The following is a 144,179-nucleotide window of genomic DNA, read 5'->3' on the forward strand; positions in this document are numbered from 1 at the left end:
GGGTAACCTTCAGATCCTACAGAAAGATGCATAGAATACCATGCTCAGAGTTTTCTGGCAGGTTTTGACAGAAAATGATTGTTTCCAGCCTAAAAATTAAAAGACAATACAGGTGGAATATCTATCTTCCCAACCCTTCAGGACCAGACTGAAGTCAGCAACTAGACCAACTGGATGCTCATTTTCTTGCATATATTTAATCTAACACAACTTTGCAGAATATGTTGTTTAAAGATGCAAGTCTTTAAGAAGAATGATGAAAAAATTCATACTCACTCTGTCTGATCTCTGGCCATGGGATTTAAAATCCATCTTCTCACCAGCACCAGCAGTTTTAGTTTGCCTTTCCTGTATTGCGCTGTAGCAGCTTCCATGGGAAAGGGCCTGGCAGAAGATTTATGCACTATCAAGTAATCATTTTCATGGTGAGAAGGTGCTCTACTTTGAGAAGCACCCACAGTACCATTCATTATGCCAAATCTTGAAGGTATTTTAACATTAAAATTGCCCACCTAAATCCAGTTTCATGTATCTCAGTACAGCATTCTTCCAGAGTGCTCAGCACTCACCAATACAGCCTAAAAGCAGAATGAGCCTGAAGTGCTGAACATCTCCTAAATCCCACCTCGCAATTATGGTGCTAGCTGTGTCTCCAAGGCCCTGGAGTTTAAAAGGCCCTTGAACTGATAATTGACAGGGATAAACTACTTGCTGCAGTAAGGCATATTTGAACCGCACCAGCGGAAGCATGATGGATGGCAGGAGGTTCAGGAGTAGAAGCGGGAGATGGCAGGAGACAGTAATTCAGAACATTACAGCTCGAATCGGCATGTCCTGTAATGAGATAGTGGAGCTGGGAGGAAGAAAAGAGTCAACATGTTGTAGAGAGAGTTGGTGATGCTAAAAATGACATCAGTGGCAGGGCAAGCACTGTGGCACCTCACACCATCACACCTATTGCTATGCACAAGCAGCACGCCCCAGTGCTGCAGCACCGCTGGAAACAAAGAGCTGCCACCACACTGGATTCCACAGTCTTCATGGCTCCACCAAAGCTCTTTTCTCCAAAGCACCATTCTTTAACATTTGCTGTCTCTCTTCACAAGAAGAGAAAGGATCTGTTCCCTATTTCTCCAAGATAAATGCTACTGTCAAACCTTGGCAGAAAATTAGAGTAACATCTACTCCCCTCAAAAAGGTGACTGGGATGAATTCGTGCAAAGCCAACTTCTACTTCAAAGACGACCATCCAACTCCAGTTATGGGAAAGACAAAACACTGACAGATCTTTCTAAAGTACAGTGTGGATATTCAAGTTTAACACAGATTTATGTAGTAAAACAGCCTGTTGCTGCAATTCTCCCTTCTAAATGCATCCGCGTTTCCTTGTGCTGCTCCAGAAGGGAAACAAAATGAATATTCCATGGATTTACTTTTTAATATACCAATATTAACCCTTTTTTTTTATAGTATATATACAATGAAAAGTTAAAAATTATCTTAATTTAAAGATTGACAACAAACCCATTTGAAATCAGACATACAGGTACATCTTACCTTCACATTTTCCATCAGGAACATCACAATTACAAACACAGGGGGAAAGCAGACCATTTTCCACTGGATTTTTTATAGTTAATTGCCCGTTTTCTCCATGGCACAAAAGAGACAAATTACCATCTAAATGAGATGCAACTGCAAAATGCCAACGGATAGTACATGATGTTAGGTCACTGGACATTTTGTGGATGCTTTGGGATGCAGGCACAAGGGCCTGTTGCTTTTCTACTGACCTGAGACTGTAAATCAGTTTAGGAGGGCTGATTAGGCTGTGCGCACTTAATAATATTCCACCAAACATTTCAAAGCCTCCGTGTGCCTTTTAACACTGTGCAAAACTGCCTCACTGAGAAAGAACCAGGAAATCACAGCAGCTTCACTGCTCTGTGTAAGGAAGATGTTGTAACTCAGTTAAACTGCTTTGGCCTGCCAAGCTGAGATCAGCCCCAAAAGAGCAGCCAAAACTGAAGTGACTACTGCATTGTCACAATGACCCTTTCAAAGCAAACTACTCAAGGGAAATATGCTGGTATCTCCTGATGCTCAAGCACCACGACATAAATCAGTGGGAAGATCCAGAAAGAAAGTTCATGTCAATGAACCTGAGAGGCTGTAAAAGAGAAACAGCAAGCGACAAACCTCCTTCTCTCTTGTGACACCCACTGTGCAGACAGCAGTTGTTATCACTGCAACAGCTATCCTAGCTTCCCAATGCCCCCTCCCACAGCAACTTAGGAACGAAACAAAGACTGCAGGGAAAAACATTTACTAGTAATTAAATGTTCCCAGAGAATCAGACGATACAGTTTACAGGCACATCCCAGGGGAGTTATGAAGTGAAGCATCCCCTCAGAGCTATTGTTCCAATATGATTTTCATTCACAGCACATCCACTGCATTGGGCAATAAGATAAGTCTTAGTGGGGGTGAGACAAATAGGAGCAGATGTTTCCTGTTTCTAGCCTGACTTTCATTTGGTTTCTGTCATTGCTGCGTATCCAGCTTAGGAGAGGGGGTGAACCGTGATGCCTAACACTTGTCCTATTGTTTGGGGTTTGGCAAAATCTGAGGAATAAGGTTGCTTGCAGTGAAACAGAAAAACAGCCCATCAAGTAGGATTGTCTCTGTAGCTGGCAGTAATGGAGGTTTCAAGAGACAATGAAATCACCCATATCTGGTAACAAACATTTTATCAGTGGTGATGGAAAAGAGATCCTTTTCTCACCCCAACTTGGGATCCTCTTTAACACTAAAAGGCAAAGTTAACACTAAAGGAAATTTTACTTCTCGTTTTGTTGCATTCAGTTTTCTAATTGAGGTTCATTTCAGCACTGAGAAACAATTCCAGTGCTGCATGTTTCAGTAGGAGCCTGATGCTCCTTAAACTACAAGCAGAAGACTGAATGGTAATTCAAGGGAATTTGTAAGTGTGCATTAATAGTGTCTTGTACATACACACATCCCTCCACATGGAAGCTGTAACTGAGAAGTTTTGTAAGTTTAAGGGTTTTACAAATCAATACTACAACACATGCTTGCTGAAGAGGATTCAGATGAGAAGAAACATACTTTATAACTGTTCTTACCTATGGCTGTGACATAAAACTGTGACCTGGCCACTGTTTTGATAATGAAAACAAAAAACACAGTAAGACTGAAAGACACATCTTTTTTCCATTGTAACACAACCAGTTTTGACAAGGAGTCACAGTCTCTTGCATGGATGTAGCAGAAAACCTGAGAAGAAGAGGTGCAGCAACTGGGGTTCTCTTCCTGCAGGTCTCTGCTCTGAAGGAGACCATCCACCCAGCTGCTGCATGTCTCAATCTGCACCACCATCATTTTGGAAACACAAAATGCTTTGCCCTTTAAGGCATGTGACAACGCACGTCTTTTTGTTGCTGACGTTGTAAAAAGATAAATGCTTGTCTCACCATGGAGAAGAAAATGATTGTTACACAGTTGCTTAAGCCAACAATTAAGCTCAAAAGACAGAGGCTCACCAACCACACAGGCAATAAGCTCCTCTGAAAAGAGAGCAGATATACACTGCAGACAGTTGCTTTGGGTGGATGCTACAACCCAGAGAGCTGCAGGACATTTGACAGGAGAGGTCAGTCATGCCAGTCAGAGGGCGAGATTCTGGTTTATTCTTCCAGATGCATAAAGTCTCCTTTGGAGAAAAGTGCGTGGGGGGCATTTCTGGAGGGCCCATGAACAGATTCAATCCTCTGTGACCAAAAGAGAAGCAGTTTTTCAGCTTTCCATTACACCTTTGTGCAGTGTAAAAGGAAGACAACATACCAGAATGCAACATGCATTCCCATCTCCCTCAGATGTAACCCACTCTCCAGCGATTCTTCAGGGCCACATATTCCTTTTCATTCCTTTTTAGCACCTTTTCAGCTGTCGTTTTCATCACTCAGGGTTGTCTCACAGCTGCCTTTACAAGCTGCCAATATTGGGAAAGCTCTTCAGTTTCTCAGGAAAGTCATCTTTGTACAGGACGGGGTCAGCACGGTGCTCCACCACTTTGAGAGGCATGGTCCCAAAGACAGAGGCAAACTTATTGATGCATTCAGACCTGGTGAAAGGGAAAAGCAGCGTCATTAAGAACCCCAACAACTGGGCTGGCTATCAGCTCCCACACCAACATAACAGGGAGAAGCCTTCCCTCTTGTGCTTGGAAGTATTTCAGTCATGCTGGCTACTAGTAACTAAAAAAGAGAGCCCCACTGCAGAGAGAACTGGTGTTCTTTGATTTATCCATTTAATCACAGAGACGAGCAAGGGGATGCTGGCAGCAGCACATGTGCACATGGAGGTCAAAGCTTCCCTTCTCCCTCCCCCTAAAATTCCAGTCATTCTTAGAGCAATGTACATGCTGTAAACCAGAACAGATTAACTGCCAACATGTCTCTTAAAGGGCCACTGTTGGGTCAGGTTGGCTCATAACAAGGGTTTTGCAAAAGCCAAGCCTTTGTGAAAATGGAGTTCGAAGTAAAAGTCTGGGGTTTTTCAGGCTTCTTCAGAAGTTCTACCTTTTCCCACAGAAATAAACGTGTATGGTCAGCACTGACTGCACTGTAACTTAAAAGTGAAGCTGAATTAAATCTCTAAAATGAAAGCAATCAGTTTATCTTCCTTGTCTAAATACAAAGATCCTGAGCGGTTAAGGCACATAAGCAGAAAAAAGATGGGACCGCTGATGACTCTTTCAGTTTTAATAACCTCAGGTGTCAGTAATGCTGCGGAAGGGAACAGCTATGTGCTTCAAAAATCAAGCACACAGATGTTTAACCTTACATTGCTCCTTTAACTCTTTCACTGAAAGAATTTCCCTACCTGCGGAAGCAAGGCAGGGAAAAGCTTGTCTCACCCCCCCCTGCAGCTCAGCTAACACCAGCTGTGTACTTGATAAACCAGCTTTTAAGAACCTGAGACACCAAGAACCATGACAACAGTCCCTAAGACATAATATCAGACTGAGACAAGAAAACAGGTCACATTTCTTTTGCCATTCAAAAGCGAAAACACAAAGTGAATGAGTATTCTGACTCAGATACAGAGGCTGATGTGCTGCAGGCAGTCCCAGAGCAGGTCCCCTGCTCTCCAACCACTGCACCCTCTCCCGACCCCTTCGAAGGGTGAGGGGGTCACTGTGGCTCCAGGATAATTTTCCTCAACAGACCCGGTCAATCACAGCAACTGAGTGTGACAGCTTTGTGATGGGGACTGCTCAGCACTGCCCCAAATACTCTTTTGAAGTAGATGGGACAGCAAGACTGGCTTTCAAAATCAATTCCTCAGCCTCTGAGCCATCCCATGGCTCCCTCCTTAACTAAATGACTGGAAAGCACAAAGTCCAGGTTGTTAATGTGCTGCATCACTACGTGGCTGTTTTAAGCTACAATGGGCACATTTTCAGACCATTTTATGGCTTGAGAAAAGTGGCAGAAAACTAATTCATATGGGGTGACACTTGAATAAAATATTTATATACAGGTAAATGCAGATATTTCACTTCCTGCTGTGTTCTCATCCCCTCATACTTCTTCCTACCTCCAGATTCAAACCTTTGGAAACAAGCAAGGAATTCAGAGTGTAAGAGGAAACTCAGTGCAGTGGAAAGCAACCTTTGGATCTGGCTCAAGCACTATTTGCTCCCAGGTAGCACAGATCTGGAACAGCAAAGGAGCCATCAGTCAGGACTTACGTGAAGAGAGCCAAGTTCAGTCTCTTCAATAACAAGATGAACCATGAGGAGGGTGAGCTTTGGGCCATAGGCACAGAAAGGTTGCAGAAATATGGACACCAGGAACTGCGTGTTTTCTCCTGGAACACCAATCTGTTGCCCAAGTGAGATACCTTAAACACATCTGATTTTCAGGCAAGGCCACACTTCCAAAGGATCTGTTACTTCTGAGAAACGTGGCTAACTGTAACCCAAGGTGCGTGCATTGGAGAAGTCTTGTGGCAGGAAAACCAGAGACTTCACAGCAAGGAGGTAGATGCACTGAGTGATGCTCATGTGAGGAGTTTGCACAGCTGCTGGCCCTCACTGGTCTCTGGAATACAAGAATACTTCCAGTCTACTGGGTCAAATCCTGCCTCTGACAGTAATGACTGAAAGACATTGTAATGTAACAGCTGCTTGGTGGCCAGTGTGAAATGAATTAGTTATCTCAGCCTGCTGCCTGGTAGGCAGATGGCCACATCAGACCAGCCATTGTCACAACCGGAACTAAGCAAAAGACAGGACTAAATGGATAATGGAGACAAAAGTGACCTCTTCCCTCCAAAGGTTGTACTCCCACATCAAAGATGAGGTCTTAGGAGAAAGTATCGAGATGGAATCCTTCTACAGTGGCTGGACTAGATGACCTTTGAAGGTCCCTTCCAACCCAAACTATTCTATGATGCTGTGATATAGCCAAACTTATTCTGGTGGCAAGACCATTCCAGCAGACCATTAGTGGCAAGACCATATAAGACCAGTACAGTGCATCTCTAACCACCAAGAAACCACTTCATTGTTAAACGAGAAATAGAAAACCCAGTATGTTCTAACCACTCTGGCTGAATTAGAAAAGTTAGTTCTCAGGAAATACCAAATTCAAAGATCAGAAACAGGCTTTTTTAGGTGAAAGAAACGTCATGCACAAGCCACAAAATGTTTTTGAAGGAAAAGTGCTTCCTTCCAAAAATTTCATCTCCTGCACTTAACTAAATCACTTGAATTCCAAAACCATTGCCACTTTTGGACAATATAAGTCCTTCATCAAGGACTGTAGTGACAGAACATGGGACACTTAAAGTTGCATATAAAGAAGAAACTCTTCCCTGTGAGGGTGCTGAGGCGCTGGCACAGGGTGCCCAGAGAAGCTGTGGCTGCCCCATCCCTGATAGAGTTCAAGGCCAGGTTGGACACAGGGGCTTGGAGCAAGCTGCTCTAGCGGAAGATGTCCCTGCCCGTGGCAGGGGTTGGAGCTGGATGACCTTTAAGGTCCCTTCCAACCCAAACTATTCTATGACTCTAGAAACCAGAAAGGGTATCTAGAACATTAAACATTCAAAGCTAGATATCCAAGAGAATGTAACATGCCATCTTCATACGGAGGGAAGGTGTTTTTCTTGGCTGTGTCGATAGCCTTGCAAATTCATACTAAGAGGCATGCTTCCTTCCAAGAATTATCTGGGGTTTTAACTTGCTTTGCTGACACCATGCAGTTGTGCTCAACGAGGAATTAAGACTGTGTGAGTTTAGAACTTAAGAGCCCTCTTGCCCAAGGCAGACTGGGTGAACTTCATGTCTGGTAAGGCCTCTCTTCATCAGCTTCCTCTCCCTTATAACCTAAAGATATTTTTGGCAGGGTAACTGCACCTGCAGCCTTTGGCCAGCTGTTACCTGGTCCATTTGCTTCATAAGGGAACAGCTTCCTATTTTGACTCTAATAAACACATGTCCTAAAGAAGACGCTGCTGTTAATGTGCCTGCAGAAGCAGCTCAGCCCTTTGTTGTATTTACTGTACAGGCAGTTGCCCTCTAGGCTGCATTTTACAGAGTTTCTCTTTTTTGAGAGCCAGATGCAAAGATGCTAAAGGCAGAAAACTTGTTGCTAAACAGCACCTGTAAATACAGGGATTATGAGATCTTCCTACAGCTTCATCTGTGACCTGATGTAAAGGCTAACCCAGGGCAAGAAGGAGATTCTTGGTTCAAAGCTTTCTTTGGTTAATGTATTTTAATGATGGAGCTTGATAACCCTGGGGACTGAAGTCTTTTATTTGTATCAGTGAAATTACACAGCAGGAAGAACAGCAGTGTTGGCTTTCCCTTGAGTTGTTGTAAACATACTTCAGTACTGGTCTAAAAGCCCCCTCTTAATACTGAAGATAAGAGTTCAACTGTGCCATCTATCTTTGTCTCTGCTGGAAGTGTCAAAAGGCCCAACAGAACTGGTTAATTACATATCTCTCCTGGACAGATCTCTACAAATGACTTCTCAAACATCTCACACTCACACAACAATCATCAGGCAGCTGCTGGGCATCTCTCTGTTATTTCTGAACCAGAAAGGTAACACTAAATGTTGTGCATGCCCACGGCAACCCCACTAAAATACTTGTTCCACAGACAGTAGGTTCATCCCTGAATATCCAGGTAAGTAATCAGCTCAGACCACCTGCTTTGTTATTTGTGAACGCTAAAGAACAAGGAGTCAGGCACTTTAGGAGGCTGTAAGTAGAGCTGATAATGGCTCTTTGCCTGATACCCTAGGTATTGTTCTTCTTACCCAAGACTGTAAAGTTATCTGTACAAAGTTATTCTTTGATAATATGACAGGGATTCCCTGATGCCATAAGAGCCTTACTGCTCTAGAATTACTATCATTCATTACCTACTTAAAATTAATAACTAGCTTTGAAGATTCGAAGTAAGAAACCCTTTCAGATTTTCAATTAACTCCTTTATATTGTAGATATATGTAGATAGTAACAACACAGGGTGAGAAGGTATTGGGTGTAGCTTGTTTCAGTATATTAATGATCTTCAAAATGAAGCCTGAATGAATACATGCAAACTGTGCATCCCCCCACATTTTCTCTTGCACTCAGACTCTACCCCAGCATGTACTCCTTTGGCTGGGCAAATAAAAATATGTGGATTTGCAGTCAATCTAACACGTCCCACAACCCAGGTATCTCGACTGTTGGGAACTACAGAGAAGCAAAGCAACAGTTTCAACATGTTCTCAATAAACTGTCAATGATACTTCACTCTGAGGATACAAGAATTGCTATAGACATGGAAACATGACCTTTACCCTGCATCATAATGCACTGAGGAGCAAAAAGCATTTTTCCATCTTCTGTTTTCATAGGTTTTACCTTAATGAGAACCTAGTTCATGATCAAAATTCCTACATGCTGTTGTAATGCTACTAGTACAATTGCAGGAAAGCTCATCTGGCTTCAGGTAGTGCATCCTGTAAAGCCAGTGCAGAACTGCTAGCACAGGACAACCTCTTGTGCTTCCCCTTCAGCTCACATTTAAGATCTACAAAGCTTCCAACTCCTTCCTTTAAGAGGTTTTCTGCAGAGTATTTTCCACCATCTTAACGATGCATGTTTTACTTCTGACTGCCATACTCCTTTTTTAATTACTTCTTATACATCCAATCTAAATACTTCATCACTAACCTTCATGGTTATGCTCTTCAATATCTGGCATGATGTTTGGTTAATAATCAATCAGCCAAACTACATATGTGTTTATACGTGTTGTATCTTGTGTGTTTACACATCAGACACATGTATGTACTCTCCTTGTAAATAAGCCCCAACCTACTAATCAGTTCTGCATTAGTTCACTGCATGCATTATAATCCATAAATATGATTTACATCACTAAAGGCCAGTAAATGGATACAACACTTTAAATTTGCTGAGTGCTGCAGAGAAGGACCGAAAAAACCTCACTATTGAATCGGTAACGGGTAAGATATCCATCTTATGTGTCTCAGTGCAACTCTGAAATGGCCTATTTTAAATGCAGGTCAGGTATTTTTTATTCTGCCCCCTCTCCAGGTGCTCTTTTCCAGCACTATGGCTACCCCTGCTTACCTACCCCATCAATCCTAAGGCTGCAAACTATTCTTCCCAAAGTTTGCAGGAGAGACTGCAAACACACAAGAAGCCTGAGGTGAAATGCATTTGTCAATTCCAGATCCCAGGTTAGTTTCACCTAATAACTAGCATGGCAGGAGAGTTGGAACTAGATGAGCTTTAAGGACCCTTCCAACCCAAACTATTCTATGACATAGTTCTTTTCAAACACGGGTGTTGAACAGCTTTGTAAAAGTGAAGGGACTTTCCCTTATTCTACACATTCAGAAACCAAGGCAGAGGGAAGGTTAGCGTCTTGGTCAAGGCTGGAAAGCCATTTTACTGCCAAGCAGAGAATGCAATTCTTATACTTACCAACTTCCAGTATTCTCTCTCAACACTCACTGCCTTGCAAATATAAACTTAATTTCAAAACTAAGTTCTCACAGAAATATGATAATGCTGGGATTGTCAAAAAATGTGACATGCAATAGAGAGGCAAATGTCCTTCACTGGAGGAAGCAAAGTGCTTCACAATCTCTATAGGAAAGACAATGTACAAACATCAATGCAAATAACATTATGAATAACTTATACTTTTGTTTCTCTTTGGTAAGCTAGCCTGGTTCAAAAAGAAAACAGATCTCATACTCATTACAGTTGATGTGCCATAGAAAAACACAAATGTGGTATTACTGAAAGTAGTGAATTTCATTTATGTGTCCTATACGCTTTACAGCAAAGCTGCCAGAAATTGTGCCCTTCTAAAGTCTTTCCTTGTAGTAGTCCGCTTCTCAGTGTCACATCATCCATTGTAGGAATGACTTTTGCTGATCATATCCATGCGACATTCTTTCAAAATGAGCAATTTACAGAAATACAATCAGTGAGTGGTTTCAATCCTAATTTAATGAGACACAGGATAAGATTCTAAGGAATCAGAACGAGGCAATCAAGGGGAATAAAGGGTGGTCACTCACCTTTCCACCATGTGTGTCTGGTCCAGTGATAACCCATCAATTGCTGTGCATTCTGGACATTTGAACTTCTTCCGTGGGGTCACCTGCAGAAAGGCACGCCAGATATCATCAAATAGCAACAGAAGGGACATTAATCTCCTTGCTCAGAGAGCAGTGCAATACCTCTGAACATGCCTGCAGTGTAAGCTGAGCTGGCTCAAAAAGGAGGGGGGTTAAAAAAAAGGGAAGAAAAAAGCCACTCCATTCCTCCATTCAGCTCCATCTGGCCCGGCTGACTGCAAAATTCACAGGGGCCCAATAAAAACGGCTCGGAGGATTTTTTTCCTTCTGTAACTGAAAAGAAGTGGCGATGACAAGCTCCTTAATTCCTGTTTAATGACTGTTTTCTCACTGCCAAGGTCCCTGTATAAACACCATTTGTTCTTGCAGCCATAACAGCGATGAAATATAGCTTCCCATACTTCACCGTAACGTTAATCCAACAGACTCTCTTTTGCTCACTCCAGTTAGAGCTGACTGGCAAACCCTGCAAGACTCTCCGAATCGCACAGAGGTGCCAAATTACTCTGCTGTGCCCTCATAGAGCTCAAAACCTTTCTCAGCAAAAACACACACTTTATCTTCTAAAGGCTTTTCTAGGAAACACAGCCACCAGCCCCAGTAAATGATGATGGACAGAGGAGAAAATGGACCCTGCTAATTGAAGTAATGCCTGGTGGCCTCTAAATCTCATTCCAACTTGACACACTTGGAAATGAATGTACAGAGTGAATGTCCAGACCTGAAAACGTGTCGAAACATGTCAGGAAATTAATTCAGGGATAAAAAGTTCATTTAAAGCTGATCTTGCAATTAACATTCTTGCAATTAACATTCCTATAAATCAGCTGTTGCCAGGTCATGACAAAGAGAGCTGTGGACAGTTGGCAATTTCTTTCTGCTAGTGATCCCAAATAGTTAAAATATATATATGTGGGTGTGTGCATACATATATGCATACACACACACATATATATAGCTATCATTTAAATCACCTTCTTCAGACCTCATCTAGATGGCTAAAATAACCACCAGAAACAACTGGTAAAACAACAATTCTTTGTTCTTTAGCATCAAAGTTTTACCAAAAGGGCTTTTCTACCATGTAAGAACAAGACACCAAACCAGGGGTTAATGAGAGAAAAAATAAGATTAAGTAATATACTGAAGCCTACTAAATACATTTATATGAGTATATACATCATGTTTTGAGACTTTGTAAAGCTAAACTGCAGAAATGTCCCACCTTAATAACTGATTTTCCAGTGACATTTGCCACAAGAAAATTCATGGCAATATCTTCACAGTTCATATGAGCATCCACCCAGTTCTTGATGTCCCCAGGCATTTTATAGGTGTACAGATAGTTGAAATACTGTAGGGTAGAGGGAGAGAGAAGACAATTTTAAATACAGATGCAGTTAAATACAGATGCAGTAACTGTAAGACTAAATAGTTCAGTCACTGAACAGCAGGCAGGTAAGGATGGATTATGGGCGAACTGTGATAATGCCTTCAGGCAAGGACTACTTTAGCAGATACAAAATCATTTTTGGGTGCTTAGTTCCTAACCACTATACAAATTTCTTTACAATCTGTTTTCTTTTCTTGAACTGCTAGCTCCAAAGCTACATTCACTGCAGAATTTACTGTGCAGTTACAGCTCATGCAAACTGGCAAGAGCTCTCCTGGAAGGTCATGAAGGTAATGGTTTTATTCTATAGGCAGAGACAAATCAGTTGATTTCACTGCAGTTGCAAGAGATTTAGGGTTAGTTTGCAGCTGGCACTCTTGAATGTTGTAGAACAACTGGAGCACCTCCCGTATGAAGATAGGCTGAGAAAGTTGGGGCTGTTCAGCCTGGAGAAGAGAAGGCTGCATGGAGACCTCATAGCAGCCTTCCAGTATCTGAAGGGGGCCTATAGGGATGCTGGGGAGGGACTCTTCATTAGAGACTGTAGTGACAGGACAAGGGGTAATGGGTTCAAACTTAAACAGGGGAAGTTTAGATTGGATATAAGGAAGAAGTTCTTTACTGTAAGGGTGGTGAGGCACTGGAATGGGTTGCCCAGGGAAGTCGTGAATGCTCCATCCCTGGCAGTGCTCAAGACAAGGCTGAACGAGGCCTTGGGTGATATGGTTTAGTGTGAGGTGTCCCTGCCCATGGCAGGGGGGTTGGAACTGGATGATCTTAAGGTCCTTTCCAACCCTAACTATTCTAAAACATATTCACAGCACCACAAAACACAGAATAACAACAGAAACACACACAGCTCTTTATAAAAGGTTCATGTTGTACATTAGTATACTACAAGTTGTACATTACCTTGTGATAAAACGCTGCCCCAGTGAGCACCATTGAGACTTCATTGGTCCATTCTGATTCATATTTCCATTTGTTCATCTCATGGTCCCAAAGGTGCAGGCGGCCTGGATAACCAACCAACCTGTCAGGGAACTCACGCCAAACCTGAAGAGAAAGAGATGCGACACGCTGCAACACATCTGCACAGTGGTGCAAAGATCACTTTCAATTCTTCTAAGTCCTAATTCTTGGAATAGAAAGGTGCCTGGAAGCAGTATGAAAAAGGCTAAGCTTGCTTTGGAAACAACCTACAACTCAGGGAAGCCATACACCAGAGCAAAAGGCCACAAAAGCAATACTAACTCCCTTGTGAAGAAATACAACCAACTGTTCAAAAAGATTTTAACACTAACAAAACCCAAGCATGATTAAAATGGAACTTTTGATGTTAACTTCAGTAGATGTGGCTATAACCTAACTACTTTCACAGCTGGCTTTGGATCTAACCAGCATGCTTCCTTTGATAAGAACAGGCTTAGAACAGGCTTATATTTTAATATTTCTGGTATTCTTTAGTGGGTGCTTGGATGGATCTACTGCTACATGCAAGGCCTCTTTGCCCTTGACTTGTTCCAGACAGCTGGATACAATCAAGATACCATCCTTGTCACTCCATACATTATTTTGTAGCTGACTACAGGATCAAACACAGTAGACAAGAACAAGGAGAAGGGCATCATTAACGCAACCTCAGTTCTCCACACTGCTGGCCACATTAAATAATGGACAATTTCTGTGTTGGGAAAAAAGGGAGAAAGGATTATAATTATTTAGAAGGGTCTGAACACTATTTGCTTGCTGAATGCACAGTTTGTCTTTTTGCTGATCACTAACAAAGCCTTTATCTGTGTTATTTGCAGACAAATTGCTCCAAATCTGTCCTTTAATCCAAATAACTGCTAGGGTTGTTGGAAGAATACAAGCCTTGACTCTCTGATACTCAGTGTTAGGTCACAGAGTTTCTGGCTTAGATTGCTAGTGTATAAATAAACACATACAGCCCCAAATTTCATAGTGTATGCAAAATCAACAACAAAATATCTCACACATCCCCAATGACCGCTTCACTAGGAAACCTCTTTTCTCTGTATATAAAGGCAAGGGAACCCTACGGTTGAATGTGCACTATAGAAAGTGTTAGCTAGAAGTCCACCATCCTACAAACCTTGCCTTGTCAGCAGTTCACTTGGGGCACTTTCTATGTGTCAGTAAGTTTCAGTTGGAAGGCCTGGACTCCAAGGACTCCATGCAAGTATTTTATCAAAGTAAATATGATAAAACAATCAGCTCTAAATTCCTGCTCCTGTATCCATATTTCTGTGATTTTTGCATTACTATATACCTTTTCATCTAGACATCTCAACACATTCTATTGCTGTCAGTTAATATAGCTTCAGAATCCCATGATGAGAGCAGTTATTATTTCAAACGTGCAGATGAGGAAACCTGCCAAAAATCATACAGGAAACAAAGAATGGGAACCAGATCTTCTGACTCCCTGACTTGCACTTTATCCAGAAATCAATCTTTCTAGACAGTTCTAGGGCCCAAGAAGTGGGAGTGTATTTAGACAGGACAACCTCTAACGCAGAGGGGTTTTGAAAGCGGGGATGATTTGGAACTCAAGGAAGAGAATTCATAGGACATTGTTACAAGTTGGTGCTATCAGCTAATTAAAAGCACAGATTTTTGGCAGGCAAGCCACTGAGGTCTTGAAATACCTATTTCAGATGTCAAAAACATGAATAAAGAACACAAAACCAAAGGGATGACCAATCCCTCTTCCCAAATTTTATTCCTTGCTCTCCAGGACACAAAAATTAATGATTTAATTTTAGCATATTTTGAAACCTGACTATTAAAATGCTCATCTCCAGCTGTCAGAAGGTACCACCACATAAGCTACTGCGGCAGTTCAAGAAAGGATTTGACAGAACACTACAAACCTGCAGTGCACTGGGCTATGAATGCTTGTAGAGGGAATAGCATGCTCTTAAAGGCAGCTGAAAGAAAGATTAAACTCAGCTACTGCTTCCCAAAGGACTTCAGTGCCTTCACAACACAGCAGCACAGATTCATACCCCTTCTAGTTTTTGTCCTTGCTGTCATCTTCAGGAGTCCAAATACATAAAATAAAAGCTATAATGCATGTTACTCAAACATCTCTTTGTAAAACTCAACCCTACCCTGATACTGGCCTCTGAAAACTGTGAGTTTGATGCATCTAAAAAATAACTTGGTTGCTTTAAACAAAGATTCCTTTGAAAGTGCTATCAGAGTCGGTGGAAAAGCTTGGCTTTTTCATAATGTTCATCACTAGCTCATTCAATGGTAACTCCTGGAAAGACCCCAAATAGCTGCATCCAGCTCACTGCCCAAATCCATACACAGGTTTTGTGCCAAAATTAATATATACAGCTACTGCTCATAAGGAAGCTTTCAGAATGAAAATACTGACAATGACTCCTATACTATCCTTTATTTTGTACCAGGGTCCATTTTCTGGTTTGAGGGTTGCCTCTAATTTATTAGTCTGTTAGGAATACATTCCATTTTAGCCAGTGATCTTATTAATGTTCTCAGACTAAAGGAGAATAGCCTGATTTAATACTGGTAAGGGACACATCCAAAGAAAAACATACTGCCAAGCGAAGAGGAGGCACGCTTCTTTGCAGACACCACTACAGTGACTTTGCTATAGAACCCTGAACATCAGTATTTTTGGATGAAGCATCTCCCAGATGAAAAGTCAAAGAGAAGTTCTAACTTGGTAGCTTTACTAAAAGTCTTGTAAGAGATACTAAGAGAAAACAATAGCAATTGTGTTTCCAAGTCAAGTTCCCCAAGTCACATAAAGTCTCGTTCCTCCACAGTTCTTTCTGCCTCCTAGCCTCAACCATTCCATGTTGTTTCTCTGTGCCATCAGGACAGCTGCCACAACTCATTCTCCATGTAGCCAGAACAACAGAGAAGCATTTTCTTTTCCAGAATAAACTCCAACATTTATGCATTAAATGTATTAGACTATATTAAGTCACATGCAACTGGAAATGGCTAATTATTTTATTAAATTGTAAGAAATTCTAGTTGTAATCAGCATTTCCAGTGAAAATAATGAAACAAAAATATTCCAATGAAAAATATGAAAAAAAAAAAGAAAAATTCCAATGAAAAATGATAAGCATTTCCAATGACAACGCTGTAAGCATGAATCACTGATTACCCTCTACGAATGAAAGAAATCCCAACCAATCAGTATTCCTTCTCTTCTGCCAGAGCCACATCCACTCTTAGGTCTACCCTGGTCCTCAAAGGGACAGCTTGTGCTATTGCTAAAACCCAAAGCTATATGGCAACACAAAGCCCATTAAAAGATAAATGATGCTTCACATGCACTCAATTTGTAAAATAACATCAATTCCAAAAAGAGCTTTGAAAGCAGCCAGCACTTAACCATCAATAAGTGTTTTGGAAACAGAGTTGTATTATTCTTCCTACAAAGGAATGCTGAAAAATCTACTTTTAACAGTCAGAATGGGTATGGAAGAATTCTTCTAAAGAAGGCATTCAAGCTTTAGGATGATTTTAGCCTATTGAAACATGTAATTCATCAAGAGAGTTGACTGGTTTTAAAGAATGCCAGAGACATGAAACACTGAAAAATAGCTCTGGGACAGACTAGGATCATCTACCAGCAGAAGGCAAAAAGCTTCCAATGATAAAACACAAACTTACCAATGCACCAAACAATATTTTTTGTGAACAAAAAACCAGGGACTTAGAGCAATAATCCCAATTTAGACTGTTTCTATTCCTGCTGCAATGAAAATACTCTGTAAGGACAAAGTGCTGCATAAGTACATAAGAAATCTTTATGAACTTCGTACTTGGAAACTGTTATCCCCACTTTTCCGGGTGACACAAAGAACACAAAGCCATCTGCCCCAAAGCCAGTTGATATGCAGAGGTGGGAACACTACAACGCTTGCTTTCAGTCTCACCTTCAGACACCAAACACTTGAGGAGAAGCCAATAGTTCTGTTTTCATTTGTTTAAATTATGGTAATCTAAATACTTGCTGCTTTTCTTGCATCTCTCTGATACTCCCTCTGTGGACACAAAGATCAGTATGTGGAGAAGAAGCTGTTTAGCCCCAGCAGCTTTTTCCACCAGTGCCCCAAGTCATGCCTGTGATTTCACCACGTAACTTAACAGAAATGCTTTTTCCAAACTCAGACTGTCGTAAGTATTCTTCTGCTACCTTCGTACAGCAGCACACACGGACTACTTTTCTGCTTGCTCCAATAGATTTATGCGATGCCATAAATCACTGCACCGTAATAGTTCACTTTTAACAAGTAAAAAATGCCTGACACTTTGAGTGTTACTATAATTTTTTATGGCTGAAAGTGCACAGAGATCAAAGTTTCCTGGGTTTTTTTAGCCTTGCTCTATACATTCAGACAAGTCTGTGACAGAGGGGGTTTTGCCACATGTTTAAATGTAAAGTCTCAAGGATGTCAGGAGGAGAAAAGAAAATTACTGAATGTCACGTTTCCGGCCCTCCTTATGCCCAAAGCAGAAGCAGACATACTTTTCAAGGAAAACTTTCTAGTAACATTATATGCTGCTACTGTTCCCTCTGGATTCCCCTGCAAATGAGTCAAGACCAAGAGAGATACTTTTCTGGTAACACACATAAACAGATAAATAAATTATCACAGGCTGAGGACAATTTAAACATCTGGGAGCCAGCTCAGGCCTGTCAAGCAAGTCACAGACACTCAGGGACAGGAAAGATCAATCTTCAGCCCCCGAGTTCTGTGCCAGAGAGTAGGAACTACATCACCCACCCTCCATATGAGGAAAAATGTGTATTTATAAAATACTCTGCTGTATTTAGGCATTTCTATTCATTTCATTTACAGGGGAAAAATAAAAAGCAATCTCAAAATAGAAGGATTCAAACTCAGCTATCTGCTCTATAAAGCATTTCAATTTTCCATCAATGTGGCTGTGCAGTTAAGTTCAACTCCCAGAATCAAGAAGTAATGGGATTTATAATAAAATGCAAAAAAGCCCTGCAAAAGCAATAGCCTTCAGCCTGCCAGATTAAACAATCTTGTGTCCCAACAGTTACATTCACACACTGAATATAAGGACTGCTCCTCACATAGTCCCTACAACCAATGCATATGGTCCACGGAAGGCCAATAAATTAGCCAGCACAGTCCAGCAGCTAGACCCGGGGATGAAGAGTTGCAAGTCCCAACTGCCACCTAATCACACTGACTACAGGGGAATTCACATCACCTTCTCTTTTCTTTTTCCATGAGGATAACCCTTTCCTGCCTTAGCACAACCAGACCCAACAGATATGAAGTCACAAACATTCTCCACTGAGGATGCTTAAATTAACGCTTCAGACACATGAGTACCACCTTCTATTTCTCACGACTTCTGGCTGACACAGCTGAAGCTCAGCTGCAGTTTGAATCTTTGCTTTGAAGCCCTTCACGCCTGCTTTGCCAGTAGCAGAGATTCATTTGGAATTACTTAACACAGTCACTTAGGTTTCTAGAGAACTTATTTTTATTTACTTGGAGACAGCTCGATGAAAATCAAAATCAAACTGCAACTGGAGCCAGGATTTACACGGCAGGCATGTTATGGCTTTGTTATCTTTCATCCCATCACTTCACCCTGAAAACTAGTAGTTATGAGCATCAACACAGGCAAAAATAAGTCAGCCTGCAGAACTGCCAACACTTCATTGCTTTGCTGTTGCAGTGCAGTGCTTAAAACATTCAGTGCAGACAACAAAGTAGTGAGAAGGTGCATGTCCCCCAAACCCTCTTCCTTCAGTTGTCTTCTCTTCATTTCATCTTTCATACTTCATGTTCTAACCTGTTACTCTTAACCTGGCACGGAAATTATTTCCTTTCTGGAGACACACATGATAGATTAAAACTCTGTCTCCACTACTTAACATCTTTGTTGTTACATCAGCATATCTACATTACCACAAGTCATTTCTGGAGGCCAAAGCTCGTTACTCGCTAACAATCTCTTTCACTTGAGAGGGAGAAAGAGCCGCATTTTACCACATATGTATTCACATTAAAGAAATACTTCCAACGTCTCTTAAAAAACATCTTCTTGTGTTAACAACTGCAGTTAAGATAGTTAAAAATGAGACAACTATCACATTTAGTTTGCTCCCTGCCCTTTAGAAAAGTGGTTTTCATTATTTCACTCTATTTAGGTAATAATTGTGTGTTCTGGCTCCCATGTATGAAGCCCAGTGCTGTTTTACTTTTGATATTGCAGGTACAGGAGTGACTGAATAATTCAAACCTTTCTTAAAATGTAACATTACATTTCCTAACGATTCTGATTTATGTACAAATATAGCATGTTTGTCTTAAATACACACATGTCACAATAAGGTCAGATTATGAACTGTGCCATAAACTCAAATACAAATGAAGACAAAAATTAAGTCATTCAAAGCAAAGCTTTGGAAGGCAAACAAGAGTGTTGCTTTTAAGTAAGCATAATTTTTAACAAATAAATGCCAACGAAGACACGAAGACTGTCAACCTCTTCTTACTGCCATGGTTACTGATTTGGACAAACTTTCTTTTTGTGGATACCCTCATTACAACAGCAGCTGTTGAAGCTTTGCCATTTCAAGCATATGATACATGCGTCCCCTCCTTGACATTCTTCAGTTCCTCCCTTCACTGTACTCCACCTTACTTCGGCATGTCCTCAAGGGCCTCCTCTGTTCCCAACACTTAATCTCTGAAACTTGTCATGTCCATCAGGATGCATTAACTTGGACAGCACTTGTGATTTGTCTGAAAACTCTTTGAAACTGTTAAGAAGAATGCAATTCAGCTTCCAGACTGTTCCCATTACAGCAATTACACAACATTTTCTGGAGTCTCTTGGCATTATTGTGCCAGTTACTGAAAATTTTCTGTTAGCTGGCCATTTTTTCCATGAAGCAATGACTATCTGCAGGAATATTTCAGTCAACATTGAACCGTTACAGTAAAGAGAAAGGCAACAATATGAATCAGCAGACTCTGCAGTGGCTCCTCCACTTTATACACACATGCAATGTTGAAGAGGACAGCCTAAGAGACATAAAAAAGGTTCTCTTACCTCATAGCCAAACTGGAGTTCATCTGAGGTTAGCATAATGATATCATCATCAATAGCCAACACTGCCTCTGTTTCAATCTCATCATAGGGGAAGAAGCGGTTACTGAGCTTGTTTTCTGCTGTCCGAACGACTTTCAAAGGAACACGAATCTTTGGCCAGAGAGATTCTAGAGAGAAAAATGAACAGAAATAAAAGGCAATATTATACTCCTGAACAAGTCTTCACATCTGTCTTAGCTTCCCTTTACTCTTTATTTCTTCACATCTTAAACCAAAGCTTCTTAATGGCCAATTCTACAACAATGGTTTGCGTTGGAAGGGAGTTTAAAACTCATCCAGTTCAACCCCCCTGCCATGGGCAGGGACACCTTCCACTAGAGCAGGTTGCTCTAAAGCCCTGAAGCAGTAGTACACAATCACTAGCTGCAAGCCTACAATCACGAACAATTTGAAGAGGAATGTTAATTGTACCAAGTGCTGAGAAAAATGAGTTTTATTATACTACACTTTTTATTAACTACAGATTTTATTAACTACAAAGCAACAACTCAGAGAATCCATGAGTTGTTCTCTGAGTCAAATGAAAACATGTATAAGGATACACCTTGAGGGAGGTGATCCTTTCCCTCTATTCAGCACTGGTGAGGCCACCCCTGAAGTCCAGTTGTGGGCTCCTTGGTGCAAGAGACATGGACATACTGCAGAGAGTTCAGCAAAGAGCCACGAAGATGATGAAGGTACCGGAGCATCTCTCCTGTGAGGAAAGGCTGAGAGAGCTGCAACTGTTTAGGTGAACAAAAAGACAGACTGACACAACTCGACACAGTTGAACACTAGGACCAAGGTGACTTTTTCCCTCCTGAAAAGGATTCAGGGGTCGGAGTGGAAATTAGTTCTCTGGGGCAAAATGGATTAAGGCATTTTTTGCATATGCAGATGGTAAGCAGTAAGAAATGGGGGGGAGAGGGAAGGGCAGTTTTCCCTGTATGCAGACATAGCCACATAGATACTAAAATACTGTTTGATTCTGGTGTTTGTATTTTTCCAAGCATGTTAAAACACTGGAAATGGTGCAGGAAAGACCCACATAAGTTATTTGAGGGCAGGAGAAAAATGCCTTACAGTGGAACTTGGAGATCAATCTATTTAGCTTACTAAAAGAAGGAACAGAAAGAAGATTTGATTAACATGTACAAGTACCTACACAGGATGAAAAATGCCACATATGTTCAACTAACTGGAGAAAGACATAACAAAAAACAATTACTGGAATCTAAAGCCGGGCAAAATCAAAGTATAAATAAGGAAGGCATTTTTAACAGTAACAGTGGTTAACCTCTGGAAGAAGTTACCAAGGACAGCAGCTGATTTTGTACATCTTGGCTTTCAACAAGACGGGGTATTAAAATAGAAGATGCACTCACGTTAGTAGTCACTGGATTGAAAGGAAAAGATGGTCTTAAAGGTGTTTTCCAACCTAAATGATTTTGGGATGTGGTGACTCAAAACTTACAGGTCAACCCAGATAATCTGACTGCCCTTTTGCCTCAAACTCTATAGATAGCGAGACTGTTGACTGTCACCAGGATGAGAATAGGAAGCTTGAATGTAAACTCCTAGGACACTGGAAGTGAATACAGAAATTCAGAAGATAGCACAAGGAAATACGATTCATGGTTGTGTTTTTTCAGAATGAAAAGAGGAAGGTAAAATTGGTGTCAATGAAAAAAGCCACTGTAAGGGCTGAGGAAAGAGAAGCCCTAACCTGAGAAAATGGGTTTAGTTTGTCAATAACAATATATAATCAAATTCTGGAAGTGTTCTCAGCCGAAGGATCCAAAGAAATGTTGGATGACAGACAACCCCAAAACCAAACAGGTTACAAAGCAACACAATTATACACAGACTTCCAATCCCATGATAACTGAGAATCAGGTCTGCTTCCAAGAAGGCTTTATCCTCTTTCCACTGTCAATCTGTTGCACGAGGGAGCTACTACCAAAGAAGAGCTGCTGCTTCATTCCAACACGTACAAGTTAAACTCGCTCTCAGGAATGAGCGTCCACATCCTCATTGCCACTGGGTCTCTCAGATTTAACAGCTCTCACAACACTCAAATGAAACACAGAACTGCACACTGCTTAGGGACCCCAGAGTCCAAATACTGCTTTACTGAGAAAACAAAGCAGTTCTTCCAAACCACAGAAAGAATCTTCAAAAGTCAGTTTTTCTTGGAGCTGAAGTTTAGAAAGACGGATTGGCATGCATGGGTGGCCAAAAGGAAGGAGAAGAAATACAGAGTGATAGCTATTGGTCAAATTTGTATTCAGTTTCCTACCCTGAGTTCTTTCCTGTGAGACTGAGAAAATGACTGTAAAATCTATCTTTATCTGGCTGGTCCTGTAGACTACAGCCTGTATTTAACATGTATGCAGGTTCCTGTCCACTTTTACCTAGCTCTTTTCCTTCTAGAAGGAGGCAAGTGGCATCAACTCAAACACTAACGCACACTTGAGTGGCGTGTTATATTGAATCCAGCTGGAAGGATTCAATCACGTTACTGATGTGCTCCAATGGAAGTTACAGTCAGCCAGCAGCTGGAGAGACACTGCAAGAGCCTTGGGGCCACAAGACTATTGTTGAAGAGCTGTGGATTCCAGTTAGAGTGCAATGAACTCATTTTATTCTCAGCATTGTAAGGTCTTTGAAATCCCCTGCTTGAACCATAACCTGAAACAGTGATTCCAGTAGAATTCCAAAGTTTTCATCTTACTACTCATCCTAATCACAGGAGGCAGTAACGCTGGATGTCTAGAACCACATATTGCAAATTACTTCCAAGTCAACTCACTGCTTTCTCATTGGTTTACCATACAACATGCAAGTATCCATAGTTACAAGACAGTTACGTGTACCTCACAAAGACGTATCATGGCCTCATAATGTAGACTGTTTAACACTTCCAAGCTACATAAAGACCCCCTTTGGCTAATAGCCTATAATTATCCAGTTATAACCCCAGTATTGGTATCAAGTAATTTTAAGCAGCTGGCTAGATGCCCAAAACACTGTCATAAGGGTTTTGGTAGCATTCAAAATTGCCAAAGCTATGCCTGCATTTGTAAATTTGTATTTACAAGCATCAACAAAGTTTACAATTTTATACAGGTTAACAGATCTGCTACACATAAAAAGAAGAGAACCAAATTGCGACAAAGATCTTATTTCAGTGCAAGAATGCGCTGAAAAGTCACTAGGATTGAAAAACAGTGATTTGGAAAAGCAAGCAAGCATGGACACTTTAAAGTTCAAGCTCTCTGGAAAATCCACTGTTTGATAGCTCACTAACAGACATGCCACTTGCATAAAAATGTGGTAACAGAAGAAAAGGTAATGAAAAGTGTATGAAAAATGAAGATGTAATCTAATTCTCATCAGCATGCGTCTCAGATGTCAGCAAATCCTGTTAAATCCACGTGATTTACTAAGGGCTTGGAAGGTCTCTCAAAATGACCAGCTCTCAAAAAGAGGTATGTTACTGAGAAACATGATCCAGAGTTTCTGAATTTGCACTTAAGTTAATGAAGTAATTTATGGTAAATGGTAAAATACCATCAGTTTGGAGAAACTCTGAATAAGACATTAGGGTACCAGTTACTCTGCAGCATGCGAAATGAAAGCATAAGACTACATGCAGCATGCTTAGAGGCTGACCTGATACTGAAAGTTGCTGCACCTACAGAGATGAAAGCCCATGGGAGATGTCATAAAAGCATAGAATCATGGAATGGTTTGGGTTGGAAGGGACCTTAAAGATCATCTAGTACCGAGCTTCCGGCCATGGGCAAGGAAAATGCCATGGCATGTCACAACACCACTGGGTAACCACTGTGGTAGCCTGGGCAAAACTGACTATCACAAAGCAGGTTCCACTCAGAGATCCAAGTGTTCAAAATTAGCCTTGAAGCAGGAACTCCAAAAGAAATATGTTGTCAATAAAACAAAACAGACAACAGCTACTTCAGAAGGCAAAGTTTTATAATCCATGGGGAAGGTTAAAACTGTCTGCACTTACTTTAAAAGAACATAAAAGAAGAGTGGATACACTTCCACACATAGCAGGAATGTGGCTTAAAAAGAATTCAGACACAGGGTCTGCCACTTCTATAAGACCATGTTCTCATAGATACTCATGCTCTTTTCAGATACTGCTTGGAATGCAATGAGAAACCTCAGCACCAGCAAAACTTATACGGGATAAAGTCTTAGTTCGGTAGAATTTATTACAATCAAAGAAAAAGCTTATGCTTTATTTTTACACTACGTGGGTACCACATCATTTAACAAAGAATTACAAAGATAAAGGAAGCCCAGAAAAGAAGGCAGATGAAGTCATAAAGATAGGATGAGAAGCTTTAAGCATAGGTTGGATAGGTTTGGCCTTTAAGCAAGGCCAGGTTGGATGGAGCTTGGAGCAACCTCATCTAGCAGTGTCTCTGCCCATAGGGGTTGGAACTAGATGATCTTTAAGGTCTCTTCCAACTAAACCCAGTCTATGATTCTATGATGCAAAAGTAAAATGTTTGTTTGCCCTGGGAATTACCCTCACTTCTTTCAAAACCAGTGAGGACGTTCCATGATGCAGATTACAGAGGTAAAATATGAAAATGGAGTGTATAAAAGTCTACGTACACACAGAGTCTGAAGAGAATGACAGGCACCTCCAATTGCACATCGTACTGAAATAATTATGAGAGAAGAGTGTTTGAATAACACTTACACTTGTTCTTTGGCAACAAGACTCAAGGCACTGATTGCAGGAGCTGCCCACAGAAAACAGCATGTGGTCTTCTAAACACAAAATCAGCAGTGTTGCCCAGCTTTGCCAAATGCAGCTTTCACTTCTAATGGGCTTACAATCCCTTAACAACAATATACATGGCTGTGTATCTGGCCAGCCCACAATCCCACCAGGAAGTGGGGCAAGTCCATATCTCACAGCAAATTTTCCAAGCATGATTCAAGATGATTTTCACAAACAGCAGGATCGAAGAAGTCTCATAATTATACTCCCAGTTAAAACACTCATATATAGAAGAGAAGAAAAAAACACCCATCCTCTAAATATGCATTTCTTGGCTACAATGTTCAGTGAATTACATGAAAGCCATAAGGAAGAGAAGGAAGGCCAATCATGAGAGAGAGCCATTATAAACTAAAGGAATACTCTCTCATATCAAAAAAGGCCTTTCAAAGTAATATTTCTATGAAGTGTATTATGCCTTTTCAAAGAGAAATGGCACCATCATGTTAAATAGCAGCATTCTCTGCATCCTTGCTTCTGAGAAACCGGGAAGCTCATAGTATCTGAAGGGGTCCTTTAACAGCAGGTGGATTATTACCTATCTAGTAAGTAGACAGAAGTGCATTTATATAGGAAATTCCTTGCTGTAATTGTTAATCATCCATTTCATAATCATGGAATCCCAGACTGGTTTGGGTTGGAAGGGACTTTAAAGCTCATCCAGCTCCAACCCCTGCCATGGGCAGGGACACCTTCCACTAGAGCAGCTTGCTCCAAGCCCCTGTGTCCAACCTGGCCTTGAACACTGCCAGGGATGGGGCAGCCACAGCTTCTCTGGGCACCCTGTGCCAGCGCCTCAGCACCCTCACAGGGAAGAGCTTCTGCCTGAGAGCTCATCTCAGTCTCCCCTCGGGCAGGTTAAAGCCATTCCCCTTGGCCTGTCCCTACAGGACCTTGTCCCAAGCCCCTCTCCAGGTTTCCTGCAGCCCCTTTAGGCACTGGAGCTGCTCTAAGGTCTCTCCTTCAGGAGCCTTCTCTTCTCCAGGCTGACCCAGCCCAGCTCTCTCAGCCTGGCTCCAGAGCAGAGCTGCTCCAGCCCTCGCAGCATCTCCATGGCCTTCTCTGGACTTGCTCCAAGATCTTCACACCCCTCTTGTGTTGGGGGCTCCAGTTTCAACATTCATCCTAGGGAAAGTGAGAATCAATACAGCTGCTGTACGGAGCTACCCAATATTCTTGGGATACCCATTCTAAGCAGTATCAAGTTCAAAAATAGGAAGTGATACTTGAATGCAGATGGCTTGTTGCATCTGCAATTGGAAGCAGCAGGTAAGGATAATGAGGAGGATCTGGCAATTCAGTTTCCACTCTCCATGGCAAGAACTGAATGCTTGACAGTATTAGGAGCAATATGACAAATTAAAATTAAAAAAAAAAAAAATCCACTTATTATCTAAAACAATGGCATTTTGATTATTCATACAAGTATGCTTTTCCTGGTTTACTTCCTCAGTAATAACAGGTAGCAATAGCTCATGACTACTGATAACCTGGCACCAGAGTACTAATTCATGTACTTCCCACAACTTCTGAGGAGCCCACATGGAACTGTAAAAAGCAAAAGCCTTGCCAGAAGTAGTGTCAGGTAGACAAAGATCAATAAAAACCCTGGCAGAAAACATCTCTAAATATGCTTCTCTGTACATACCTGCAGTTGCAGAGAATCCCATATACCACGCTTAGGTCTCCTCCCTGATCTTTGATAAACTCTGATTAGATTCTAATTGCTCTGTAGTAATCTGTATGAATTCAGCGAACTGAACATGGATGATGGAAGCCTAACAAGTACTATCTCAGTCTCAAAGGCTGAATGGCAGAACTTAGCTGGAATCTGAAGTTTCAAAACACTAACAGAAACATCATCAAGCACCTCTGATCTACTGGAAAGCATCCCTGCCTTTGGCCAGAGGGTTGGAACTGGATGAGCTTTAAGGTGCCCTCCAACCCAAACCATTCTATGATTCTATATCACATTTAATTATTATCAGAATTCCTTCAATAATGGCAATAATGAAATAAAAAAAAAAGAAGTCTATTCAGGCATTTCACCTGCTTCAACTTAGATCTGTGCAGATCTGGTGCTTTCTACTTACATTATAATGTTTATATTGGCCTACTGTAATGCACAGAATTCCTCTTATATAAAAGAAACCAGAATATTGGTTTCTAGGACAGTATTTGAAGTCCAGTTTTGTTAAGTTGGGTTTGTTACGGTAGATTTCTAGGTTTCCTTGGAAATAACATTGCAAAATGTTCCTAATGCTCAGGTTCCTTATCCCCAGTGTTTCAAATCAGTGTCATCCTTTAACAGTATCAAATTGAAATACAAAGATGATTACTGCAGTAATACCCATAAGCATTACAGTCTGTATCTTATTCCTTATAGTCTGCATCTTATTCCAAGTGTATCAGAAACTTAGCTCCAGGAACCACCACTGACAGAACTATACAGAAAGTATACATGCTTTAAAACATACTTTTCACTTCTGTGACTCTGAACCTAGAAAGGAATCAAGGTAAATGATTTGTAGTTTGTTCAGTATTTACTATTTAGATATTTTTATACCATTGAAGTAGTAGACAAAATGGTTTCTTCCATCATCTGAAACAAATGCAATGAAACATTGGTGGAAATTCCTATCAGACTATTTTCTTGACTTTCAGAACTAGCCATTTAGCCAGCTACAAATGAAAGGGCAAAGGTATTTGGCTGATGGAGACAATGAAAAATATCCTGTCTATACAAATATTCCCAGCCGCAGGCACCTGGACCACAATGTTTCTTTCCCTGGATGTAGAGTATTTCAAAGGATTTAATCTCTCCATTAATATCATATACGCAGTTGTGGGTCTGCTGACTTAACTGCTGGGTTGGGAGGATTCTTGCACACTCTGTATGGCTGAGAACATATGCAAAATTCAGCCAAACAGAGCAGAGATTGAATCCCCTGAATCCAGAGAGCACTTTAGATCAGCAAGTTCATTATATAAAGCTTTAAGGTTCCAGATCAAAATCATCATTGCATTTTGTATTTTCTTTCTGCTATGTCACATATAAGATCCCATGACACGGTCTAGCGTGAGGCATCCCTGCGCATGGCAGGTGGTTGGAACTGAATGACCTTAAGGTCCTTTCCAACACAAACCATTCTATGACTCTCTGATTTTTACCATCACAAGCACTCTACATTTCAAAATGTTTTTACAAGGTATCTGTGTTGCTCATAGATTTATCTGTTCCTGTGATATTTATTTTCTTTAAGGCTCTGCTGATATTCTGAGTTCAAACCCAAAAGATTAGACCCTTGGTTCCCAGGCTCACCCAAAGCACAATGTTCCTACTTTGGCACGCAGATTCAGCAAACCTCAAAACACACAGCAAACCTTCCATCCCTCTACATGTACCTATATAGAAAGTATGGGAAGGTGGTGTATTCAACTAAGGAAACAGAGGCCAAAGCACAGGACCTTCTTGAATCAACTCCTTGCCCTGAAGCTACGTTACTGAGTGACGGTGAAGACTTCACCTCTGGGTACCCCAGTTTGGAAAGATGCAAAATGGAAATAACCAGTTAATCTAATGCATATAAAACCAGAAAACATACGTATTTGGAAGCGTTTTCATAGCATCATAGATTGGTTTGGGTTGGAAGGGACCTTAAAGCTCATCCAGTTCCAATCCCCTGCCATGGGCAGGGATACCCTCCACTAGAGCAGCTTGCTCCAAGCCCCTGTGTCTGACCTGGCCTTGAACACTGCCAGGGATGGGGCACCCACAACAGAACATTTGTCATGCTGACAAATGCATCTTTTCATATAAACTGTACTAAATGCTGAAGAAAAGCAAAAAAGGATATTTATCTTATGGAATGGCACATTTGAGCAGTACAGCATCTTCATTTTTGCCCAATATTTAGAAGAGAATATTTCATGTTTATTCTGGTTTCACCTCAAGTCCTGAGTTTGCTGACTTGCATTACATACAGGCATTATTAAAAGTATATAAGCTTTCATTAAAAAATAAATAAACCGAATCCCCCCAAATCAATGTTAATTTTACAATTTGCATGTACTTTAAAGCTTTCCATTCCTAGGGATGGACTCCCTCTACTTCCAATACATACTGCTTTACTAACAATGTCATTTTCAGTTCTAATGTATTGCTGGTGTTGATAGAGGAAGGAAAGGAGCAGAGCAGCCACATCATATTTGTGTGGCACTACGCCAGCTACATCTCAGGAGACCTAAATCCACTTCTCAATTTACTGCACATAATCACTAAGGAAGACAACTTGGATGTCCTTCACTCAGCCCTCCCACTTACACAGGCGAAACAAACCAAATGCGCAAAACGGCTGCAATAACAAAAGCCAAGATCTGCTTTTGTACCCAAATGCATCCCTTACGTGGAAAGGACCAGGAAATACAGCTCTTGATGCTCTAGGAGGTTAAGCACCTCAGCTTTACTATAACCAATTAAAAGTGAATAGCCATAAAAGAGCAGATACTACTGTAGGGTAATAAACCAGACCTTATCAGTGACAGTGGTGCACATTACAAACTTCAAACTCATTCCTTGCTCTAATCCATCAGAAACTTCCTGGCTTTAACAGGCTATAAACAGCAGAAGCTTTGAAGTCCAAGGATTAGGATCACTAATAGACAGACTGAACGAGAGACTGGCCAAAGAGCCAAGTGGAATGCCCTGCATGGATCTGGAATAAAACAAGTTCATTTAATCAAACTGACCTCTCTAGCCATAGGCCAAGAGATTACAATGGTTATAACAGCAATAAAGGGACACTACAATTATTTGCTTCAGTGCAATGCTTAGGGTAATGTAAAGGCAAAACTGCTTTCAACTGTGCTCTCAAACCCACGATTTTAAGCTCTACAGGCAAAGTTTGTTGGGTTTTTTATTGTTGTGGGGTTTTTTAACTAGTTTATGACTTGGTAAAAAATCAAACACCCTTCAAGTTTCAAGAATTTCTAAATACAAAATTAATAGAAGGATTTAACCAAAAAAGATCATTCTAATGATTGATTTCCTTTGACTCTCCTGTATCGCAGACTCACTCAAGGGAAATGTGGAAACAATCCATTTGGGTTAAATCCACACACATGCAGTGCTCACACAACTGAATATAACACCAGAGCATTTTTGCTTTTAGGAACAAACCCTTCATACTGCAAAAATTCCAGTTATCATCAATTTACAACACCTCCCATTCTAAAGGATTGCAAAACACTGAATAAACCACTAAACTTGAGGTGTTCTGCACTGCAGTATTTCAGGACTCTTTTAAAAGCAAACAGTAAAGCTGCTCTGCTCATAACTAGAGCAAGCTGCCAAAATGGCAAATGATCCAAGTGAATGGTAGCAATAGCTTGGCTCTGAGAAGCTGTTAGAAGATGGTAAATTGAGACTAGTGGTCAGGGATTCATTTTTACATTGTGTCTTGCAGCTATGCAGAAGAGCTAACTTCCAAGAGTGGAAGGCTACAGCAGCTGAAGCTTCTGACTAGATAATGACAAATTGAAGAGTCCTTACAACACGCTTTGTTCCTACAGACAGAATCCACAATCTAGCATCTTTTTGAACATGTATTGCTAGCAGACAACATTTCTTGTTCCATAAAACCACCACATTTTCAGATCAGAGTGAGAGATTCACGTGTAAAGCATCTACAAGGAATCTGGAGAGGGACTTTTTACAAGGGTGTGTAGTGACAGGACAAAGGTGAAAGGCTTTAAATTGACAGAGGGGAGATTTAGGCTGGACATTAGGAAGAAGTTGTTCCCTGTGAGGGTAATGAGGCATTGGCACAGGGTGCCCAGAGAAGCTGTGGCTACTCCATCCCTGGCAGTGTTCAAGGCCAGGTTGGACAGGGCTTGGAGCAACCTGCTCTAGTGGAAGGTGTCCCTGCTCATGGCAGGGGGTTGGAACTGGATGAGTTTTAAGGTCCCTTCCAGCACAAACCATTCTACGGTTTTAAGTTAGCAGCACAACCACTGGAATGCTTTTCCCTTTTAATCTACTTTGGCTTTTCTTATGCAAGTATTTCAAAATTTCTTATTTTGGAGGTATCCATGAAATACTTCTCAAAGACACATTAAGTAGAAGAGGGGTCATTCTGTAACACATGAAAATAAGCATGCTACCACCAGATGCACCCTCCTCCACCACACCTACCAGGGGGTCTTACCTTCTGGTGGATTCTTATTCTGGTTGTTCCAGACAACTAACAACTTGGAGAGACTAGGCACTTTAGACACCTCGGTGATGACTCGGAAAAGGCTCTCCACCCGGTCATAGGTCAGAACTATGGCTGTGAATCCTTGGGACTGAGGTGGGATCAATGGGAGGAAGAGTGGGTTGCTCACACTGCTCCATTTCTGTGAAGGAAAAGAAGAAAACAGGTAAACAATTGGATTGAAGTGACTTACCACAGTAGGGAGTAGTTATTATGTTAGGGAGTATATCATGTAGCCAGGACTAGACCATCAGATTTGGAATTTGCTCAGCTCAAGCAGGTTGACTTCTCCAAACCTTTATTCCAATTTATTTCTTAATTCAATTTTCATTTTTGCCTAGCTGTAACGTTGCAAACAAGAGGGGTTTTAAGTAAAAAATAAAGTGGAAGGGGCAGATAAACCTGTAGAGAAGGAAAACCAAGGTTAATTTTGAACCCAGTTAGCACGACTCAATTCTCATTTACTAATCACTATTGCAAGACAATCTTATTTATAGTCAGGACTCAATAAACCAAGAGAAACTTAATCAGCACCATTTCAACAGAAAAAAAAAAAAGGGTTTACAACAAAACCGAAGCAATGAAATCATAAACCTGGCATAAAATGTATACCCAAGCAAAAAGGCAAAAGCAGGCACTAAAAAGAATAATGTACTAGCTTCTATAAAACTATGTTTATTTAATGATGGAAAAAAACCACCTATTACATTAAACGAAAAAAAAGAAGGCATGAGATGCAAAGATGAGAGTGATCTACTTCTCATGAATTTTAACTAAGCCATCCCTTTTAAGACTTTAAAAGGTCTTACTTCAGTATACTGCCAGTATAAGGAAGCCAGCTCAGCTGGCAGAAGCCAAGACAGACAACTAAATTCTCACTAGATGTGCCAACCTCCTTTGGAGCTGACAACACGGGGGAGGAAGCAGTGCAGGGACCATTCAACAGGAATGAAAGCGCCGGCATTTCAGTCTCAACTTTTCCATTCCAGCTGACGTTCCAAGCAGGGGTCGGAGAGAGAAGCAAAGGGGAAAAACAGGACCTTTTGGGACGAGGTGAAAAGGGGAGCTGGGAAAGCAGAAACTGAGTGATGCTGTTTTGAAGGGAAGTCTTGAATCCCAGCCTGTAAAAACTATGAACACTCAGAAGAGGTTAGGAACTGCCAGCAGTTTACAGAAATACTGCAAGACTCTCCAGTTAAATTCATACCACAAGACTGCTTGTATCAAAAGGCAATGCAAGTTTTATAGACTCAAAGTTATCTGTTCATATTAGCAGGAAATAAACTTTGCAATTTTCCATTTCTTTATTTAGACTTTGGGTTACTTTATACACCCAGCAAACACCTTCCTCATGTTTAGAGGTTAGACACCTCTAACTAGAGTAACTTCAAGGACAAGGATATAGAGGGCTTATTTACTAAAAGAGATCATAACTTTTGGACCATTTTGGTAAAGGAGAAAAAAATATGATGTGAATATGATTTCCTTCTACAAACACAGCAACATTGAAGGTTGAAGGTGGAAAAGACACTTAAGCACAGCACAGACATACTGTTTTATCCAGGATGGTCTAAAGGTATGTTCCTGGCAAGGATTTGTCAGTAGGAGTAATACCTTTTAGTAGGCTTCCTGTAATAGTTGGAAAGGCAGAGTAGTCTTCAGCTACACGTACTTTATCAGGTCTGGTACAAGTAACATTCGGCATAAGCTGTTTGTGAGTTTCCTAATGGAAAGCATGAAGTTCTGGTTTCAACCCGACAGGAGTAATAGGATAACGTAGGAATAGTAACAGAATAATGTAGAACTTAGGTTCATGAAAAGGACATTGGCTACCTGGGACAGCAGAGGACTGCACTCAGCAATTTAGAAAATACATCATAGAATCATAGAATAGTTAAGGTTGGAAGGGACCTTAAGATCATTCAGTTCCAACCCCCCTGCCATGGGCAGGGAGCCTCACATTAGACCATGTTACCCAAGGCTCTGCCCAGCCTGGCCTTGAACACTGACAGGGACGGACCATTTACCACTTCTCTGGACAACCTGTTCCAGCACCTCAGCGCCCTCACAGTAAAGAACTTTTCCTTATATCTAACCTGAACTTCCCCGTTTCAGTTTGAACCCATCACCCCTTGTCCTGCCGCTACAGTTCCTGATGAAATGAATATATATCCATTACTCCAGCAGCTGATATGTGCAGAAACAAATCTGCTTTCAGATTATTGCATTTTCTAAAATTAAATCTATTACACATCCTTTGGCTAATTCTACAAGATGACTGGTGGCAGATGGGGACAGCCCTCTGACTTTGCTCCAGCAAATCACAATGTAAATGCTACCAGAGCATAATCCATCTCATTAAAATGTTACAGATTCATTTCCACACAACCCCCACTTCAAGAATGCTATCACCCAAATGACCCTTGTAATGTTGATCAGCTTCTTAAAACAACTTTCAGAAACCTCTCTTCATTAATACTTGAAGCAGAGGTTTAACATCATTCTTAAAACAACTTTCAGAAACCTCTCTTCATTAATACTTGAAGCAGAGGTTTAACATCATACTCAGAGAGCCAAGAAAATCTTGTGTTTCTGCCCTACAAGTAGTAGTAACTGGTAGCACACTCTATGGACAGTGCTTTATTTACTATGGGTGAATATTGCCACCTAAATTAGTATCTCCCACTTGAAGGTTTTCTAGTTACTTTTTCAGTCTGGCAACAGCATTTCCTAACAAATTGCTTGCTATAATACCTCTGGAAAAGGACTAATCCTTCTCTGCCATCTAAGAGTATTTTGGTTACTTAAAGAAAAAAAATACAGATGCAAATGTGTGAGCACATGCACATCTGCCTAAAGTATCATGCTTTCCCTTAAAACCTTCAGTTTTAGGTACAATACTTAAATTCCAACTTTTACTACTGTCAGGTATGAAAATCCTCCCCTGCTGTTTATAACTTAGGAAAACTAAAGCAACTTTTGAGGTGTTTTTGCTCATGCACCTACTAAGGGATGATAGTGGGACGGAAAGGCCTGTAGACACACTAATGGATGGGAGAACCATACCTCTCATTTGAGAAAAACATTTCAAAAAGGCAATTAAGCATCTCTAAAGTGCCATTAAGAGCCAACCCCCTGCTGCCTGCCTGAAGAGTGTGTCTACAGTCTGAGACCTATTGACCCCACTTTCTGCAGGAAATCAGGCAAATTCAAGCCTCCATAATTTGCTAAAGTCTTCCAGATTTCTGCTTGGGAAAAGCAACCATAGAGGGGATTAATTCAACAGCAACCTAATTAAATCTCTATTATGGCAGCAAAGCATGAAGTGGATAATGACATAGGGATGGGTTCTCCCAGTCAGTAGTCAAGAAACCAAGTGGTGAGGGAACATTCCCTCCAGTCCCATTTTTATTAACATTCCTGATGGGAATTCAGAGGAACTTTCAGGAAGAAGAGCAAACAGCAACAGTGGATTGATCATCCATCACCTTTCTTTGACAAAGTGCTGACACTCAGCTGTGGATAAGACAACCCTTCACTCTCACTAATATCATTAGAAGAGCCAGGATAATTAATCTAAGATTAATAGGTTGCTTATATAGGCAAAAAGGATCAAGTTCAAATGCCAGTTTCCTAAGAGTAATCGCATGTCACTTAAGTCTTACAGTCTCAATCACCTGACAGCTCTTTGCAGTTCACATGAATATCCATAGTAGTGGGACCTGAATGACAGTAAGAACCTAGGTATAACCTGAAGCAGTGGAGAGAGAATTAAGGAATGGGCATGAATACAATGAAGGATCCATACTGCTGCAGCTGTCCTGTGCACGCTATCCACCAAAGTGCATGTGTAATAATGCCTTAGAAATAAGGCACCTTCCTTTACTAGAGATACATCAAATATTGCCCTACCTCTTTATCATTAAAACCAACTTGATTCCATTTTAGGAAAAGCTAATACATTAAAGACAAGGTAGCAAGGGAGCTGAATTCTCATTGCATGGGATGCTTAAGGTTGGACTCAATGTGGAGTCTTCAGGCTCAAGTTAGCAGAGAAGTTCTAAACAGACTGTTCTTAGCAGGTTACACAAATGAGATAGATGGGAGCTTCAAGATGTCAGTGAACACAACTGGCCTGAGAACTGGTTAATCATAACAAATGCCACAGAGCCTCAAAGGTATTGGCAAAATACTAGACATAACACAGGATCCTATCCCAAAATTACTTTGATGCACATTGAGCACCGTTGAAAGAGACCTGAAGAAAGATGCAGCAGACACATTATAAACTGCATCCCAGAATGGTCTCTAGAAAACCAGACCATGTAAGGCTGTCCTGTATTACAGAAGAGAGTCAAGAACTTCCCAGCTATCATTTCATGAGAAAACTCAGCAGAGTTCATTGCTCCCATGAACAGGACAGTGGGCTTTCCTCCTTATGTTTTATTCTCAATAACTAGACTCCTTGTTGTAACCACAGATTAGTGAAACCACACAGTTTGAGCAGCAACTCAATTGCCTTTTAAAAGCACAGAAGTAAGGACAACAGTGTGTTGAACTTCAACAGTAGCTAAGCAGTTCTATACACCTAAGCAAAACAGAGGTATATCCCCTGCCTCTGTGGGTAAGGCTTTTTCAGCTGGTTTGTTCTGAATATCAATCTAACCTCAATGTGGTTTCAATTATGAATTACCAGACCAGGAAAAAAAAAAAGCCTTGATTTATTCTATTTTTGCTCCAGTTATTCACGATAAGTTTCTACTGAACACTTTCAGAAAGTATTTCATCATGCTTCCCATCCTCAAATGGTCATGGGACAAAACCAAAGGAATTCACCCCCTTCTCCAGAACCAACCATAGTGCTTACACTCTGCAAAATCACAAGCCAAGTTGCAGTGGCCATCACTTCATGTTTTGATGGAGATTATAAACCCTCCTCCAAAAAATATTAGCTACGAGACGGACAGGAGTTTCTACCTATTCCTTCTTGAGTGATAAAATCTGGTACTGCTACGAATGGTGACTTATGATTGCCAAAGTACATCACATAATTATAACACAAAGTTATTCAGCATACTTGTTTTTAGCCACTTAAATCTAATCAGCTGCCTGAGCCCTTCTGACAGAATCCACTGGCTGAACACATTCTTTTATAACAAAACACTCAGCTTCAGGCTCTTCTTTTCAACTCCTTGATTTCAATAATGTGTCAAAGGAAGAGATTTGTGAAGTGAGTGAGAAGTCAAGATCTGAGTTCATATTTACAGCTGACGTAATAGTTATGCTTTTTGGAATCCCTCAATCAATTTTCTTGCCATTCTATTGGAAGAATATTATAATATTATAACTTTAATGAGAATATTTGAACAATTTGAGAGAGAAAAATAGTAAGATTCATGGGTTTTCTTTCTTTCTTTCTCTCTTTCTCTCTCGCTCTTTCTTTCTCTCTCTCTCTTTTTTCCCTTTCCCCTGACCCAAAAAATCCAGGGTATAATATAAATTGGGAATACGAAGCTTAAAACACCTTTAATACTCTCAAAGCCAGAAAAGGCAGTGAGTACTGAAAAGATGACTTATGGAAGCCAAAGCAACAAAGCCCTATTATTATCATTATCCATTTAATATTATTATCATCATCCATAACTATTGTTGTTAACATTAACAATGATAATTTTTAGTTAATGGCTCCCCTTATATACAGTAAAGCTGCCCAGTTGTGCAGCCAAAGGAGGCACCAGGCAGTGCAACAAATAAGGTAAGAAAACAGTGATGAGACCTTCATCCTTGGGCAGCAAAATCTTTTGCTGGGTGCATCTCAAAAACAGCTTTGCTAAGATGACAGACATGTCTCTCAATTGTGTGTTTAAGTGCCTGCTTCTAAGCTAAACACAAAGCAAAAAGCTCTTAGGGAATATAAAACCCAGTGGTATCAAATAGTTTTGTATAATCTTAGGAACTAAAATGTCATTCAAGTTAAATATATGTCTCTAAATTGGAGAGACATCAATTTGATGGATGGACCACTCGGTGGATAAAGAACTGGCTGGATGGCCGCACACAAAGAGTTGTGGTCAATGGCTCAGTGTCCGGCTGGAGACCAGTAACGAGTGGTGTCCCTCAGGGATCGGTGTTGGGACCGGTCTTGTTCAACATCTTTGTCGCTGACATGGACAGTGGGATTGAGTGCGCCCTCAGAAAGTTTGCCGATGACACCGAGCTGTGTGGTTCGGTTGATACCCTGGAGGGAAGGAATGCCATCCAGAGGGACCTTGACACGCTTGTGAGGTGGGCTGATGCCAACCTCATGAAGTTTAACCATGCCAAGTGCAAGGTCCTACACCTGGGTCAGAGCAATCCCAGGCACAGCTACAGGTTGGGCAGAGAAGAGATTCAGAGCAGCTCTGTAGAGAAGGACTTGGGGGTGTTGGTTGATGAGAAAATGAACATGAGCCAGCTTCAGTGCGCGCTCACAGCCCAGAAAGCCAACTGTATCCTGGGCTGCATCAAAAGGAGCGTGACCAGCAGGTCAAAGGAGGTGATCCTGCCCCTCTACTCTGCTCTTGTGAGGTCCCACTTGGAGCATTGTGTGCAGTTCGGGTGTCCTCAACATAAAAAGGACATGGAACTGTTGGAACAAGTCCAGAGGAGGCCACGAGGATGATCAGGGGACTGGAGCACCTCCCGCATGAAGACAGGCTGAGAAAGTTGGGGCTTTTCAGCCTGGAGAAGAGAAGGCTGCGTGGAGAACTCATAGCAGCCTTCCAGTATCTGAAGGGGGCCTATAGGGATGCTGGGGAGGGACTCTTCATTAGGGACTGTAGTGACAGGACAAGGGGTAACGGGTTAAAACTGAAACAGGGGAAGTTCAGGTTAGATATAAGGAGGAAGTTCTTTACTGTAAGGGTGGTGAAGCACTGGAATGGAACCAGGGCAACCCATTCCAGGAAGTTGTGAATGATCCATCCCTGGCAGTGTTCAAGGCCAGGTTGGACAGAGCCTTGGGTGACATGGTTTAGTGTGAGGTGTCCCTGCCCATGGCAGGGGGGTTGGAACTGGATGATCTTAAGGTTCTTTCCAACCCTGACTATTCTATGATTCCATGAAATCTAGCTTCTGGTTCTGTCAACCGAATTCAACAATCGGCTGTTCATGCCTCAAAGATTACTATTTACAATGGAAATAAAACTACACATTAGATACTAGCCACACGCCATAGGATAACTGTGAGGTTATCTACCATTGGGTAGGAGAAGAATCCTAGTCTCTGCAGGTAAGTTAAAGAACCAACTGTTAAATCATGTTTCACAGAGACAGAGAAATGGCAATACTTGTAGCGGAATATATGTGGCATACTCAACTTCTCCCTAACGCTAACACTGGAAAAAACATACTGATAAACTGAACTTTATTTAGCATAAGAAAGAATACATACCTTCTAACAAAATAAATAAAGGAAAATTTCACACAGCTGATTCAAATGAGGTAACTGGAAATACAGCAGGAACGGAAACCTAATATTGTCCAATGGAAAGAAGGTGAGCATTGCCCAGAAAGATGTTAGCTTGTTTTCACTTACAGGTTAATAAAGAAGTGTAGGTCAGTATTTGCTTAATGCTCTGAAGATGAAGAATGGCACTGGGATGGAAGTACAGTTGTAACAGTGGCATTATCTGGAGGCTGCGGGCTGTAAAATCCTAGCCAAATAGCTCAGAAACAGTTCAGCTGTTTAACAAGTGTCAAGTGCCTGGTCATTGGCAGAAGCTCACGAAGTACTGTGTAAATGAACATTTTATTAGGCTTTGCTAAATGAATGGCACATTTTGCACCAAGTTAATTTGGCTGGTTTAGTTTAAACCAAATGATGATGCTGTTTTCTGCCTTGCTGGAAGAAATGAAATCTGGTATGTTTATTGTTCGGCATACTGATATTCTCAAGTGATTCTCAGACTATGGTCTGTATCATCCAAGGTCAAAGCTCAAAAGCAGCCCCTGTCAAGCAAAACCTTCCATGTTTTATAGGTCTGCATTCTAAACAGTCTTGAGAGAATTTCAACAAAAGCAACTGAAAAACTTTGGAAAAACCTTGTGTTCCTCATTTTTCAGAAAGCCACATGTTGGCAAGGAATGATGCAAAGCAAGAGGAGAATTGAAATGATCTACAAAGAAGCACAAGTGAGAAAGCAAATTACCTCTATTAGAGCATAATAAAGTATTTAATTGAAGATAACAGATCACATCTCAAACCCGGGTCATTAGTTCAAATCCAGCCCAAACTGGTAGTCATCACAGTGCACACCATGGAAGTGACCATTTTCTGGTTTACTTGAATACAACTGATTGCTTCTGCCTAACGGATAATGCTAGGGCCAAGAAATACAAGAAGCACTAAACTCCCATGCTTGCAGCAACAGCCTGTCTGAGATAAAGGATTCAAGTGGTCCAAGAATGAATTTCAGGCCCCAAAAGCATCATTTGCACCTCTTCATTAAAAGGAGGAAATAGCTTGTAGTGCATTTTTTGTTGTACTATTTTGAAGTACTATTCCATAACATATTAGTCTGTTATATGCTACTAGTCTTCCACTTCCTCAACAGGATAATGGGTGAGTAGGAAAATAATCCATTTCAGAATGCATTTTTTTAAGTACAGAAAAGCCAAAGAGTCTTCAGTCGACCCATACAAACACCTAAAACTGCTCAGATCAGCTCCTCAATGCAATGTACTAACTACAGAATTAACTGCATACTCATTTATCTTCTGTGTACCTTATAGTCCCTCCTGCTGAAAAAACACCCTGTACTGCTGCTGTATCCACATGGTGGTGAAGATACTCAGGCAACGGTCTCACTAATAACTTTGAGCCAATATAAACCAAACTAACGCCAAATAAAGCAGCTTTCCAGCCACCCACTCCCTTTCCCCCCCAATTCCCCTCCAACCTTTTTTCTTTTGCTGTTTCATTTTTATATCATGAAATTTATTAATTCACCACAAGGGAATTAGAAAATTCAAAAAGAAGGTAGCACATTGAGAGAGAAGTCGTCATCCAAGTGCACAAAAGTGCAGGACTGCTTCTTTTGGCAATAGTACCTGCTTAGCGTGGTTAAAAGTGTTTGGGAAACTACAGACTCAACACAAGGCAGGCTGGTGCTTCTTTGTGTTGAGACTTGAGAAATATCTGGAGAACAGGAATAAGGCTTATAGAATCATAGAATCATAGAACGGTTTGGCTTGGAAAGGACCTTAAGATCATCCAGTTCCAACCCCCTGCCATGAGCAGGGACACCTCTCACTAAACCATGCCACCCAAGGCCCTGTCCAACCTGGCCTTGAACACTGCCAGGGATGGAACATTCACAACTTCCTTGGGCAACCCATTCCAGTGCCTCACCACCCTTACAGTAAAGAACTTCCTTCTTATATCTAACCTGAACTTCCCCTGTTTCAGTTTGAACCCATTATCCCTTGTCCTATCACTGCAGTCCCTGATGAAAAGTCCCTCTCCAGCATCCCTGTAGCCCCTTCGGACACTGCAAGCTCCTCTGAGTTCTCCACAAAGCCTTGTTCTCCAGGCTGAGCAGCCCCAACTTTCTCAGCCTGTCTTCACATGAAAGGTGCTCCAGTCCCCTGATCATCCTCTGATCACCCTTATCTATATGCAGACCTAGCCATGAGCACGCTTCACTGATTTTAAATGCGCAAATATCACTTCCACGCTGTCCAAGATCAGAGTCATTTCCTCAGATACAAAGAAATCAGTGTAATTTTGCTGAAAAGAGAATGCAATCATTACTGTGTTTGCAGATGTGTCCTCATTCCTAATTTGAGGAATCAAGAGTCAAACTCTTGATACTCAAATCTTGAGTACCAAGAGTTAAAAATAAAACAAAGAGAAAAGCTTCAGAAAATAACCATAAGTGCCTATTGGTCCTGCTTTGCAAGTGACATCAAACTCGAGGCAGTCTTCTGTGAAAGATGCAGCTTTTTATTCATAGGTGCTGCTGTTACAAATGTCATCCAGTGTTTGAGGCTCCTAAAAATCTCTTCTACCTATCATACTTACAGGCTGTAATCTCTTCAGTGTTTGCTAACTTACTGTAAGCAAAATAACAAAAGGCAGTACTACACAAAATCATAGGAAATAGACTGAAATCAGATGATGAATCTTAATATTGGAAGCAAACATTTAGCAACCAGGATACTGTTTTCTGTTACTTCTCAGGATCCTAATGACATACTAAGCAAAACTAAAACCTATAAGCACTCAAAGAAAAAGAATCCTTAAACCAAGGAGACAGGCAGGTAAGCAACCATGGCCAGGGATTCTTTCTAGGTAAGGATCCTCTTCTGCACGATGATCTTGCACAGACAGCAAGCCCTCCTATCTGTCAGAAAGGTGTGTTTGTCCTAGCAAGTAAGCTCGTAAACCCATTAAAGCTGGCATTTCCTGTGTAAATATTCCATAGGCAAATCCATGCTCTCATTTTCAACCCTCACTATTCAGAGCACAGGGATCTCTGTGCTGCAAGCATCTTGCCTGAAAATGGTGATTGCACCTCTGCACCTTCTGATCATCTGCCAACAAGTTCTACATAGTCTTCTGCAACTCCACGATTCTATCTAAGCCATGTAACAAAAACAAGAGCAATACAGATGAGCACTGCATTAAACCTTACTGACCACAGCATCACAAGGAACAACAAGCAGAGCTGGAAGAACTGGGTGCTGAGCTGGCTAAGTTTGAAGGCAGAATATACGTGGCAAGTTCTGGAGGTACCGCTCTGGCCAATAATGCAAGAATTTATGACACTCAGTTATTCACACATTTCACTGTTGTGTTAATGTTAACTCAAAGGGGTTTCATTTTAAAAGTTACCCATATCCTGCCCCTGGGGCTGAACTGAAATAATTCTCTATAAAAACTTCAGTCTTGGAGTCTATTTACAGAAAAATATGGCAATTTTCCTGTAAATGAGGAACATATTCAAGTCATCTTTAGTTACTCTATTTTCTTATCAGAGTTAGAGGATACAGTTGGCATCTTCCCCTACCTCAAACGTACTTACGTACCTACTTTCCAGCTATAATGTTTTATCCAGGCTTACCAGAAATTGTAACAGTGCTGTGAATGGACATCAGGCACAAGCTTAGATGAGAAACATACTCAGGCTCAAGTGCACCATGACTGCCCTGACAAGCAGACACCAACTGTGGAATTTTGACTAGCACAGCTATTAAAAATAAACCAAATATTTAAAAGAATTAAAGTAACTATTATGAAATTGACTTTGTATTTATTAGCAGATACTGTATATATCTAAATTATTCTATATTCTAAATTGTCTGAAGTTACAAATCAGCCAAGTCCTGAAAAATATGCTCTCCTATAGATCACAGCTGTAATATGCTCTCTTCTTAAAGAGATAAAGTCAGAGAAAGGATATCTAAAAATCTCAAAGATAAATTGGAGAAGACTCCAGTTATTTGCTTCGAATGAAAGAACAAGGGTCAAACCCAAACAGCATTGGCTGCCTTAAACAAAAAACAAAAGAGGCTGATGGAAGGAGTAGCTATCAACCCCCCCAGCTAAAGATGCCACAGAATTGGGTACTGTTGTTCTACAAATGTAAACTGCCCTTGAACAATTCCTGATCTGAATTCCATTTGCTTTAACTGACCCTTTGAGAAACAATCACAAGCATTCTCTGTTGCTGGCTAATATGGAACTTACACAGCCCTTAAAGGAACTTCAAATGACATTGCTGTTTCATATTGAAGCAAGAACTAAATTCATGCACATATTAAGCAATGTTCATAGACTAGAATAAACATCAAATTCTTTCAGCTGAGACATAAAACCACCAAGGAACTGACCATTCGTGGCATGAGAGAATCACGATATGAGGTGTCAACTCCAACGTCCTGGACAAACTCCAGCCTGTGTAATTGCAGACAGCCTTTAACCTCTCTTTGCAACTGCACACTGACATAATATCCCTGCCCACTCCTTGTACTGCCCTAGCAGGGTATTCCTGTTATGTATTCCTCCACAGAGTTCTGTTCTGTATGCTGCTGTGTCTGTGGTCGTAAACCTTCTGCCCAAGAACCTCTAGGTTGAATGAGTAACATAAATGGTTTTTCCAAGCGTATATTAAAAACAAAGAACAAAAAGAAGCCTGCTTGTTGTTCAGAGTAAGACTGGCTTCCCCAGAAATGGAGAGAGAGAACCCAGGAGAAGATGGGTTTGCATCCCCTATAAAGACTGAGTAATCCTAAACCTACTTTCTTCCTTTTACTAGATGTTTCAAGGTGTTCTGCTAACATCATCTAATGGTATTAAGATGCTCTGATCTCCTCTTATGAAAGCACATGTTGTGCAGCTTAATTTCTTCCTTAATTACTGCCAAGTGCCACATTTTCTCTTTAGGCAATGAAACAATAGATTCTTAATGCCTTTGGCTAAGCCACGGCAAATCATCTTCTGAAAGCCAGCAATGAGCTTCTAACTCTTAGTCAGCAACTGGTCACACTATTGGGATGAAGGGTTTAAAGTAAAACACGTTCTACTCCTAAGAGCTCCTACCCAGCTTGCAGAGAAACTCTCTCTACACCATCATAAAGCCAAACAGTTAACAAGTTTGGTTTTATTAGTAAAACAAAACTATGTTTTATATTTTGACACAGAGAAAATTAACTGATTATGAGTGAAAATCATCTGCAGGCTTTTATATAGTAAAAAAATCAGAACCAGCTGCTTGGTGCAGAAGGTTAATTAACACTCCAGTGTTTCTTCTGAACAGAGGTGGGTTCAAACAGTGCAACTTCTTTTTCTTTAAAGGGAAAACAAAATTCCCCAGCACAACTTTGATCATCAGTGCCTTTATAAGAGAAATTACGGAGAAATAACATGGAGAAAATTGTAGGCAGAGGAAGAATTAGCTATTTCATCAGAATTACAGGAAAAAGCTTTGCAGACTGTTTAAGATCTTCAGTATTTCCACTGCAGTCAGTTCACTTTTAAGATGACTAAGCTTCAGCTTCTCAATTCAATAGGAATAAAGAAGCATGTGTGTGTAGATGCAGGCATGAAAAAGACAGAAAGAAATAAGCAAGCGATTTAGTGTGTGCAATAGCGAAAGGAAAAAGTTCGCATTTCACTGTCAGGATATAAAATGCACTGCTGGTTATTTTGCCAGTTGTCATAAAATACATTAGCTTCATCTGTGCAAGTTACCAACACAACAACACAACACATACACAAACACGCACCCACAGAATTATTACCAAGTTTCATAGCACATACCTTTTATACAAGGCAAAAACCCCAACAAACCTACAATTTGTTTTATGAGTAAATCGAACGAGTTTGCTTACCACAGCTGGGGGATCATTCCAATCCTCATAAGAAATGGCAGCATATGGGTAAATTCTGTCATTGATAATCTGAAGAGTAGCAAGAGCAATTGCTTTCATTGATCGAAAATATGCTTCCCAGAACCACCTTGCCTGTAAAGAGAATAAAGTTCACTGTCACACTGCACAGATCCAACGCTTAATAATCAATATTGGCTTGCCATGCACGGTATGTTCCATACAGTCAATGTGTATGGTGGAGATTAAATTAGGAGGCATGTTTATTGTAGCTAGGATATTTCCATAGAGCCTGAAGGCTTCAAACTCAGCTCCACTCCCCAAAACCCAGCATTTGCAGCCAATAAAAGGAAGCAGCAGCAATGCTTTGCAAGTGATTGAACAGAATGAGAATACATGAAGGAATCACTTTCACACTTTAGTCGTATGTTTCCCTCTTGAAAAATGTCAAAAGCAGTTTAACAGTAGAAGAAATTGCTATTATACTCCGTTTTCCCAAGGCAGAGGAATCCAAAGTGCAGCTAAACAGCCAAACAAAGCATGCAGCCTAAAAGAAGCCACTTTTTAACATCAGTATTCGAGACAGCTGATCAGCTGGAGAATGTCAGTGCTCATGAACCAAACTAACACCTTCCCAAGTCTTCCAGAAAACAAATATTATGCAAGTACATGCTACGATTTTTACATAAAAGTACATGTGTGTGCCAATTTGTTACAACTGTTCATCTGATTTACAAGATAGTGTAAAACCACTGAAACGAAACGGGATTTTCTTATACACAGATGCACTGAACCGCACAGATGAGTCATCTTCCAGCTAAGTCCCTGTCATGCAAGTTCTAATCTTGTCCCAGTTTCTGTATAACACATAAATGCTGGAAGAAAAACAGGGTTTTGGCAATGAAAATGCTGACTTAACTGATTCTCTGTTAGAGATGTAAACAGCCTTTTGAAATGCCTAGAACCATCCAACGATCCTGTAGGACCCCAACCAACCCAGGAGGAAACACACTTTGCCAGTAAATGCAGTTCAGGAGTTTCGTCCCAAGAGATATGAATTCATTTCAATGTAATTTTCCTTGAGGAAACTCCAGCACCTTGAAGCATCTAGCACGTAAACTGACAATCTCCTTATGGTTCAGTATCAGCTGTAAGAGTGTGTTTTGCATCTAGTCATAGAGCAATTAAAAGGTTTTTTTTTCATTCACTGGAAGCATAAGAAGCTTTCAGAGCCAGAATGTAACCACTGAAGACAACAGGCAAATTTGGGCTAGTGCTATATTACTCTTGCCACAGATTCCTTAAACAGCAAAAAGGCTTTAATCATATACTATGATAATATTAAGCCATATTATTTAGCATATTAAGTTACTGACGGAATACTGAGCTTCTGGAGGAATACCAGACTTTGGTACTATGAACCAAAAATAACTCTCATTTAGCTGTTGTTAACAAGTTACCAGTGTGTCTCACTCTGCAAGACAGTACTTTAATATAAGACAAAGAGTGATTCCAATATGTAGACCATGTGCTGATGCTTTCCTATGCTACATAACAGGATACAGGAAAGATTATAAATAGGGAAAATACAAGTTCAACAGGCAAATATGCACATATTCACACATGTTCTACCTTGTACTTTGTGTGCAAGCTATGGGATTCCGAACTAAAGACCTATTGCTGAAATACTGGCCCTAAAACTCTACCCTATGGGTAGTTTGCAAAACAGGCTCTTCAGAATAGTCCTGTAAACATTTAAGATTAAAATAAGCCAAGTTATAATTAAATAAGCAAACTGGAAAAGAGTTAAGTGCTCTGTGGAGCGCTACGTTTATTGGGAGAAAACATGAACAACCGTAAGCCTCACTACTTCAGAGTATTTCAGAATTCTACTAAGGAGACTGATATCAGAGTATGTCCAAAATTTACACCTCTCTGGAGCTTGCCATCCAGAGACAATGCAAAACCATTTCACTCTAGAACAGAATCACTTCCCTCTCCCTTATTTCTCTCCCTGGTAGGACTTAACAAGCTGATTACCAAGAACACAGAACAAAATGAATATTCTATGATTATATATATCCAAAATGAGTATTATGCATGTCCACCTGTAAAAGCAGAATTATACAAACAGGTCAAGAATAATGTCTGCCTTCCTAAAATACCAAAAAGACCTTAAATCAAGGAAACACCACATGTTAAGCACAGGACGTAAGTACTCCTTACCCCATGCTCCATTTCTTAAGAGAAAATGTATTATTCAGAACTCATACAGCAACTGATATAAAACCAGAAGCAGATGAAGAATTAAAACTGACCAGAACAATAAACTTCTCTATTCAAGCACCCTAAATAAACAAAAGTAAGAACACAGATTTCAGATTTCATTTTCACATTAGACAACAGTTTAGAACCATTGCTACAATCAGCACTAAGGAGAAAGGAGAAATTATTTTATGTAGCCTTTTAACATGTAACTTTATATAGCAATTAAGTAGCTATTAATTGTGTGTCATACACACAGGACTTTATTTCACTGTTATTAAATGACAGCATTCCTATACTGCTCTAACTCAGATTGTTTATATTGTCGTATCTATGAACATCTAGCTTTGTAACAACCAAAGCTGGTTTTCCTCCTTCAGCAAAACCAGAATGGATCTGCTCTAGAGTCTCTTTGCTGAAAGAACACTTGCAACGTGAGGCAGGATTACACCTTTATACCAGAAGCAAAACTGGAGAGAAGGGCAGAGGGAATTTACTTTTTATAGACTAATATTTATGTAATTCATTTTTTGTAAAGAGCCAGAAAATGTTCCCACAGTTGGCTCTAAGTTTTCTGGGAGCTGTGTTTCTTTAAGGCAGAACTCAAAACCTTCCAAGGGGATTTGAAGTCTCCAAACAGATGTTTCAGGGTCTCATTACTTCCTCCCCACCTTGTTTGCTTTTATAAAGCAGAACTGATTAACATGGCTTGCCAGTGTCTGCTGCTCAGCATGTGAAGTTACTAAACATGTTGGGAAAGTTTTCTATTGGGAAGATATACATCGGTTCCATTTGAAATGTATTTTCTGCTGTAGTTGGTGTGGTTGAAAAGCTTTTGTTGGAATGTAATAACTAGAGGAGATAAAAATCCCATTAATATATTTGGGATACAGGAGAAACAACAAGAAGAGATCTGTTCCTGACTCATGCACCAACTTTCTTCTGAGCTGCCCATTTCTCTTTTCCATATCTATGAATTCAGAAGACTAATGGTTATATACTTGAGAGCAGCTTTAATATACTCGGCAATGGTTTTAAAGTATGGCAATCATAGCATACTAATCAGACCTACCTGAAAGCTTTCCAGGATCTTGAAATAAATCATCCATAAGTACAGATCTTATCTTCCACACAGCATTGGTTATACACATATTCTACGACTATGATATGGTCAGGCTGCCATTCCTTTCAACCTGAACTGAAATTAACTTCTAGTACTCCAGGTTTCAGAACACACTACATGGACCACAGACTTGTAGAGAATGCTAACATTTTTATATACCTAAATATTGCTTAGGTCATGAGCAATCTAAATTGTACATACAGATCAAATGCATACTTTATACAACTTCTAAAACAGCACAGATGAATGGATGTCAACCTATGGGACCTTGCTCTGGGTGTATAGCTTACGAGAAACTGCAAACAGGTATTTAAGAAACACAGCTTCTCTTTCCCTACTAGATTTCTAGATAAATAGAAAATCTAGGGTAGATCCTAGAGAAAAGGTAAGAAAACATTACTTTCTGTAACATTCTACCGACGCGTGTAAGAACCAAGCATAGCATAATGCATGACCTGAATGAGAATGAGAAATATGTTATATTATTAGGTTGCCCAAGGGGTGACTTGAATCTCTAATAATACAATAAATTCCCCATGAAATTAATTTACCCGAGTTCAATTTCTGCATAACATTTTACAAAGCCAAGACAGCTTCGCCATGGAAGCCAAAGACTGAAAGAACTGGAGACCAAACTCTCTCTCCAAGCAGTGAACCCTGCAGACCAAGGTCACAAACTCAGGCGTATCAATAAGCAGCTCTAAGTTGTATCCCTTCCTTCCTCACCAGACCGCTTTCAACTGCTGCATCCTCATTAGACCAGCCATGAAAACCCATGACTTTCTGTAAAGGCTAGAATTGCTTAATATAATATAGAGGTATTCATTTATCCCTACAAATACATATGCACACCTTGAGGAACACTAACCATACCTGTAAGGCAGAAGAAAAAGTACAGAAACATTGTTTTCTTCCTCAAACCTGTAGATGGTATGGGGAATTCTGTGCTCTTTCAATCAATTAAGCAAGCATCCAATCCCAAAGTTAAATTCCACATATTTTCAGTTTCATGATTTTGGTCAAATGGACTCCAAAGAAACTAAATTGACAGTATTCAGCATATACTGGTACAGGCAAGAGCTTGGGATGGAAGCATGTGCAGTTATTTTCATAGGAAACAACAGGCAGGAGCACACAGCAATAGGGTAGCCCATTCACAGAAGGTAACATTTATTTAGGTAAGGTGTTATTTTCCTTAGAAATAAACACACTTGAAGGCCTAGCATCTTTTTATAAGCTCTTTACAAGCCAGAATAGCATCAGGTTACAGACTCCATTCATATAGTGTTTATAAGTTCTAGTGTTAATGCCACTAATGGTGCTCCGGTGTAGAGTGTAAGACAGATCAATGTAAATCTTTTGGTTAGTTTGTGAAAAGAAAAACACTGGGCATGAGGCAGGGAAAGGAATACTTTCTGTAACATTTGGATCAAGGGGAAAACAGACTGGGAAAGGAACTTTCTAGCCTCCTGTCTTTTCACAGCCTATGATTTGGTGGGAGTTGGTAAAGTTAGCAAAAGGGGAGAAAACAAGGTTTGCAGAGGAGTAGTAAAAGTTAACTGCCCATAAACCACCACCTCTCTCAGCTTTTAGGTCAGGCGCCATGATGCTGTAAGATTTTGCCCCGCTGCAGGAGTTCAGTGTTTCCAAAATGCTTTAAAAGGTTTACGAGGCCTTGAAATACAACCATTTTCACACAGGGGCGACTCTACTTAAATGCTTTCCCTTCTAGATGGCTCTGGTGTTCCTGGTTTTTCCCCTCAGACCAGCTGGGTTTGGGAAGTCTGGCCAAGGACTCCAGCAACGGCCTGGGAGCTCGATGATCTTACTTTAAATCCTGGTTCTATGATTAATGCTTGACATTGATTTGATTTCTTGCTCCTACTTCAGCTTTTCAGCAGTATGAATAATATTCACCACGGAGATGTGAGATTTAACCTTTCAAATTCTGGGGTGGATAGAAGAACAGAAAACATTAACAACTTTTATCTTCTCTTATTATTTACAAAGACACCTTAAACTAATAAAACTATTATTTAGCTAACCAGTGCTCATTGTAATTGACTGCAGCAACACTTTGCTAAAGTGTACTTCTGAGAAGAGATATGAAAGATATTACAAGAGATACCTACAGCTTTCTTGTGTGGCTAACAGCTCTGGGCATGGAAGTTCATCCACTAAGACCTTCAGGTTCCTAAGTTACATGGGATATTGCAATATAATCAAATGCTTTTTATGATACTGAGACCTAGCAACTTATTGCCCATCAAGCAAAGTACTATAACTGGTCACAGACAACCCCCACCATAACCTCTTTCCATTATGTGCTAGGATTAGTTATGCTACTGAGGTTCAAGATAAAATGAATTATCATATATTTTACCTATAGTAAAGATGCCTATGAGGATAGCTGATGATACATAATAATCAGATAGCAAGCTTGAGCTCTCAATCATCCTACTCCCCTCCCAGGGTAAAATGGGACTGAAGAGAAAGCTTAAGTTCCTCTTTTGGAGGAACAAGCACTTTACAAGTTTCCCAAGCCAAATATTGGGTTAAGACTGAGAACCCTATAACCCCAAATTCCCACATTCCTCTGCCTATGAATTGTAATCTGCCCCCTCTTTCTGGACTGCTTTACTGTTTCTACTGCTGGTTCCCTGTTCAAACAACTTCCTTGCTGATCACACGTACCACTTAGTATGTGGTTCTTCATCAAAGATGATACCAGCTGGGTCAGCTAAAATCACTGCTATATTTGTTTCTTCACGCAGGCTTAAAATAAACCCCCAGAAGATTTTATACTATTAAGAATTATGTGGTAATTTGTTGTTTCTAGAAATCTGTAAGAATTTGAGTTTAAATTAAAGTGCTTATTTGGTTTAGGACCCTTTAATAACATCACACAACCAGGTTCAACACTCCTAAAGCTGGCTGGCTCCATCTTCTCTCTGTAATCAGTGCAGGGAAAAAAAATAGGGTCACTCAGAGAGAAATTTAGAGCTCTGGTACCTTAAAATACCCTCTGAACAATCCGTTCTCCTTGTATTAAGGGAGCATGAGAGGGCAGAGTAAATCACTAGCTGTGAGCCATGATCCTTCTGCCCCTTAAAGCACTATTTTCAAAATGGATCTGAAGGCCTTCTCCTTCCCAGCCAGCCATGAAGATTTGAAATGAGAACAAACAAGAATGCAGAATACATTTAAAAGAATACATTTTCACTTATATTTCATGTGATTCAGGTTACAGAAAAATGCAAGACAGCCACTCTGAAAAGCTGGCTCACTTTTGGCGTGCAATTACCCAAACTGGGGATTATCTCCTTAGAAACTGCAATCTGAAAGCAAGAATTAGACTCTTGTCCCCATACATAGACTACTATGTAGGAATTTTAAGAGTTAATCCATTAAATCAATGGAATACTGGTAAAATCATGATAATTTGCCTAAAACTGGAGAGTTTCTCTAATTACGCTTGTGTTTTATACAAGACCAGATTAAAAACACCTTTCAAATTTGACTTAAGATGGTTGTGTTGTGTCTATCTGTCAGTAAGGACCTACCCAAGAAAAGCTATAGTCTGTGCGTGTAAACATATATATATACACACATACATATATATAAACTGTATAAAGAGTGCTTACAACATCAGTATGCCACTTCGAAAGCTAAAAACTGGGGGTAGCAAGGAAACACACTTTTGGGGGTCTCTGATCACTTCAGATAAAGACTAATCCATATTTCAACATATTTTTTTCCCAAAGTTTAAATCAGAAGTTTCTCTATAAGGAAAAAGGAGGAATGCGCAGGAGAACAATGCAGGGCATATACAGTTGTTTCCAGTTAGCCAAGGTTTGCTCCTAATGGAACATGACAACGTTCTCTTACTATTGTTCCTGAATTTTCATTCCATCTTTCAACTCCTGTTTCTGAGCTCTGCATGAGTCCCAGGCAAAGCCCTGAAAATATCCATCTATTTAACTTATACAACTTATAGAGTGGCCTATAGAGGAATATTCCTTATTTACAAGGAAGATTCTGCAGGATGAGCAAGCAAAACCATAACTTGTCTCATTACAGCCCTATATTTTAAGGAATAGATTCTAGACATACGTTTTGTGGTGCTGGTTTTTACTGCAATTCAGGCTCAAAAGGAAACCAGGAGGTGGATTTAATCACCACGCTCAACATTCTCCACTGTAGTAATTTCAGCCACGAAACAAGCACATTTGCCCACTTCAGGTACAACAGAGAGTGAAAATAAAATCTTTCCCCTATCCAAAATTCCTTTTTTTTTCCCCCTTTTTCTTTTTGAAGTTGCAATTCATAAGGGGACAGAGGTCAGAGTTCAAAATGCTAGTCTTACCCTACAGATACCAGTCACTTGGGAGTAACTCACTTGTACTGGCTCTCGGTTTTATTGCTGTGAACTATTTGACAAATGCTGACTCAGAAGAGCTAAGGGTAAAGGAAAAAGTTAGTGCAAGCTCACATAATAATTTTCAGCTTCTTGCATTGCAGTCTTCCTCAGATTCTTCTCTTTGGTGCTTTGAAAAGGATCACTTATATCAGTCATAGTAATCTATAACAACACGTGCTATGCGTGTATGAGAATGGTTCTTTGAAGCATTATCTATTAAAATTAACATTTTTGAGTCTTGCTTTCATACTTTCACATAATTTGTGGATATTTGGGGTTCTTTGTTTGGGGTTTTTTGAAGATTTGGGGGGGGGTTTGTTTTTTAGGTTTTCATCTTCTATTAGGAACAAGAGCCTTGTTCTGCCTAAAACCTAGCTCAACTATATGACACAGAAGCAGCTATTTTCAACAGAATAGCACTCATTCTCTCTCATGAAATGGTACTATTTCATATGGTGGTGAAATCCTGCTTTATCCTGACCCCTAAAATACAGATTTCTGCTATTCCTTGTCCTAGTGATAGTAACTTAGTTTCAAAAACAGCAAGAACACAAGACTTGAATAGATAAAAATACCACTTAGCACTGGTGTTCTCCCCTCCCTCCATATATTTCTGCACCTAAAACTTGCTTCTTTGATTACTGAGTATATCAGTTTCACAACCTTGTTGCAGACAGCAACACTGCACCAGCCAGGGAACTTGACTTACTGCCCTGGCACCCTAAAACTCCACTGCAAAAGACATTTCAAGTTATAGAGGCAACAAATAGGCATCAGCACTATGAGCAGCAAGGAACCACCCCATTCCCAGAATACTGCTGCAAAGCATACAGGCAGAGCCAGCAAAGAAAGCAGCAGGTTGAGCTAAAACGCCAAGTTTCATACAGCTTTAAAAACATGAACTGTAAAATAACTACCATCTCCTGAATTCCCTTTGCTCCCAAAGAGCTTTCAGTTCTGTCTTCCTATTTACAGGCAAATGACATGTGTTGACACCACAGAAATAACACAGCTGTAAAAGAGTAATATAGATCCTATGCTGGCTTCCATAGTCCTATCTGCATAATCATCACTGAAAATGATGTAAAGATACAAGAAACAGCCTACCCTCATCCCTCCAGTTTCCAAGGGGGTTACAGGGCTCCTTCATTACTCCACTATCACCAGGCTGTTAACTGTGAAGGCGCAAGCACACCTAACCTGAGTAGTCAAAATGACTTGGATCTGTATCATCTTTTTTATGGTTTCTCCTTTGCACACTCCCTGTTACCAACACAAAACCAGATCTACAGTGGGCCAGTTTATGCCATCATTGATCCAACAGTAATCTAGAAAACAACAGAAAACAAATACATGTATGCAATTGCAGGGAACATTCAACTACCGTATGACCACAAGTTGAGGGGTAGGGGGACGTATTAGCCACATTTCTTGACAAGTGATGGACAGCTCCTGAAACTGAAAGCAATAGGTTTCTAGTCCTAGGGGTATTGCCTTCAAATATGTCTATGTTCTCAGGGTAGATCAGTTTTCCCTGCTGCAGGCATCCCGCCGAGAGGCGAGGTCCCAAGCAAAACACAGGAATCTGACTGCAAGCCTTTGAGGTGGCAGGAGCCAAGGGAGGTTCAAAGACAAGGCTGGCTGGTGGGCAGCACCTCCGAGTATTGCAGAGGTTAGAGGTTAGTAAAGCAGGAGCCACTGGCCAATAAACCAGTGTTTGGAGAGCCCACTCTACAGATAAATTGGGGATCTGTTTACACCTTTCCCAGCTTTCTGAGTTACACACACTGATGCTTCCCACTGTGATCTTGTCCTATGTCCACCAGCATCTCCCCTCTTCAACAGCTGCCCTGCTCTCTGCTGGCTGGCTTTATAACATGGCTAAAGGATGCTTGGAAACTTTTAATCAGCATCCAGCATCAAAAATAAATAAATAAAAGCACAACTGCTTTTATTTGTGTCAACTGCTGCAACAAGATCTGTCTTGTTTGAGATTTCCCATGACTGCTGCACTAATGCTGGGAGAATAGAAGCTTAAATTCCCTTGATTAGAGAAGCTAAACACAAAGCGAGCCCAGTGCCAATCACACACATGAAAGGACAGCTTTTTGAAGCAAGGAAAAAAAAACCTCTAGGTAGGGTTACCACCATATTACAGCAGTCAAAAATCAGCACATACCTTAATTTCAGAGCTTAAGCTCTTTGCCAGGAAGATCTTGCCCTTTTGATGAAGGCATGTTTTGCTCAGTTTCCTGTAAGCTATATAGTTCTATTTTATATAAGCATAAACATACGCTAATCCCATACACACAGTTTTCAACATTGGACAACTTTAACCACAGACACTACTGCCAGCACTGCTTGAACACAGATATGTATTACTGATTTCTGTAAGGATAAAAGCTGAAGGACTGGAAGTTATGGGGCTTTTTTCTGTATCTAGAGGAAAAATTCAGTTTAGGACATGGTGCCGCTTTTTAACCCCACACCTTGATCTTAGCTCAAGCTATGTAAAAAGCTTATCCTTTATGACTCAAAATCTGTGCATGGCTGTATGGCTGCCTGATTGAATAGATAAGGTGATTATTAACTGCTGGTTGTGATAATACTACGTGGTGGTTACACTGCAAGTGAGCCGGACTGAGAATTTTTCATGGACAAAATAATTGATGGATGGCAACAAGGGTTAGTTATGTAGTTCTTCTTGGTAAACATCTGAAATAACATGCTAAAGAGGAATATTCCTTACTGCATGAAGCCAAAGTTTGTAAAAAAGAAACAGTAATCTGAAAGATAATCATTAAAGCTTATTACAGAAGCCCCTGCCACCCCCAAAAAGATGGAAAGTACACCACTGACCAGTGTTTGCATATTTATCCTGTATTAAACTGTGAGGAGGGAGTTGTTTTCCCCCTCCCATAGATACATATATAACATGGCCCCAGGGAATAGATGGAGATTCCCTGAAGCACTGGCTACTAAACACAGGTAGCAACCCATAGAAACAAAACAAGTGGTGAGAGGAAGAGCTCAGAGCCCAGTCTTGGTGCTGCTTGCTTACCGAAGTGGTTCAGATAGCTGGTTAATGGGTGCTGCATTCATGCTCAGGCTTCACCTCAACACTAGATTTAGGATCAGGAAAGTTTTCCCAAAGCCTCAACAGACACTACTGCTGTTTTTTGCTTTTGTTTCCTACAGTGCCAGGAAGGATTTTATGGTAGAATCTCCTATGCAGGGAAACAGAAATGAAGTATCCTGCGGATCCCCTGGGAACAGAATTCCATCACTGGCTGAGTCTGGCTACAGGAAACTGTATTTTTTAAGCTTAACCATAATCTAACAACTTCAATCCATGATTCCCTACTCCACTATAAGTATCCCAGCAGATGCACACCCTCTATAATCCTCCTCTCCAGAGCATCTGTACAGATTTAAGCCACCAGGATAGCATATGCATTCAAAGACAACTAATGCTAGGTGCCATTTTCATTCCTGAAGATCATTCAAATTTGTCAGCTAATGGAGAAAGAAAGACAAAAAAAGAGGAGCAGAAGGAAAAGCAAGGAGCCAACCCTCAGATACAAGGGGGTTGCTTCTTTTGCAAACCAAAGCCATTACAATGTATTCCTAGCACAGCCCACTTCTCCATTTGTAAGAGAGATAGATAATTTCCCCATATATAGTCATCTATCTAAGAAATTGTCACATATTTCTTCACAATTTACAATGATTAAAGCAAAAGCCATCTGAAGATTATCTGGCAGCAGATTGTTTCTATAGAACATGTAAAACCTTTCTAACTTAAAAGCCAAATGCTTCTACTCCATTGTAAGATACATTTGATTTAGTCATAAACAGGAACCAGGACTCCTAAATTCCATTATTAGTATTATACTGGTATTATGATTTTACTCCCTATGTTATTTATTCCTCTATCCACTCATCAGTAAAATGGATACAAGACCAAAGAGTATGTACTACTACTATGTAATATACTCACATGCAAATTACTACAGCAATGCAGTGTATTTATACTATGGGTTGTAACACGTTCAGTAATGAAGGGGTAAGGGGAGCAAGTGAATCTGATAACGAAACATGATGTGGTACAGACTAAGCAGCAGCAGAGGGAGAACACAGAGTAACAAAGCATGAGTGGAACACCAGGAGAGATGCTCAATCATCCACTTATCGGCACTGCTTCATGTGCATGACACAGAGTATTTTCAAATACTCTTTCTAAAGGAAGTACATGCCTTTCCAATTTCTGGATCATCTGGGTTTATCTGCAGTTTATCCAAGCTATATATAGCAATTCGCAAAGGGTAAGTACCAGAAGTCCCCTTTGCAACAACATAAAACACAGACTTAAAATCTAATCTCAAAAACATAGTAATAATATGGTCTTCAACCAGCATCATTTCTCTCTTACACTTGAAGCTCACCCTTGTGTTGTTTAGAGGCTGCAAACCCAGGTACAAAGGCAGCCCAGCCGCATCCTATACAAACCATTCACTGAGGTGCTGATTGCTCTCAAATTGAAGAGCTCTTTCTCAGACATGCCACGAAGATCCCGCTGTAATACAGCAAGCATGAAAAGAGCTTGCTTCGTTCTGAAAAGCAACAGGGCACGGCAGGCAACGGGGGGGGGGAAAGTAGGATAAGGATACTCTCTGCAAGAAATGAAGAGGAGAGGGGGGAGCAATGAAAGGCTCATATATAAATGCCAAGGATTCTACAACTCCCATGGTGATCCTGGCTGTAAGCCAGGAAAAAGTTTTCTCTTTCCTTTGCCGTTTGCAGCAACAAATCTTCCCTCTGGGGGAGGGGTGAGAGGGCTGGAACGAACTTCCCTGCATCTGATAAGATGGCAAATTGTCCAGGCCTGACATTTATGGGGGACCCAGAGCTCCACTGAAGCACTCTGAGAGGATGAAAGCAGGGTGAGCCTCTCCGATCGCGCTCCTTAAAATGCTACAAATGGCAGAGAGATGAAAGTTGGTTTAGGTTTGATAATGATGAGTCTGAAGAACCCCGAGACAGAAGCTGTACCCTTGTCAGGTAAAGAACTGCAGCTGGAAGTTGAATATTCTAATTTAAAAGCCTTGTAAAAATCTCATTATGCTCAAAGAGCTTCCAGTGTTCAGATACTGAAGTTGTGTTTAATTGGCTAACAAGAACTAAATCCCATCTCTTTTATGTGTGCTGCACCACCCACAGGTAAACTCCACCAGCCATTTGCTTTAACTCTCTCCCCAGGACTGTTTCACTGTAAGGATGGGATGTTTCACACACCAGCAGTGATTGCCTGGAGCCAGCAGAAAGGCTCATATAGCTGTCAGCAAGCTGATAAGAGCTGAAATTACTCTACAGAGCCCTCTTTAAAGAAGAGCCAAAGCAGCACATTAAATGAAAGAGAGGAGGGGTCAGAAAAGCCAGCCACTCATGTTGTTTTAACGTGGCACTAAAACAAGTCATTGATTTATGCATGTGTCTTCAGCTCTGTTTGACCCAGAGTCTGAACTTTTCTCCAGGTCAGGGCTGAAGCACATGGGACAGGCACTAGAAAAACCACAATAGCTTGTCCAGGTATTCCAACTGTGGAAACAAACACTGTGAATTACATGTGTTCTGTCCACATTTTTAACTTTAATTTACATGCCTTTGTAGCTTTTAATTGTCTACATGGGCTGAAAAGACAAGATTTATCTAAAACTTCAGTTAATAAAACCCAAGAATGCTGTGTGGCCACTATTTGAGAGTACCCTGTGGGGCTTCAGGAGAGTGAATTGTCCATTCATACAAAGGAGGAAACTATACATCATGGTCAATATTCTCTCACTGAAGTGCTTAGCAGCCAGTGAAGTTAAGATGCATTTAAAAAACCCACTGACAATCTAACAAGGTTATTCCACGAGGTATTATAATACCAAGGTTTCCCACAAAGCTGAGTCCTGAAGCTGCATCACAGCAACCGCACCATGTCTGACCAAGCGGCCTTCTGCTCCTGTATTCTGTCTCTGACAACAGTCCGTAAGCAGGTACCTTTTGCTCCCATTTTCCCCTCTCTTCTTGCCCTTAACCACTCTCCAGCTTACAGGAGCCTGCAACTCAGGAACTTCTAAGCCAGAGGGTGTATCTTTGCATTCATCTCTGACAGATTTTCCTTCTCTGGATTTCTTCATTCACCCTTAATGTCAATAAAACCCCCTTACTCACATAAAATGCTGAAGCAGTGAGTCCCACACACTACCTGCTAGTTCTGGGAAAAGATCATCTCTCCTCCTTCAGTTTTTTAGGCTAGATTCCCAACAATACAAGTCCTAGGAAACTTCAAATAATTTTTTTTCAAACAACGTACAGTCCTATCCATTCACTTTCTTCAGGACCTTCTTATTTTATAGATCTGCATTGTATTCTTGCTACTCACCTTACCCCCAGTCATTCATTGTCAGATGAAGAGTTATTTAATCACTCTTCTGAAACTTCTGATCAGACTCGTTCTATTACATCCTTTTTAAGCTGGGAGAACCTAACTGTGGACTGAATTTCATTTGTCACTTTATCACTTGGTCATGCTGTGCCTGCATTTCTTTGGCCTGAGATGTGCCAGTTCAAAGTAAAACCTTTCCCAAAGCAGAATCATTCATAAGGGGTTATTTTCTATTACTGTTAGCTTGAGTTGCAAATTTTCCCTTAAAAAACATCCTTCTGGGATGGGAACACCTTCTACACAGCTACCTGATTTTATGGGATTTCTTATCTCCAGCATCTCCAGCTCTCTGTAAGTTTGATTGAAATTGGGCAGTAACAGAAATCAGAAGAGAAATCAGCATGCACATTGTATGTGATCATAGCCTAGTTTCCCTAGGAAACCAGGATGAAAAGAATTCCTGCACTCAAGAACACTAGCTCTTCATTCTTGTACCATTAGAGCACACAAAGTCACCCAGTCTTTCAGACTAGATATTACTTCAAAAGCTTTATTTTGAGGAGGTGGGGAGTGTTATAAAGCCAAAAAGGAACAGGCACACAAAGCCTTCTTTTGAAAATAAACTCCTTACCTAAAATCTGTTCACTGAGAAAGAATGCCTAAATAAACAGAGGAATAACTCTTCCCATTGAACAGACTTTCATATTCTGATCCTATGCCTGCATGAGTCTATCTGTAGTAAAAGACTTCCAAGTATGTTGATATTTAGTGAGGAAAAACATTTACAGTATATCTGTATATTCAGATAGACTGATTCTTCTCCTCAAAAGAAGGGGGAAAAGGCACAGAGGCTCAAATACGAACTGCGGAAACCTTTCACACAGTTAAGACGGTTCTGTATCAACTACAGTGGTGAAATATGTTTCTAGGGATTAACAGGCTTTCAAAGCAAAACATCAGAAACACTCTGTTGAGAGGGAAACTATACAAGGCATGGTATGAGCACACAGCAGCAAAGCTTTGTTCTGCTTTTTTTCCTTTACCTATTTCACTCTTCTTCAGGAGCAACACAAGATGTCAACTATCACTCTATCATGTAGGTCTATTACTTCTATTTCATGCTCCCCCACTCCTAGGACTTTGCTATTACCTGGGTGCTGGTTTGGGATGCAGAGAAAATGAAAGCCTAAGGATGCAGCACCAAGTCTGCTGGATCAGTAGGTGTGCAGCTGAGCTGCTTATTGACTTGCCTCTGGGCACTTCTGCCAGTGTTTCAGACTCCATATGGAACTATTTGTGAGAGGGGGATGGTTCAAGGAAGCTTCAAAGAAAACGAGAATGACAACGTTACTGTAGAAAAGAGACAAGGCAGCAACCCCAGAGATGCAAAAGTTTCAACCTGACTGCTATTAATTTTAGCAGCTCGACTAGCAGAGGCTCTTTTTGATGGTCAATACACCGCAGTTTGTAAGAGCTGTCATATGCCAGTCTTCAGTTCTCATGGACAGAGGCTGTACACGTAGTACTGAATAACAACTTTTCACTACAGTGTAGACTAGGCTATGAGCACATAAACCATTCCCTTTTGTGAGGAAACACAGAGAACTGAACCAGCAATTGTTGAGGGCAAAATGTTCTGCAAGTTTGAACAACAGAAGTGTAAGTTAATATAGTTAAACCCCAGAGATCTCAGCACAATCAGGTATAAAGCAGGACAGTAGAAATTAACTTTGATTTCCCACACTTCAGCACTGCTCAAACCAATAAATCTCTTTCCTGGTTTATATGATATACAAAACAACTGAGCAAAACAAAGTTGTGTAAAACTGGAAAGGAAATCACAGCCCAGGTCATACCAGCCACAGATGACTCCAAAGCTAAAGCACCTGTATTTCATCCTCACCATGTCTGCATTGATCACTGTACAAGCTATTGGAAAATACGTTCAAATATGGGTTCTGAGGTATTTTAAATGTAATGACTTCTCTTTAAGAGCTTTGCTCTCTTCTCCAACAGAGGTATGGCCAGAAGTACCTCCATATAATATATATTTTAACCTTGATGCATGATTACCGGAGTATCAACTGCAATAAAATGCTGCAAAGAGAGCACGTAATCAACAAAGAGACCTGACAAGCTAACATTTACAATAAGATCTGGCTTAATTGACAGGTTTTCCTTAAGAATTAAGTCATAATCTAGAGAACCACTGAAACCAAAGCAGTCGGACAGCAAGGCTTCAATCTCACAAAGGTTATCAGACCCAGCAGTTCTGATAGGTAAGATGAATGCATGCTTTATCCTACTCAAACCAGGAGAAATTTAGAGCAAGGATTTGTTGTTTGGCTAAGAAGAGGATGATCTCAACCATATTCATGTCAGAACATGTCAACTGGTTTCTTAATTTACATTAAAGTACATTAATTGGCAGGTACTGGCAAAGCATGTTTCACAAGTCTTCACCAAAAACATACTGTCTCCCCTAGTAGAATTTTATGTGCAACAAAACCATCTTTATTTGAAAAACCTAATCACATCCTCACTGCAAAGGGAACAGTGAGATCTTGCAAGGCAACTTTGACACCCGTTTAATAAAAGCGCTTTGCAAAGATCTTTTTTTCCTCATTTTAACACCAGTTGTGGGCCAATCTTTTTGTCATTGTTACATCAAACCCAAATGTCTCACAATGTAAAACAAGAACAGACATTATCATTGTGATTATCTGTTTCCATCTTGATAAGAGCAATGCTCAGAGAAAACTAGAACCACAAGACAAACGTAGAACAAGACCAGTTCCAAGTCAGTCCTCTTCCACTTGACAGAAAAAACAAGCATCAAAATATTGTATACGAATTACGTGATTAGCCCCTCAAGTTGAAGTTGAAGCAGCAAAGAAATCTGCTTAAATATTATTGAGACATATGGGTTACCTGCAAAAGTTTCTGTAGCCCTTCTATGGCTAAACAGAATAAACAAGTGCTGTAGATCACATCTGAAAACATGTATTAATCACTCCAGCTCATTTGCAGATTCATTCTATACATGGGTATTAGCTGAGTTTCATTTTAGTAACTCCCTGCCCAAGAAGATGATTCTCCTCCCCATCCCACATGGGCAGCTGAGTGGTACTTAATAGTTTAAGCAGAGCCAGCAAAAGCAAGCCCAAATTCACTTTGCTCCTGAACTACCCTTAGCACCAGCCTCAAAAGGTCCATTCCAACTTCAAATTATCTCTTCTACTATACTATCACCCCTTTAGCCTGATTTTGTGAATCTTTATTCATTGATTCCTGCACATTGCCAGTGAAGTGAAGACACTAAAAAAATATTGGGAAGACGTTTTGTCTAGCCAGAAAGTCCTAATACACTTTCCCAAACCATTTAAACGGGAAGACAGCAAGTGTGCAACAGTGACACTGATGAGGAGGAAGGAAACAAGAATCTGTAGCACAGGTGGAATATTAGTGCATATTTATCAATAAGGAAAAGCAATCAAGTTACTGGCAGTCCACACAATATCAGTCACTAAGTACATTTTCACCTTATCAGATAGCTACAACATAGAACCATGTGTCAGCAAGGGAATTTCACAGATGCTTACACTGGGACTTTGCGTTGTAAATAAGACTGCCAGGACATGAAATGTCTGGATAACATGTTTAAGTATCCTCAATATGCAGCCAGAAATAAATTCACAATGACAAGAAAGACCTTGTGATTTCATCCTGATACTCTTGCTACCAAAATACACATCTATATCCTTAACAAAAGCATCAAGATGTGAGAGTAAGAAAACATCCTTCCCACCACTGGTCAACAGAATTACTGTTTCCAATAGTTGCAGTGATGCTTTAGACCCAATGACTACTGCAAACCATCTATAACCCAACAAAATTCACTCCAGGCACAGGCTACGACTGCATGCTGGGTAATAAAATATCTTCTATTTTAACTTAATTTTATGGAGCTACAGACAATATAGATAACCTACTGATCACCTGAATTAAGAGGGGTTTTGCTGATTTATTTCATTGTGAATGTTATTTGGTTGGTTTTGGCTTGTTTTGTCTGTTTGTTCTTAAAACAAACAAGTGTTGTTTCCTGATTTCCTACTTTAAAATTACTGTGTAAGCTTTCCATAATGCCAAGTGCATTCTCTGTAGCAGAACACTATCCCACAATGATTATTTTATGATATTAGTAAAATGGACAGTAAGAAAAAAAATCAATGCACACTTCAAGGGATTGTTAATGTCAGTTTTAAAGCTTTGTTAGGCAAAAGTCCCTAGTATTTACTACATTCATGTCAGAGATAGAAAATAGAGCAAAACCATGTTTCTAGGACCTGCAAGAGCAAAGCTACTTTTTCACTTGCCATCCCCTGGGGTAGCAACTTTCGGTGCTGCCAGTGGGCCCCACCAAAAGAGCTCATTGGGTGATGCGACTAAAGAGAAAGGAGACCTCTGATGGCTGCTGTGATGTTTGCAGCTTCTCTATCCAGAGGATGAAGTGAAGCTGGGAACAGAATTCAGGTGCGAAAAGCTATTTACTGCTAAATTTGAGAGTCTATTTTCTCCCGCATAGTATTAATATGCACTGTGCAGTTTTAGCATTGTCTAGGTAGAAAGAACTAGAATGCTGTAGGTTACACCTTGAAAAACCACACCTTGGGTTGCTTTTTGTAAGGGCCACACAAAAGATGACTGCAACTAAGGCTGGGTGGGGGAATTTCACAAACATGCCTCCACAGTTCTTGCATCTTTAAAAGTCACCTGAAATCACAGTTTACTGTTTACCTACATATTCAGCTCTTACTTCTTCTATGCCTCAATTCCTATCAGGAAAAACAGTAACACCATCTCACCTTATAACAGTACACGCTTGGGTACAATGAGGTGACAAGGATGAAAGGATCCTAGATACTAAGTTCACAATATATGTTAACTTCTTACTTCTTCACTGGCTCAAAATGTAATCTCTATATTCCAGCCACCGGAAGAACAATGTGGTTGAATTCTATGCCCTAATCTGACAACAAAACTCTTCACACTTTGTGAAAATCCTCACATGGCTAACAGTCCTCATCTGTGGAGCTTAGAATTAAAGCAACTAATAGTGTCTGTAACAGCAAAGCTAACAGACAGGAATCAGCATCAGCTGGAGTAAACTATAAGACATTTCCTTTTGACTACATACCCAGCCAACACGGACTTCATTCATGAGTCTGGACAGTTTGTGATCTCAGCTCTTTCAGTCACCAAAGAAGTAACTGAGAGAAACTGCCAACTTTGTTAAAATACTTAGAACATTATGGATTTAATACTTCCCTCTTGTGTTGAGTGATTAAAATTTATTTACAAACCAAAACTTCTTTTGAGATAAAGGCAAGACTCTTGAACTTCTTTTTTAATATAATTTCAATACTATGGTGAAAAAAAGAAACCAATATGCACTGTGATTTCATCAGAAGTATGTTAATATATGAGAGTAGGCAGTACACCTGCATTGAGTGACAGCTTCCATCCCAAGATGTAGAAAGTGGACTTTGACTACATTGGCAGAAATTGGCAGTCTCCACACATGACAAATACCACCTGATCTTTACATGAAAAAGCACTAGTTAAAACCTCAGCTTCTCTCTTCAGGAGGTCTGCTGCAACCCAGGATGACTGGGCATCGTTCACTGTGGATGCTAAAGATCCTATGTTGTATTTCACAACAGCAAATACATTAATATAGTAGGTCTGCCTACTGAAGTGGTCTTCTGCAGCCACAACCATAAGCAATATTCTTACTTCCCTCACCTGATGGGTAATGTAGGACTGATCAACAGCTGCTGTTCAACACATTTAGCTGCACCAGTGATGGGTAGAGACACCACATTGAAAAGTGATGGTGAATGCATATGCTTGGCATAAAGAAAGGGGGTCAAATAAAGTATTAACATGAGTACAACAGATGCTTCTGCATTCCAACAGATTTCACAGCAAGGCAGGTATATGAACCTACACTCCAACCATAAATACAGGAAAATCATTTAAACACAGTACATTGTTTTACCTGTCTTTGCATCTCTTCAATCTGTCGCTGGGGGACACTTTGCAGAATACTGTACATTTCGGGCATCTTTTCTTCAGGGATGACAACAGAGGCCCTATAGGCAAAAAAACCACAGAAAATAAATGGTAAGATAAAAAGAAGTTTCACATTAAAAGATGTCAACTACTTTTCCAATCCATAATCTTATCCCATTCTAATAAGACACATTCAGAAGATATTAGCAGAAAGAAGCAGTCTTCTCTCAGTGTAATTGATTATTCTGTAGCTGTTCCTTGGCAGCACCAGCCAGTCTGCCCACAGATAATGCCACAAAAGCCTTGGACTGATCTGCACAGACAAGTTGATAAATACGGAAGGGACAGATATGCAGAAATCCTCATTTCTCATCTCTGGATTGCCACTGCCTTGCTGTCAGCTGAGATTTTTGAAGTGACTAAGGAGTAATACACATACAAAGAGTCATATAAAGCATATACAGTGCTATGTATGCAAACTAGTAACTTCTGTACATATTATCCCAAGATCATGCAACTGGGCGTAATGCATGCCTGGAAAAATAATCTAAGCTCTTAACACAGTGTACTCAGCTACAGAATAATTATACCTTTCAGTCCCAGATGAACTTAGAAATCATGATACTATACAGTGAATTTAGCTTTTAAGTGATGCATACACCTTCCTTAAAAGAGCCTGAATGCAGACCAGTTCTCACTGAATTCAAGCACAAGATAACAAAGCAAGTCTGTTTTAGAAAACATATGATCAGCTACAAGATAATCAAACACTCTGTCAGCTCTGCCTCACTTGTTTTCGATGCATAATATATCAAGGGCAAAGACTGCATGTATCTTAGCCTGTATTCTACTCCCTGTAGTGCCCAGTACACTTGACTTATCATACAGATCTTATTCAAATCACTGAATGCAATGAAGTCTCTTATGCAGGGATTCAAAGTACAACAGTGAGGGTACAAACCTCTTCCAGTCCAGAACCTCAGAGAAAGGTAAAATGTAGGAGTCTGCAACGATCACTGGGACACAGCCAGCTTGAAGAACATCGCTCAGCACAGCCTGTCCCAGGCGGGCGCCACGTAGAACAACACAGAACGTAGATTCCTGTCAACAAATGGTATCCAACACACAGATGAGGATAAAAAGGGAAATGTTAGATTTGTATTTCCATTCTATGCTTTGTTTTAATGGACAAACTACAGAATTCTAAACTGAGAAGAAAAATAAGTTAAATTTTGAAAGTTTGGCATAACAGGATGAGCAACAATCAACATGCACTTACTGGGTACAAACTGTATGAAGCCAACCTGATTTTCTTCCATCACAGGGCAACCCATCTCCGCAAACAGTAGAAAAGCAATAGATTTCACATCTCGACTTCAAAAGGCATTTGACATTTTTGATAGTACTTTCATAAGCAAATAAAGAAATCATGGGCTAGATAAAGCCCTCACAGTATTTACAGTTACATAAATTGTAGTTACAGAAAGAACTCTAAGTATAAAGCAGTTTGCAGTGGCTCACAGGTAAAACAGTGATGGACCAAATAAGCTTTCCTACGTGCAACAATATTCCATGTGTTCCTTAGTTACCTGAGTAGCAGAATTAGGACCATAGTTATTAGACCTTTCAATACTTAAAATTTGGTAGGATTAGCAAGAATAATGGTTTACGGGATTAGAGTTTGACATTATATGGATAAATTGACTAAAAAAATAGCCATAGGGTTCAACACTTAGATAAAAATAACCAACTGCATAAACATAAAGCATGAAGTAACTGGCTAAGTTTTGCACTTTGCAGAAGAAGACATTTCCTAAGGATGGGAAAAGAAAGAGTATTCACATGTCAGCAATGTTGCACTGTTTTAAAACCAAACCACTCCACCCACAGGTTGTATTAGAATCAAAAAGAAGTACAACTGAAGAAACCTGAAGGAATCACTCACTTTACTCAGTAATAAAAGACCTCAGACACAGCAGTGTGTTCAACCCTGGGCAATCACTTCCAGGGGTAAAAAAGAAGCATGATTACTTACCTTGAAAGTATGATCTACAAGGAAAGATTGACTATATCAGTGCAACTTATTGTGATGAAGTGAGGGCAGAAGGAAGATGGCGAAACAGAGCTTCAAAGATATAAAAAGCTGTTGCAAAAAGGAAGAATATAATCCTCTTACTCATGTCCACAACACACAAGGCAAAAAGCCATGAGTTTGAACTGCAGCAAACAAGACTTCTTGTCTACACTGCACTCACCCTGTAAACGGGGACTTTAGTTCTCAATGCCACTGAGGAATCTTTCTACAGATTGCAAAATAAATGCTTGTGGAGTTCAGCTACACAAACAAGGAAAAAGCCCAAGTCAGTGTTATCCCTAAATCTAAGAAAGAAAAATTATAAAGTTGATAGAGGGGCTCCCACAGATAAGAAAACATCTCTCCAGCTTGTGTTCTGTGGCCTGAGGAAAAGGAGCCAGAAGGCTCAGCAGGGCAGCAAAACATCAAAATGGAAGTAGGAAACACAAGGGGGTTTGCTGGCTCTTCACTTGTTTCCTAAAGCAGTCGTTAAGACCTGTGTTCATACTCATAAAGTACTAAAAGCCTTGAAAAACTCCTCCAAGAGAAGACTGCAAACAGGAAGCATTAGCAACCCAGAAGCCCAAGAGCCTGTCTAGTAGGAAACCTATAAAGGCAGTGCTGGAAAGGATGAACTGTGATTGCAATCCCCCTTCCCCCATTCTCAGACAGGAAGAGAAGGAAAAGAAGAGCGCAGGGAATGGAAAGAGCAGAGAGAAAGAACACACATTTTAACCATTGACTCACTGGATCACACAGCAGCAGGTGGAAGAAACCCTAGTACGGCCTGGGAGAGAAAAAAAACAAAGCAGCCCAGATGTGGACACACATGCTCATCTGCCCAGATAACCATTTTTCCTGTCTAGACAAAGGTTACTATAAATACATCTCCTTGCATCACCACTGTTATCAGCCAGACATTCCGAAGGGAGATGGAGGGCTCTGCAAAGGAAAGTATTTTAACAATCTCTGCATGTGCCAGCTCTCTTCCGAGTTATAAAATCATATATAGCAAGATATAGATATAAATTCCCCGATTTGCTACCCTTGAGTAATCCAGTCTGTACTTAAATAAAGCAAACAAGAGTGGGTTTTTTTTTCCCTTTGGCTGAAAGTTTAGGACTCAGGGTGACACCCCTCCTCCACAAGGAATTTTAAACATATTTCCTACAAAACATAACAGGAGGGGTGGAAACTTTGCCTTTCCTCTGCTTGTTTGTTGTTTTATCATCATTTGCTTAAGTTCAAAGACACATTATATGCTGGTGGCCACAGACAGAGCACAGTGGCCTGTGGCACAGCTCACTTCACCACACTGCATGCCAAAGCACCTCTGTGTCCATGCATCGCCAAGAGACACAGGGGGCTGAGAACGGTATCTAGTTTTATCTTCACTGACACATCAAAAGGCCTCTGGAAGTTGGGCCAAGGCCATGAAACACATTTCACCTAGATGTTTTCATAGCTGCATGCTGACAAGTCTTCTAGCTCAGTCTGTCACATCTATACAGATCATTTTGGAGGGTTTAACTATTAAGCTGCATACAGAAAATAAAATCTGTCAAAACTCCTTAAGTGGAGGACTCTTCTTTTGCCTCCAGATAAATCCTCACATAACTCCATTTTAATCTTCCCCACAATTGATAAAGCCATCCTCTGCTCCAAGCTTTATCTAGCAAGGCTGGGACTGTCATATGTGAGGAATCAGCTTTAAATTCATGCTTGCTGAAGGTCACTTTACCAGTTATTCTCTGGAAAGTGTAGATTCCAATGTTCTTCCCCAATTTTGAAGTGAGCGATAACTGTCTGGCCTCCAAAACTTTCTCCTCTCGCTGCTGCTGGATTTGGCAGTATCTTTGTATCATTTTTTAAGTTTACATGACATTATCATGTGTTACTAGAAGACCACCATGACCCATCTCATGAAGTTGTGATACATAAGCAGTGTTTTCAAACTGCAGCACAGCTTAAGTACAGAGTCCTTGGGTTCTCTTAAAAATAAGAATGAAGTTAGGATATAATATCCAAGCTAACATAATGAATTACGCAGTTTCAAAACATAGCCAGCAAGTCAACCCAAATCAAGGAAGTACCCTATCAATGCTAAATGGGATCATCTAGAGACAGCTACAGGTTGTGCAGAGAAGTGATTCAGAGCAGCCCTGCAAAGAAAGATTTGGAGGTGTTGGTTGATGAGAAATTTAACATGAGCCAGCAGTGAGCGCTCACAGCCCAGAAAGCCAACCATATCCTGGGCTGCATCAAGAGGAGCGTGACCAGCAGGTCGAAGGAGGTGATCCTGCCCCTCTACTCTGCTCTCATGAGATCCCACTTGGAGCACTGTGTGCAGTTCTGGTGTACACAACATAAAAAGGACAGGGAGCCGGTGGAGCAAGTCCAGAGGAGGCCACGAGGATGATCAGTGGCTGAAGCATCTCCTGTGTGAAGACAGGCTGAGAAAGTTGGGGCTGTTCAGCCTGGAGAAGAGAAGACTCTCTGGAGACCTCACAGCTTCCAGTATCTGAAGGGGGCTACAATGATGCTGAGAGGGACTTTGCATCAGGGGCTGTCGTGACAGGACAAGGGGTGATGGGATCAAACTGAAACAGGGGAAGTTCAGGTTAGATATAAGGAAGAAGTTCTTTACTGTGAGAGTGCTGAGGCACTGGAATGGGTTGCCCAAAGGAGTGGTAAATGATCCATCCCTGGCACTGTTCAAGGCCAGACTGGACAGAGCCTTGGGTGACATGGTTTAGTGTGAGGTGTCCCTGCCCATGGCAGGGAGGTTGGAACTGGATGATCTTAAGGTCCTTTCCAAGCCAAACCGTTCTATGATTCTATAATTCTAAGACAATCACCAAGTGGAAGAGAAGTTTGAAGGAGAGGCAACCTCACCTGAAGCACTTGAGGATAATCAAAGACTTGATTCTTGTGACAGCGTTTGCGAACAGCAGGGACCCCATCGGACAGATTTGTACACTTGTCTAGGATCAACACTGATTCCCCATTCTCAGCTTGAAGTGCTTCCAGCTCAGACCGGTACTCTGGGTGCAGGGACATTTGAGATGACAGGATGAAATACCTGCGAGGACTGAAAAAACACAGCAGGGTTACCTGACAGCACTGGGAGTTTGCTTCCAAGATGCTCTAGAACACATTTCCTTCCATCCTGGAAAAGCAGAGCAAGATTAACTAGATGTAGACACACTGCCAAGACCATGTAATATTCAAGACAAGGCTGGAAAGAGTAATAATGTAATATAATTAAATCTTGGATAGTAAGTGGCTCAGCATAACTTACAACTTTGAATACTTGGAAGCAGCGCTTATTACATTAGAACAGGCATTTGCATTGTAACCTCTATTACAAATGGAAAGAAACATGATTTAGCTATGTATTAAAACAGCTTGTCATTGATGCCAGGACTGTTTATTCTTTCATTTGGTGTTTGTGTACTGTAACAAAATAGATGGGACACTGAATGCTGCTGCTACTTTCTCCTCCCACATATTTTTTTATCAATTTTAAGTGAAAAAAGAAGATACTGAACTGACAGCTCACCTACCCTACGCTTATATAGTCTTGATACAGTGACAGCAGTAACAGGACAAGCTCATCTCATTAGCTGTGATTCAGTTCTGTCCCTTTTAAGCAACATTTCCAGGACAAAGCTGAAGACCCATTATCCCATTCACACTCAACTCCTACCATATTCCAAACCCATGAATATTTAAGATGTGCCTTAATACTGAAGAGTTTCAAGACCTAATTAATGCTGGAGGTAAAACACACAGGAATACAGCCTCAAATTAGGTACTCAATGCTTTAAAAAGTTATGTTAAAGCTAGAAAACAGCATTTCATGTAATATCTACTCATTCTCATCTACTTTCCTTTCCCTTTTAAACAGGACGGACTGCTCCACTGCTCCTCCCTGAAAGGAACACACAGCGAGTGCCTGCCCTCACGCTGCCAAAAGAACACAGGAAACACGAAGCCTGCACTTAGGATTCCAGTTCTACTCCACGTGATGCTATCTTTAATTTACAGCTCTGAAAACACACATACAAACACACATTTCATAAAGTCAGACCTCTCCTGCTGCTCTTCTCACCTCTTCTACTCATTTTCATGCTGGTCACTTTAGTTGCTCCAATTAACAGATGAGACATTCTTTTTAGCAAGCCTCCAGCTGCTACCAACTTGCTACCAGCAGCTCTACTGAATATATATTTCCAGCAGAGGTGGAATTAAAATGTTTTAAACAATCCAACTAAAAAGGAGAGTAAATCAAAACCCCCCAGTTCAGCTCTGTAAGGGGAATAAAAAAGGATTTGCCTTAAAAACAAAGGAACTACTGCTGCAGATGAGTGATAATAAATGCCTGTAACCAGCTACAAATTATGCAGGTTTGTGCCATGTTTAAAGCCAAATTTTTCCTTAAAACAACCATCATCCTATGATGCTCCAAAATTGTTATATCAAATCTTGCTACAAAAGTACATCCCAGCTCCCAGGAAATAACACATTGGTGTAGTGGAATGTAAGAATTCATCCCAAGCAAGCCTGAATTCTGAGCATCATCCCCTTGTCATACTCCTGCATAAAGCGAGCACCATCCCCTTGTCGTACGCCTGCATAAAACAATCGAACTCGTGAATGTGTTTCAATTAGTAATGCTAACTGGCCACTAGATGGTAGTCCGGAGACAACAGTCTGTTCCACACACACAAGAACCACCACCTTTGAGGAATACGGAAGCTCCAGCACCTTCACTGAACACAGATTCAGGCACTGCAACAGCTCCCACATAACAGTTTCCCTTATCCGACCTAAAACCAGACAAAGCATTTAGCTGACTACACGAATGTGAACAGTATGACTGCATCTCTCCTTACATTTGGTTCTGTATGTGCTGATGCCTATCATCACCTTCATGCTTTCCAGGCAGAAATACAAACCAGGCTTTCACTCCGTAATATTTGCAGTAAAAGTAGTAGACTGTAGTAATACTCGAGATCTATGAAGAATCAACTGGGATGCAACCAGATGTCTCTACACTGGCCTGGTCCAGGAGCATCACAAGCAGGACCATAGAGGGTGCAAGCAAAGCAAACCACTGCAGCACAAGTTTGGCCTGTAGCTGACTGTGGTATCTTCCCTGGAGCAGCTCAGAGCCATAGCAAGAGCATTGCCCTTACCAGAGAAGACAACTGAAGCCAAAGTACAATAACTTTTTGTGACCAATAGTGGCAGCACCCTTTCAATTAGTTTTCAACTTCAGTAATTCATATTCTCTGTAGGATACTATCAGAAAAAAGGACCTAAAGTTCCTGCACTTCTAAACTTGATCTTCACAATCAGCTGACACATCATTTACCCCATTATTCCAGTCTGCCCATCTTTTAAACTATAACAGAGGTAAGACTGTTAATTACACAGCTGACAATGTTTCACTCTAAGAGGCTTATAAAATATTAAAAGGGTCTTCCATAATCAATCAAAACATGTCTTTCAGACTTCTACCTACTCTTGTTCTGAAGACATGAATGTAGTAGAGAAACTACCACTTTCCACGGTAGCTCAGTGTGATGGCTACTTACATTCCTTGTTAAAATTAGTGCTTTATTTCCCACTTGTCTTGTTTTACTTCCAGCTACAAGGTCAGGGAGGGGGCGTCGTTTGTGTTTATGTCTTACTCCATTACTTTAGAAAAGATAACATCAGAATTCTAAGCTCTGAATGTAACTATTCCCATAATCAAATCAGTTCTCATTTTTCTTTTTCATGAGCTAACCACACTAACCTCCTTCAGATTCATTCTGCAAGAGCTGCTTCCCTTCAGAGCTGTATTTGCAGGCTTCTCCTGTTCCAAACTCTCAATGTCATTTTGAAAGGACTTCAGAACCACAAAAACATCTAAACTGATTTATGAAGAATGTATCCGTAAGACACACAGAGGTAAAGATCACATCCTCACTGCTATCCTCCTCTTACTCATTCAGAGTTTGGCTTGGCCGATACTACCTGAGGCATTCATGTTGATCCCCATGATCCCTTCCATCTCTTTAAAGTCACAAAGGGTGTATAGCACAATGCTTTTAACATTGCATTAGTGATCTGTTGCTGTTACTTTGCTTTTAAGTATCCTAAAGCAAATTGCCTGACGTGATCATGTATTAGGGAATCTGTATGGCTTTGAATTACTGCCCAGCTTTACTTACACTTTAAAGAAACCAAACATAACAACCGTTTTTCTTTGTATGCTAAATACCTTGTCAGTTCAATGGAAATACTGATTCTAATTCTACTGGAAAAATTGTCATGCTGTAGTATTTCACAATTCAGCTTCTGGAGTGGAAAAAACCCGAATCACTCAAAAAGAAATCCGCAGTTTATAGCTAAACCACGTGTTGGCAGATGAGCCAAAGCTTTTAGCATTGGAACCATCATATATTTTAACAGTAAGAGCTATTAAAAGCAGCCCTTACAACATTGCCCAAGCCCACCAACCAGTTAGTAGCTATACTTCTATTTTATCAGCATCAATATTAAACTGGATATTGAATATACTTTGCTCAATTCATGGTAGTTCCTTTACCCTGGTCCTCTTTCTGGCAGATCCACCTCTGCTGACAAGGGGCTGTAAACAGGAATACTGACATCATAGCCTTGCCGGTAAGTCCACGTGGAAAAGCCTCCACCAGCCAGCAGAGCTCTGGAAAAACACAAGAAAATGGCTTTAAACAGAGTACGCAGACCACTCAAACTCAGAGCATGATTTACTGATTCTCATTACCAGAACATCAGGAAGATGCATGCTCGGAGATAAGTTGTGACTTCAGTTTTTGTCAGCAGCGTGCTTTTCAATGCAGCTTTTTGGTTCGCTTGAGTTTTGATGGACTGGGCTTAGTGCCAGATTAGATCTAGTCATCAGGGGAATACTTATGATTGTGTATGATCACTCAGGAATGGACCATTTATTGAAGTCATTGTGATAACTTTGCATTTTTGCAAGCTTGTATGTCCCAAGTCAATTTTAATATAAAGAAATACACTGTCAATTATTTATACTAGTTAAAATACCCCTCGATGCCTGCACTAAAATAGGGTATACCTCAGCTCTCAAAGTGTCAGAGACAAGCTGTATTCCAGACATAAGTTCAGGTACAATAACAGTTTCAGTGACTCTGAAATTCTCAGGCTGGAAAAGAAAACGGAGTTATTTGCAACTGTATTTTCACAGGGATTATACAAACTAGTGAGAAATGCTATTCACAGAAAACATGACAATAAGAACTCTGCATGTTATGAAGCTAAATCCCAGCAGTAGAGACTGTTTTGGGACACTATGTGCCAGAAAGCATGGGAATCATCCAAGACCGATAAATTAAGATGTAATTCAACCTCCTAACAGGATGACCCTGATGGGACCTTTTCCTAGATGGGACAACCTTTTGCAACACAGAAGAGCTTTAAGAAACAGAAGAGAATAATGTGTATAGAATAAAGCAATACATCATTCACAATGCCAGAAAAATGGCTTGTTACTATCCCCTACCCCAAATCAGGCTTTGAAACACGCTAGTAGAGGACATCAGCTTTCCAGTTGTTATGTCATCCCCAGTGACCAGGTGGCACCACGAACACATCATCCTATTGCCAAAAGCTCAGATTCAGCTTCTTGAGTGAAACTTCTCAAACAGCTGATCAACCTTTCAGTCCTTTGTCACCAAACAGCAGGGTGTGTGATACTTCATATTGCCCCAGGGAGACTGGGTCTGCTTAAGGTACCATACAAAGTAGTTTGGAGAAAATGCTTCTCCAAATCATTTCTCTCCTTCACTGTGGAAGGAAGCAGAACACAAATACACCACTACAGTAGGCACACTGACAATCCATCAGCTGATATCCTTGTTTTCAGGTATCACTGAATGAAATCCTTAGTACAGTGTTTGGAGAAGCCGTTTTTCCACAGCTGTTACACAACAAATTATCATCATAGCTAATTATAATCCCATACCTATCATTTTTTCCCATTGGAACATCGACACCGGTATGTTCTGCCTAACTCCCATCAGATGTCCCATGGGATACTTCACTTCCTGCTCTGACCTACAGTACAGTTGTTCAGCATGCAAACACCACAAGCACACTTTGCCACAAATGTGACTTCACCTACATAGTCAAGCAAGCAGTCCTAAGTGTCATTTAAGAAGCCCTTTGAAAATCCCAGGCTCTGGATTAGAGGATCTGGATTAGAGATGCATTTCAGCCTGATGACAATTACAAAATCAGAACAACTTGCCCTTTTATTCCTCTTCACTCAGAACTCAAACTATAGGAGCAAGAGAAATCAACTTGAGAACGAGATGATAAATCAGCTATGCTGCTGAGTGAGAATTTATGTTCCAAATCAAGTGATTATATTGGATTCCTTCCCAGTGTCCCTTTGGGTGACATGTACAATGCTGCTATAACTAGCTCTCACCCTTGAAGCCACATGTTCCATGTCTTATCCACATTAACTCAGTTATAAGCAGGGAGAAAAAACTGTCTTGGGTGTTGCTGGTCTTGCACTTCATATCCCCCTCCTCCTTTTTTAACCCCTCCTAATTGGGAAACTACAACCAGATTGTTTTAATTGGATCCGGTGAAAACATGACAGCACCTCATCAGCCTTGAGAAAGCAGGTGTGTGTCATGCAGACTTTTACCTAAATAAACCCACAGGGAATCAACACCAGTTAAATAACTCCACTCAGATTTTCACTGTACTGTGCAGTAAGAGAGTAGAGACATTAACTCCTAATGTACTCAAGACAAATAACCTTTAAATTGCACCGATCAGCAAGAAATAAGCCTGGTCCTGAGCAGCTTTTTGCCACTTTTCAGGTATTGATCCTTCTTTCTCTCTCTGCAGGAAGTGTCCCAACTGGCCTCTGCAGTAAATGTTGCTACCCAGCTGCCATCACCATGAGCTTTCTGCCAAACTTCACAAGTCACTGAAACCCAATTCATCAACTGAAGCAGAACAAAAACTTACCTTAGCTCATATGTTCAATTCTACAGCGACCGAGTGGCTTTGCAAAAGAAATCCTTTCATCCTCATAAGTGTACCAAATTCAACAGTACTTATTAACAAATAATAAAGAGCTCATTTTTTAAGTTTTATGGCAGGAGATTACATATGTTCTGGCACCTAATACCAGCAACGCAGCTTCCATGCCCACAAGGCAGATTTCCATCTTTGAAATTATGGAATGAAATGCTTTTACACTGTCTTTGGAAATTGGATTTAAAGATTTAATAAACAAACAACCCCTCAGCGAGGTAACTTTTTAGCTAAAGACTTTTCCAGATGTAAAAATACAACTGAATTCCCCTTTGTGTATAAAGTCTTGTTTTACCTGGAATTAATATTCTGCAGCAAATCAACAGAACACAACTCTATCAAACCTCTTGATTCACTCCTGTTCAGCTATGTATGACCTTTGATATGTGCCAAATAGGGAAGAAAGGCCATGCTCCCTATGCAAACTTCACAAATGTTACCTGTGTATTTCATGAGTGATGCACAAAATCCCACAAATACAGTCTTTCTGGAATTGTACTGATGCAGTTCAGACCACTCATTCACAACCAAGTGACCTTTGCCAATGTACCTTCATCTTGGCCCGCAGCCTCTCACCCTGTGATGCTACAAACAACTGTGATGCTACACCACTTTGTTAACTACCCATTCTGTAAGTGTAGACATTCCCAAATTAAAACACACACACACAGGTTGCTTGTTCTGTTAGACACGAACTAAGAACTCCAGAGTTCTCCAAAATCATACCATAACCTCATGCACCATCAGTTCCCTGTAGTACAGGTTCTGCACTATACTGAATACAGTCTAACTGTTGGCTGCCTACAAAAAGGAGTTTCCACATTTTCTCCATCCCAAGCACTGTTATTGCCTCTCTTATGTGTTATAGCTAGCGATCATACAGCTGCAGGGTGAGTCAGTTTGGCAAGCTATGACAACAGCTGCATGCCAAAATAGATTTGGGTGTTTTATTCCAATTACTTTACTTTCCATGTTAGCACAACAAACTCTTAGAACAAACACCTACCAAAATGATACACTTCCTGCATACTAAGCCAAGTCACGTAAGACCAAATATGAATGGACATCTGACATAGAAAAAGAAGTTTAAAAAAACCCAAGTTGTACAGTGTTAGAACTCTACTGCATCTAATTAATGAATCTATTTCTTCAATAGACATGTGCATCTGCAAATACACAGTCTCAGAGCTGTATACTCCAATAAGCAGAGCATCATTAAGTGAAAATTCCCCTTAAGAAGTATAAATCTTAAGATAACACATGCAAGTATTTACTAAGAGATAACAGGTTTGGTTATGTAGGAATGATGCTTTACTGCCCTCTTCAGGCTAAACCACATGAAAGTAACACAATTTCATGCAGAGAAGTAAAAACCTACAGCCTTGCTTCACAGTCAGTGATGTAATTACAATAAGTAAACTTACTCTTTGAACATATCCTGAAAAAACATGTTCTGTTCTGGCACTGAAGGATGTTTTAAATCACCTTTGGTGCAAATGAATCAAGATATACTCCATACACAATGATCTTAGCAAAGATCTCATGTCAGGCAAGATTTTGTTGACGTTTGGCAGAAGAAAGTTAACCTTGACCTTCAAGAGAGGGACTGGTTACAGGGGACCTAATGCAGCAGAACTAAGCACATACAGGCTAATCCAGTAGAAACATTCAGTAATGGTGTCTAAACTAAACACATTTGTCTTACTGTTATTCCAGTTTTATTTGCCTTACAACCTCTTTTCCTCTTCCAAAAGGAAACTATTCTGGAAGGGAAAACTGAGCTCAGGATTCGTGCCTTTTAAGTTTCAGGAAAATAAAATATTTTCATAACACACTTGCCAGAGAATAACTAAGAGCATTTATTCGATTACTAACACAGTGTAGTTGTTAAGACAATAAAACCAACTGAAATTCACCACAGTTCTATGAAGCAGAGCAGCTGCTTTAAAAAGCCCTTGAAGACTTGTGTCAGAAAGCTGCAGTTACAATCATTTTTTAACTTCTAATTTGCATCAAATGGGACACTGTGTAAAGCATTCAGCTTTAGTAACATACAATATATATGTCTAACCTCAAGATTCTCCATCCTTACAGCAAGCCCAACAGTTAAGAGTAAATGCTGTCAGCTACGTCCCATATAAAATTAAGGATGGGCCTAAACCATCAGATTTCAGGAGCAAACAGAAGTCCTACAGAAGACAAGGACTTCTCTACGCCCTTTTTTTGAGAAGGAAGTCATATTCCAGCTTTGTAAAGGTTAAGGAGCACATCCTTTGTCATGAGATGCACTTCTGAGCATCAGCTTCTGTACTTCTGTTTCTTCACTGGCATTTTTAAATGTCTGTGCATTCAAACACAACAAAACTCATACCTATCTCTAGGAACATCTAGGGCAGTGTTATAATCTGGTGGCCCTCCAGGCAGCATATTGAAGAGCAAGTGGTTTGTGCCTCGATCCCACCTAAAGCAAAAGAAGAAACAGACAGCAATTAGAAAGGTATTCTCCACATAGAGATGGTAAGTTCTGTGAAAGCCTAGCTCTGGCATTGACTCACTGCATCCTCCCCTCCTGCATTAACCTTAGTTTTCTCCACTTTGTGTTCTTTAAATTCACACACTGACATTTCAGGAAATACCTGGATAACTGTGCCAAAGCCTGAGCTGTCTCCTTGATACGGAGTGCGTTCTGATTAAGGACATCTATGGATGGCACAAAAAGGCAGGCGCGGTTTACATCATCAGTGTAGAATTCACTGTCAGAGATGGCAGTCAGCAGCTCATTGTATTCCCTGGAAATGGTGTTGCTCACCGAGGTCCCGTATTCATCCACATACTTCTTCAGTGAGTAGATGTATACCTTGATTTTGTTTTTGGGATTGAAGCCACAGCGATAGACATCGAAGCAGGTATGCATCCTGCAGCTGAGGTCTCCCCGCTCAGGAATGGGGCTGTCAGCAGGAAGCTTGACCACAGGCACATCATGGACACTGCGTTTTTCAACAGTCCAGTCATTGGATGACTCAATGGAGTGAGGCCAGAACTGGAATATTCCTGTGGCAATTAGGCCAAGCAGAACTATGGAGAAGAGCGTGATGTAGTAGATGCGATGCTTGGTTTTCATCCTCGGGATGAGGGCTGGACCCCGGGTGTTGTATTTGGCTGAGGCACACATAATGGAATCAATTATCTCTTGTCTCTACAAAACAGAGAGAGAGGTTTTAGGATCTTCAAATGCTCATATGTCCCTCTGGAACATAAGATGCCAATTGGGGCTGGTACCTGGCAAGGACAACAGGAGGCTGATGTGCTGGGTCTGGCTGCAATGGAATGACAGAAGGCCAGGTTGGACGAAGCCTTAGGTGAGATGGTTTAGTGGGAGGTGTCCCTGCCCATGGCAGGGGGGTTGGAACTGGATGACCTTAAGGTCCTTTCCAACCCTAATTATTCTATGATTCTATGTTGGCTAGTTAACAAGCACAGACATAAAAGAACATGGCTTGGTCAGTGAGGGGAGGAAGAAATCCCAGACACTACAGAAGTGGTAAGTCCGTGTAGGTACCACTCCACCTACATCTAAGTGAATTCATGATGAATAGATGAAAAAATTCATGGTAAAACAATAAACTGCTCATCTTAACCTGGATACGCCACAAACGGCTTATAATGGGGCATCACAGAGGACTTAGAATCAGAACACTGCTCCCAGTGTAAAGTTGCTTTCAAAATGAATTTTGCAGGAGCCCCACCATATCCAGCTAGACTGATGCCACTCTTCTGTCAAGAAAAGGCAATTTTTCATCTTTTACACACAGAGTTGTGGTTCAAGCAAGAGGCAATTTATATTAACTACAGACTGAAGAATCAGCTACTTGTTGCATGCAAAAACCTGTTTAGGTTTTCAGCTAAAGCTTCCATACTAAATAGATCCAACCTGAACTCTCCACAGTGGCAGCTTTTTAAAGGTAGTAAGCATGTTTTTTTTCCTGAAAAAGAAGGTGGATGGTATAATGATGTGTTTTCCTTTTGGACAAATGGGATGTTTTCTTGCTTTGTGATAAAGAAAGAAATTCTGACAGTCAACTGTGCAGTAGACAACAAATATGAATAAAAGAAGAATTAATACGGCATTAAATGATCTCTGCAATGAACTGGGTTATGGTTATTGGCAGTGCTCAACAAAAGACTGGGTTGGGTGGGTAATGCATGAAATAACTGCACTTACAGCAGCACAAAAACAATCCCAGATGCTAACAGATATTCCACTTTTAACAGCTGCTTTCATCAATTTATATTCACATTCTGATTCTGGAGACAGCTTTTAAAACCTACTGTACAGGACTATACACGTACAATGCTGTTAGCGTGACAGATATCAGGATCACAGAATCCCAGACTCGTTTGTGCTGGAAAGGACCTTAAGATCATCCAGTTCCAACCCCTGCCATGGGCAGGACCATCTTCCACTAGAGCAGCTTGCTCCAAGCCCCGTCCAGCCTGGCCTTGAACACTGCCAGGGATGGAGCATTCACCACTTCTCTGGGCACCCTGTGCCAGCGCCTCAGCACCCTCTAGACAGATTCAATGCTTCATTACTATCAGTTTTATAACTAAAAGCTGTCCATACACCTCTGACTATTAACCACATTATTCCTCCTTCCTGACAGAGCACCAGAACCACCTGTATGATGACAAACCTTCCACACTGGCAGCAAGCACTTCAGTCACTCAGCAAAGCTGTATAGCCCTAAGCCTGGAGGGGGGGAAAACCTCAATGGAACATAACTCTCCACCCCTGGAAACGTTTAACCACCGTCACACAGCACACAATCCGCTCGGGTCACCTGCGGGCACAGGACAAGCATCCGGAGTACCGGAACAAACAGGGACAGGACACAGCAGCCAAAGGAGGTGGGCAAACCGCTACGGGACGAACCTGACGCGGTGAGTGACAGCACCGCAGGGCGCACACCGCCGCCCGAACACAACCGGCGGCAGCCAGGCCCTTGCCCGCCGGGAAGCGGCAACAGACACGGCCCGCCCGGGGACACCGGGCCCCGCACGGCGCAGGGCCAGGGCCGCTCCCCTCCGCCGCCCAGACTCACCTCCACCCGCGCCGCCAGCTCGGTCGCGGCCGCTCGCAGCGGGGCTCACCCGGCACCGGCAGCTGGTCCCCGCCGCCTCCGGGCCTGGCAGCGCGGATTGCGCATGCGCGGAGCCCGCCGGGCAGCGCCGCCGCCACCCATCGGCGCAGCCCGGCGAAGGGCGCCACCGTGCGGCGGGAGGGCGGAGCGGCAAGGGGGGGGGTCAGGGGGAAGGAGGGGGTGAAGGGCGTCCTCCCCTCAGCTCCCTTTGGATTTCGTGGGGCTTCCAACCTCTTTTAGCGGGATAAAACCAGCATTTTCAAAGGTAAGCACTTGTGTGCCTGGTCCTCCCGCACCTCATGTTCCTGCCACCACAGCTACGGCTGCTACACCCATACAACCCACCACAGGAGCGGGCTGCTCAGCCTGGCTCCCCTGGAACCTGCTTCACACCCAAAGCAGCTTTCCTGCCTGCTGGGGACTTCGTTTCCTTCTAACACTGCACCGGATTTAGCCCCACGCTAAAGCCTGGACGTGGGATCTGGGAAAGCCTCTTCCCACTGCAGGGATGCTCTCAAGTGAGGAAGGGTGCTGGGACAGTGCTGGTGCTCAAAACTGGTACCGATAAGATGCCACTGCCCTGGTTTTCCACACATTTACATTCCTGGCTCGTTTTCTTCCAGTCCTGTGGAAGTTTCTTCCAGAACTATGGAAACTTGCTCAGGGCAGCTGTGGCTGCCCCATCCCTGGCAGAATTCAAGGCCAGGTTGGACACAGGGGCTTGGAGCAACCTGCTCTAGTGGAAGGTGTCCCTGCCTGTGGCAGGGGTTGGGAGTGGATGAGCTTTAAGGTCCCTTCCAACCCAAACCATTCTGTGATTCTGTGACTCTATTTTAGGCTTTCTCATTGATGAAGGGTTTTGGGGCCTTGTTTCACTTTCCAACCTGCTGCAGGGAGGAAAAAACCCAAACCCACACCTTTCCCAAACCCTTCTCAAGAGGAACTGGAACCAGTCCCTCTCCTGACAGGAGGCAAAGCAGGACAAATTGGTTGCACAAAACCCCAGCTAAATGGTAATCACAGACACTGGTTTCAGTCCCAGAAATGGGAGCTGACTTGGTCTGCAGGCAAACTGACCCTTTCCAAACAAACAAGCAGGAGGTAAGATGCTGCAGGGGAACCGTGCTGCTGCAGTGGTGCAGTGGGGATGTTTCAGCAGTAGCAGTGCTGTGTCCCTGTATGTGGCATCATGTTCTTTATCTTTCTCTGCTCCCTAAGCTGAAAGCAGCAGCCCCTGACCATGTTCAGTGCCACTGAATGTGAAACAAGGATGACTTCACATCTCCTCCCTGGAAACAGTTCTCATCTCTTTACTGTCTCTCCTCTCTATCAGTCTGAGCATGGATACGTCTGTTTGAGGAGCTAGTCCTCTCTTTTGCAGAGCCACAGGTCTCCAGTGAGCATCACAACAGCCACAGAGCTACCAGAGCTCAGTGACACCCTGCCATGCTAACATCTCCTGCTGCAGCCCCTTCAGTCACCTGGTCCAGAAGCATCTCTGATCCTGTAATCCTTGGTTGTTTAGAACACTCTGAGCACATGTATCCTAAAGTGTCAGCTTTTGCTGGCCTGAAACGTGTTCCCCCCTTCAATTTTTGATGTATCAATTTTTATGTATTTAAATCTCATATACATTGGGGAGGTGATGGTGTACTATTGTGTCTGTTTGTGAAAGGATGTGTGATTTGTACATACCCCTGCTCTAAAACTCTAACATGAGTCTCTCAGAGCACAGTGTCCTCAAGCAGTGTTGCCTGTCAGCAATGGGTTAGTTCTCTCTCCCTTCACCTGCCCTCGGGAAAACCACTTTCTGCAAAGCCATCCACATGCACACACAGAGGCATCTCGGTACTCCAGCAAGAAAGGAGAAATGCTGTCACTGCAGTGCTTTGTGTGCTTTCTCCCAACCTCTTCTCAAACACGTTGCATAGCAGGTGATGTAGCACTCTCCTTAGACTCACTGCTGCCTCCTTCGTACTGCCCGTGACATTCAAAGCTGTTACAGAAAGGACTCAAAGATCTTAAAGCATCCTTTCTGAGCACTGATACTGGCTTTTTCCCCCATGCTGGTGCAAGTTACTAGCTCTTGTTAGAGCACTTAATGCTTTTAATATGATGGTTTTAAAACATCAGCTTGAAATTGCTGTGAGCTGCCCCATTCATAAATCAGAGGCATGAGCTCTCCTTCCGGAGGGTGAATGGACCATGTCTGATTTTATGAATCAGAAGGGGCAGCATTCATGTGCTGGGGCTGCTGGGACAAGAACTGCATCTCTGCATCTCAGCATGAGCTATGCCTGGGTGTGACTGATCCAGGGAGGGGGGACCACAGCCCTGTTTTGTAATGGGGACATCAGCAGGTCCATGTGTGGCCAGAGTGGTTGGGGAACACCAAGCACAGCCCATGCAGTGCTGACAGGCACTTCCCCTGCCTCCCTGCTCTGCCAGGGAGAAGAAAGTGCATCAAATCAATGGCAGCTGAAATATTCATTGAGGCTTGATGATGATTTCATCCCTGTAGGAAAACTGGGAAAGCAATGCAATTATATTAAAAGCTAGGACTAAAAGAAATGCAAGCAGTATCAGCTATTTTCTTTTTAAAATAGCAAGAAAAATGGAGGATGCAGTCTGGTTTGATAGAGAGTTCCCTGAAACGACACCAGGGAGCCTGTTTATATTCTAGTGATGTAGCTAAGCCAGACAAGTCTGCAGCACAGTGTCTATTTTTAGACTCCTGGTTGCCATTTATAGCTTGTAAAAATATTCATCAGCATCTGGATAACGGGCTATCAATTTTTATAAATGCACAAGAGAAATGAGATGTTTCACCTCTCTTTTCTTTAACCTTTTACGTCCTGCCTTTTATGACTCTTTGGGATCACCTGGGAATTCGTCTTTAAGGGCTTTACCATCACACCGTACATTTGCCTGCTGTCACATCCAACACCGTGTATTTTATGCTGGGGTAATCAGTATATAGAAGAGAAAGGAATGCTCTGAGAGCCTCCTGCCTTATGCAGTCAGTGCTGGAAGCAGCACATTCTGGAAACACGTTTATAATAAAAGGAGATCATCGTGGAAGTCAAACATGGAGGGGAAAACTAATGGCTTGGGGACATCTTTTCCACCTTATTTTCAACCTATGGCATAGCATAACTACAAAATCATAGCTCAGGGTTTTTCTTCTGAGAAATTTGTTAATGGCTACTACCAATATATAAAGTAGTGGACTAAAGGAAAGAGTTTCTAGTATAAGAGGAAATAAGATACTGCAACAGCCAGGTCATTGCCTTGGTTCACTCTTTTGGTTTATGTCTTACACCCAGATGATACCCTCGTTTGTATCAGTTGAGTTTATAATTAGTCTGATTAATAAACTGTATCTAGCAGCCAACTGCATGGTTTTACCTCTAGAGTCAGTCCATCATACACCTCCAGTGCTGCTGGTTTGTGACTGATAGTGCTGGTCAACACAATCTCTGTCTGATGCCTGTAACTCTGTCCTCTACTGCCTTCCTGAATTGAAAGGAGAAAGAAGTGTAAGTATACTTTGGAGGAGGTGAGAAATGAGGAGATTCAATTAGGCAAGCATTCCCTTCAAAGAAGCTATAATGCGGCAGAAACATGCAGGTAGAAACACTCTGTCAGTGTGCATCGCCCCCCTCCCTAAAGCTTTCAGCTGTCACGGTTTGCAGATGCATTAATCTTTAATCAATTGGCTGCTTTCTGCAGCAAAGTATTCAGGGAGAGAACAGGTCATGACAAGCATTCTCCTAGAATAACTAAGCGCTCGAGCATGAGCTGTGCCATCAGACCTTGCTGGATAGCAGCAGGGAATAGACAGCTAAAAATAGCCTTTCCTTGCAGTGTTTTTCCAGACTATTTTTGATTCCCCGTTTTGATAAGGTCGACTGGCTATTTGCTAAAAATAACTGATCCCGGCAAACTGAGGACAAAAAGTAGAGTATTTATAACCATCTCAGACTCTTCAGTACATTTGTCAGCTGCAGATAATGCAGGATCCTGTCAACAGGGAGTGCTTTATGTAAGTCACTAATAAAATGAACATTAATTGGAATGAAGAAATGAGTGTATGTTGCCACTCTGATTTTCTCAGGTGGAATACATACCTCTTTGTATACATATATACTTGTAGATTACCTTGCCCTGCTCTTCATGATTCAGAAAGAACCAAAGCAATCCCATTAGGTCAGCCGATCTTACAAAAATAGCTGCATATGCAATATGCAATTAAAAGTGGACATGCAATATGCAATTAAAAGTGGACATGCAATATGCAATTAAAAGTGCAAAGCAGCTTTACCCTTTGGATACTTCAGATGCAGACATTTTCGGGGGGGGGGGGGAATGATTCGTGTAGCTTCCTCTATGAGAAGGTTTTTTACCCTTGTGTGCCACCATCTCGCTGAGGAAATGAAATCACCGCTCTGCCAGCAGCATGAGAGCAACAGAGGGATTCTGTAACCAAGTAACTGCAGGAGGGCTGCAGAGAAATTGTCAATACACGTGATAATTTGACCCCAAGGCAGGTTTGAAGTAACTGGGTGGTTATGGGGATGGGGGGAGCACACACAAGTCAGCCCAGCTACATACTCTGTTGCATACATTCTAACAGAGAAAGATAACAATTAAAGTATTAGCATTTATTTAGAAAAGAAGATATCTATCATACAGTACATTTGAGCAGCTGCCCTTCTTCATTGAAGGTAGGGAACTATTAAGCTAATAGTGAGCATTTGTCCTTATGGATATTTTGCTCAGGATATATTCAGTTTCCTTAAGGGAAAACTCATCTTTACAGATCTATTCCTTAAGCATGCATGATCCTTCAGAAATATTTAGCTAGAATGGGCTCCACCTATGCTGTTCACTTAACTGCAATGTAAGACAGGTTAATAATACGGAGATTCACAGATTCTCCCCTCCCACACGGACACATCAAGGATAGACCTGAAATGTATGTTAGGGAAGTGTCTATGACCAAGGGCATTGCTGTACTGGAAATTCCCATCTCTAACTTAAAAATGCTGAACATTTCCTTGAAATAGAGAAAGAAGGGGGCGGAGCAGAAGGAAAACAGAGACTGGAACATGGCAAGGACCATGAAACCCTTTAGGATCCTCTCTGTGCTCAAACGAATGATAACCTGAACACAAAAATTGTATGCCAAGTGGCTTTTATCATCTTATTTAATTACAATGGACACAAGCAGTGAAGGCACAGTGTTAGATTCATCTTGTTGGCATTTCTTATTTGAAATGAAATGCAGCAGGCTTTAAAAATACAGATCTGACTGGCTTAATCATTTCAGGTATGTTTGCCTACTGCTTGACAAAAAAAAAGAGAAGAAATGGGGGGGGACGACAACAGACACAGTCCTTAGTCATTTCTCTATCTTTTTTCCTGTAGAGATTTGCCACAGAGAATAAAAGGCCATTCATAATAATGATGAGAAACAGTGAGCAGAGAGAATATCTTAACATGGAGGTAGCAGAAGGAACAAACAATTTGTACAGACAGAGCCTGTGTATTCTTTTCTGTCAGGGTACTTACAGCAAATAAGAGCAGATTTAACTTCTATATACATACACACAGGACTTTCTGAATGTTTTCCAATTCATTTCAACCAATAAAGCCACCCAGGATTTATGGGGTTTCAAAATGAATGTTGCTTATTCCAACAGCAGACTCATAACACATTTCTCTCCAGCATCATTTCCAGTTGGATTTTGAGTTTCTGTGACCAGGCTGACATTCCCCAGTGGAGAGCTCCTCAGGCAGGTGTTAAACCTGAAAAAACACCCATGGAAAAAATTCCATGCAAAAGTGTGTGTCTGTCTGGTTATTCTGAGTTATAGCAATATCATATGACTGTGGGCCATAGGATATTAGCTGTGAGGATTTTTAGTGTCTTAAACCCTTTCCTACAAAGAGGTGTGCTTTACTAGCTGCTTTCACACAGAGATGGGTGAAAAACATATTATACTAATTGTTACTCTTGTGTAATTACATACTCCAATCATAGGAGTGACCAGCAGAAAAGAAAATGAGGAGTAATTAATGGGTTGAGTTAGTTATAGGAATTCCCTGAAATACCACTTCAACTAATGCCTATAGAGTCTTAACCTGGTTCTTCATTTCACAGAGCTTTCTCCCCGAATTTCTGTTGCTCAGACCCCTTTGGATACATAAGTGAGGGCAAACCAGTATGTCCATTGGTGTTTTAGCTGTACATCTCACCTCTCATTCTATTAAGGAGACCTGTCTTGTGCTATAGCTTTCTTTGTGAATACCCAAGAGCAAATGGAAAATAAAGTATAATAAAATCATAGAATGGGTTGGATTGGAAAGGACCACACAGCTCATCCAGTTCCAATCCTCTGCAGTGGCAGGGACACCTTCCACTGCAGCAGGTTGCTCAAGGCCCCGTCCAAAAATGAATGTATTTAAAAATATTGTGCATTAACAAACGCCAAACTAATAAGCAAACATGATGCTTATAACTATTGCTTGTACTCATCTTCCCAATCACCAGCTTTGCCTCATTGCTGGCATCCAAGAGAGGGACCAGTTACATGCAGCGCCATCTTCTCCTCAGCCACTGGTCAGACTCCATTTCTGTCCAGGCAATTCTCCACCATCACCTCACCAAAGTTCAGCTGCATTTATTGTTTGCTACCTATGCCTTGGCAATTTGGTTTATGATACAGACACATGCTTTTGTCGCTCATTATGATATGCCCACCTGCCAAAATCTACAGTGCCCAAGAACAAAACCAACAGAGCCACAACGGTACCTCTGTGAGGCATCAGGCACTGACATCTCACCTCACAAAGTAACTGTAAAATGAAAGCTGGTTTACTTGAATATTGAACCAAATAATAATCTGGATTTCCTGTTACCTCTCAATACTGTCCTTCTCCTAAATTATCCAGACAATGCCTTCCGTGCCTTTCCAGTTTGATATTGGAGGCTTGACCAGAAGACGATTCTTCACTTGCGAGGAGCATATTCCAACCGCTTTCACAGCACAGAATTTAGCCTAAACTTTATCTTTCACCTCTTTTAACTCATTATATACAGATTCCAAAATGCCACCAGGATGAAACTCAGCACAAATTAAAGGACAACGGCACACTTCCATTCAGTTTTCATGGGCAATTTCCTTGAACTCTGGATTACTATGTATGGGATTAATACGTATGCAAAAAAAAACATCTTAAATTACTTTAAAACAGCTAAAATTGTATAGTACCAGAAATTAGAGCATTGTAACTGTGAAAGAGACTTCCCAATTGAAATACTGTGTCACCATTATACAGGAAACAGTGCCTTTTAATATGGAAAAGGGAGGAAGGAGACCGAAGAATAGTGTTTAGTCAAAAAATTACCCTGCAAATTGACAAACATAGCTAAAAAATTGCCTTAGTTACCTTGAAAATGGTGGGAGGTGCCACCTTAGAAGCCCACGGGCTGCAGAAAGAACATCTACTTTCAGTCACCTCTCCATTCTTAGCTCTTTGGTGGACACTGTGCCAAGTGGCCAATGGATGCTGTCTGCTTATATGAATACAGAAAAGAAGGATAGAAACAAAAATAGGCATTTCACCAACCAAGGGTGTTGGATATGGTCTGACCTGAGGTTAGACTGGAAACCAGCTCAAGATGGAAAGCTTTACCCATGCAGATGAACCCATACACGTGCTTGTCTACCCTTAGCTGAGGCTAGGTTAGAACTGACAGTGGGTTCTAGCACCCAAAAACACCTCCTTGAGAAAGCAGTCATCTTATGGCCTTGAAATAGTTACACCTGATCATCACTGAGGAAAAGGCAAACTTTACAAGTTTTAACCATCTCAAGTCTCCATCTTTCTGGAAAGCATAAAACAAACAGCACAAAAAAAATGACACCACAGGACCTTATAAGAGAGTTAAGACCATATTCATTAGAAATGAAATACAAAATTCAATGATGCTGCAGGTCAGAGGGCAGCAGGCGAACAAGACCCCCCCATTCCCTACCCTCACCCCAATCCAAGGAATGCACCTATATAATACAAATTAGAGATCTCCAACAGGGAGGAGGGGTTTTACAAAGTGATCTTCTTGCTATACAGAAAATATATTATTTGCTGGAAGTCACTGTTGAGCTTTTAAGGGCCCAGGGTCAGTCATTGCTCAGGAAACTCCTGAAGACACTGATCCCTATTGCTTCCCCACCAGTTTGCTGAACACATCATAGATCTCTGGCTTTTCCTGAGCAAACTGCTCAGCTGTATTCTTCTGTAACCAGTCAGATGAACGCATCTGTTGCTGCAGGAGGCCAATAAGGTCACCAAGGTTGGAGCTACCAGCACTGGTAGGCTCCTGGTGGCGAGACACAAAAATGACTTCATCTGTGCTATCTGCTTTGCCATCCTGTTCTGACTGACAAGGCTGCTCCTTCTCCTCAGCCAGTATCTCCTGCTCCCGCTCTTCCAATACCTTGCGGATCCGTTGCATACCTGCAGTGATAGAAGGAGAAACACGAGTGGATTAGTTTAAGTCGTAAGTGTCCCCATATCCATCCAATCCAGAAAAAAATTCAAAGGATGAAAGGACAGGGACTCAGAGATTCCCTCTTCATCAGGGACTGTAGCAATAGGACAAGGGGTGATGGTTCAAACTGAAACAGGGGAAGTTCAGGTTAGATATAAGGAAGAAGTTCTTTACTGCAAGGATGCTGAGGCACTGGAATGGGTTGCCCAGGGAAGCTGTGAATGCTCCATCCCTGGTGGTGTTCAAGGCCAGGTTGGACAGAGCCTTGAGTGACATGGTCTAGTGTGAGGTGTCCCTGCCCATGGCAGGGGGTTGGAACTGGATGATCCTTTCCAACAATAACTATTCTATGACTCTATAATAAAGGGAGGAAAAACTGAGGAGCCAAGAGGATAATGACAATAGGGTAAGTTTGGGATTAAAGAGAGGAAGAAACACAAATACTGATGAAAGAAAAAGAGATTACTGACCTAACTGCAGCCGGTGGGTCTTGTCAGCAAAGATGATGCGGAACCATCCAGGCTCACTGCACTCAAAGGCTTTACCACAGGACAGGAGGACCTTGTTATCCAGAAAACGCCTCCAGAGCAGCATTTCCTCCTCAAATGTGTCTGTCTTGAGGTACTAGGAGAGTCAGCAGAAAGACCAGATTAGTAACATATATACTACATCACTGAGATCCTCATGAATCTGTGATTCCCATGAGGTCTGCAAAGGCCAGGGAGACACCTTTTACCTCTGATGTACAGCAGTTGTGATAGAAAGGAAGAAATGGGGAGGAAAGTGGCTTGAGAGCAGTGAGATTCCTGCAGGGAGGGAAATGCACAGAGAAGGAAGGAAAAGAACGGACACCAATACCAGGCAGCTGTCCCTCTGCTCATCAGGAAACAAAGTGCTTATCACAACAGTAAGCTTTCCTTTAGATGCAGCTGCACCACGTGCCTGCCCTCACCCCAGGAGAAGCCTGTCCTAAGACTACCAACCTTTCGGAAATCGATCCAGACAAAGAAGCCTGCATTGCGGTTGAGGAAAGGAACCCCAAGAGTCTTCAGCTCATCTGTCACATACGTATGAGCAGCCTTTAGTCGGGCACGGTTGGCCCTCAGATAGACCTGGTTGATCCAGTCTGACCAGAAAGAGAAAATAAAGAAAACAAATCACAAACTGTGAAAGAATTCACATCTGTTTCAGTTTCCAAAGCCCTCACAGTGCCTTTTTTCATCTCACCCTTCACCTCCTCTATTTGTTTCCTTCTTCCTCAAATAGCAAAAAGAGGGGCAAGAACTATTTAGCAGTTTCAAGTCTGTGCAGAAGAGTATCTTCTTGACCTCCCTAAGGAAGTTACCCTACATTCATAGCTCTTAGTTGTTGCAGAGTGTTTAACACTCCATCCAGGGCAAAGCTAGAAATCCAGTTCTATCTCCCTCACCTCACAAGCTTGTATGCTGTTTCTGCTCAGGTGGTACTACACAATACCGGCTATTTCTACAAACAGCCATCACAACAAGCTGCTCCTTTAATTCTGCTGATCAGGAGCTCTGCAGAAATGGTCCTTTTCTGCAGAAACATCACCCTTGTGTTACATGGGCAGCTTCAGGATTACATAAGACTGTCATTAAGCTGTACAAACAGGAGACCACTTGGAAAGGAAAGGGGGAGAGGGATGCCCCAGGTGCAAAGAAAGACACACAGGACAGCACAGGATCATACATGGAGCTACTGACTTACCTCTGTCTCTAAGCAGCTGTGCAACTTTGTGCTGGACAGGTCCACATACCCCGTGGAAATAACACAAAGAAGCCACCGCATTAGCAACATCTTGGTTCTCTGTATATAAAGTACCAAAACGAATCCCAGAGACAGCAAAATCCTGAAGAAGACAGAGAGAAACTACTTTATTACACAGGAAGACCAGGATCCTATTACTACTGCCTTGTTCCTTCCAGCATGAAGAACCTGAGGACACCAGCTGGGAGCCATGGCACGATGGCAACCAGCACTCACCTTGGTTATGCCCCACATCACATGAGTCCGCTGTGGATCAGGCAATCTGTATGTAGAAGGATGCAGATGGGCAGTTAGTTTCATAGGTGTTGAAGCTTTTGGATCACCAGTGCAGCATTGCAGAAACAGAGAGGCAGCATTACACAATGACAGTGCAGCACAGAAAATCAGTCAAGTAGGGAGAATTCAAATCTGACCTAACCTTAGAAGACAGGAACTCCCTGGAACTAGTTTTAGACACAAGTTAAAGTATTTCAGATGTACAGATACCTCCAAGTGCTGTATTTCATGAGCAGATTTCCTGCACATCTGAAGCTTGTACATAGAATGCCAGAAAGCAGGCTTGTGCCAATGTATTTGCCAAGAATTAAGTCATTTTCTTTTACATCCAAGCCTAGCAAAATGAAGCTAACACATAACCAAGTATATTTTATTTCCTTGCAATTGAGCATGAACAAAAAGATGGTGTAATGGGTGAAAACTAGAAATTAGAGGCAAAGAAACAAAACCACCCAAAGAAAACCAAACAAAAATCCACCATATTTTTAAAAGGTGATATTTGAAGTTTCTGATCTCATTAAATCAATACCTAATAAAACCAATCCTCCAACGTGTAATAACACCGTGATCCATGACTACTGTGTGAAGAAAGCAAGCAAACAGCAACAGAAAGTCCTTACAGGCATCAAATGAAGTGTGGGAAAGAGATAACAAAGTTTAGGTAGGAAGAAAAGCCTCATTCTCAGTGCATGAAACAGCTCTTTATAGCTTTGGGGACTGTCACAGGCAAATCCCAAAGCACACACTGAAAAGCATACCCCAACAGAAAACTAACCACCATTTTTCACTTGCCAGATGGCACTTGACAAAATGCATTTGCCATTCAGAAATGACAAAAAGGAAGGAATGGGCATAAGGCAGACTCAGAGTGTGCGAGCTCATGCCTTAACTTCCAGTCACAAGTTCTCAGCAAGGCATCATGGGGAACTGTCACTGGAAGACGGCTAGGGAAGTAGGAGCTGATTTTACCTGTCCATGCCCAGGACACTGTGAAACGTGGCTGAGTCATCAAAAACTGACAGCATGTAGATCTCATCTACTATCACGTGCAATTCGTGTCTGCAAAAGGACAAAATGGAGATTACAAAAGAAGGCTGATTCTGGGTTAGAAGCAGAGATAAATTCAGGCCTGCAAAGACTTGCTTTACACAAAGAAGAGTGACACTCAATTTTGCAGCAGTAAAGCATTTTTCTTACAACTCAGAAGGTCCATTGTGTGTACACTGAAGTGATCTGAGACATATTCCCCTGTCACCCACTGCAACCATGTAATGAGACAAAAATTCAGTCATTTCTAATGCATTAATGAATATTAATTCCTGTGCTAATAATACAGGATACTAATGCTGACTGTAATAAGAAGTTGTATCAGCAATCCCCTCAGATTCTGAATCTCAGAGAGCATTCATGATCCAGGACAAAACTGGGAACCCATATTCATGCATTTCTTTGTCTTTGCACTGAGAAATTGTGAGGAAAAGAACTCGGATCCCTACCAGGGAAGCACAGCACCATAGTGTTTGCTAGCACCACCACCAAACAAAACTTGCATTCCTTGTTGCAAGTTGCTTTGTCACTCCAGATGGCTGAATGGTCCGTGTTCCCTTGTTCCCAGTACTCCTTCCCCTCTTAAGACCACTGTTGTGTGTCAAGAATAGATTGGTTCCCTGACTTAAAAGATATTCACAGATAAAGTCAGGGACATTGAGTAATCCATCAGATTGCTGTATCCGACTCAGGATGCCTCAGCCTCCCAAACTGACGTACCTTTTAGCAAATTCCAGGTAATCCCGTAGCTCTGACAAGGAGTAGATGTCCCCAAGGGGATTTTGGGGATTCAGAAGAATTAAGGCCCTTACAGTGACACCCTGCAGACCACAAATAAAGCAGTAATAAGAAAGCACACATCATGGGAGAGATTTTCAGGACCTCTTACTTGAGTGTGACACAAGATTCCCTTAAGCCTCCAATGTGACTTTTCACCTCAGAAATTAGATTGTATGAGAAAGCTTTGAACCACAAAGTGGGGGGTGGTTTACTATTATATCACTTACAAAGTGAACTGAGGACAAGAGTACAGAATGAATCCATGGTTTTGAAAAGAGGGACACTGACACAACTATTTGGTCAGCCAGTGATGAGAAAGATGCTCTCAGCTGTACCAGTAACTGGGAAGTCACAAATTACTGAAGATTGTCCATGAATGTGGCAAGAAAGATGGGAATTTGAGCTACCTCACAGCAGCCTTCCAGTATCTGAAGGGGGCCTATAGGGATGCTGGGGAGGGACTCATTAGGGACTGTAGTGATAGGACAAGGGGTAACGGGTTCAAACTTAAACAAGGGAAGTTTAGACTGGATATAAGGAAGAAGTTCTTTACTGTAAGGGTGCTGAGGCACTGGAATGGGTTGCCCAGGGAAGCTGTGAATGCTCCATCCCTGGCAGTGTTCAAGGCCAGGTTGGACAGAGGCCTTGGGTGCCATGGTTTAGTGTGAGGTGTCCCTGCCCATGGCAGGGGGGCTGGAACTGGATGATCTTGAGGTCCCTTCCAACCCTAAGTATTCTGTGATTCTGTAATTCTATGAAGATGTCAGAGCTGGTAACGATCTAAAGATGCAGCTAAACATATATAGGGCTTAGGACAGCATCAAAACGTACCAAATAACTCATCAGAAAGATGATACTCATCTACATTTATTCTCTAGATTTGCACCTCTTACCCACCTGCAAAATCTCTTGGTGTTCTTAGTGGAATCATGTGCGCTACTGCGTAGAGCAGTCAGCCTTGCGGTAACTCAGCTGGCCTTACTGAAGGATAAACCCTAGGTAGTGCCTACTTTCTAGTGCATGCCCAAGTACTTTTTGTGTGTGATATGAAAGGGTTCCAGTGCTTTGTGAATGGCCTGGTACTCCTGGTTTACACAACAGTGGGGGGTTCCCCCTAAAACTGCCCCTGAGTTTGCCTGATCTTAGGTTGTCTACAAGGACACCTGGAAAGCCATGGGCTAGGTTTTGCTCTTCAAGGCCACTTCTGGGACGTGCCACCTCAAACATACTGTAGTCTTAACTGGTGATGTGAAGCTCAGCTAAACTCACCTCTGCCCGGGCATTCTGTAAGGCCTTTTCCAGTTTTTCCACTGTAAGCTGAAAAGGCCGAGTGCTTGTTCCAGTAATCTGAAAGGCATCATAAAGGTAAAAAAAAGGCAATCTATTTCAATAGAGTCTTGAGCCAATCCCCTGAGAAATGTTCCCCAAAAGAACCCAACAATAATGACCTGGGAACATCTTCTTACCCTTTTATACCACAGAGATAACAAATAAAGTCAAAGAAATATGTTCACCATAGGCTGGCCACACACAGAATTCTCTGCTTATCCTTGAAGAACTAAAACAATGCAAGATCTCCATCTGCTTTTCCACCCCGGGATCATTTTTAGTAGGACAATACATACTTCTGTCTCCAAGGCTCAAAATGGCCATTTTTTCCCTCTCAAGAACCATTACTGGGAGTAAGATACAAGAAAAGGACATGGAACTGCTGGAACAAGTCCAGAGGAGGCCACGAGGATGATCAGGGGCTGGAGCACCTCCTGTATGAAGACAGGCTGAGGAAGTTGGGGCTGTTCAGCCTGGAGAAGAGAAGGCTGCGTGGAGACCTCATAGCAGCTTCCAGTATCTGAAGGGGGCCTATAGGGATGCTGGGGAGGGACTCTTCATTAGGGACTGTAGTGATAGGACAAGGGGTAACGGGTTAAAACTTAAACAGGGGAAGTTTAGACTGGATATAAGGAAGAAGTTCTTTACTGGGAGGGTGGTGAGGCACTGGAATGGGTTGCCCAGGGAGGTTGTGAATGCTCCATCCCTGGCAGTGCTCAAGGCCAGGCTGGAGAGAGCCTTGGGTGGCATGGTTTTAGTGTGAGGTGTCCCTGCCCATGGCAGGGGGGTTGGAACTGGATGATCTTAAGGTCCTTTCCAACCCTAACTATTCTATGATTCTATGAAAATCTGGAATCCAGATTTGTGGTCTTAAACAACTTCCTTGCAAATTATGTGCCCAACTTCCCAGCAATAAATTGGGAAAACATCCACAGGCTGCAGCCCATTCTTGTTTTGAGGACTGGTTTCAGAGGTTCCCAAAGCTTGACACTTTCCAGTATCAATTATTTGCCAACTGGCTGGTATTCCTTCAGACCTTACCTTACTGTCCAAATAGGCATACACCAGCTTGACATTACCATAGAGGAAGACACTCTGGGTGATACCACCATAAAAGGGAGTAGCAATCAGAACAGCTTCTGGAACCAAGAAAACAATCAGCAGGTCACTCTCCGTCTCTTTCTTCTAATGTACTTCAGCTAAATGTGAAAGCTGTTTTATAGCTGTGCCCTCTAGAAACACTGTATTGCTGCTGCCTTTTCCTGAACTTTATTCTTACTTTAATACTTTTATCTTCTGCAAGAACCCAGGTAAAACATGAGTATAGCCTACGTCTAGTCCTAACAACCACAAAAACAGTGGTAAAAACACTAGGTGTGAGTACATGACGTGTAGATAATGGAGATGATTAATTTCACAGCACAATCTTGCATGAATTGAGAACAATGCCAATTCCACTACTTCACTTCTAATAGTCAATACTGAAACAGTGACACATTACTTCCCAGCAAAAATAAACATTAAAAACATCTCCCAGCCATCCACTTACCCCCTGGATCACAAAGGACTGTAGCTAATGCAGAAAATAAAGACCCACAACCATTTAAAACGATGACCTACAGAAGAAAGAGAGGTTAGTGATACATCTGTACACAGAAACACTATAATATAGTAATTTCTGACCGTATCACTAAAACATATTTTCTCCCCACTCCTCTAGTTCCAAGCATTTTCCTGCTGAATCCCACTTCCACCAGAAATAACTTCCATCCTGTTCTTTGCTTCAGAGACACTTTGTCCTGGCGCCTTTCCTGATTCTAATAAGCAATAGAAAAAGAGTAGGCTTTTAAATAGGGAAAAAAATTGGGAGTAGTTCTAAACTGCTGGAAAAGCAAACTACTTTTCATCATCTAATATTGTGTTATCATCTCTTCATGGTAACAGCAGCTCAGACCTCTTGCCAAACGTGTGCAAAAGTGGGACCACTGTCTTGTACAGGAGCAGGTTTGACTCCTGCTTCCAGAAGACAGATGCTCACACATCCTATGAGTTTCGCTTCAAGCATCAGGCAGAATCTGCTGCCTTGGAGAAGCAGTGGTCAGCAAACTGATCAGTGGTAACTTCAGTTCACATGAAGTATGGGCTTCTGCTGAGCTACTGCAGCCAGAAAAGCGATGGCTGCATCAGGATAAAACTGACTTTTGTCCTGAGGTATAACAGCAGAATGGGACCAAATTAAACTCAACTGAAGCAATGAGCGCTCTTTGTCAAGGCTGAGGGATACAGGCATGCTAGATCCCAGAAACAAACAAGGAGATCCAAACACAAAGTCCCACTGAGAGCATGGCCATAAGGAGCTGGCACACAACAGTGAAGCATTAGGAAAATATACAGTAGACCCAAAGTGTTTTGGCTGAAGTGTGCATCAGAAGCTACTACAGTGGCTACGAATCAATCCCATTTACACGATTAGAGGCTGTCATCTTACCAAATCATTTGTTTTAAAAAACAAGAAGATGAAACTGACAACAAATAGCAATACATTAGAACAGACACCAATGGAAAGTGGGTTACCCACATTTTCTGCCTTAAGAGGTGCAGGGGCCTTGCAGTAATAGGTCAAAAACCGAGCCACTTCCTCCCGTAAACTGAGAAAGACACAAAAGCAAACACTGATTCAGCTTATTCTTCAAGAGACTGAGCTTCCCCAGGTCCACATCTCAGGAAAATGAAGCCAGGGTATAGTGAAGACTAGTGAAAATAGCTAGAAAACAGGATAGCTCAGGCCCGTGCCAGAGACACTACTTTTATACACAGCAAAGGTGTCATGGATAACGTCTATAATGGTGCATACATTTCTGATGAGCTTTAATCAAGGCACAGAAGAGAAGGATTAAAGTCTCCAAGTGTTCACTATGTTTCAATGAACTGTTTCAAGCTACTGAGTTTGTTAATGCATGCAGTGCTTTTACAACCGTGTTTGCTTTAGAAAATCTGTATCTTCTGTCACATAAAGTGATTTTTAAATGGGTAATTTACAGTTTTGCAAAGAAAAAGATGATTAAATGACCCAGAAAAGTGATGCGTATTCATTCATTCTGCTTATCAGACATGAAGTCAAAAAGAGTTATAGAGAAGACTTACAACATATGTCCTGTCCAGTCGGGATACTGAAGCAGTGGAGGCTCTATCAGATTCATGTCAGTCTGTGTCAGCTGTGAGCAACAAGAAGAGCCATTAAAAGCCTAATCTGTGACATTGGAAACATGGAGATAGACGGGATCCATATACAGGTACATGCCTGTGCATACACACACACATGTGCAACCTTCAACAGCTGTAAAACTGGATTGAGAAAGCCACTGACCATCAAAATTAATGCAGCTTGGAGAAGCAAAGACCAGCAAATTGATCAGTGATAACTTCAGGTTATATGAAGTATGGGCTAAGTTACTGCAGCCAAAACTTCTCTACAGAGAGATATACAAAAGGGATGCAGAACGGGCAACACACATGATGCCCATAAGGAAGATGCCTGCAGAAGACTTTGTCAGCAAGAGAAGCAACCCAGAGTCCCAAAGCATGTTTCAGCCAAGCTCTGAGGACAAGAGCTTTCAGCTGAAAAGGAAGTCACAGTTGTGAAAGCTCAGCTCTAGACTGAAGGAGAAAGGAGTCTGAATCACAGTCAGATAGGCACTGTCTTTAATAAACTTGTAATATAGTGGTTTTTAATGAAGTCTAGCTTTTATTTCTGTCTCAGTTCCAAGTTAACTGCAGCTCCTTCAGATCTGTAATTCCGGTAAGTTTTGGTAAGTGTTACAGTATAACAGGAGCTTTCAAAAGACAGGAGAAAAATGAAATAATCTTCTTAATAATTCTTCCCTAGGGCAGGCACTTTGTTCCTTATGAGGAGTTCATTCTGACCTCAAAACCAGATTCACCCAAATTGTGGAGCCCTTCTTAATATTCATATTTAGACAAAGTACACACACTGCTTTCATCTAAGTATTTTCAAGGTTGTAAATATCAGGGTTTCGCATAATCCAGTTCTATGAAGTTGCAAGAGAAAGCACAGTGGTGATAGAGGCAGAGAGGAAAGAACATTCTACATGAAGGCATAAACAAGTATTATGTACAATGTACCTTCTAAATACTTAATGGCAACCAAATCTATGAGTTAATATTAGAAGAGGTGAGGGTGGAGGACACTAGAAATAGGTAATAGTGAGGGAGGTGGGAAATTCAACATGCAGTGTAAAAGTTTCTCACGTGATAACAAACTCACAATATTGTGTATTGGTGTTTTAATGGTGTCAAGCTCTGGAGCTTAAAGACACTGTCCTTATCCCATGCAGAATTACAACCTGGTAGTATAGGATTAAACTCCTTTACTGTGCTGCAGATGTTCTTGAAGCCTATGTAGCACAGAACTGTGCCTCCTTTAGATCTCCCTCCTAAACTTATCTAGAGGATGCAACATAAAATGTATCAGCAGAGTTTCCAAAAGCTACTATAATAAAGAGGAGAACCCTTAAAGGGTAAGGAAAACAGATGGGTCAACTGAAGGGCAACAGAGTTGGTGAAGGGTCTGGAGAATAAGTCTGATGGGGAAGGGCTGAGGGACCTGGTGGGGTTCAGTCTGGAGAAGAGAAGGCTCAGGGGGGACCTGATCGCTGCCTACACCTGCCTGAAAGGAGGATGGAGCCAGGAGGGGCTGGGCTCTGCTCCCAGGGAACAAGGGATGGGACAAGAGGAAACGGCCCCAAGCTGCACCAGGGCAGGTTTAGATGGAGCTGAGGAAGAATTCCTGCCCCAGAGGGTGCGCAGGCATTGGAACAGGCTGCCCAGGGCAGGGCTGGAGTCACCGTCCCTGCAAGTGTTCACACACCGTGGAGATGAGGCCTCAGTGCCATGGGTTAGAGGTGGCCTTGGCAGTGCTGGGGAATGGTTGGACTGGATGGTCTTGAAGGTCTTTTCCAACCTGGTTGATTCTATGATTCTATGATTCTATGAAAGGAAGATCATCTGAGATCTCATGCCATGAAACATTCTCTAACTTCAGGGTCAAAAGTTGAAGACAGGAGTCTGATAAGTTATGTTACTCAGGGGAAACAGTAAGTATTTATTATCCCAAACAGCAACAAATCACTTGCCTACAATCCCACATGGTGCTGCATTCAGTGAAGCCACACTGTAACTCCAGACTGTGATAACTGAGAGGCTGGCAACAATATCTTTATTCAGCTTGTGGTCACAAGCGCGATGGCTCATCTCACTACAGCCCACAAAGACTCATTTTCATAACAAGGCTAATTAAGATGCAGCTGACACCATCTCCCTCTGCACTACTTACTGCTGGCTTGGTGTTAGTTTAAGGGGAGAGGACAGTGAAGGAAGGAAGGTATCACCTATGCAGCCTAGAAGGCACCTTTTCCGTGCAGGCAGCAGCTCTGCCTTACCTGTTCTTTTAGCTGGAAGGCGGAGCAGCGGGGTAGCGTCCCCCCCAGTCAGTGGATGGCAGGCAGAAATAAAACAAGGATCATTTTGAGGGTGGGAAATGGTGGAAAGGGAGCAACCATGAACTTCAAACTGCAGAGACTGATTTCCCTCCCCACAGACAACTTCAGGTAGGAGAAAGCGCCGCCTGCCCACCTCGAAGGATGCTCCTGGGCAGTGATTTTAATGTAAGCCAAGAAACATTCCTCTACAGCACAGTTCTGTTGTTTTCTCTTTTCCCTGATTTTTGAGTGTGCAACTGAACAAAGGGAGCAGGGAGCAGCTGACCCAGCCTGATTTTAAGAGGTTTCAAAGGCTGTCACCATTCGCTGTTGCCACCCTCACACACTTTGGGTAAGTTCACAACAACTCGTGTGACTTTAGAATGGGCAGATGTGAAGATCCTTGAAATTAAATCGAGTTCAAACCTGATTTGAAAACTTCTGTATTAAATTAACTACTGTCAGCAGGAGGAAATAAAATGCGTTTTAGTTTCATTTAGCTTTCTGAGCCAAATACATCCTCAAAGGGAAAACTCATCATGAAGAGGAACAAAAGAACACCCTTGCTCCTCTCCTCCTGGAGAAATAACACACATAAGTGTACAAATAGCTGGATTCAAAAGTGCCTTCCAACATATGAAAAATTCACAATGAAAAGCTTTGCCAGACAAACTTAAGCAACTGCAATGACTCCAGGAAAGTGCAAGCACCAAGGAGGAACTATAGAGCAAATTCAATGTTCAATGTTTCTGTTTGGAATAGGACTTACCCGCTTAGACATCAGGTCAAAGCAGAGTTTATTCTCACTGGTACCAAAGTTTATTATACCCTAGAAAAAAAAGAAGTAACTTATTGCTTATAGATACAAAAACAGGTGCATAAATCACTTTAGCTATCACTTCACTAAATAATTTGCTACCCTTCAGGGGGCTACAAGAAATCTGGAGAGGGACTTTTTACAAGGGTATGGAGTGCTAGGACATGGGGGAATGGCTTTAACCTGACAGAGGGGAGATTGAGATGAGCTCTTAGGCAGAAGCTCTTCCCTGTGAGGGTGCTGAGGTGCTGGCACAGGGTGCCCAGAGAAGCTGTGGCTGCCCCATCCCTGGCAGTGTTCAAGGCCAGGTTGGACACAGGGGCTTGGAGCAAGCTGCTCTAGTGGAAGGTGTCCCTGCCCGTGGCAGGGGTTGGAAGTGGATGAGTTTTAAGATCCCTTCCAACCTTAACAATTCCATGATTCTTTATCTAAAAGCATTTGTTTACCAGTCATTACCATTCCACTCCACTCAGTTGCTCAGAAACCACCCGAACAGTAGTCATGAAAGTGGTTCAAACACAGATTTTCCCCTCCGGAGAGATGTCCCTAAAGCTCCAGGTTTAGGATGTGACCTCGCTTATTTAGCACTACATCAGATCTTGAAGAGTTCAAACCTAGTAGCACATTTTCATTATTAGAATAAGTTGGGTAAATAAATCTTTAAAGAAAGGAAAATTGAAGCAACTGTACATTTATGATGTTACTGAAGTACAAATCCAGTTTTAGGTATCTGTTTAAAAAGCTGTCTCCTACATGGACAACAGGTGGTGGAAGAGCAAGTTTGTGCCTCCCCCTTGTATCAGAAACCTCACTGGGTTTTTCTACCTTAAAGACCTAGTTTGCACCTCCCAACACAGCGTGACTACATCAGGGATAATAATAGAACATTTGAAAAGTTTCAGGCAATTCAGTACCTGAACATAGGATCTATTTAAAAGTAATGCACAGATAGATCACTATTTACATTTCCTATCCTTGCAGGTAATACTTTGCCTTTGTGCCACAAGGGGGGGTCCGATGAGCTACTTACAGCTGAGCAGCGAGTGTGGTAAGGCAGATAAAGCACCGTTAGTTAAAAGTAATGTAAAGAGGTCTACTTAGTTGTATCTCCTGCACCCATCACCTGCAATAATCTGATATAATCAGAGATGGTCAAGGAGAAACAGCTCTGTTTGCTCCTGCAGATTTCTATCATCTGTCAAGGTCTACTGTTGCTATTATTTCCCCTATAGGGAAACCAGGAGCTTGCAAACCTGAGCTGAACATGGTGTTCATCTTTGATACCCAGGTCATCTGCAAAACTGCTTTTTCTCTTCCCCAACCAAACAGCTTGACCTGCCATGTATTACTGAGACCACAAAAACTCCACTGTTTTTAGCATATCTGTTAGCAAACGTCTAGGAAATCTTTAATCCTAGCAAGGATACTTTGAGGTGCTCACTCACATTGGGGTTCTTGTCTTCATCATACTTGTCAGCATGATAAGCTTTGTACCCTTCCTCCGTGGAGCCACGGAAGATGCTGGCAATGTTGCCACGAGCAGAGAGGTAGGGGCTTCTCCGGAAGCCGCTGGGGCTGCAGAAGCCGTGCATGTCAACCCTCCTCTCGGACAGCGGCCGAGCCCTCGTCTCCTGCAGGTCTCCTCCTCCTCCTCCTCCTCCCATTCCCGTGATTTCAGACAGTGCGTGGCTGAAGTCCAAGCCCCGAGGCATCGCAACCGAGGAGGAGGAGCCGCCATGGCTCTGCTTGAGGATGCTGAGCATCTGCGCGAAGACGTTGAACATGCGAAACTCATGCTCGCGCTCCAGTTCAAACCGGCGCTGCTCCAGCTGCATGCGGCGCTCCTCCACGTCCAAATCCCGCTGGAAGCGGCGTTCTTCCATCTGCAGAAAGCGCTCTTCCATGGCCCGCTGCGACGTCAGGGTTTTCAGCAAGAGGTCATCGAGCGGGTCCTTCACACGCTGCCCTTTCCGCCTTTTCCTCAGCCGATGCAAGGCGGAGAAGCCGGGCCGGGGAGCCACGTTCTGGATGCGGGTTGAGTTGGCCATGTTGGGCTCACTGAAACCTGTGGATATGGAAAAGAAAGGAAGAGAAATCAAATGTGCAGCAAGTACAGCGGCGTGGACATGCTTTGCTGCCTTCCTTAGGAAAGAAACATCCTTCAATCCACTGTAGGGTTTTATAGGAAAACCAAAGTAAAAGCTGTCAGGCACATATTGAAGTTTGAGATTTTCTTTGAAGTTTTGAACTTTATATATTGGGCCCCCATTATGCTGCCAGCCCCAGTCACATTCAGCCTCCAAATGAAGCTGAATGATTGTCATTCTATGGACTAACAACACAACCACCGTGGCAAAGAGAACGCAGTGTAGTGGTTTAAACCCAGCCAGTTTAAACCATTTCTTTCTGATCTCAGATATAAATCTCAGAGGGGTTATCATAGAATAGTTTGGCTTGGAAAGGACCTTAAGATCTAGTTCCAACCCCCTGCCATGGGCAGGGACGCCTCACACTAAACCATGTCACCCAAGGCTCTGTCCAACCTGGCCTTGAACGCTGCCAGGGACAGAGCACTCATCACTTCTTTGGGTAACCTGTGCCAGTCTCCCCCAAGCCATGCTCTTCCATCTGCCTGTCCTAGACTGGTTTGAAATCCCCAGGATTTCCAGGGCTGCACCCTTCCTGGCAGCCAAGCAATGGCCAAATGCACTATCAGTGGAGAAGTCTCATCTCCAGTAACAGGCAACGCTGTTTCTGCCAGTGACTTCCAAAACCATCTTTCCATGTCCTAACAAATAGCTTAGAAAGCCAGGCAATGAGCATTCCCAAGTATTCTTCATCACTGAGCATCCTAAAAGATTAGACCCAGAAAACAGTTTAAAAGGACACAAGGAAAGTTCCACCTGCAGGTTTATAGCAGAGCCATGGCAGAAGAGGGTCTCCTGATACAATTCAGCATGAGGACCACAGAGACAGCTGTGGTGATGCTCCAGTGATAGCAAAGAGCATACAATTTCTTGTTTGTTTCAATAAGGCTAAGCACTGTCAGAATTATATGCAGGAATCTACCACAGACGCCTAGCTCAGCTTGCGGCAGACATTCCAGCCCTCGGGATTATACACCCAACGTTTAGCCCAGCTCATTTAAGGTTTCATTTACCTGCAGTTGGATACACTTTGGGAATGGCCAGAAGACTATGAATGCAGCTTCCAGCCTTCTACTTTATAGCTTTTGGGGATGCGGAAACCCAAGGTCCGAACATCAGCGTGAAAACCAGGTGTCTATCTCTGCACCAGAAAATAGGATCTCTCTTTCTGGGGAAACCAGGCAGAAACCTGATGCTGGAATGCAAAAGGCTCTCCCTACCTGAAGGTGAGACACTGGTTTCAATGGGAATCTCCACCCTGGAGATGGGAGAGTTGTTCTGGGCCCTCTCCAAGAAGGCTCTCTCCATCTCATGTTCTTCAGGGGAGCCCTGCTGGTAAGACATGGCTGCTGGGGGCTCTGGGGTCAAGCAGTGCTCATCAGAGTTCACCTCCTCACATTTGATCTCCATCAGTTCAGGGTGTTGGGAGTGTTCAAAGGGCAGGGCCGGGGAGGTGAACTGGTGGTGGTGGTAGCTCTCCACCATGCTGCCCTGCAGCACCTGCTGAGCCATCATGCTGCCGCTCAGCGAGCTGTAAGCCAGGGCAGGCCGGCTGGTCAGCACCCGGTCCATCACCTCGTAGAACTTCCACGTCCTGCCGCTCCGCGGGGCCTTGCTGTTATCCTTGATCCGACGGTATTCCAGCTTCATCTTCTTGATCTTCTCCCGGCACTGGTCGCCCGTCCGGTGGATGCCCTTCTCCCGCAGCACCTCTGCGATGCGGTTGAAGACGTGCTGGTTCCGCAAGCAGCTCTCCAGCTCCATCTGCACCGACTCGTCGGCCCACAGCTGCAGCAGCTCCACCACCTCGGGGTCCGACCAGTTACTGCCGCGCTCGTACTTCTTACCGCGAAAATCCATCGCCCCCTTGCCCCGCCTGCGGGGCTGCCACACAGGACCGGGGGTACCGGCGGCACGGGGGCCGGGGAAGGGGACGCGGCGGCGGCGGCCCCGACGGGGCGGGCTGCGCCGGGGATCCCGCCCGGACCGCGCACCTGCCCCGGCCCCCTCGGGGGGCCCGGGCCCCCCGCTGGGATGGGACTCTCGCACCTTGGCCCTCGAGGGCGCCCGGGACCCTGCCTCCCCTCAGCCCCTACCGGGCTGCGCGGCGGCCGGCACGGCTCGGCTCGGCTCGGCACGGCTCAGCCCATCCGCCGGAGCCGGGCGGAGCGAGCTAGCGCGGAGCCGGGCCGGGCTGTTCACATCCGGGGTGACGCACATGCGTGCAGCCCTATTCCGGGATAACGCTGCTCCGTGCCCGGCACTCGCAGGGCTCCCCTGGGCCGGGCCGTGCTCCGCGCAGCGCCGACGGCTCCCTCCTCCGGCCCGCCCCGCCCCGCTCCGCCCTCGTTCCGGCGCCAGGCAGCGCTGTACCGCGCTATCGCGCTCCGTGCCGGGCTGTGCCGGGCTGCAGCATCGCCGTCGGGACCCTCGCCCGCCCGGCACCGTGCCCGTGCCTTGGCTGGAGCCGTGGGGTGTGCAGCAGCAGCAGCAGCAGCGGGTGTTTGCGGTGCCCCCCTCCGGGGTCGGTAGGGCAGGGCTTAGGGACAAGTCGCTGCCTGCCCACCCTGGGGTTGTGCATCCAGTGGGGATGTCTTGGAGCTTAGAAGCAGCAGGGCTGGAGGGAGCAGGTGTTGTATTTGTTCGTTCCTCTGTTTATCCCCCCACACCGGTTTGTTGTGTGCGTTAAATCCTTCCAGGTGTCCCCCGTCCTCTGCTACATCCCTGAATAGGATCATAGAATCCCAGACTGGTTTGGGTTGAAGGGACCTTAAAGCTCACCCAGCTCCAATCCCTGCCACGGGCAGGGACACCTTCCACTAGAGCAGCTTGCTCCAAGCCTCTGTGTCCAACCTGCCCTTGAACACTGCCAGGGATGGGGCAGCCACAGCTTCTCTGGGCACCCTGTGCCAGCGCCTCAGCACCCTCACAGGGAAGAATATCTTCCTAATGTACAAGCTGAATCTCCCCTCTTTCAGTTCAAGTATCTCCCCGAATTTCACAACCTCTCCAGGTGTGTGTTGCACATCATCAGAATTTGGGGGGGGGGCGGCTTAATACCCAAGAAAACATCCTGTGCTTTGTTCCTGTGTCCCATTGAACCCTTTACTGCTGCCTTCCTAAAGCGCCTACATTAGCAGGGATCAAGTGCATCTGCATAACCTCATCTAGATGAAGCTCAAAGCCCCGTCCGACCTGACCTTGAGCACTTCCAGGGATGGCACATCCACCGCATCTCTGGGCAGCATATGCCAGTATTTTACTATCCTCATTGCAAACAAAACTGGAGGGACTGTAGAGAATGACTACAGGAGTTCCTGCTTTCCCTCTGCATCACCAGGTCAAACTCCCTACAGGGATCCGTGATGGCAGAACTCAGGTCTTCACAGAGCTGTTCTGCTGCATCAGCCACGAAGATGGCTTCAAGCCACTCTGGTTGCCCATTGGTATGGAAATCTCAGTCCAGCCCTGAGCCTGGCAGAATAAGGCCTGAGCCCTAAGGCAGAATATGAGCATAAAACCAGTCACTTATGAGAAAAACCTGAACAGAACACAGTGTGTCCACATCCTGTATGGGTAAGCATACAGGCTGTGTAGCACATACTGGGTCCATGATTTTCCTTTGAGATCAAAAGATCTGCTCCATTGCAGCACTGTAGTGTTCATACCCAGCTCTTGTTAACTTCCTCCTGGATTTTAATAGCTCATTCCCAGCCTGTATGATTCCATTTCTGTGGAATGGAAATAACAATATTGATCTCATTAGATTTTGGGACATACTTTGAATACTGTCTCTATGGGGAAAAAAAAAAAGACAAAGCTTAGCTTTAAGAAATGATACCACCTTTCCTTATATATATCTTATACATTTCCTTTCCATATAACTTATGATTAGATATTAGTTTGGATTCTTTCTAGTGGTCTCCTTAACTAGAGCTTGTATTTCCACACCCCCATAAGGAAGATGTGCTTTTCCTTTCCTAGGGCTTTTCATGGCAAAGGCACTCTATGTTCTAGATAATGTAAGGACATTGATGCTGGCTGTGTACTTGGAGTCCACAAAGACCAGGGCAATGATGAATAGAGCCACTGGTGATAGAGGTTTAATAGTAAATATAAATAGATTAAAGGCAGCACGAAATAGCCTCTTTAAAAGCCTTTCAGAGAGCCTGGCTGCAGCCTGGAATACATGAAGGCCATAACTTAGCCAGGCAGCAGCAGAGCATTCTCAGAAGTAACTTGACATATGCCCTGGCTTCAGAAACAGCCACTGTTTCACAAGAGAAGCATTAAAAGGGATGGAACCTAGATTCATGACATAATAATAATAAACCTTGAGGTATTGTTCATGGTTCGGTTGTTTCCACCTTTTTGTGCCACCTGAAGTGGAAACTTGGTGTTTTAAATAGAGTTAAGAGCTTCCCTTGCAATCGTGTCAGGCACACACAGCATTGAGAACAATCATATCAGTGCTGTTCTATCACAGAGGTAATTGAGCTGCCAGTTCTTTGAGTTGCTTTTCCAATTCAGATGGAAGAGCACTAACAGGAGCTGTGTTCCCCGAGTGATGGTGTTGAAGTGTGCACAGTGCAAGCCACTGACAACTGCAAAACCAAAAAGGAAGACTTATTTTCTGAGCTGGGTTGTACATCGCACCTATTTCCGTGACAAAAGTGGAGGTGCCACATAATTTGATGTGTCCATTCAAGGACGTGATCCTGCCCCTCTACTCGGCTCTCATGAGACCTCACTTGGGGTATTGTGTGCAGTTCTGGTGTCCTCAACATAAAAAGGACATGGAACTGTTGGAACAAGTCCAGAGGAGGCCACGAGGATGATCAGGGGACTGGAGCACCTCCTGTGTGAAGACAGGCTGAGAAAGTTGGGGCTGTTCAGCCTGGAGAAGGGAAGGCTGCGTGGAGACCTCATAGCAGCCTTCCAGTATCTGAAGGGGGCCTATAGGGATGCTGGGGAGGGACTCTTCATTAGGGATTGTAGTGATAGGACAAGGGGTAACGGGTTCAAACTTAAATGGGGGAAGTTTAGATTGGATATAAGGAGGAAGTTCTTTACTGTTAGGGTGGTGAGGCACTGGAATGGGTTGCCCAGGGAAGCTGTGAATGCTCCATCCCTGGCAGTGTTCAAGGCCAGGTTGCACAGAGCCTTGGGTGCCATGGTTTAGTGTGAGGTGTCCCTGCCCATGGCAGGGGGTTGGAACTGGGTGATCTTAAGGTCCTTTCCAACCCTAACTATTCTATGATTCAATGATCTAAGGCTCTTTTAAGACTCCTTTGACAAAAGCCTCTCTCTACCTTTAATTCTCATGCCAGAAGCTCAGGAATGCAAACAGAATGTTATCACAGAGCAACTTCCTTATCCCCAGAGAATTTCATGCCTCAGTGTCCTGGGTTCAGCAGTAGCAGTCATTTTTCTCCTTTTTGGTAGCTGGTGCAGTGCAGTGTTTTGACTTTTGGCTTGGGAACAGAGCTGATAACAAGGATGTTTTGGTTTGGCCAAGGACTTTGTGAGCCTCATGCTCTGCCAGGGAGGAGGGGAAGCTGGGAGGAAGCAGAGACAGGACACCTGACCCAAACTGACCAAAGAGGTATTCCATACCACAGCACGTCATGCCCAGGATGTAACTGGGAGTGAGCCGGAAGGGCTGGGAGACTGCAGGGTTGGAGGAGGTATGGGTCGGTGCTTGGTCGGGCCTGGGGTGGGACAAGTTATCAGTTGGCTGTTGCTGAGGTGTTGTATTCTCTTCCCTTGTTATTTCCTTTATCATTATTATCATTGGTGGTAGCAGCAGTGATTTGTGTTATACCTTAGTTACTAAACTGTTCTTATCTCAACCCGTGGGAGTTGCATTCTTTTCGATTCTCCTCTCCGTCCCCCTGGGAGTAGGGGGGGGGAAAGAAGGGGGGAAGTGAGTGAACGAGTTACCTGACTGGGTTTAAACCACATCACTCAGTTTCACCGCAGTGGATGGCAGCCAAGTGCAGCAGTTACAGGACAAACTTCAGACCACAACTCCTTTTCTAACAAGCCAGGACCCATAATCCTCAAAATACCCTTAAAAAGTGGTGTGAAGCTTCACTCTTTTGTTCGGTTTATTATAGGTCTCCAAGTCCTATAAATGAATGGGTTGCCCAAGGAAGTTGTGAATGCCCCATCCCTGGCAGTGTTCAAGGCCAGGTTGGACAGAGCCTTGGGTGACATGGTCTATTGTAAGGCATCCCTGCCCATGGCAGGGTGTTGGAACTGGATTTCTTAAGGTCCTTTCCAGTCCCAATCATTCTAGTCTAGTCTATAGTCTTTGATGCAGCTAGTCAGCAATCAGCTAACCTTGGACAACAGTCTTTGCCCTACACATTGCAGGCCATCAGAGCAGGAGACTGTGCTCTCCTGCCATGCCCTAAGTATTGATGCTCACATTTCCATTAAACCTGGAGTCTAGCTCCGTGGCCACAGAAGGTACTGAAATGAAAGCCCTGAAAGCCAAATTTCTCTTTACTTACAGCACATCTCCAACCTGAGTGGAAAGGGCCCATGGAATAACAGGCCTTCAGCTGGGAAATGTGACAACCATCACAGTGGTTTTGGTAGGGAAAATTCATAAACGCAGAAGGTGATTTGCCACTCGGTTAAATGTCAGGTGGTAACAATACATTCTTCTGTTGTAACTGCAGCAGCTTTTTATATCATTATTATTATTATAGCCTTAATATGAGAGAGGCCTTCATGCTGCAAAGACAATGGCTAATAATGAGCAGCATTTTAGGTTAGCATCTCCACAACCATTCTTTCTACCCCTCTCCCAAAGAAAGCGATTCACATCCCCTTCCCTGCAGAGAGGGCATTTATCAGTTCCCACTGTTGAAACACCCTGAGCTGAAGCTTTGCCAAGCCAAACCTATCTGGTCTTTCAGCCCATACCCATTGCGACTCTGCAGGAGGAGATACGGTGGGATGGAGGGGTTTGGGTAGGCACTCGTCTGCTGATGCGGTGATGGGATGAAGGTCCCTGCAGAGGGTGCTCCAGCCCTTCCTCCAGCTGGGTCTGTATCCTACTTAAGGATTTCATGGAAACCCAGGGTGGGAAGGACTGCACATGTGAGCAGGCTGGGAATGCATCAGTGAGAGATTTAACTGCAGGGTCAGTTGTCCATAGGCTGTTTTCCAGCTCAGTACATGGCTCTCCACAGTTCAGGGTAAAAGGAAGTCTCTGCTGCAGTCGAGTAAAGCACAGCTCTTTTCAACAGCTTCGGCCATGGCAAAGGATGCTGGTTTGATTCTTACAGTGCTGTGGGTCAGAGGAAGGTTATGTCCCCGGGATGTGCAGTGATACAGGGAAAACTCTAGGAACAAACTCGCCAACAGAGTTCCAAGTTGACAAGCAGGTATCCTTTATTGCGGCGCCGGGAGACACGAGGGATAGCTCCTCCTAACGTGTGTCCCTGTATTGCTATACAGGCCATCCTTACATGGCCTCTGGGCAGACATACATATTCATGAGGCTACACATGAATTACATCGTTTTCCAGTAAGTTTCCCGCAAGGGTACCAAAATACGGTGGTGGTCGTTTACTTCGCCCAACGATCTTCATCACTTCTGGTAGCCTTCGAAGCACCAGCTCAATTAACCTTACAGACACAGCAATCATCCTCTCCTTCTACTTACCAGTTAGTTTAACTGCTCCCATCACGGACATCTGCTAGCCCCAGATACTGCCCATTCCCAGGTCCTGTTTTTCTATCCCGATTTTCTTACACTTTTTGTACTAAGGTCCTAAGGATCTAAAACTGTGTCAGCTGCCTTCAAGCACCGTAGTTATTTTCCATTACGAAGCCATCAAACTTAACCTTACTTAGAACTGATTACATTGTGCTTTTGTGGCTCCTTGTCCCAGTCGTGCCTGCTGGCAGCACTTTACTTAAAGGCCAGCAGCACTGTGATCCCTGGAGACATTAAAGCCAGGCTGGATGTGGTTCTGAGCAACCCAATCTAGTGGAAGGTGGGATTGGCTCGTTGCAGGGGGATTGGAACTGGATGAGCTTCGAAGGGCCCTTCCAACCCAAACCATTCTGTGATTCAATGAAGCCACGACCATCTGATGCCTGTTTCCACACTCACTTGAAGGTCTAGTTCCTACAGATGACACTGGTAAAACTCCTTTGCTGTTAATTGCAGCTTAGAAATGAAAGTTCAAACAGGCTTTTGTGACAAAACCATTCTTAAATCTCCCTTCTTTAGTAGGTAGTATAAATAAATGGGAGATTTCTGCCACGTTATTTAACACACCACAACAAATTCAAACTCTTCATTCTGTTGGTTTTGCTGGACAGGAACTGATGCCCTGGCTATAGGAAGAGCTCCCCCAGGCACTCACTGCTCTGCTCATTGCCCCATTGCCAAGAGGCACTGAGCAGTGGAAGCCATCAAACAGCGTTTACTTTTACATTACTTACAAACTGACCATTGTAGAGAAGTGATGGAAAACACCTTTAAGCTTCACAAAGAGGTTTTGATGTGTAAATCTTATCAGTAATGCTGATTATCCACTCAATCTCCTGCAAAAACCCTCTGAACACCACAAAATGAGGACTGAAATAAAGCACCTAAACCAAAACTAAGGCAGGATCTTGTATGTACCAGGATCTTCCTTCCTAACTCGGTACTAACTCTTCCACCTCTCTCTCTGGAGATGGGTTTATATCTCACTGGCTTTCAGAGTAAGACCCAACAACCATTACAGATGCCTTCTCTCAGGCTTCTCATTGCACTGGCAGGCACAGCAGGGGTATAGTCTCTCTTGGTAAATGAAGACATCATTTTAATAAGCAGCTTCAGCACTTGGACGTGAGAGAAGTAAAAGTTTCTGAGGGACTCATGTTCCCAACACGTTCCCAAAGGATTATTTATGGTACTTCACAGTAAAGCCCACAGAGGGCAGTAGGACAGTCTTAAAAACCTTTTGTAAAGCAGAGTTGGACAAGGAAAACTGCAGAATTAAAGGAGATTCGTTATTAAGCATCTGGATTTTCTGGGGCAGATTACTCCTTTTTTTTCCCCCAAAGTGTCAATTTTTTAACTGATCAAAGAGCATGCCAACCATGAGCAACCACTGCAAACCGTATCCTGGCTGCATCAAAAGGAGCGCGACCAGCAGGTCGAAGGAGATGATCCTGCCCCTCTACTCTGTTCTCATGAGACCTCACTTGGAGCATTGTGTGCAGTTCTGGTGTCCTCAACATAAAAAGGACATGGAACTGTTGGAACAAGTCCAGAGGAGGCCACAAGGATGATCAGGGGACTGGAGCACCTCCTGTATGAAGACAGGCTGAGAAAGTTGGGGCTGTTCAGCCTGGAGAAGAGAAGGCTGCGTGGAGACCTCATAGCAGCCTTCCAGTATCTGAAGGGGGGCTATAGGGATGCTGGGGAGGGACTCTTCATTAGGGACTGTAGTGATAGGAGAAGGGGTAATGGGTTAAAACTTAAATGGGGGAAGTTTAGATTTAGTTCTTTACTGTAAGGGTGGTGAGGCACTGGAATGGGTTGCCCAAGGAAGTTGTGAATGCTCCATCCCTGGCAGTGTTCAAGTCCAGGTTGGACAGAGCCTTGGGTGCCATGGTTTAGTGTGAGGTGTCCCTGCCCATGGCAGGGGGGTTGGACTGGATGAACTTAAGGTCCTTTCCAACCTAGACCATTCTATGTTTCATTCTCTGTGAAACTCTGGGCAGATCCACAGGACCTGTCCCATTGAGGGCAGAAGGAGCTATGGGAAGTGTTGTGTTTTCCACCCTCACAGTCAATGCAACATCCACACAAAACCTGAAAAACTGTTTTTCCCAACTTTCTGTGCAAATTGCTTTGGTAAGAGCCAAAAGACTCATCCCATGCAACTGGTTAATGGTATTCCCTGGAGCAGGAAGCAGTGATTAGGTTGGGGGTGTTTTAAGCGCTGGCTATCCCTGTGACTAATAAACAGAAAGTGAATAGTGTCTAAATTCATACATTAGAGGGGTTCAAGAAAGGAAATGGGTCTATATTCCTATGACCAAGCCTACTTCTGCAATTGCAGGCCTGGACAGGGCTAAAATGAAGAGAGATTAATTCTGTTGTTCAAAGCTATCTATATTCCAGTAGGTTCAGCTGCCGTAGTACAATGTCTGTTAAGTTGTGACTCAGTGTCTGTGCTGCAGATGAAATGGTGCCCAATTCAGATTGAGCTTCTGCTAAGCTGATGAGCACACCACAGTTAACCCGAGAGTGACAGGGTCTGGGTTTTCTTCTTCAGGGTTAAGTAACAGTGGCTGATGCCATGGGCAGTAAATCAAGCCCCATGTGTCTATTAGGGTAAATAAATCTAACTCTCCCTATAACACTGGCACTTGTCATTCAATGTCCAAAGCTCTTGCAGTGCTTCAGGACCTGCGCAGCGTCTCTACTAAGGCAAGCAAAGGCACTCATCACTTGCACATTCACGTGTACATTGAATTTCCTTGCAGGGCTGGTTCTAAGCGCAGAGAGTTTGCATTGCCCTAGAGAAAGAAACCCTGAGAGGCTTCACCATGAAGGACACACAGCTTGGCAAGCCAACGAAGCGACCTCTGCTTGCAGCTTCTTGATGGGCACTGATAGTGGAAGAGGATTGCAGGGGAAAATCACATTGGAGAGAATGGAGAGTGGCTCTTAGTGGAGAATGAGCACTTCAATCTGTGTCCCTCTTGACACGTTGTTTGCATTAGCCGGTCATGCATTTCTGTTTAGTTCCTTTCTGTTGTGGCCATTGCTGGCTCGGGTCTGCACTGTGAGTTCTTTACAAAGAGACCCGCAACGGCTTCTTCCCTCTCCGCTGCCAGAAAACAACGTGGGCCATTTCAGAACGCACAGAAGATGAGCCAAGAACCCCCAAGCCCCTTTTGTGGCCTCCGACTCACATCTGCAGATCGTAAAATCTCAGCTTGACAAGATAAGGTCGGTGGGTTTTATCACAGGAAGTTGTGCGCTTTGGTTGTATTACCCTTGGTCCTGAAAGGGATATTAAACCAGGAATCAGCCCGTTTCCCTCTCTGTGGTTGGCTGGGCTGTGCCCTCCAGTTGCCATAACGTTTTCTGTCCCTCTAGTTTAAAGTAAGGGTATTCAGGATGTTACATTTGCCTTAAAAGAGAAAAGCCAAAGGCAAGGGAAAGAGCTAGCTGCCCTATCTGATGCTAAAGATAGGCACAGACACCTCCATGTTTGGTCTGATACAGAAAGCATTTGGGATTAAATTCCTAGATAAAGCCATGGATGAGAATTCTTCTGTGTTTTCATTTATAACAGTACGGATTTTACACTGTTTCTATCTGAAATAACTGTGAGTTGAAATCAGGATCCTATTTCCTGCAGCATCACTGAAAGCCAAGCAGGATACTTCAAATGTGTCACCAGCAAGACCTGTTCATCTATACTGAGTCTTTTCCAACTGAGAGGGAGGGCCATCAGTGCAGGGTAAGTATTTATATACGGTGGGAAACCACATACATAAAGAGGACTTCCCCACAGAGCTGTAATGCTGCCAGCAGCACCCATTGCTACCAGGCACCCTTGGTTTTCGCAGGGCTCTGCCAGTGCAACTCAGCCCTAATGTACCAGAGCCCCACAGCTATTCTGCTCCAGCCTCCCTGGGATGCCTTCTGGTCACTGTCCTCATCCTGACCTCATTTTATGCTCTGCCAGGCCTGAGAGTAACAAATGATGCTGACATTTGCTGGGAGCCTTGTATCTGGGGCTACCAAACTCACATCACTGCTTGCCCGGAGGAGGGGGTTACAAAGGCAGCATCAGAAGAGAGGCTGAGCAAGTTGGGGCTGTTCAGCCTGGGCAAGAGAAGGCTGCATGGAGACCTCAGAGCAGCTTCCAGTGTCTGAAGGGAGCTACGAGGATGCTGGGCAGGGACTCTTCATTAGGGACTATAGGGATAGGACAAGGTGTGAAGTGTTCAAACTGAAACTTCCAGGGAGATTTAGGGTAGATATAAGGAAGAAGTTCTTTACTGTAAGGGTGGTGAGGCACTGGAATGGGTTGCCCAGGGAAGCTGTGAATGCTCCATCCCTGGCAGTGCTCAAGGCCAGGTTGGACAGAGGCCTTGGGTGCCATGGTTTAGTGTGAGGTGTCCCTGCCCATGGCAGGGGGTTGGAACTGGATGATCTTAAGGTCCTTTCCAACCCAAACCATTCTATGATTCTATGATTCAGCTCAGCTTCTGCTTTCCTGAAGCAATTATAACCCTCAAAAGGGAATGTTCCCCTCACGCATTGTCAATGCCATTTACCCTTTCTCAGTAAATGCTAATAAATCATCAGGTTTTGGTGGTTTTTTTGGTGGTGGTGGCTTTTGTTGTGTTTTTTTTTAAGTTTAAGTTTCCCTTTGCAAACATTGGATGAGAGCTGGAGACGTTTCCATTCCCTTTCCCTCATTCTCCCCATCTTACAGAATCATAGAATATTTAGGGTTGGAAAGGACCTTAAGATCATCCAGTTCCAACCCCCCTGCCATGGGCAGGGACACCTCACACTAAACCATGCCATTCCAATTTCCCACATGGACCCAGAACCTGAAATCCATTTAAAACCAGTTCCCCCCAGACACTTAAACTGAGGCCAGGGAAGAGGATCCCCCTGACCTGACAGTTGTGTAACGTATCGTTAGTATTGAAGAATAAAATAAGGCAGAAAGAGTGCAGGTGCTGCAGCTGCCTTTGTTTCTAAAAGGGCTGCCAAGCATCTCTTTTCTTCTTCAGTGATTTCTCCTACGGCTGCCACTTGTCTGGCACAGAATGCCTGGTCCATTCCACAGCAAGATTACCAATAGCTTGAGGCTGGAAGAGAAACTCCTTTGAGCAAAGGTTTGTCTGGTTTTCACAGTTACAGTCTCTGGGTTCCCTGTTGTTCCCTCCTGTTGTTTCCATCTCTACCTGTGTCACTACCATGACACCATGCCTTGAAGATGCAAAGGTTTTGAAATCTCCCATGAAAAGCTCCCAGCCTCCCTAAGCAGTGCTTCACTACGTTTGGCATGAGAAGTGTTTCCTAATGCTAACACTTACCTCCCTTGCTACAACCCAAGCTATAAGGGAGACTTCTTGTCCTGCCTACCACTGACAGAAGACTGTCTTTCTTCTTCCAAAGCAAGCTGAGGTTAGCACACAGCATCCTCAGCAGACTCAGATGCAGAGAAGAACTTCTCTAGGCTTCCAACTAGTTTTGTATTTCTTCTCTCAACTCTCTTAATCAAATCTATAGCTTTGGGGCAATCTGGCATCCACAATGAGGTGTTACTCTCCAGCCAAGTGCTAAGCAGTGCTAAGCAGAGGAAGGAGTCTGTTTCAGAGACTATCTTCTTGTCTTTTTTGCCCTAGGATAATGTTTGTCTCTTAACAAGTAGCAAAGCATTTGAAACACATTCCTGTTGTGGTGCTTTATAACCGCTAAAACCTTCCCTACCTGCTGCCCTGCAAGCTGTTGCCTACCTTGTATTAGTGCAGTGGATTGCTCCTTCCTATTTTGTGCCTGTCCGTATGCAATACTTTTCCATTTGGTACCCCAGCACCTGAAGATCCCCTGGAATTCTGCCCCTGTTCTCCCATGTGCTTGCATGCCCACCAGCACAACACTGCCATCACACTTGATAAGCATTGCTTCTGCTGCACCTACAAAGCCATTAATGATGAGGCTGACCTGGGGCAGATCCTGCAGTCCCCTCATTGCTCCCTCCCCATCTGGTGCAAAGCTCCCAGGGTTGATCTGTAAACAGGCTTTTCCAGAGGGCTGTGCACCCATATTCCACGAGTTTCTCCTAGGCTGTATATCCATAGCTGGCTTATGAGTGTGGTGTGAAGAAGCATGGAAAACCTTACCCCAGTTGGAATACAGGGCAACTCCTTTTTCTCCCCTTGTTGGTTACTCCATCAGAAAACAGAAGGCAGACTGCTCTGATAGGATTGCTTCTAGACAGGCTTGCACGCCTGCAACTTATCACCCTGTTATCTTCTGTATACTTACATATAGCTCATTTGTTCCATGTTTTCCAGGAATTGGCACTGGGAGGACTCCTACCCAGTTCTTTTCACCTCCTTCTTTCTTCAAAGACCATCATTACGTGCACCCTTTCCTTACATTTTGGGATCTCATCCATTTTCCACGATCTCTCAGAAAATATTCCTAACCCTTCTGCATCTGTCTCAGCCAGCTCCCTCAGTGCTGGCCTTCAGCAAGTGAACATGAAGACGTGTATCTAAGCAATGCCTGAGCAATGCTTGGATTGCCCCGTGTGCTACACACAACCAGCTCCAATTTATCAGAGTTCCATTCCCTTCAACACTGGTCTTGAGCCAACCCTCAAAGCAGAACAACCGCATCCATGCAATGCCAGGTTTGACCTCCTTACCTGTGCCATACCCCCTTGTTTTTGCTCTCTCCCTGCATTGGAGTGGATCTGCAGACCCATCCAGGAGGCTGCCATAAAGCTAATTGGATCTGCTGGTCAGGAGTTGATTTGGTCCAACATACAGCTTCTCCATCCCAATATTTGGTGTGTTCTACCAGGCAAATAAGCTGAGTTGACTAACAGTCATCCCACTGTACTGGTCGAATTCCAAATGAGTTGGCAGAGGGGAGGAAATGACTGTTAAAAATATAGCTCTTGGTCATCCCAATGTTGTTTTCTACTGTAGATTAGGCAAATATCTCCCTCGGGTTTATGACTGTAACCTTACAACACATCATACAGCTTGCTTCCACTTAGATCTAAGAAAGAGAGGCACAGAGCAATTCAATGACTTGTCACAGGTCAAAAAGCACATGTGAGGAGAAGTACCAACAAGAGATCATAGAACCATAGAATGGTTTGGGTTGGGAAGGACCTTAAAATCATCCAGTTCCACCCCCCTGCCACGGGCAGGGACACCTCACACTAAACCATGTCAGCCAAGAGATGCTTGCTTTCTTCTCCAAGCCCAGTACCCCATGACAACAGCAGCACCATTACCCGGAGCTAGGATCCCCCAGAAATGAATGATACCATTGTCTAAAGCAAACAGAAATGCTTCCCCATACCTTAGAGCTGAAGCAAAACACAGTTGGAGTAAGATACCCCTATCTTGCTCTTACCTGCGGCCTTGGGTAGCAGAACCAGAAACGGGGTGGTGGACAGTCAGTCAGATTTTGCCTTAGGATCCTGGACACAGCCACAGTTATAACTCTGGCCAAAAGGCTGAGGAAGTGCTCCCTTTGGTGTTTGTTTACCTTGCCAGGTGTGTTCCTCAAACTCAGATTGCATCAAAGAGCTCCTAGAAAAGCATGTGTGAGAATCCAAGGTTATCCCAGTCAAAGGCCGTGTCCTTGCACCCTTGGCTAGGATCATGTGCCTGCCTTGCGGTATTTAAAGGGCGGCGTGTGTGCTGGTTATCAGTCATCTTCTGGGGTGGAAGAAAACATGCAGAAGTCACAGCTATTGCTAGGAGGTTCTGCAGAGGCTGGTTCCTTGGAGGCTGGCGGGTGTTTTGGTGCATGAGGGAAAAGAGCAGGGTTTGTTTTGCAGGGTTTTGGCAAGCCTTTTCTTTGAGACCTCAGTCTCGGTTCAAACCTGTGCCGTGTGCCGTCATTTTGACTGGGTGATGTTTACTGAGCTGTTGTTAAACAGTGATTCATGCTAGGGAGCGCCACAAAACGTTCTTAACGCATGTAAGGAAATAATTGTAGCTCTTCAAGGGACAGCCTGTTCAGCTGTTCAGTGGCCCAGATGTCGATGCAATCAGATGTCAGTGCCGTGGAGAATCATAGAATGGTTTGGGTTGGAAGGACCTTAAGATCATCCAGTTCCAACCCCCTGCCATGGGCAGGGACACCTCACACTAGACCATTTCACCCAAGGCTCTGTCCAACCTGGCCTTGAACACTGCCAGGGATGGAGTATTCACCACTTCTTTAGGCAACCCATTCCAGTGCCTCACCACCCTCACAGTAAAGAGCTTCTTTCTTACATCTAACCTGAACTTCCCCTCTTTCAGTTTGAACCCATCACCACTTGTCCTACCACTACAGTCCCTGATGAAGAGTCCGTCTCCATGCTGTGTTTTCCAGCCCCTACCTTCAGGCTTACAAAGACCAGAGGGCTTCTGCAGAGATCACCTCCTAACCTGAGACTGCCACAGCAAATTCCCATCGCAGAGCCTGAGGGAATACTTGAGACCTCTCTTTCCAAAGCTAATAAACCCCTGGCCAGTTGAGGCCCAGCACCAGTCCTTGCTGCAGACGTGTTGACATCATTTTCCAGCTATGAGACATGGTGGGAGCAAAAGAATCTGCTTGGGTTTTGTAAGTTGTTAACATAGGAGGTAAGTGTAGTGCCAGTGAACTGAGTCAGGGTCCTCGTGCCCTGAATACAGCCAGAAGAGGCCTGTCATGCTCAGCTGACAAAGGAAGCTTTCCCTGTGCCACCCCGTCATCACTGCACAGCTTGAAACCGGTGGGTGATTGAAAGAGATGAAGGAAATCTCTCAATCTCTAAGTGTTCAGCTGGCAAGACTTCAGACAGGGAACTGCTTCATCAGGGACTGTAGCTACAAGACAAGGGTGATGGGTTCAGACTGAAACAGGGGAAGTTCAGGTTGGGTATAAGGAAGAAGTTCTTCACTGTAAGGGTGGTGAGGCACTGGAATGGGTTGCCCAGGGAAGTTGTGAATGCTCCATCCCTGGCAGTGCTCAAGGCCAGGTTGGACAGAGCCTTGGGTGACATGGTTTAGTGTGAGGTGTCCCTGCCCATGGCAGGGGGGTTGGAACTGGATGATCTTAAGGTCCTTTCCAACCCAAACTCTTCTGTGATTCTATATCGAGGATAGGTGGGAGAAGGGAAGCATGATCTCACTTGCAGCACTATAAAAGTCTTGCATGCAAGAGCCTTCACATCACATTCCCAATTTCTCATCCTTTCGGTCTATCATCTGGCTGCATCTTCCCCACCCATAAGAGACTTCGCTTTAACTGAACCCAAATATGAGTCTACCCTTAAGAAGTTATCTTACTGACCAGACTTAGTTCATGCCCCTTCAGCCCTTCTCTGCAGTTCTGGATCCACTGCAACGGAATAGGGTAATTACCAAGGAAGACACACCTAAACCTGCCCTTTGAAATATGTGCATTATCACTATGTTTCATCCCCCTACTTTCCTGTTTTTCAGTTGGACTCAAACTGTTTTGGTTCAGAAATAACCCAAATTACAGTAATTTTTACAAAGGAAATTAATTACATTTCCAGCCAGTTATTTAGAAACTATGAATACCTCACAGAAAAACCATTAAGTGTGCTGCTGCCCCAAAGGTCATGACTGAAACAGACTGTTTGTCCCACAAGGAAACCGGCCTCTTTCCAATTGGAAGCAAGCAGTATTTTGGCAAGCAGTGGCAGCATACATGGAAGTGTGTTCTGCCTGTGCCCAGGCTGCTTCAGTCTGATGGATGGGATTTCATTCACTCTATCTCTATGAAACTCCTTAAACATCACTAAATTCAGAGTATAGTTATGTTCAGAGAGACAGCACAGATTTCCATACCAGTTCTCCTCATCAGCATATCTTGAACCTCCTTGCAGAGAGAAGGATACCTCTTCCAGAAAGCACCAGAGCCTATTTAAGCTAATATTAGTCTGCTTTACTAGCAGTAGCTGGTTCTAAACCACTCCAGATCTCATCTGCATTACTAACCTTTGAAGCAGGGGCTTTGCTAGACAGCAGTGGTTGCTCGGTACCCAGAAAGCAGCATCATCTATTACTTACATGTCTCCAGGAGCAGAAGGCACTGGCATGGAAGAGCTTCAAAGCAGGAGTCACCTCTTAGCTGTGTTGCATCACCCGGTACTCTCTCATGCTCCAAGCCATTGGTGGAAGAGTGAGAGATCATTGCTGCCTCCCTTCCAAACACAGGTACGAGCCACGTGCCTGTCCCACGTGAAGAGCGTGCCAGATGCTCCCAGGTGATGCTGGGGAAAAAGCACAGCTGATCCACTGATTAAGTGGCCAAGGTCTGTCCTCTGGTCCAAAACCAATAGCAGGTATTTACAGAGCAATTTGCAAGAAGGGAGTAAGAAGTTTTATGTGCAGCTTTCATAGATTTTTCTCCATCAGCTACTGGAAAAATGTGTATATTAATATACACAAATACATGTAATTCCTGAGGTTTGCGTATCGCTCATTCTGGTTAATAAAACCAGAAGTTAAAACCAGCATCTCTTTTCTACCAGAGATTTTATTATCAAGATACTGAGTAAGCAAACATTCAAAACCAGTCATCCTGACTTCTCCTTTTCCAGGACTCACCTTAAAGGTCCAGCTTCGGAGAAGCAGTATGACATTTGGTGTTTGTCAGGATGTTAGTGAGTTTAGACTCACTCCTCTTTGAGCTTCATACTGCGAACAGAGGAGCTAGGAATGCATTATTTAAATGTGAATAAATAAACACTGATATCCATGGAGCTGAGGCATTAAGAAAAGCAAAACCAATCACAAAGTTGAACGAAAGATCCAGACTATGGCAGTGCAGAGCTGGTTCACTTCGCATTTGCATTCAGTCAAGCTGCTGGCTTAGCTTTCCCTTTCCCTCCTTCTCATCCATTGGGAATATTATTCAAGCATAACCAAGCTTTACCATAAGACTAATGAGCTAACAAGTGAAATGCTGGGCTGATGCAGAGATTTTGTATGTCTGTATAACTAATACCCCTGTTTTAATAACATAATGGGAGCGCTCGACGTTGCTGAGCGTGTCTTGGGCAGAAGCTGGAAGCAGGTTTGCACTGTTTGTCTCCCAAACCACTTCATGGCCTTGTGCCAACTGATTAAATACAGTGTTGTGTTTTCTTCATCAGAGAAGTGTTAAAAACCTTTACTATGGGAGGAGTGAACTGGAAGATGCAACATGCTCTAGCCACTACCAGGCAGGGCAAGCGCATGCAGGCAGCTGGTCTTTGTCTTGTCTCACTCATCTGGTCATGAAGAAACCTCCATGTGAAGTTACTCCAGCATCACTGAGGATAAATTGGAACTCTTTCTCCAAAATCCTTTGCTTTCAATTTCCTCCACTGCCATCGCACCCACGGCATGTGGCAATAGAGGAGAAAGAGCTGCTTGTATGGACATGGCCAAACTGAAGGCTTGGAGTTTGATTCATACAAGTGCTAATGTCCAGAAGGTACTCCGAGGCTCTACTTTTTCCAGGCTTTGTGTCCTGAAACCTTTGCAGGCAAAGCCTCTGGTGCCAGATTCAGAACCCATAGCAACAGACGATGTTTGTCTCAACGAAGATGAGCAGTACAGTGCCTGTGCTTCACGTGAAGCCTGCTTGGCCATAATGTCTCTACATGTTAATAGAAAGTACTGAAAGAGGAAAGAGATGAAGAAACACAAAACACTGATCTTCAGTGGAAGAAGTTGGTCTGTGCTTGGAGGGGTTTGGAGTGAGAAGTCACCACCACACTGTGATCTTTCAGTGGTGAGGGGTTAGAAGTGAGTTGAGTATGGTGGTACCTTACCTCTGATATGAGACTCAAAAGAGATGCTGTGTTGATCACAATGATTGGGAGCTCCAGTATAGGCTGAATTTCCCAATCTTTCTAATACAAAAGGTGTGATACATCTTTTTCTTTATATACTAAATAATCTCATATTCAGAGCTTTTTGGTGACACAGCTTCACTGCTTTCTCCTAAATATTTAGCTGTTCAAGTTCATGCTGGTCCGGTCTGGAATGTCTCAAGATGGAAGAGAGAAATGAGACTGCCTGGAGCTGGGCCCAGCATTTCTCTGGCAACTGTACATCAAATAAAGCATTTACAGACATAAATAAGAGAGATCAGAGGGGAAGAGGAGAGGGGAACCCAAATCTCTCTTCCGCTGTGTCCAGCTTTAGCTCAAACACAGATGTTGGAGATGGGAGGAAGGGGGCAGAGGAAGAGGGGAAAAAGATACACAGAAAAGAATGTGAAAGACCTGCCAGGGAGACAAATGGAAATAAGCAGGTAACAGTGTGCAGCCTTTTATGGGAAATCCTCTAGTCATAGAAATTCCCTTCATTTCTGCATGATTATGTCTCACTGGTCTTTTTCCCCACCCCTGGCTGAATCTGGATGCATAGGTCCTCTCTATATTAACCCCAGCAAGTATTCTGAGCAAAACTCACTTTAAATCTTACACAGTATTGGAGAAGAAACCTAACAGAGACCCACCAAGAGCAGCCCCAGAGCCAACAGATTTCCTTTAATAACAACATGAACTCTTTTAAACCCGCATGTTTAAGGCAAGTGGGAAAGGATGCAACCTTTCATCTGCAGATCAGAAGGCAAATAACTCCATCTCTCTTTCAAACTTCACTTTCCTTTCTGATGTGGTCAATGAGATGGCAGCTGTGATGGTGGCTTCTGCCACCAAAGAACATGGTTAAGGTCTGCCACTAAACAGCACTGGGTGAGAACCTGATTGCTATGGCCTCAAGACAGAGCCAAGGAGACAACAGAAGCAAATGGATCTGCTTTCATTACAGAGGTATCCTAAGATAACAGTGTTTTCCTGGACTTTGAGTCGATGTGTTACAGTTCTGTCAAGGAATTATGGCTGTAGCTTACTTTCCATGAAACCAGAACATCACTGTGCTGTATTTGTTCTAGAAAACTGGAATGTCTATGAGTTGCTCTCAGAGATGCATAAACTGGTGCTGTAGTGATTTTTCCTGTTTCCCCATAATTAGGTGATATTGGGATACAGATGCTCACCCAGATAAATTCAAAATATCAGTTTCATCTAAAAGCAGGTGGAAATCTGGCATAAGCAGTGATTTTCAGCATACAAGTATCTGAACTAAGGGTCGCATCATTTATTCTTGACATCAAGAAAGGGCAACTCTGTGAGTCTCAGGAGGTACTAACTTGCAGAGAGAACCCAGCAGTGGGAGACCAGGCAAATTGCCTTTGCTGGTGCTTTGAAACCAGAATTAAACCATTTACAAATGATGCAGTGAATATATTGCTTGAGTTTCAGAAGTGGTCAAAACCAATCTGAAGACGTACTGGATCACAAGGATAATGCTGAAAATACGACGGAATGACAGGAATGATAGCAGCCCATAACTTTGTTTCATTTTTTTTTTCAAGAGAAACAGCCAAAATAAAACACAAAATTATGAAGACTGTAAAATTATCTGTATAAAAACATCGAGAGGGATCCAAAGAAACGGTTTGCTTACGAAACGAAGCAGGTGAGCAGGGATATGAGAGGGCAGACACAAGCATAAGTGCAGAAGAGATCATTCAGGGACATCTAATGACCTCACTTTACAATGTAAGACCCAGGGAGCACCCAGTTAAAGAAGCTCCAAGTGTGAAACAGATCTTGCCACCCACCAGTGAAACAGATAGAGCTGAGTGACGATGTGCAGACCACAGCTGGCTCCACAGCCCTCATCTTGAGAACTTGCTTGGGACAAAACGCCCATGGGAATGGGAAAAATCCAGCCGAGATCTATGCAAACAGCAACAGTTTAAACATGATTATTAACATGGTGCTAACCAATGGCCATTTTAATAGTGTTTTATGCTGTCCTCTGGAGCAACAAAGGCTGGGCACAATGATGAGCCCTTGGTCTAAGCCAGTGTGGCAATTCCTGTGCTAGACTGACCCTTTCACTTCCTAAACCACTTCCACTAAGGGAAATCCATTTTTCCTTTCGACATCCCAGTGGTTTTCCTTCATCCTTCCCACCAGGAAATCTCCCAGGAATTCACCAGTATTTCTCAGTACCAGTATGAGCAGTACCTGCTGCAGCACTGGGCAACGGGACAGCCTCCCACTCAACTAATGTGAAGCATTCAGATTGCTGCTGCTGCAGCCTCATGTTTTTGGGAGACAGCTTCACATGGCAGCGGGGCTGCCACCATTCACTGCTGAATATGAGTTCATAAAAGGCTGTTTCTGCTCATCATTATTCAAAGACTTTGGAACTTTCAAGAATAGAACAAACTGCAACGCCCAGATTTCTGTATTCAGGACAAACCAGTGCCAACAAAAGGGATAATGGGTCGGATGCGTTGGGCTGGGGAGAGGGAGCCAATCTGGGAAGCGTGTGTCTAACAGAGCAATCACAGAGCTCCAGGGACAGGCTCACGGGTGGGTTTTCCAGGGACTGGGGGAATTAGGGAAGCAGCCAAACCAGCAAAACAGCTGCAGAAACAAAAGCACAAACCAGCTGCCAGGCTCTGTGAGCTCGGGAGAAAACACAGATGAGGATCTGATGCTGCATGGGGCACTGACGTCAACAGCATCGCACCAGGAATGCGCCTGGCCTCTGTGCAAACCCGGCTCCACCAGTATTCCCCCTGCAAATTCCATCCAAACCATCTGCCCTTTGGAGACGCTGGACCCATCTCCTGTTTGTCTGCTGGGAGGATGAGCGGCGAAAGCCTGTTTTCCACTTAGCATCCCGTTGCACAGAGTATGGCGTCTGCAGCGATTAAACCCAACTGGCTTGGGCTGCTTTGAACCCAGCAGCTGAGCAAAACCCAGCTTGGAACTAAGCGAGGAGCTGCTGGTTTGGGGTCTCATTACAAACTGGAGCAAAGGCCAGTTCTCAGAGCTTTGTCAAGCCGGGTTAAGCATCGATCAAGTCTGTTTTGAGAGGGAAAAGAAATATGTGCAGGGCGGAGAGATCCGGAGCCAGGATTTTCCTCAGAGGATTTTGTGTGGGAGAACTCAATAAATACCCAGGCAGATCAGGCAGACGTTGATGCTGGAATTTCACTTCTCTTTCCATGGGTGGGCTGGGTCATGGAGGCAGGCTCTGACCTGAAATTACAGGTCACAGCTCGGACAGGCACCTGAAAACCTGGATAAGAACAAGCAAGAAGGACCTGCCCGAAGTCCCCATCCACATGCAACCACGTCAGGGCAATAACAAAGCCTGGGATGAACATTTGAACTTGGCAAGCTCAGCCCCATCTCCAGGGCTTTCTTGGCCCTGGGGCACTCGCTCTGTGAGAGCAAACCTTTCCTCTAAGGCTTTTAGCTTTCTATTGCCTGTAAATGTTGTAGAAGGTGATGCTCCATGCACAGTCTCTGTGTCAGGCCCCCACAGACACCAGACACTGAGTAGGTGTTTCTCAAGGATACAGCAATAACAAACCCCTGACCTGAGCCTGTTGTGTTTTCAGGGGAGGTCTGAGCCAACGGAGGTCCTGACAGGAGGCAGCAGCTTTATCTCCATCCCATATAACGTGACACCGAGTCACAAGAGACGTTTGCTCTGCAGAGACTCTGGTGGGTCCATCGCATGCATGGCCCAGCAGAGCACATCACAATATAAACAGGGAGCAGATGGAGACTGAGTGGTCCATGGGACTCTTCCAGCTGTGAATCCACAGAGAGCCAAAGAGGAAGCAGTGACAGCTGCTGTCCCAGGAGACCTGCCAATGACCCAGGCATCACCCGTAGACCTGGGAAGAGGAGCTCAACTGTGCTCACCCCTCTTTGTCATCCCTCATTCACCTTGTGCTAAACAGGGTGGGAAAAGTTTCCCCTTTTCCAAGCCTATTCTTCATGACCCAGCGTGTCCTTTGTTCAGCTCCTGCTTTCCTTCCCTTCTCCTCTGCTCTGGAATTCACCTGCGTGTTGCTACTGCCTCACTACCAATCAGTGCTTGTAAGTAGCTGGGATGATGTGCAAGGGTAATTCTTATTTACCACCCGTGTGCCTCAGCTTAATAACCAGGATCAATTCCATCTGAAACACAGCCTTTAAACTCAACAATTTCTATTGCACATAACAACCTGGGAGGTCCTATGGGTTACAGGAAGAATATTCACATAGATTCGAGTTGAAGATGTCCCAGCTCATTGCAGGGGGTTGGATTAGATGACCTTGGAATGTCCCTTCCAACCTGTACTGTTCTATGATTCTGCAGTTAGGTAAAGCTAAAGGGAAAAGCCAAAGGCAAAAGCTACACCAGGCCTTCTAAGTACACTAGTTTCGAGGGATTCATCCTTGCTCCCAGAGGATAAGCTATTATGAGGATTAAAAGCTACAGAACTAAGACATAAGGAAAGTGGAAAATGGGCAAGTGGGACGGGCACATTCTCAACCTACTCTATTATCTAATTGCTTTGAAAATCAGAACATTGAGGCCTCTGGTAACCATTTGTTAGTTATTATTATACGCTCTCTCCAAATATTTGATTATAAGCTATCAATTTCACCCCCACTCTCAGGGGTTACAGGAAAAGGAAGGTCTCCATGCGGAGCCATATCCCAGCCAGCATGGAAAACAAACCTCTGCAGCGTGGGAAGACTGAACTGAGTTTATATAAAGAAAGCTACTGACTCAAGGAAAAGGGGCTGAACTGCTTCTGCCATGAGAAAAGGAGCAGAGAAAAAGGGCTAAAGGAAGGGAAGGAAGTAGGACAGAGCTCACTGGGGAGCACAGTAACCATCCTGACTTGCAGTACTCTGGTGCAAGTGCAATGGGGGTCCAGGACCCGATTTGCTGTCCCCCAGGGCTCTCTTGCCCTAGATCTGGCAGGGTCAAAGCCTTCCTCAGCTTATCCTGGCAAAGTCAGATCTGGGGTAGTGGGGGAGGGATGCTGCTCTGAAAGACAGAAACTAGGAAAATACATAATGTCCTGAAGGAGAGGAGTGACAATCCTGGTTAAGAACTGTGGGCGATGTTCTCTGGGGTACTCTTGCTCAGTTACGGGTAACACGTTACCAGTAAGACATCATCAAAGTGGGAATTCAGAGAGGAGAAACAAACAGGAGAGAGGGGATGGAGCTGGACTGTCAGAACTGAGCTGCCTCTGCCATTTGGCTGAGACACAAAACAGACACGCTTGGGAGTCTGCAAATACGGCAAAAATAAGCAGAAGAGGGGGTTATGCGTTCAAAAAGGACTTAAATAGAAAGGGAAAAGAAGAAAGGCATGACTAAAGAAAAATCACGTCATGCAGTAGGTCTGAAAGCTTCAGTGCAAGAGCATTTCTGAAGTTAGACCAGCTGAGATACTAAGAAATCCTCTGGGGGGACTGAGTTTGTTTTAACAGAAGAAGGGACGGGAGGAGAAAGGGATGATCCGTGATTCTGGGAAACAGCAGACATCCGTCTTGTGGTGCACGAGGGAAGGGTGTCAAGTCCTTGGTAATTTGAAGCCCTAAATGCTTTTTTCCTGGAGCTCTTATGGTCTGGGGAAGTTATTCCCTGTCTTGAGTAAGGATTTGTTGGTAGAGAACTTACAGACCAGCTCTGCATCCCAATCCCTGCTCTCCAAAGCGCTATGTGTTTCCATGAGACACATAGCGTTTCTTAGTTGCCTGCTGGATCCCATCTCTCCATCCCAGCCTAGAGCTCAAGGAAGTTACTAAACCACTCAAGTAACACAAAAGCACACATGAAAGAGGGAAGGCTTCGTGAAGGCAGCTTTCATCACCAGCTCTGTTTACCTGTCCAGCACTTCCTGTGCTTCACTCCTCTAATCGAATCCTGACCTAAAACCACCCGTGTCATTTTAAAAGCCTTCCCCCCTGAGTGACACAAGTAATCCTGCTGATTTCAGCACGCAGGAAGAAACCACTCAATGTAAGCAACAATAACGAAATCAGGCCCTAAAAGTTCAAATTGAACTATGGAAAATTGCACCAGTGACTCATTCTGCCTGGTGACTCCTCATACAGCTTTGCTTGGATGTGATCTTTGTGAGTGCACTAGGAGGGAGGGTGAAAGATGGGGGTCTACAAGGATGCTGGAGAGGGACTCCATCAGCGACTGTAGTGATAGGACAAAGGGTGATGGGTTAGAACTGAAACAGGGGAAGTTCAGGTTAGATATAAGGAAGAAGTTCTTTACAGTGAGGGTGATGAGGCATTGGAACAGGTTGCCCAAAGAAGTGGTGAATGTTCCATCCCTGGCAGTGTTCACGGCCAGGTTGGATGGGGCTTGGAGCAGCCTGGTCTAATGGAAGATGCCCCTACCCATGGCAGGGGATTGGAACTGGATGATCTTAAGGTCCTTTCCCACCCAAACCAGTCTGTGATACACAACACCACCTTTCAGGTGAGAAGAGAGAAAACCTACAGGACACATTGGTACAGTGGACAGCAAAGTGCAGTAGATCTGACTTCTTTCAGTGCCTCTCCAGATTTCAGCCTCTGAAACCTTTGAATCACACCAGATCAGGAGCATCCCAAAAGCAGCCTGTGCACCTATCCAACCAGCTGAGCAGTAGTGGCAGGTTACCCAGCCCTGCTAGGGCATCTGGGGACAGGGGACACGGTGACTGACAGCAGAGAGAGGAGGGAGCTCCCAAGCACTGTACAGCACCGCAGTGGGAGTGGGAGATGGGAAGAAGCCTTGCCAGATCCACAAGGAGGGAATGAAAACGGTAAAATGAGAGCCTTAATTGCAGAGTAGAGATATATCATCCCCTCCTTTCTACACCCCTGAAGGGATGTGCCACGCAGATGTCTCTGGCTGGGGTGGCTGCCAGCAGGGCTTTGTCTTTGGATGGGGACTGTGCACTGGCAGAGGAATAAAGCTTTTATGCACTTAGTAACTGCAATTGCGGCTGCAGCTTTATGTTTCTGGGTTGCTAGAAGACAGCTTGTTCCTCCTTTCCCCTCTCTAGCCTTTGAGAGACGGATAAGGGCATTATTATGGGCTGAATAACAGATGAGGAGAGAAAAGCACAGATTTGACATTGAAGGCAGAGGTGAAGGTATCCGTATTGCACACACATAGGCATCATGCCTGCACGCAGAGGTGCTGGGAAATGAGAGCCAGAGGCAGCAGATGCAAGGGGAGGAAAGCAACTGAAGCCACAACATCACCATGACCATCCTTAGAATCTTCCTTTGGTGTCTGGAGGAAGGTCACTGACATGCAGCAGGAACCACGATGCTCGATACCGTTCAAGCAATACAGGTAACTTGGTACTGTTCACACAGCACAGATACTTCCCAAGCAGCAGCACATCAGGGTACATGAACTGAGTTGTTGGGCTGTCCGTGGGTAGAGAGGAAGGTGCTGTGGGGACAGATGCTGTTGCGAAATGCACCCCTTGGCCTAAGGACAGCCCTGAGCCCAGGAACCCCTCATCTCTCATTTTCACTGGGAAGCAAACAGGCAGGTGTGAATCACCCTCTCAAACACAAGCAAGCCCTCAGGGTCAGTGGGGGCACATATTTCTACCCGAAGACACAATCATTCCATCAGCCTGAGTGCATTTGTCGTGCTTGCCTGCACCCAGGAGGGGAGATTGCACTGCCACACTTCTGCTGCTTTGCCTTTACAGCATGAGATAAGGTGGGCTGAGGCACTCATTAATATCGTTCTACATAGAACCATAGAATCAACCAGGTTGGAAAACACATTTAAGACCATCCAGTCCAACCGTTCCCCAGCACTGCCAAGGCTCCATCCTCCTGTCAGGCAGTTGTAGGTAGCGATCAGGTCCCCCCTGAGCCTTCTCTTCTCCAGACTGAACCCCCCAGGTCCCTCAGCCGTTCCCCATCACACTTGTGCTCCTGCCATGGAACAGGAGAAAAAACAAGGTAAAACCCCAAGAAGTGTTGTTGTGCTCCCCCGAGACTGACATATTTTGGAATAGTTGGCAAGTTGAAAACATTTGGCTTCAGATTAAGTGAAATGTTTTATTAAGAGGAAAACAAATCATTTCCCTTGGGGAACATCTTGCTCAAAAGCCAAAGAATTGGACAAAATGGCTGGATTCCCGAGGGAGCAGAGGCTGTTCCTGGGGGTGCAGAAGAGCTGTGGTACTGCATGGAACTAGCTAGCCATGGAACCACGCTTCCTCTGACCTCAGGAGTTATTGGAAATGAAATAGAGCATCAATGGAGACAATGGGAGAGCCCTGTGAGCCAGGGTAGAGTAGCGCTGGTACCGGTTGCTTATCATATACTAGGGAATTCCAAGCTCATGTACTTTTACATGCCCATGTTGCCCTTCCCGTTAGATGGTCCCAATTACCAAGCCATCAGATATACTACCTGTCGCTCAGGCTTCTCTTTTGAAGCCATCCCACCATTTCTATAACAAAACATAATGGAACAGCATAGCCCAACAGCCTGGTGCCTGAAACACCTCAGCATCAGTCTTTGCAAAGGAGACTTGGACATGGGTGTCTCACACCAAAGGGTCTTCTGCCTTCATAAGTGGGCTGGAAACCCAATAGAAACTGGTAGCTGTTCTGCTTAGGATCCCAGCCTGAATAATATGCAACATCTGGCTGCTGAAGCGTCAAAAAATGGGTCAGTCTATATTTGAGACATAGAGAGCTGAAAATCTGCTTATTTTTACCCAAACTAGTCAGTCATTTTGAGCAATCTGGTACTGCAACCTTTGGGAAAAATAAGCAAAAAACCAGGAACATGCACATTCTGGTTTTCTTAACGATATCCTTTGGTGTGTGACCAAGATGGACACACATTGCTGACCACATGCAGCTTTGTCAGTGCCCTGTGAATAGCCCAACCAGCTGTGGGGCAGTTGTGCAGTACCAAACAGATGTGCGATGCTCCATAAAAGACAGGAGCAAAGCCTCCTCTGTTCCAGCAATATGTGGGATCAGTGAGGGCACTGTAAATGCTGGAGGGAAGGCCAACCCAATCTTGCATAAACAGCATCAAGGTCCTTTTGTGTCAGCAGTCAGCACCTCACAAAGTTACTTCATGATAGGGTTTTGGGGGGAGACGACTGCAGAGATTTCTAGCTTCCTTGACGTAAGTGCTTGCAACACACACTTACTGAGCACGCTTCTCCTTCAGGGCTAATTTATGCTTGTTTTAATATTCTTTCCAAAGCATCTTACTGGGGTCATGGGAAGTGCTGTGCAGCCAAGTCAAGTGACAAGCATCAGCATATTGTCAGTATATGAAAGCAAAAACAAACCTCCTTTTTCTTTTTCCAGGGAATTAGAGTCTAATGACTGAGCTAAACTGAAATGCTTCCAAAAAAAAAAGGAATTGTATAAAGGAGAGAAACTAGAGGGGTTTACTTCTGGTTGCTCCCTTATGTGGAACTCCCCTGCACCGCAGATGCAAAGCCAAGCATAGCAGAGACAAAGAATAGGATGGCTCAAGCAGGGATTTGGCATCAGAACGTGTTATCTGGGACTAGACTGGCTAGTCCACCATTTCTAGCACAGCCTCAAAGCCAGCTCTGTGTTGCCTTTGCTATCTGTATAATTAGAGCAGGGGGATTTATTGTACTTCCAAACCAGTAATGATAAAGTGCCCTACAAGGAGAGCTGTATTCCCACCCTGTGAGACAGACTGGTACTACTGCTTTGAAAAGAGAGCCAAGAACAGGTGAAAGAAAGTTGTTTGCCCAGATTTGCACATAAAACTGATGGCAGAACAGCTCAAAACCAGTTGGCCTGTCCCTAACTCAGGACTTCAATCATAGAATCCTAGAATAGTTTGGGTTGTAAAGGACCTCAAGATCATCCAGTTCCAAGCCCCTGCCATGGGCAGGGACACCTCACACTAAACCATATCACCCAAGTCCTCGTCCAACCTGGTCTTCAACACTGCCAGGGATGGAGCATTCACAGCTTCCTTGGGCAACCCATTCCAGTGCCTCACCACCCTCACAGTAAAGAACTTCTTCCTTATATCCAATCTAAACTTCCCCTGTTTAAGTTTGAACCCGTTACCCCTTGTCCTATCACTACAGTCCCTAATGAAGAGTCCCTCCCCACCATCCCTATAGGCCCCCTTCAGACACTGGAAGGCTGCTGTGAGGTCTCCATGCAGCCTTCTCTTCTCCAGGCTGAACAGCCCCGACTTCCTCAGCCTGTCTCCATAGAGGAGGTGCTCCAGGCCCCTGAGCATCCTCGTGGCCTCCTCTGGTCCTTAACACCTTCCTCTCAGCTTGATCCGTGATTTGATCTAGAATGTAAGCACTGATAGATGTGGGCAAGTTTTGCATATATCTTGCAGGGTTACAGTCCTTGGGATTCACCTCATTAAGATCCCAGTCTGTTTACTTATGGGCAGCAAAATTGCACAGAGAAACCAAGCATCCTACAGCTGGTATGAGTTCAAAATCCTATGAAGCCACTTGGAAATGAAGGTGGGAGGCGTGCCATGGCCTTAGAGTTGTATTTTAGCTTTGATTTCAGTCTGTTATGGGATAAACTGCATAGAATTGGGTCATTGAATCTCTTTAGGCAATAAACTTCCCTAGAGGTTTGGGTTCTCTGGGGTAGGTTTTTTAACCACTAAATATATCTGTGGCCATATTCCCAAGAAAGTAACATCTGAATGTAGGAAATACTTTCCTTGTTGTTGCTGCTGTTGAGCTTCAAACTCATTCTGGAGAGAGAGAGACAGAGCACAGCAATAGCTTAGAGCCTGTAAAACAGTTTTCTTCCTTGCTAAGAGTTTTACAAGTGGCCAGCCAAGTTCTGCTCTTAGCCTGAACTGAGTCTGCGTGCTTGTGAGGTGGGCTGATGCCAACCTCATGAGGTTTAACCATGCCAAGTGCAAGGTCCTACACCTGGGTCGGAGCAATCCCAGGCACAGCTACAGGTTGGGCAGAGAAGAGATTCAGAGCAGCTCTGTAGAGAAGGACTTGGGGGTGTTGGTTGATGAGAAAATGAACATGAGCCGACTTCAGTGTGCGCTCACAGCCCAGAAAGCCAACCGTATCCTGGGCTGCATCAAAAGGAGCGTGACCAGCAGGTCGAAGGAGCTGATCCTGCCCCTCTACTCTGCTCTCGTGAGACCTCACCTGGAGCATTGTGTGCAGTTCTGGTGTCCTCAACATAAAAAGGACATGGAACTGTTGGAACAAGTCCAGAGGAGGCCACGAGGATGATCAGGGACTGGAGCACCTCCTGTATGAAGACAGGCTGAGGAAGTTGGGGCTGTTCAGCCTGGAGAAGAGAAGGCTGCGTGGAGACCTCATAGCAGCCTTCCAGTATCTGAAGGGGGCCTATAGGGATGCTGGGGAGGGACTCTTCATTAGGGACTGGGGTGACAGGACAAGGGGTGACGGGTTAAAACTTAAACAGGGGAAGTTTAGATTGGATATAAGGAAGAAGTTCTTTACTGTTAGGGTGGTGAGGCACTGGAATGGGTTGCCCAGGGAAGCTGTGAATGCTCCATCCCTGGTGGTGCTCAAGGCCAGGTTGGACAGAGCCTTGGGTGCCATGGTTTAGTGTGAGGTGTCCCTGCCCATGGCAGGGGGGTTGGAACTGGATGATCTTGAGGTCCTTTCCAACCCCTATTCTATGATTGTAAGAAAGAGCCTCCAGAGCCCATATGCAAGTAAACCTCTGTGTACACTGTATTTTATACAGCAGTAAAAGCAACTGCTGTCTAGGAGCAGAGCTGTTGTCACAAGGTCTCCAGACACATCTACTCAAAGTCTCAGTGACAGTCAGGTGGAAGTCAGATCTCAGACTAGCTGCATGATAGGATTACCCCTCTCTCTGTAGAAATCTTCAACAGCTTGAAATGTTATTTCAAATAGGCATAAAAAAGGTGTGCAGGTTTCCTATGAGACAGAAGTCCTGTAAAATTTAGTTTCCAGAACACAGATATATGGTGCTTCCAAAGTATCAGATGCAGCCCTGGACTGCAGTAGCTGTTGAGTAAAACTAGCATAGCTGGGGTTTTCCAACATCCCTGTTACTCAGCGCTGAATAGGGACGGCAGAACTGAGAGTGAGCAGCAACAAAACCGAAGAGTCACATCAGCTCCACTCATGAGCCAAGTTTCCAGGTTCTGTGGGACAAGAGAAGCCAGAGGATGCCAGAACTGTGACTACAGGGCAGTAATTCAGCCACAAACCTCAGAAGCTCTGTTGCTGTGCAGTGCTGAGATTGAACATATGATACAACAGGCAAGTTATCCAACAGAGACTGACAATCAAACCACATGTTTCCATGAAACACTTCTGCTTCAGCACATACACATTTTCTAATAGCATCACCTTCACTGAAACATTCCTAACAAGCTCTATTCCATTCTGCTTGCTCCAAAAATTACCATTTCTCCTCATACATGAGAGCTGTCATTAGGATCTTATCAGTGCAGATCCTTTTGAGCATGCAGATGGACTGTCTAATTCTGTCACTGATAGCATCAGCTGCGGCAGATCGCTGTACACGTGCTCCCTTAACTGATTTGTCATGGTGCTTAGAAACACACTAAATAGACAGCATTGACCAGCCCTGCAGCTCTTCATTACTTACTGCAGAGTCATAACCTAGCACAGGGAGATGCTCTTCAGAGGGGAGCCACAGAGATCAACTTTGTTTTGGAAACAGGCACCTGAACAGTCCATAAAAGCACAGGAGAGCAAAGAAAGACCAACACGTTCCAATTAACTCCTAATGACTGACTTGCCTTTGCATGGAACAAACTGTGCTGGGCAAAGCAGACCCTGAGCCTGGAGTATTGAAACAAAACCATGAAGTGCACTGAGAGATTATAAAAGGAAGCCATACGTAAGTGATCTCATTTCTGCATCCTTTTACAGTACCATCTAGGAACGCAGAGTACTTGGTACAGCCACAGTATCAGAGCCATTGAGCTCTCATAACACAGGGGGCATCCTAAGAGGCATGAGATGCTCTGCAAATGACTGAATTCTCTATTAACTTATAACAGAAGTAATAGTCGTCTTGGTTCCCATGATGAAAAGCAATCAGTGCATGAATACCATCAAGTCCCCACTGTCACAACAGTCATTGCTGAGTCATCGGTGGCAAGCAGGGATGCTGGTACCCTGCGTAAAGGCAGAAAGAGCAGGAGAAAACGATAGGGTCTCCCAGATACGTGGCTGCATTTTCACTTATGAGAGCAGCTATGAGCACAGCCTGCTCCATGACCTGCCCTCTCACAGGCAGCCCCCAGCCTGAATGCAGAGTAGCTTATAAAATATGCACACAATACCCCAAAAGATGGCCTCCAGACCCATTCTGAGATGAAATCAGGGTGCTTTGCAGAAAGTCCTCCAGATGTGGTAGCATTTACACCTCTGGGTGCTCTCCGGAGCAGGGATGGTTTCTTCCTATTGGCTTCCATCAGGCTTGAAGCCTCTGGATGTTACTGTCATGGTAGTGACTCCTGGACCAAGAAGGCCTGGATTAGCTGTACCAGATGCATTTAAGTAGGTGAGTGCACTGAAGGCATTACCATGGCTCATTACTGACAAGGGAACAGGAGGCTTTACTGACCTGTGCTCATCTACACAATCCCTGTATCACACATCCAGCAGGAGACAGAGCCACCATGAGAGGGTTTCTCTTCCACAAGCTCAGACTCAGAAGGGTTAAAACAAGAAGGGCCTCTGCCTCAGCTGCATAAATAAGAATGTTTCCATGCAGAACAGGGCTGAAATGGAGGTTAGATAAGCAAGGCCTTGGCAGCAGGAAAAACAAACAAAGCCAGTCCCTGCTACACCCGCTGAGAAGCAGCTTGGTTTGCCATCAGCAGTTTGTCACACAAGCCCTGCAAAGCCTCACAGGCGGGCAAGACCAATTCAACAGGGTCTGTGTGAGCCCAGCCAGGAGGAGAAATGGCTCCTGGCTGGGGTTATCTCAATGGGAATGCTCCCAGTGTTGTTTCAAAAGGACAAGGCTGCAGCAGATCAGGAGGGTGATGCTCCTGGTCCTGAGCAGCAGGTTCCCCTCAATGCCACCCTAGTCCCTATATACCATGTCAGCTGAGAGCAGGGAGCTGATTTAATCAGACCATGCAAGCTCAATGCAACCCTCAATCCACTCAAAGAGGTTTTCCTCTAACAACAGCCCCTCATGGCTTGGGTGGTGATGGAAGGCTTGGGTTCAAGTGGTGAGGTCCCAACACTAAGCTGAAAGCAAGAGGTGTATGGGATGCAGGCAGACATCTGAGTGCTCACCTCCCCAGAGGGCTAGGACCATCACAGGAATGACTGTTCACAGCCATGGAGGAGCTGCAGCCCATCAGTGTCTGTGCTGAGCTTGGCTGCATCCACCATCCACCTCTCCCTCTGGAACACCTTGGCCTTTACTCTCTGGGGAGGCAGGCTGATGAATAGCTTCTTTACTGAAGGGGTGAATCAGATAGAGCTCTGGAGAGGAAACTCTCATGCTATGACAGTGGCACAGAGCACAGCGTCTGTTTGCTGCTCAAATCTTTCCTCTCCCGCACCCCCTCAGCTCTTTCCCTGTGATTTTATTCCCAGAGCCCAAAGACTGCTTTTAACAAAGCCGGCTGAGTCATTTCCCAGCCCTGATGTGCCATCTACCAAATGCTTCAGATGACTGATGTCTTCAGAAGGAACCCAGCCTGTTCCCTCGATGCGCTTCTCAAAGCCTCTGAAATGGAGCAATTATACCCAATTTTTGTGACAAAGAACAAGAAGTCCCGTCATTATCACAGCTTCCTCTTGGAAAGGCAGTGGGCGAGAGGGAGAAATACATGAGCAGTGTCACAACAATAACAGGCTGATGTGTGCAGTGAGCTGCAACAGGCTGTGAGCCTGCGCCATGAGGGGCTGGTCATGTGTGGAAAGAACACCCATGGGATTCACCTGGGCATTACGGGACAGCAGTGCTGTTTGGTGCTGGGTCCAAGGGAGCAAGGGTGTCCCTTTACTCCTTTAATTTGCCCTCTACAAGGTAGCTGCCACCCAGGGTCCAGCGTTAGCCTCTCTGTACAAACTCCAGAGGAATCAATAGACTGGCTTGGGTTGGAAGGGACTTTAAAGCTCACCCAGTTCCAACCCCTGCCATGGGCAGGGATACCTTCCACTAGAGCAGCTTGCTCCAAGCCCCTGTGTCCAACCTGGCCTGGGGCAGCCACAGCTTCTCTGGGCACCCTGTGCCAGCCACAGCTTCTCTGGGCACCCTGTGCCAGCGCCTCAGCACCCTCACAGGGAAGAGCTTGTTCCATATACCCAATCTCAATCTCCCCTCCATCAGTTTAAACCCATTCCCCCTTGTCCTATCCCTACAGGCCCTGGTAAAAAGTCTCCCTCCAGATTTCTTGTCAGCCCACTGAGAGCTATGTCCAGCCCCTACTCCAGCCATCACGGACACATTACACACTGGTACAACCACCACCAGCCATTGCTCCTCACCCTTTGCTGTTTAAAGCTCAGACTAACACAAAACAACCATGCAAGTCCCAGGCAAATCCTCCTGCTCCCCTCTTGTCAGCTGCTGTGATTTGCTAAGGCCTGACCCTGACAGTCAAAAACCAGACAGACCTCAGCTCTCCCAGTGCCCAAATGAACCAAACTGATGAGCAGCTTGAGCCTGAACCTGCTCTTTTACCGACTTGATGCTTTACAGTGCTGAAATAACAGAGTAAGAGTGAAGTAAAGGTGTGAACCTACACTTAGGTGCCTTATGCAGCTTATGCTATCGGTACTGCTGGCAGGAGACAGACTCATAAAGTCAGCACATGCTCGTGTTTATGGGATTGAGCTTAGCTATATCCATTGGATGAAACCCATGCACACCTTCTCAGTCCCAGAGAGCAGTTATTTCAGGCATCTTGTACCTTTTAGCAACAGAAATCCCCTTGGATGAAAGTCACTGTGGCAGGGTCGCTGATCCAGCCTTGCCGAAACCACTGCAAAGTTTGCTTTAGAGATGAGGGTTGCTGTCCCCAGAGCCGCTCCCTGCCTCAGACAGCACTGCCTGTCAGCTCATCTCTTCGTGACATCCGAAAGAAGGAATAAGAAGTGAAAAACCACGAAGGAGGGTGGCCTGGGAAGATGTTGACAGCCTGACAAAGGAAAGCAGAGGAAGTATCTGCTTGTTTATGCTTTTTCAGATCTTCGAATGGAGATTTCCCTGGAAAAACATCGTGATTCCTTCAAAGCAGATGAAGACAAGAATGTCAGATCGCATCTCATCGGATGTTGTGGTGTAAAAGCCAAACCAGGTATTTAGCTGGATGATGCCATTCTATGACAGTCAAGTCCCTTTCGCAAAGCACACCCTGTGTTTAAACACAGATTAAAAACCCACCGAAGGAACAGAGCGTACAGAAACCACCCACTCGCCCTCGCAGATGCAAGACAACTGAACCCACCAGGAGGAAAACAAGCAGGGAAGGCAGCCAGAGCACAGTGCCTGGCTCAGGTGGCTGGGTAACGCAGGTGGCCAAAAGGTTTCCCATCCAGAGCACTCTGAATGGGAAAGGTGGACTCTGCAGGAGAGCAGCACCTTTTCTCACCTTCAAGAGATTGGTTTTCTTCCTTCCATAGAGTGAATCCCAGACTGATTTGGGTTGAAGGGACCTTAAAGCTCACCCAGCTCCAACCCCTGCCACGGGCAGGGACCCCTTCCACTAGAGCAGCTTGCTCCAAGCCCATGTGTCCAACCTGGCCTTGAACACTGCCAGGGATGGGGCAACCACAGCTTCTCTGGGCACCCTGTGCCAGGGCCTCAGCATCCTCCTGGTAAAGAATCTTGCCCCAGGTGGCAGAGGTGAAGGTAAGGACCCGCTCTGGGAGGAGGCAGCTCCGTGTCCTGAACAGGCAGGTTCTGGCAGGCAGGAGTGACCTCTCCTGGAGGCTGCCAGCCCAGTAGTGCTGCCCCAGGGATGGCAGGAGCCCATCCACAGGCCCTGGTTGCCTCCATCTGGCCAGAGTGCAAGAGAGGGGAACCTCTGCAGCCACATCCCCAAGAAGCTCACCTTGTAACAGACATCATCTCCATGATGCTGTCAGCCTGCAGAGGAAGGCATCTTCTGCAAGCACCCTTGTTTTGTGCTTGGTCTGGACAGGATTACCTGGTGATGAAGTGCTCTCTGTTTCCTCATAATCACAATGGGCTCTAAGCAGATGTTAGTATAAAGGATACTTAAATCTGTGTGGCCTATTGCAGTTGACCCGTCATCGGAGCAGGGTGAAAGCCAGAAAGGTGCTTATAGGGAACAGTGACAATTATCAATAATAGTAACATAATTAGTCACTTAAGTATATAATTACAGAAAAACTGGGCTTGGAAGGGACCTCTGGAAGTCATCTTGTCCAAGCTCCTGCCCAAACCAGGTGTGGTTAGGTGGCCAGGTTGCTTAGGGAGTTGCATGGTTCAGTTTTAATATCTCCAGAGACAGAGATTCCCCTTTTCCCTTGGAAAATGTGCATATCTTTTTATGGGACCAGGTTTTATTAAAGCCTGTTTGTTTCCATAGTTGGGGAGCTCACTGGTTTATTTAATGTAGATAAACTGTATCACTATGCTTACATCAGGAGGCATTTTACAGCCTCACTTGGCATTCTCCTATCCAAAGAGCAATCTGCAAAGCCAGTATTGCTCAGAGGAAACACATGCCATTAAGAATGCTTGCAAAGACAAGGAGCATGCTCAGCTGTACAGGCTCACCTAGAAGACTGCCCAGCATGATAAGTTCATTGGTACAATATGGTCAATTCATCCAAACTGGGATCATTCATACGGTAGTAAAGGATGGGGATGGTTACGTGTGTACAATGGAAGACGGTCTCTTGCAAAGCAGCATCTCCATAAGGGATCATCACAGATCTGACTCTACCCAAGGGTCATGGTAGACAGTTAAACAATCCCTTAACACGACACTGTCATCAGGACATACGTGATTCTTGGACATCCAAGCAGGAGAGTATCATGTAATAGCAGAGACATGGCACTGAAGTATAGAGTGCTGTTGAAAGAGCAGCAGAAACTACTAACACGGCATCAAAAGAGCAATGTGTGGTTGTATATCAGTGTTCACACTTAAAAACAGCACAGGAATTGTAAGGAGTTGAGAAAAGAACGCCAAGAAAGATTCAGCATCTGGAAGACAGACTTTGAGCAAGAGACCTAAGAAGGTCAACCCATGTTTATCCAACAGAACGTCAAAAGGGGACTTGAGCACTGTCTGTAATTGCCAGCACAAGAAGAAATGATTAAGATTAGGGCACTTTAATCAGGCAGAGAGAGAAAAACCAGGGATACCGTTTGATGAGGTGGTTGGAAACTGAATCCAAGCAAATTCCAATGAACTATAGGGAGCACTGTTTAACAAAAGCCATTAACTGTTAGAACAAGTTATGTGGGGATGGGGTAGGGCTGCCACAATTTGAGGTCTTGGAACAAAAAGGCTGTTTAGTCTTTAGCGAAAAAATGCGTTACATACCAAGAAATGTTGAAGCAGAAATTATTGGGTGAGATTCATTGTCAGAACAAGGAATCAAAGTCCCCTCTAGTCTTCAGAACATGAGAAGCACCCAGGAAGAACGGCAAAGACCTCTGAAAGGCATCACAGCCAATGATGCTGTCTTGTGGAAGAGGTGTTCATGACTACCAGAAGTTGCAAAAGAAAGTGGAATATCACTTTTAAAAGCCACACTTTCTTTAATAAAGATGAGAAATCCAGTGAGAAAATCCGTTATATCACTGCCAACAGCTGAAGAGAAAGGAGAAAACCAAAGAGAGGACACAGAAGCATTCCAAGCATTCCTTTTCTGCAGAACTCGAGCATATATTCAAAATGAAGTAAATCCGGATTTATTTTGGTGCAACTGAGAGCAGCATCGGGCCTCTCCTTTTAACCAAAAAAGGCAGAGTTTTGTACTCTTGTAAAGTGAACCACAGAAAACAAAGAAAGGTGTAAAACTGAATCTAGAGATTGCTAAAGGCCTTTGGGTGTGCTCTGCCTCGGTTTTAGAGCTAGTCTCGTGCCTCATGTTTCCACATCTTTGCAGAGGCTTTGGGGGCTCAGAATACTGTGTGAAGACCTCAGAACAACCTTCCATTGCCTGAAGGGGGGTACAAGGATGCTGGAGAGGGACTCTTCATTGGGGACTGTAGTGATAGGACAAGGGGTTACGGGTTAGAACTGAAAAAGGGGAAGTTTAGAATGGATATTAGGAAGAAGTTCTTTACTGTGAGGGTGCTGAGGCACTGGAATGGGTTGCCCAGGGAGGTTGTGAATGCTCCATCCCTGGCGGTGTTCAAGGCCAGGTTGGACAGAGCCTTGGCTGCCATAGTTTAGTGTGAGGTGTCCCTGCCCATGGCAGGGGGTTGGAACTGGGTGATCTTAAGGTCCTTTCCAACCCAAACCATTCTATGATAACACCACCAGCCGCTTTGTGCTGGTGCCAGTGATAACTCACAGTTGCAGACTGCAATGGAGTCAAGTGGGCTGGCAGAGAACCGGCTGGGAAGCGGGGTGTTTGATGTGAAACCAGATGGTGTTTCAGGGCTGTTTTGCTTTCGGATCTCTGGGTTCACTCAAACCTAGGAAACGCAGGAGGGGAGAATCCATTAGCAGAGGAGAACGGACCCCAAAAAACAAAGGGTTTGCACAAGCCCCTCTGTGAACAGTCCAGGGTGAAACACATGTGCCTGCACACTGGGACCCAGAGCGGAGGAGCCATGCCGCGAGTGAGGACACATGGACAGTGGGAGATTGACAACCCCAGCTCCTCAGACAGATGGGAAAGGAAACAGGAACTCCAAACAGAATAATGCTTTACAGAAAGTGGGTTTTTTCCAAACTCAATCCCAAACAACCACCAGCTGGTTCCCATTTCAGCCTGCAGATGAACAGAGTTCAAGCAGAAAAGCAGCAACAGATGCCTCAATGCTGCTCAGTGGGAAGCATCCATCCACTCTGGACTCACTCCCAGGCTTCCAGACCCTGAGGTTGCATTGTGTCAAGCTGGCCTGGGATACGGGGACTGCACCCTGCTGATGCCTGTTGCTTTCCCAGCCCTTAGATGCATCCCTTTGGGGAGGTATGGGGCATGGCTGGGCTGTGAGAGCTGGGAGAAAAAGCTATCCCTTCCTTTCATGCTCTTGGAGCTGCTTATGGGCCCAGGAAGGGCAGAGGGAGGCACAAGAGCTCACTTGGGACCTGCTCAATGCCATGTAGCTCTCCACAACTTCCATGCAATGGAAAGCAGATGAGGGCTGTAGCCCCTCAGGAGCCATGTCAATGTGAAATCAACCTCCTCTGTGTGTTAAAACCTCCCTATCTCAGCCCCCTAAGACCATAGCTCTCCATAGGTCCTGCTCTACTCACTTTAAAAGCCTCTCCACTTGGGCTTCAAAACTTTCTGGACCAAGCTACATCAGGTGACAATGACACACAAGGAACCCTGGACACAGTCTGACCATCCAAAACTGAGCATCCCTCTGCCTGGGACTTACCATCTCTCAGGTCACCATCCTCAGTCATGGGGGTCTGCAGCCTCAGTGGTGAAGCCAGCAGCATGAAACCAAGCAACTTGCATTTGTACACCCAAGAGGCAGACCTAGAACTACTTTCATGCCTTCTGCAAAGCCTACAAACTCTGCTCTCTAAGGGGGTATATATAAGGAGGTTAATTAATTGCAGTAGGGCCTTCAGCCCTTGATGAGGAACCCACAGGTGGGTTGGGATGAGGCGTGTGTGTGCTATGGAGGTAATAACCTTGTTTCTGAAGTCTAGCTCACCATTCCTGCCCCATAGGAGCAGGGGGCAGCTGGCTCTAAGGGTGCTGTGGGGTTGTTTGATACCTGCTGGAGCTGGGGTT

At 43.4% G+C, this 144,179-nt stretch overlaps 2 protein-coding genes and 1 long non-coding RNA gene across 6 annotated transcripts; 1 reads left to right on the forward strand and 2 right to left on the reverse strand.

The window, feature by feature from the left end:
* Nucleotides 1–1,419: 1,419 nt before the first annotated feature.
* Nucleotides 1,420–79,415, reverse strand: EXT2 (exostosin glycosyltransferase 2). Its single transcript, XM_062635927.1, has 13 exons — nt 78,856–79,415; nt 78,591–78,680; nt 73,707–73,823; nt 70,001–70,196; nt 65,993–66,132; nt 65,018–65,111; nt 44,719–44,850; nt 31,297–31,486; nt 20,227–20,393; nt 13,015–13,158; nt 11,935–12,063; nt 10,650–10,732; nt 1,420–4,144 (listed from the first exon to the last, which is right to left on the reverse strand). Exons 1-13 carry the CDS (start codon nt 79,389–79,391, stop codon nt 4,006–4,008), a joined length of 2,157 nt encoding a protein of 718 aa, XP_062491911.1. The 5' UTR covers nt 79,392–79,415; the 3' UTR covers nt 1,420–4,005.
* A 2,111-nt stretch (nt 79,416–81,526) lies between these two features.
* Nucleotides 81,527–83,011, forward strand: LOC134172649 (uncharacterized). The gene is made up of 3 exons (XR_009967974.1): nt 81,527–81,625; nt 82,198–82,461; nt 82,579–83,011. It is a non-coding gene; the product is annotated as an uncharacterized LOC134172649 (long non-coding RNA).
* A 6,291-nt stretch (nt 83,012–89,302) lies between these two features.
* On the reverse strand, nt 89,303–118,894 carry ACCS (1-aminocyclopropane-1-carboxylate synthase homolog (inactive)). 4 transcript variants are annotated; one of them, XM_062635926.1, is made up of 15 exons: nt 118,757–118,894; nt 102,901–103,520; nt 101,408–101,467; nt 98,285–98,355; nt 97,719–97,788; nt 96,690–96,756; nt 96,182–96,279; nt 95,081–95,158; nt 93,752–93,852; nt 92,954–93,043; nt 91,925–91,970; nt 91,649–91,790; nt 90,904–91,046; nt 90,391–90,544; nt 89,303–89,886 (listed from the first exon to the last, which is right to left on the reverse strand). In XM_062635926.1, exons 2-15 carry the CDS (start codon nt 103,501–103,503, stop codon nt 89,588–89,590), a joined length of 2,022 nt encoding a protein of 673 aa, XP_062491910.1. In that variant the 5' UTR covers nt 103,504–103,520; nt 118,757–118,894; the 3' UTR covers nt 89,303–89,587. The 4 variants fall into 4 exon arrangements, with proteins under 4 accessions (XP_062491910.1, XP_062491906.1, XP_062491908.1 ...); XM_062635922.1 differs by lacking the exon at nt 118,757–118,894 and adding an exon at nt 104,823–105,878; XM_062635924.1 differs by lacking the exons at nt 89,303–89,886; nt 118,757–118,894 and adding exons at nt 90,657–90,726; nt 104,823–105,889 and having other exon boundaries at nt 90,394–90,544.
* Nucleotides 118,895–144,179: the final 25,285 nt, after the last annotated feature.

The sequence above is a fragment of the Pezoporus occidentalis genome, unplaced genomic scaffold, assembly GCF_034315485.1.
Source record: "Pezoporus occidentalis ecotype Australia unplaced genomic scaffold, CSIRO_AGI_Poc_V1 ctg46, whole genome shotgun sequence".
Taxonomy (NCBI): domain Eukaryota; kingdom Metazoa; phylum Chordata; class Aves; order Psittaciformes; family Psittacidae; genus Pezoporus; species Pezoporus occidentalis.

Coding starts and splice junctions, on each gene's coding strand:
- EXT2 (XM_062635927.1), bottom strand. CDS start 79,391: ATGTGTGCCTCAGCCAAATACAACACCCGGGGTCCAGCCCTCATCCCG. Junction 66,133..70,000: donor ATTATCCTCAAGTGCTTCAG/GTGAGGTTGCCT, acceptor ATTTGTTGACAG/GAATCTACGTTCTGTGTTGT. Junction 20,394..31,296: donor GAATAAGAATCCACCAGAAG/GTAAGACCCCCT, acceptor TTTTCTCTCTAG/AATCTCTCTGGCCAAAGATT.
- ACCS (XM_062635922.1), bottom strand. CDS start 105,462: ATGGATTTTCGCGGTAAGAAGTACGAGCGCGGCAGTAACTGGTCGGAC. Junction 93,853..95,080: donor TACAGAATGCCCGGGCAGAG/GTGAGTTTAGCT, acceptor TGTGGTCTGCAG/GGTGTCACTGTAAGGGCCTT. Junction 91,791..91,924: donor TGATGTGGGGCATAACCAAG/GTGAGTGCTGGT, acceptor TGTCTTCTTCAG/GATTTTGCTGTCTCTGGGAT.